Raw genomic sequence first — 144,179 nt, 5'->3', positions numbered from 1 at the left:
GATACGGTTCCGTGGTAATGCTTTTGATGCTCTTATTAATAGGTGCTACTGTCATTTTTGCTTTATAGCATGCGTCGCACTCATCTACATGCTCACAACTTGATAGCTTCAAGTCTTTACTATACTTTGGGGTGTTTTTAATTTTCTCAAAGTTGGCGTGCCCTAATCTTCTGTGCCACTCATGAATGCAATTTTCGTGTACGTTTTTATTAACTCTGAACCAGGCACATGTTGGTTCAGCATGCTCGCTCTGTACCATAAACATTGAGTCCTGCAACTTCCCCTGCATACATATTTCATTGCCTTTCTGCACAATGCATCTATTTCTTTCAAAATACACTTTACAACCAAGTTGAGTTAGTTTTCTTACTGAAAGAATATTACATTTTAGATTAGGAACTAAAAGTACATCTGTTACTATTGTTTTAAGATTACTCAACCTGATAGTGCCCCTGGCAATCGCGTCCCGTGTCGATCCGTCGGCTAGATAAATCTTCTCTTGAACAGGCTTTGAAGTGTAAAACAAACTTGCGTCAGTAATCAGGCAATTTGATGCCCCGCTATCCAGAAGCCATTTAGAGCTAAGTGTTTTATTGTCCTCCTCAGTAATAAAGTTCACACTTGCTTTCTGCCATCCATAGTCCCTGTTTCTTCTTTTCTTACTCAAACAATGTTTTTGTATATGTCCCCGGGACCCACAAAAATAACATATTTTATTTTCTTGCCTGTTTCTTTGATACTTCTGTTGTGCAGCTTCAGACTCTTTGAACTCAGTCCTTTTACTCTCTTGTCTTCTGTTCCATTCCTGTTGCAGTTTTTGCTCTACAAAGTCCAAATTTAAAGTCCCATCAGGTAATGTTTCCATATTTGTCACCAAATTGTCCCATTGTTGATCAAATGATGATAAAATGGTATAAACCATTTGAATGTCACTGTGATTCACTCCTCTATCTTGAAGATCTGCAAACAATCGATGAAATTCAGCAAGATGCTCACTCATAGTCACTTCATCAGTAAAACGCATCTGATAAAGTTTCCGCGCTAAACACAGCCGGCTCCCTGCTGTTTGCTGCACATGAGCAGCCTTTAACGTTTCCCACATTTGATGTGCAGTCGGCTCATTCCTTACGTGTAGCAGTTGAGTATCAGACAGCCCTAGAGTAATAAACGCTTTTGCTTTCTCGTCTTTCTTCGTCCACGCTGCTGATGGAGCGGCCGGAGGGGGATTTTCCACCATGTCATATAAATCTTCTTTGACCAGAACTGCTTTCATTCTCCACTTCCAACTGGCATAATTAACTGCATTCAATCTCTCCATCGGCATCCCGGATGACAGGTTTGTCGCCATGTTGCTCACTCTTTTACTTGCCTCTCTTTTGCTGCTTCCTTTCTCTTCAGCAACAGGTCAGAACAGCACCAGAACCTCTTACTTTGGACCGTAAGCTGGGCCTATAACCCCTGTTGGTGCGTGTGTTGGCACGGTCCAGAGAGTCGGCTCTGAAGCAGTTCCGAACAGAAATAATCCAGGCCAGGCAAAGTACTTTGTAAGAGTCTTTTACTGACACTAAACTTCTCAAACACAGTCCTCCTTCCATACAACATTCCCCCACACCAGAGCTGCTGCGAGTCCTGCTCTTATCAGAGCTGTTGCCTTTGCCAACCAGCTGCTGGCCTTGACAGACCTGGCATTCTCTCTTGCTCTGGTTAACCCTTTTTCTTCAGGTTTCCCTTTTCCTCACAAGAACCTCTTTCTGTGAGACACACAGATAGCCACAGGCCAACAGGCCGTAGGTTGGAGAAATCAAAAGTCCTTCCCTCTGCCAGCCTGACAGAAGATGTAGTGGAATCCAGAGAGTATAGCTTCTTGGTAACTCCAACTGAAGGTATGTAAGACAAGAGTGGGTTGTATACTGATAGGAATGTGCCTAGGAAATGGACCTTGTTTTTTGGATGCAGGGTTTAGAGGTGAAACTAAAGTCAACCAATGGTTGCAACATGAACCTTTGCCCTTAGGAAAAAACAAAGACAGAAGGTCTGGATAAAACAAAGATCTGAGAGAAGCTTTCACATTTCTAATGTAACCTGTTGAATCCATAACTTTCTGTGATTTCATATTTGCTTGTAGGTTGTTGCTTTTGGATTTGTTTTCTGCCAGCCATCACTGTTACGATGACAGTGATACTAAAAAAAACAAAAGAGTTTAATTTCCAGTTAGCCATGGGGATTTAAGTTAAGGAACGCCCTTAAGCGTGAACAGCCAAAGACAGTGTGTTGTTTGCAGTTCCAGAGACTATTGAGAAGTCTAGAAACATTAAACTCACAACTCTGTCAAGGTGCTGTTGTTTATTGAATAAATCTGATTTTAATTCAGTTGCAAACATTGCTTCATTTACATAATCTAGTCACAGGAAGCATGACAGCAGTATGGAATTTGGTGCCAACAGGCCCTGACCTGGCAGGTGGGCTCACACACTGAAAACATTTTCATTTTACTGCTTGCTGTTCAGAAAAAAATAGATCTTTCACAAACAATAATAAAGGGATAAGATTGGTCAATGGTTCTTCATTTATAATCCATTTTTGGGCTGCATAACCAAACAGATAAAAATGCATTGTGATCCCAAAAAGAACACAACCTGCATCTGAATGAAGCAACAAAACACACTGTGGAATACCTGAAAGAGCATGAATAAATTACATGGAACATAGTGTCTTATATTGTTAGGCACCTGGTTGAAAAGGACGCATTAAACAAGTTGGTGAAAATCAGGGGGGGATCTCTAAAATACAGGCAGCACAATATGCCTATAGCTTTTCTATTGTGCTTTTGATACAAAGTTAGCAGAAGCTCAGAGTCAATGAAAATTATTAATATAAGCGGCAGTTCTGGAGCAGGCTGGTAATATCTATCTGATAACGTTTGCCATCCATCTATATGAAAAATATGTGATGGTTTTATTTCCTTGTGTGAGAAGTTTTCAAGGACCAATTAGACCTCTATCTCTATTGTTTGTTCAGGTACTGAGGCTGACACAGTATAAGTTACTGCCATTCAAATTGAGCAAAAGCCTTCTCAGAGGAAGGACAAAGGGGATCTGAAGAATCTTTAACTTTTCCTCGTGCTGACTAAACTGGATTAGGAGTAAGAAGGCAGGGTCGGCTCCAGGAATGCCGGGGCCCTTGGGCATCAGCCTGCCCCGGGCCCCTCCGCTCCCCTTCCGCAATCCATGGCATGAGCTTCACCGTGGACCACAAGACAAGAGTTTCCGAGCCACCCACTGCCACCCGCCACCATCCCCCCCGCCACCGTCCCCCCCACTTCACCTACATTTCTCTGCTGTTCTTTGTGGCTGCGTGCACTGCGCGCACAGGGTTGCCATCAATCTAGATGGTGGCCAAGGTTTCCATAAGGGACTGAAGCCTCTGCCACCATCTTGGTTGATGGCACACAGCGCGCACATTGCTGCCATCAACCAAGATGGCGGCAGAGGCTTCAGTCCCTTACGGAAACCTCGGCTGCCATCTTGATTGATGGCAACCCTGTGTGCACAGTGTGCACAGCTGCAAAAAACAGCAGAGAAAGGTAGGTGAAGCAGGGGGGATGGTGGAGGGTGGCGGGCGGTGGTGGCAGCGGCAGCGAGTGGCTCGGAAGCTATCCGCGGTGCGGCTTCTGCCACGGATAGCGGAAGGGGAGTGGATGGTGCCTCAGGGGGCCCCCAGGGGCTCCTGTAGCTGCGGGGCCCTCGGGCCAGTGCCCAACCTGGCCATCCTTTGGAACCGGCCCTGTAAGAAGGCCTTTTTTTTTTTACAGCACCCACTTGTACAGAGTACTGGAACCTCTTTTTTTTTTTTTTTTGCTGCCCAAAGCAGCCATTTTATGCTGGCACCCATGGCACTTATATCAAGATATGAGTACTGGCACCTCATTTTTAACCAAAAAAGCACTGGGAGTAAGGAATGGTAGTGGTCAGCATTGCAGATTATTAACTGAGGCACCTTTGCTCTATGGACAACTAGTGGTCCAGAAGCTCTTTTCAGGTGGCCCACAGAAAGGTTGAGAATAGAACAGTTGAGAGTGTCTGTACTTGATATTGTGCATGATTCACTTTTTTCTGATGACAGAGATCAAGGCCATTTTGATAAGGGTCGTATTATCAAAAAGGCTGTCAAAGGCCTGCGGTTTTCATAATATGGCACTGGTGCAGCCTGCAAGGACAGGCACGTCTATTGAATTAAATATATATTATTTTATCTCTTTAGCAAACATTTCTATACAGCCGTATCATACAGTAATGTGTACATTAAATTAATTAAAAATTAAACAGCAACCAAGGCCTGTCAGCAAAAAGGTCTTCAAGAGATGCTTGACAGTCAAAAGCGAGGGTGCCTGCCGAATCTCTGCTGGAAGAATGTTTCATGGCATGGGAGTGGTGACAGTAAATACCCAACGTCTAATTAAGGCCAGTATATGCTTTAAATTCATAGAACAATCAAAAGTTTATTAAGTGGTCTATCAAAACCCCCACCAATGTTCAGATGGTCCACAAAAAAAGAAAAAAGAAGTCTGAGAACTGCCTTAAGGTCCCCAGTTTTTGTACAGAACTCTCATAATGGGTGCAAAAGACAGTAAAATTCTGGTTTTAGCTTCAGTTACACCAGGGGTTACCAATCCACCACCCATGGGCACCATTGTGCCTGCAAAGACTTTCAGTGGTGCCCCCAGCAGATAGCTCAGAATCTGAGCTTTCTTTCTTTCTTTCTTTCTTTCTTTCTTTCTTTCTTTCTTTCTTTCTTTCTTTCTTTCTTTCTTTCTTTCTTTCTTTCTTTCTTTCTTTCTTTCTTTCTTTTTAAAGTAAGTCTCTACCCCGCCTACAAAGAAAGCTATGGAACAAAATGTGTAGGTACCCTTCTAAATGGTTTTTGTGAAATGAGCCAGCCTGGCTGCTCCTGCATGTCAGTGTTATTAGCCAATGAGTGAAGTCAGAGCTATGACTGACAAGTGAGTTGGTTAGACACCAGGCAATAGGAATACCTGGGGTTCTAAAGAGCTGTGCTTTTGCTCTTCCTTCTAGTGCACTTTTCCTGCTTCTGACTTTTTTTCTAGTCCTTGGAATCTCTATAGGTCGGCCTCTTTTTTCCTCTTGCAACCAGGATGCATCTTTCCTATGCTATGTTTGCCTGAAATCCGGTAGTGCCTAGAAGTTATTTTCTGGAAATACTACTACACAATAAGTGTGGGTGAATGTTAAAGACTCCCATCTCCCAAAAAGACAAATGCAAAAACTTTGCAAAGACACTTAGGCATGTATCCTGCTTTGCACAAGCTGTAGAATAGGGACTCATTAAGAATTCACTGTATAATTAATTTACAGTGCAGTGGTATGCATATCTACTCAGAAATAAGTCTCTGTGTTTAATGGGGTTTACTTCCAGGTAAGTGGGTATAGGGTTGGCACTCTATCTCATAGCAGGACGACAAGCAACTCAAAAAAGTTCCTTGAAGGGACACAGCTGCAATGTTCCTCAACGGTTTCTTACTTCAGGCAGCACTCCAAACAGTACTAACTTAAGTAAGGTTGAGCTGAAAGTTCCCCAGAGTTCTTGTCTAACGATTAAAGGCTGGCGGGGGGGAAGGTACCCCCAAACCAATCCTGATTCCCCCTTTTCACTGCTACCACCACCTGCTTCATGGTGGCTGTCACTGGAAGGCTTAGAGGACACACCACTCAGGAAGCTAGCCAAAAACTTGTGAAAGAAGTGCTGTGAACCAGTTAATCATTCTTTTCATCAGGATACTGTGGTCATATGTGTCATTTCTTTTGAATTATAATGGATTCAGACACACAAGAACTCCTAGACAGCAAGATGCATCTTTTTTCTACAAACATCCTGGAAAGTCTCTGATAGGAATGGACACAGAAAAGCCTCCAATTCTACTTGATCCTGCACGATGCAATCCCCCCCCGATTGTTCCATGGACTCAGCAGCCAAGAAGATAAGGGAGCAAACCTGCACAATGCAGGTTTGCATGGCACTTTCCTGCAGTAAAATGCCTTGCAAACTAACACTCGCAGCAATCCTGTGAGGCGGCGCACTGAGGCAGGAAGGAGAGATGTGCTGCTGCTTCTCCCTGTCTGACGCCCTGCCTTTTGACAGGCCCAGGTTACTTTGGGTCATCCAGTCTGACCTATAGCGATCTGTGGCTGTCAGAACCTGACCTTGCCGAGGCCTCAATTTGTCCAAATGGACTCAAGTTGACTCAGGACTTAGGCCTCGGCCGAATCTGGAGCACAGCCCTAATAGTCTAGTAGTATTAATTTATATTTTATTTGACACATTCTAAGATTCAGAGTCTGCTGTGGTGAGGGAATGTAAAGAAAAGATGATGAACATTTGGTAATGGGTTTTGTGGTTTTGTTTTGGTTGTGGACTATTTTTGATTCTTCTAAAAGGTTCTTCCCAAAAGCTTTGGTGAATGACACCAGGAACACTGTGTATGGTGACAGGGGTGAAGCTGAACTGGAAAGAAAGAAGATTCAACCTTGACTAAAGAAAAGTATTCTTTACAGACATACATTTAGATTACTGAACATGTTGCAGGAGAGCATGATGCTGAAAATTCAGCCAGATGCAAGTACTGTACTCTGTAGACTGTGTTTTTCAAGTCCATCAAAAAGCAGTGCCCTGGAACCAGGAAGTGCAAGCTATTAATTTCAAACCCATGGGGTCTGGCTAAATGATATTTCAGCAGTTGATAGGGCCAAACACCAAACTGGGTGGGGCCACACAAACAGAAACCCACCCTTTACACAAACACACACACAAAGCTATTTCTTATGGGAAAACAGGCATGTATTTAATTAGATTTCAGTTTCCATTATCTTTAGCTTCTATTATATAATCATCATCATCATCTGACACCCTTTATCTGTCCTAAGCTCAGTAATCCTAGCAGAAGCATGCAAATAAAGTCAATGTGCAGTCAAAATGCAAACTCTGCCTTATAGCTATTTAAAAACTTCAAACTTCCAAATGCAATTGCATCCTGGAAATGGCTTGCATTTAATTGTTCAATTAGTTTTTCAGTAACAACCAATTGTTAATTAGTTTTCTCATATTTGCAAGGAACACCTCTACTAAGGTCATAGAACAGTGGGAATGGAAGGGACCCTTAAGGCCATCAAGTCCAATCCCTGCTCAATGCAGGAATCCAACTTAGAGCATATTCAACAGGTGGCTGTCCAGCTGCCTCTTTGAATGCCTTCAGTCAGGGGACTTCCGGGAAGGGTGACTTAGCCTGTGCCTGCTTTTGAGACGGGCTCCTGCCTCAAAAGAAGCTTATTCAGATATATCAGTCAGATTTTTTTTTTTTTTGACTGATTAAACTTCTCCCGGGTAGGGAGAAACGAAGAGATTAACCTCAAAGCCTATTTTTGTTGGGACGACCAGATCTCATTAATTTATGGGACGAGGTCCAGCCGACGAAGGTGGGACGGATTTTTAACAACAAGCTCTATCTGATAAAGCGAACGTTCATCTTATCTTCTAAGAGAGAACGCACTAACAGGCAAGCACCCTTCTTTCTATATTTTTCTTTTACTTGATTTAAATTGTTGCTGTTTAAAAGAGATTTGCCAGATTGATCGGTTTTTGACATCTCACTGGGGAGCCATAACTTCTCTCTGCTACTCACTAATTAATAGCTTATCTCTGTTTTTGTTGCAAAAAGCTGTCCTGGATTTGCATTCTAAAGATATACACAGAAGAGGGATTTCTATTCCAGATTTTTATTTTGAAGAATATTATATTGTCTGAGACTACTCTCTTTTTGGTCTATTTTATTTTGACGAATCTGTTTCCTGACGACCGCCATTAATTGTTTCGATCCTGGGAACTGCATTTTGTTTACTTAAGCATGGAGAGATAAGGCTGTCTGCTCTGTTTATACTGTGATGTCACCAAGTTTGGAGTATTAACCCAATTGTTGCTGAAATAAGAAGTGGTTTTCCTATATTTTTCTTTTAAAATGGCAATTAAGAAAGTGGCTGAGAAGCTGGAAATAACTATGTTTCAGAAAATAATGGATGAGATTGAGATAACGAAACAAAACCTGCGACAGGGTTGTAAGGAGCTGAAAATTGAATTGAGTAAAATGAAGCAGGAGATTAAAGATATAGGGGTCCCTGTGAGAGAGGTGACCCTGGAAGGGGTCCCTGTGAGAGAGGAGACCCCGGAGATTGGAACAAACGTGGAACAGGAAAAAGATTTGGAGTCTATGGACTTTAGAAACAAAATCTATTGTTTGGAGACACAGGAGATTAAAGACATAGGGGTCCTTGTGAGAGAGGAGACCCTGGAGACTGGAACAGGGGTCCCTGTGAGAGAGGAGACCCTGGAGACTGGAACAGGGGTCCCTGTGAGAGAGGAGATCCCGGAGATTGGAACAAACGTGGAACAGGAACAAGATTTGGAGTCTATGGACTTTAGAAATAAAATCTATTGTTTGGAACTCAATGTTATCTCTGAAGAAATTAATGAAGATTCTAGAGATAAAGTTATCAATGGCATGGATAATCTTCTGGACTGGAATGATGTGATGGAGCCCAATATAGAGAAAATCTATGGAATTAACTGCAGCCATGTGACAATGGAAAAACTTTCAAGAGATGACCCAGTGTATTTTGAAAAAAAGAACAGAGATATGATTTTACAGCAGTATTTCAGCAACCTATTCAGAATGGATGGCAAGAAAATATTTGGGATAGAGGTAATTCCCATCAGACTCTTACTATATGACTATGGCTTTGACAGCAAGATTATTATGGAATACTGATAATGGAAGATTGGATACTGAAATTACTGGACTTAACAAGACTACTGAAGATGGAAGATGGAAAATGGAACTAATAGGGATAATAGAACAATGGCTACTGAAATTACTGAACCTAACAGATTCTGATGTGATGGATTAATTGAAATGTTTATTTTGACTATGGTTATGACAATAAGATTATCATAATTAGTAATGAGATGGATTAATCGATATGCTTATCTGGAAAAAAAAATTGATAGATATATTTCTTAAAGAATTGAAACCTCTCTTTGACTTTTTGTGGAAAGAATAAAGTAATGTTTATGAGATTTGATGATTAAGTAAGATAACTACTGGAGGAAAGTGATTTTATAATATGACTTAAGAGACAGGATTGTTATATATTATAGACTTATAATTGATTTGATCTTTGACAAATGGGAAGTCAATATTTTACTCTTTATTTTTTATTTTTGTTTTTGTTTTTTCTTTTTTTCTTTTTGTTTAACTATTTTTGATTTTGTTTTTTGTCTTTGAATGTTTTATGATTTTGTCTTGTATGATTTTGGCCTGCCCCAGACCCACAGCACCCACCTGTAAGTGCCACCTACATCTCTCACTGCGGTGAATGCTGGCTGTGCTGCATGTGCATGCCTACCATCAACCAAGATAGTGGCAGGGGCATCATCCCCTTAGGGAAGCCTCAGCCACCATCTTGGTTGTGGGCAGGCAGGCATGCACAGCGCCGCCAGCATTCACCACAACAGGAGAGGTAGGTGGGGTGTGCAGGTGGGCCTCATGGGCTTGTGCGGTTATAGGAGGGTGCTTGAGAGCTCCCTCTCTGTGATGTGCGGCAGGGTTGGGAGCCAATGCTGCCATGGATCGTGGAATGGGAGTGCTACCCACCTACCCTAAGGAGGGGCCTCTCTGGGCCCCATGGGCCCTTGGCCAGGGCCAGACATGGCCACCCTCTGATGCCAGCCCTGCCTCCAGTGTTGGAGAACCTACCACCTCCCTAGGTAATTGGTTCCATTGTCATACCGCTGTAATGGTTAGGAGGTTTTTCCTGATGTCAGTTGAAATCTGGCTTCCTGTAACTTGAGCCCATTATGCCAAGTCCTGCACGCTGGGATGATCTAGACGAGATCCTGGCCCTCTTCTGTGTGTAGGGTTGCCATATTGCCCGGATAGCCGGGTTTTACCCGGATTCTATGCATGCCACCGGGCGCCCGGCTAGCCCCTTACGTGGCCCGGATTCTCAGCTTTAATTTTTTTAAAAAAATAAGTTTCTAGGTGGTCCGGTTCTCTAGATATACATAAAAACGTCAGCCCTCCCGACTGTTAAATCTTTCTTTAAACAGTACTGTACTATAGCACTTTGTAGCTTTAACCCCGCCCATTCAGCATTGCAGCCAATCAGGGATTGTGTTTCAGTTTCATTGACCTCAGGCAGTGTCTAGAAAACAAAATGGTGGTTTCACACACACACACACATGTTCATCTGAAAATCTCATAAATTGGGTAAGTATATACATTTCAGTTTTTTTTCCTCTTGTGTGCAGGAGTCAGAGCTTGGGCAGTGTTTTGAAAACCTTCCCAATACTTGCTTTTTGTAAAAGCAATGCTAATCCCATATGCCCAAAGTAAATCCCATTTAATTCAATAGGACTTACTTTGAGTAGACATGGTTATGAATGTGCTGAAAATCAATGGGACTTTGGAGTGAATGTAAAAAAGAATTATGTTTGTGTTCTAACTCTTTCTGTCTCCAGTCCAATTTTAAAGCAAGTAGGCAGGGCTTACTTAGGTATTACAGTTTTTATTCTGTAGGAAAGTAATACTGATTTTTTTAAAACTAATACTGATTTTTCTGCAATGACCAACTTGTTTGACAATAAACTATTATATGGGCTGTATGTATTTATACATCTGCTGTGTGTGCGTGTGCGTGTATGGAGTCTTTCCAACACCCCTGTGAGGTAGGGTTGGAAACCAAGGCAGCTCACAACAAGAAATAAAGCCATTTAAAATCCAATGACCATAAAACAAGTATAAACAGTTGCAAAACAGCGTAAAGTGGCATGATTCGGAATTTTGGGTTGTGTGAATGAAGTTGCTTATCACTTGAGGTTGCAGTTCTGTCCCTGTTTGAGTAAGCCCCACTGAATACGCTGGGACTTGCTTCTGAATAAATAAACCTAGGATTGCACTATAAATATCTTTACAGTTTGTGTAAATAATAAATATATTTGATAGTCATGCTTATATACATATTTCTTCATTTATCCTATTTTTGGTTTTTGGTTAGGAATCCTGACTGGTTGTGAGATGCTTAGTTTTTTGCCTTACTCATAGGAATCTTGTTGTGGTTGGTATGGTATTACATTTAGGAAAGTGTTACTGCCTTCTGTGTTTTTTTTTCCTATTTGCATTTCACTTATCTTTAACCTCACTCCGTTACAGCCATAGAAGCAACAGCAGCATATGCAAGATAATTAACTCCCATTAGTGATAAGAACAAGAATTTATAATTATTATTTCAATTAAAACAAGAGGCTTATCAATACTTTGAAGAGGACCAGATATTTATTTTCTTTCTGAGCCCAGGACTGGGTCTTTCATGATGCCCGGGGAGCAGGAGAGTAGTCAATAAGACAGACATCCTGGCATTGGTAATCTAATTAGCAAGGTATGTGTGGGGTTGTTGCACACTTCCAGGCCCAGTTTCATTTTGAGTATGGAGGTGGAACCTGTGTAGATGTGGTTGAGAAATTTTGAGTTAAGCAAAGCTCTGCTTTTATAAAACCTAAGAAACATACAGATACTTTGAATGTCTGAGTGCCTGCATCAGTGGAATACTGGAGGAACTTGTAAAACTTGCTGCAACAGTATTTAGAACTGAGGATGTGGTGTGAAAGACTCCTTTTCCTAACATTTTGGCTTGTTTTTCTCCACCCACCACATCTCTGAAATATATTGTATATGTTATGGTTAACCGTGCTGCTGCCTTGACTTCCTTTATGTTTGTTGCTATTTTGTGTTTTTATTATGTTTTTATATTGATTGTGTATTTTTATTGTTTTTATTATATTTGTAAGCTGAGCTGAGCTCTGTTTTTAACAGCAGACGGGCAGGATATAAATTCTCTTAATCAATCAATAAATACTCCATAGTGTTGGAAACTAGAGTCTAGGCATTTAAGGCTGAAAATGTTGCTTAAAAAAAAAAGATTTCTCACATCTTTCCCCAGTTTTTGGTGGTAATTCCTAGGCACAAAAACAAAACAACTGAACAATCCAAATATTAATATGCAAATATTTGCATAATATGCAAATAATATGCAAATAATTTGCATAATATGCAAATTAACCTGCCCGGATTTGTGGAATTGGAATATGGCAACCCTATCTGTGTGACAACCTTTCAAGTACTTGAAGAGTGTTATTATATCTCCTCTCAGTCTTCTCTTCTCCAGGCTAAACACAGCCAGTTCTTTCAATCTCTCCTCATAGGGCTTTGTTTCTAGCCCGCTGATCATCCTCATTGCCCTCCTCTGAAACTGTTCCAGTTTGTCTGCATCCTTCTGAAAATGTGGTGCCCAGAACTGGACACAGTACTCAAGATAAGGCCTAACTAGTGCCGAATAAAGGGGAACTAGTACTTCACATGATTCAGAAACTATACTGTTAATGCAGTCTAAAATAGCATTTGCCTTTTTTTGGCAGCCACACTGTACTGTTGGTTCATATTCAGCTTGTAATCGACCACAATCCCAGGATCCTTCTCGCATGTAGTATTGCTGAACCAGTATTCCCCATCTTGTAACTGTACATTTGGTTTCTTTTTCCTAGGTGTAGAACATTGTGCTTAGCTCTGTTAAATTTCATTCTGTTGTTTTCAGCCCAATGCTCCAGCATGACTTTACATTTTGTTTCATCTTCCAGGGTATTAGCTATTCCTCCCAATTTTGTATGATCTGCAAATTTAATAAGCATTCCCTGCACCTCCGGATCCAAGTCTTTAATAAAAATGTTGAAAAGCACTGGGCCTAGGTCTGGGTCTTGCAGTACCCACTTGTTACTCCCCTCAGTTTGAGATGGAACTATTGATAAATACTCTTTGAGTATGATTCTGTACCCACCTGTGGATCCACCTGACAGTTGTTCCTTCCAGCCCACATTTAGCTAGCTTGCTAATCAGAATATCATGGGGCACTTTGTTAAAAGCTTTGCTGAAGTCAAGATATATTATGTCCGCAGCATTCCCACAGTCGAGATTACCTGATCAAAAAATGAAGCAAGGTTAGTCTGGCAGGATTTGTTCTTGACAATTCCATGTTGACTTCTAGTTATGACTGCATTGTTTCAAGATTTTTCTCCCTCTGCTTTCTCTCAGCAGATCTTCTTGCAGGGGAAGTAGACGCAATAGCACATTTTGCCCAACATCAAAACACTTTTCCTTTCACACAGAACAGCTGTTGGTTGGGAGGGAACCCAGACGGTTGGATGAAATTTGGCTGTGGGCTGCTGCATCTCATCTACAGGAAGAAGGTTCTCTACCTCTGAGTTAAACCAAGTAGAGGACACTCTTTGGATTAATGAAATTAGAGGCCAACTGATTTTTCTTCACCAGCTCAATCTTTTCCTTTGCAGGCTGTGTAACACTTGACAGTGGCATCATAGCTGTTCCATGTCTGTGTCACTGAAGGGACCCACTACTCAGCATATACACCTGTTGCTAGGAAAGCCAATTTGGCATGCATGGTTTAGTTGCAATGATGTTATACAAAATTTGTATGTGAGTTGCAATTTGGCAGATAGATGGATGTATATATCCTGCCAAGTGGAAAGAGGAGATTGCATTGCCATTTTCATACAATGATCATTGTACAAAACTGAACCTATTTCTTCCAGACTGCTTTCCCCCCTACCCGTACAGTTCATTTTGGTCTTAATAGGATCAGTTTCTTCTCTCAGGGTAGTATAGTTCATTCATGGGCATCGAACATGCTGTTTTAAATCATCCTGACACTATGAAAAAGGGCATTCTTCCTCAACTGTAGCCAGTCCTTTGATTTATTAAGAATGCAGGGTATCAAGTGACTGTCCTTTCTCTCAGAAAGAATAGGTTCCACATTGATACAGAAACAAAAGCCTGGTAGAATAAAATAATGAGGCTATGTGGTAGATGCCATTACATTCAGCAAGTGAACCCTCTGCTCAGCAAAGATAGATGAATAATGAGAACAAACGTCTCTGTATGACATATTTCTAGTAATTTTGAAATCCATACAGACAACATTTCAGAACACAATTACAGTTTTACAGTTTTTACAGTAGCAGGGTTTTACAGTTAGGGCTACCATATTCCAGTTCTACAAATCCGGACAGGCCAATTTGCATATTATGCAATTTATTTGCTAATTATTCAAATTAAGCATGTGAATGGTTGCATTGTCCAGTTGTTTTGTTTTTGTGCCTAGTTATTACCACCAAAAACTGGGAAGAATGTGTGGAATCATTCTTTAAAAAACTTACATTTTCAGCCTTAAATGCCTAGACTCTAGTTTCCAACACCATGGAATATTTATTTATTTATTAAGAGGATTTATATCCTGCCCTTCCACTGTCAAAAACAGAGCTCAGGGCAGCTTACAAACATAATAAAAACAATTAAAAAATCACAATCAATACAAAAACTTAATAAAAACACAAAATAGAAACAAACATGAAACAAGTCAGGGCAGCAGTATAAAAATCCATCATAAAACAAAAAGCCAGCAAAACAGTAATTAAAAGCAATATTGCAATTGAACACACCACTACAACCTGTAACACAGATAAAAATCAAGAGCATGCCTGAGCATGTGAGAAGTGTCTTTAGTATACTGACTCCTATATATCAGATCAGGAATAGGGAAAATGCAGCCTTCTATGATAAGGGCTGGAACTTGATGGAGACTTGAGTGCTGACACCTCTTTTTTTTAAAAAAAAATCCAATGAATTCTAGGGACCTGGCAAGCTCTGCTAGGATTAGACAGGGCAGCTTACAGTGAGAAAGGAAAATGTACCTTAGCCACCCAGGCATTTTCTGCCTTCCATGAATAATGCTACTGCTGGTATCCCCTGAAGGAGATAAAGCACCAGTCCACATTTCCCCCCAAGAACCTGACATAGCAGTGGGAATGGCAAAGATCTCAGCCCCTGCCAGGGGGCAGACATGTAGCACCAAGAGGAAAAAATACCACATAGTAAGCAACTCCCCCCCAGGGTAGTGATTGTGGGGTGGATGCTCCATTCCTATTGGTCTTAAGTGGAAAAAAGGTTGTATCCCCACCACATTGAATATATGTGTGTGTGAGTGTGTGTACGTACGTCTGTACGTACATATGTAAGTACACACATAGCCATCCATCCCTGGGGAGGAAATGAAGTAGGGTGATCATTGGTGGAGAGATGCCTGCGACTCATTTTGAAGAAGGATATGTATTAAAAGTACTTTTTAGTCTTTCTGAATTGCTGAACAGAGACTCTTCCAGGCAACAGGGTGAGCGAGGCTGCATTCCAATGCAACCTTACTCGGGAGTAACCACCATTTAACAGAGTGGGAGCAAGGCTGAAAATGTAAATACTAATACCACAGCCTTTTCTGCAGAGAGGTTTGTTTTTATATCTTGTATTTGTTCACGCGAGGGAGCATTTGGTGGATTCCAACCCCTGTATTCCATCCTCTATTCTCCTTGCTGACTCAGCCAGAAAGTCTATGGATAAGGGGTGGAGCTGCCCATGTTGATCAAGTGAGCATGTGCAGTTTTCTAAACTGCCCAGATTCTGAATATGCAGCAGACAGGCAGGCTAAAATTCTTGATTTTCCCAGGACAGCTGCAGTGTCTCTCATTGGACACTGGAAGGCAGGAGTAGGCTGATTTCTCACAAACTTTGGGCAGAAAACTGCCTGCACATTGCGCCTGGTATCTCTGGATCTTCAAGGGCTAGAGACTTGCTTTTAAAAAAATGAAAGCTGGGCATCTGGGCCACTTAAAGGGCTAAGTGGGCACTGGGTAGCATGGCTAGAATCTGGGTAAAACCCAGCTTAATTGGGCAATATAGCAACCCTACTTAGAGTTTGAGTATTAGATTAACCTTGGGGGCAACCCTAGGCCAGGGGTAGGGAACCTCGGGCCCTGGGGCCAAAGATGGCCTTCCATACCTCTCTAGCTAGCCCTCCAAACTCTCCCCAGACCATATTGCCTCTCCCCAGGCCACACCACTTACTGGCCCTGCTTTGCATCCTGAATGTTTTTGTATGGCTGTAATATGTTCTTGACCTTTGATAATGCCTCTTGCTTGTTTGAGTTAGAAATAGGGTTACCAGATGTCCGGGTTTCAGCGAGATACTCTGGGTTTTGGGGGTCCTCTCTGAGTCCCCAGGTGACTCACCTTAATCTCCAGACTCTCCGTTTTAATTTTTTAAAAACATTAAGTTTCTAGGAGTTTGGTTCCTGAGATATACACCAAAATGTCAGTCCTGCCCACAACATCAGTTAAATGAGCTCGTGGCTGGGTGCTCTAATTCCAGTCTTTCAGGTTTGTAGCCAATAAGTGAAGTCAGGGTTGTGACTGACAAGGCAGTAGCTAGAGCCCTTTGCAACTCTGAAAACTTGCTTTTTCCTGCTTTTCTGAAAATCTCACAAATTGAGTAAGTATATACTTTCAGTCTTTTTCTCTCATGTGCGAGCATCAGAGAAGTTTAAATTTTGAAGAGGGCAGTGTTTTGAAAACCTTCCCAATATGAAGCTTGAATCTAGTACTTGCTTTTCTGGGAGTAAAGCTGCAATGCTATTCCCACATACTCAGAGTAAACCCCACTGAATTCAATAGGACTTCCTTTTGAGTAGACATGGTTAGGCTTGTGCTGTAAATTTATGAAACTTTTGAGTGAACATAGCAAAGAAGTGTGTTTGTGTTGTATATCTTTCTCTCCTCCTCCAATCCTATTTTTAAAGCAATTAGGCAGGGCTTACTTAGGTGTCACTGTGATGTTCCTGTATTAATGTATATATGGTAAGTGCTGTTTGTATAGAAGATACATGGTAAGTGGAATGAAAGAGGAGGGGGGAGTAAATGAGCAGTAGAATGCTGGATGGCTGGCTGAGTGTTTGGATGGCTGAGGGTATAAATGGAAGGATGACTGTTGAATCTGGGTGGACGTGAGTGGGTTGTTTTGGTGGAGTTTGGAGGTGGGTGTGAGTTGGTGTATGTCAGGAGAGTGTGGAGAAAGAGGGAGGTGGAGTTCGGATTAGTAATAAGTCAAATATCACAGTAATAGATGAAACCATAAGCTTGTAGATCATTATCAAAGTTATCTTGTTATTAATGTTATTTAATAAATACTATTTTGGTTTACCGAAGGCCTGATCCTTGGCTGGGGTTTCACAGACCAGAAGGGAGGGTAAGGTAATAACCAAGGCTGAAGGGAAACAGTAACAAATGGTGGCAGCGGTGAAGAGGAGAAGATAACATTATAAGTATCCAGAGCAACCCTGAGTTATGAGTTATCTGCATTGATACAAGGGGGTTGGGAACAGCATAGGCACGCAGTCACAAATGTAACCAGATAGAGAGACTCAGGCAAGGTCTCTGGGAACATTGGTTGTAGAACGTGACTGGTGGTGCTGCCTAGCAGGGGGATCTATTGAGATCTGTGCTAGAGCGGAGAGAGAAACCATAAAAAAGGACAGTCCGGACTGGTGGAGTCCCTGGTGGTGCCTAGTGAAAGGCAGTAGCCACGAGCAGGTAGGAACCTGACAGGGAGAGCCAGGGAAGGGCGTCACAGTCACTGCTTTTATTATGTAGGAAACTAATACTGATTTTATATTTTTTAAAAATGTTCTTCAATTGTCAACTGGTTTTGACAATAAACTATTATATGGGGTGTATGTATTTTTACATCTCCAGTGTGTGTGTGTGTGTATGGGAATCTTTCCTTCAACCCTGTGAGGTAGGGTTGCAGTCTGGAAACCAAGGCAGCTCACAATAAGAAATAAATCCCTTTAAAATATAATAACCATAAAACAAATATAAACAGTTGCAAAACAACATAAAGTAGCATGATTCTGAAGTTTGGGTTGCGTGAATGAAGTTGCTTATCACTTGAGGTTGCAGTTCTGTCCCTGTTTGTGTAAGCCCCACTGAGTACATTGGGACTTGCTTCTGAGTAAATAAACATAGGACTGCACTATAAATATCTTTACAGGTTGTGTAAATAATAAACATCTTTAACAGTCATGCTTATATAAATATTTCTTGATACTATGTCCCGATAAGTATCTGATTTCACACTACGGTTGTATAACACTTCCTCTACATTTTCAGTGTGCCCTTCTTCCTTGGGGTGTTCATGGTTCCCCTCTGTTGTTTTCATCCTGAGGGGCAGATTAAGCTGAGGGATGGTGAGTGGCCCATGGTCATCCAGTAAACTTTATAGCTCATTTCCATTAAAAAAAATTACAGTAGGGCCCCACTTTTCAGCTTTCTGCTTTCTTCTGCTAATACGGCGGTTTTCAATTATGTCCATGTTATTATGTTCGGTGCTTGTTCCGCTTTTTCTGTGTTTTTCAGCATGACGTGCTCAGCAGCTGAGTTCGAGAAGGGCGTTGGGCGCCATTTTATTGTTGGTGATTCAGTCTGTTTACAGCATTTGTGCGCTCTGTGTCTATGTATTCTGGCAATTTTCCAAACTTTCAAACTTTTAAAAGTTATTACAGTAGCGTACCTAGCATACTGTATTTGACACCTGGAGCGGACATGCGCACGACAGCCCCATCCTCTGCCCCTTCTTCTCCTCCTCCAGGAGCGGTGCCTTGCCACGGGAAGTGCATTAGGACCCACGCATGGGGGCCAGCGGGTGGGGCGGAGGTGTGTCACTTTGGGCTCCTCTGCCACCTCCTGCCCCGTACCTTCCCCTTTTTCCAGCAAGCCGATGCGTGGCCACTTTCAGTTTGGGCTGCTAAGCTGCTCCTTCCGACTTAGGCGAGGCACCCCATTGCTGCCGCCACCGCCATGGTGTGAAGCGCAGCCCTGGAGTGAGGCGCAATGGCAATTGCGAGGTGCGTCTTCCACCTCCAGCCATGTGATGAGTGCTGCGCTTGCGGTGGCAGGAAGGAACCCATGAGCCGATGCAGCTGGCAAAGGGGCCGCAGCAGGCAGGGTCACTGGGCAGCTGTTGAGGTTTTTGCTGCTGGCTTGCAACTGGCCTGGGTGCCTTTGGAGCCAAGCACGCTCACACACTCTCTTTCTGGGGACCCCTGGAGGGCATTGATGGGTGCATGCTTTTCTGCTCCCACAACTTTTTGAGGGCTCTCCCAAACACCCAAAGTCCACAAAACTCTGAAGTTCTCTTTCCCCCCTGCTGCCTTCTTAAAGCTTTTGCAGGACTTGTTGGTGGCTCTGTTCGTAACTTTTGCAAGCGAGGAAAGAGGCAATCTGGTTTTGCAAAGCGAGAAAGAAGCATGAGCCCATTTTGACAGAGGGATGGTGGGGAATTTAAACAAAAGAGAGGGCTGATGCACCCCTTTATTGCCTGTACCCGGGACAGACTGCTCCCACCGCACCGCCCTTGGTACGCCACTGAGTTATTATAATAGTGGGGGGGGGGAGAAAGGCTACGTTCCACTTTGGGGCAATTTTTGCTTTTCGGCAGGGGTCTGGAACCTTACCTGCCGTATGAGAGGGGCCCTACTGTAATTAAAACAATTTACATTCAGGCAACGTTTATTAAACAGATCCACACAATACATTTAAAGCACATCCAACTCACATTTAAAGCACATGACTTCCCCTAAAGAATCCTGGGAAGTGTAGTTTCCCCCTCAGTTATAGTTCCCACCACTCTTAACAAACTACTTGATTCTGTGGTGTGATTCATGTGCTTCAAATGTGTGTTGAATGTGCTTTAAATGAATGGTGTGGATCTGCACTAGGTATGCAGAGCTTGGAAAAGTTACTTTTTTGAACTACAACTCCCATCAGCCCAATCCAGTGGCCATGCTGGCTGGGGCTGATGGGAGTTGTAGTTCAAAAAAGTAACTTTTCCAAGCTCTGGCTAGTGTATTCCTACACCCTGTGAAGAATTCTCCTAGTCAGAATCCTTGTTCAGGCCGGGGGGGGGGTGTCAGGAAAATAAAGGGGGGAAAGATAACTTTTTTCTTCCCCCCCTTGTGAGGCCTTTCTGTATTGTCAGGGCTTGTCCCACTATTAGGAAGAAGAGAGGCAGCTTCAGGCAGCAGACTTTGGTTGTGATGAAAAGGTAGCAAATTGAGTTATTTAGTATTTTGGTATTTATTGCTGTGTTTTTAGAGCCAAGAAGGAGAAAGGTGCTTGTAGGATATTTTGCCTTGGGAGCCAAAATAACTTAACTGGCCTTGAGAGCTAAGAAATTTAACAGGCGAGGGGCTGCCATTTGCCTCCGGCAGCAAAATGTCTCAGGCCAACTCCTGATTGTGTTAGACATTGCCCAAGAGCTCAGTTTGAGAGCTGGCTGACACCCCCAAGCCTAAGTATTTTGTTGCTACAGAGTGGAGGGAGGGAGATTTGGAGAGTGGGAAAAGAAAAAGCTGTCCCTTTTCTTTATCTCTTTTTTAACTTCATCACATACACTCCCCCACACTAGGGTTGCCAGGTCTCTGGTTTTCACCCAGAGATTCTAGTTTTTGGAGTGTTCTCTGGGTGAGTCACCCCAATCTCCAGACACTTAGCTTTCATTTAAAAAAAATTAAGCTCCTAGGTGGTCTGGCACCAAAATGTCACCCCCCCCAACTTCTGTTAAATGAGCTTGGAGCCAGCTGCTCTAATCCCCACCCTTTCAGGTTTTTAGCCAATAAATGAAATCATGGTTGTGATTGATGAAGGATTTGTTGACCTCCAGACAATAGCTAGAACCTTTTGCAAGTCCTGAAAATAGCTTCCTTTTCCTGCTTATCTGCACATCACAAGTTGAATAAATTTGTAGCTTTCAGCAGCAGCAAGTGTACCTTTTTCTAGAACAGAAGATCACAGCAGGATCTTGATAGGCATGCACAGTAAACAATTTAATTTAAATTACTTGCAAAAAAGCATATTATGCATTTTATCTTTCAAATAAATTTAGAACAGAAATTTTTAAAAAGTTTACATGCATCTTATGGTGCCATTACAATATGTTATGCTTTTCTAATTATAAGGAGTCAAACAAGAACAAATCCTGGAGAACAAATGCTAGTCCATGTCATCAGTACTGAGCTAGATGGTACCAAATGGCCTGAGGTATAAGATAGATTCCTTTCTTCCTAAAATAGGAAAGAGACCCAAGGGCCCCAGTGACTCTGAAATTTATTTATGCATTTTATTTACAATATTTATATACCTCTTTACTGTAAAAACAAACAAACCTCAAAGTGGTTTATAAAAGGTATTAAAACAATAAAAAAGTTTTTTATTTTTCAAAAAAAGTTAAAGACATGTATTTAAAACATTCAAAATAATAAAAGCAACAATGAGTTAAAAACAGATACAAAACATAATAGCTTCTACATACCTATGCAGGGTTGCCTAAACTAAAATGTTTGTAGCAGGTGCCAAAAGGAGTACAATAAAGGTGCCTGTCTAATGTCAATAGGCAGGGAGTTCCAAAGCACAGGCACTGCCACACTAAAGGATCGATTTCTTACAAGAACAGAACAAGTACTATGTGGCACCAGTAGCATGGAAAGCACACCTTGAACTTGTCCTAGTAGCAAATTGGCAACCAGTGCAGATTTCAGAGCAGAGGTATTATGTGCTGACAGGGTCTCACTCATGTCAGCAATCATGTCAGAGCATTCTGCACTAGCTGCAGCCCCTGGGTCAGGTTCTGCTGCATGGGGATTTCTGTGACCTTGGCTGACTGGCTGCCAGGATTGTTTTAGTTTTGGTTTTTGGTTAGGAACCCTGATGGGTTGTGGACTGCTGAGTTTTCTGCCTTACTCATAGGAATCTTCCTGTAGATGATATGGTATTGCATTTAGGAAAGCATCACTGTCTTTTGTTTTTGTTTTTTCTATTTGCATTTCATTTACCTCTGACCTTATTCCCTTACATCCATAGAAGCAACAACATTGGTTCTATGCACTCAGCTCAACCTCCTTAAACCCATTGATGATGCACCTTGTTGGTTGCATGAAGGTTTGTTTCTTGCCCAATAGCGATAAAAGAGAATTCACATACTGGGCAATGTGGCTTCAGTTGTTGAGAACTAACAGGGAACAGGCCGATCGTCTAAAGTATATATCTTAAATGAGTTCTTAAGATCAAGGCAAATGTGAGTTTCCTGCCATCTATTGGTGTCAGTGGTATGCAATTTGAATAATAAAGGTTTCTAGGTTTTCATATATTACATTCAAGAGGGGTCTCCAGGAGGATGAAGAGCTTGAGATATATTAGAAGTTTAAGTGTGACCTAGATAGTTAAATTTAAATAGTAAAGGAGTTGGGTTATAAGATTTTAGTTTAAATATTTAGAGGGGAGATCAGAGATTGTGTGCTTGTAAATAAAGCATAAGGAAGAGACCTCAGGTAATTAAAAGAGATTGTGGAGACCATGGAACATTTAATAACTGTCCCTGTACCATTGGAAGATTGCAAAGAACATCCTTTTGTTGTCCCTAGCAAGCTGAAATGAATGATAGGGGCTATAAAATGCCAAAACTAAAGATAATACAAAGTATAGCTTAGATAAAATCATTGATATAAGGTTTACATGCATGTAGATTATAGGTAACAATAAGAGAATAGATATACTGTAGCATCAGATAAGGCTTTAATAAAGAAGGTCACCTTGGGGTAGCAATGACTGACAGTGTGGGCAGAAAAAAGCCCCTTTTCCCCTGAAAAGGAGAAGTGAGAGAAGGTAAAAACCACAGGATTCACCATGAAAAGGGGGACGTTGGTGCAGTTTGAGATTAACAATCTACCTAGACAGAGGCAGATCCTTCTTGGAAGAGGGGTATGTTCTAAGGGGAGTAAGACCCAATCAACATAGGAAAATTAGCATGAAATTAATAGTTAATTAGCAGGGCAGGGGTTTACTGGAAATGACGGGGAGAGTATTTTAAGTGGGAACTTGGGTGTTAGCCTACTCTAAAACCCAGAGACATGTGTCATCCAGTTGGGGAAAGGAGAGGTGGCCCAAGGTGGTCTTTTTGTGAGTATTAAGTTTACCTTGCTTGCTGAAGAGCGTGGACAGTGTGTTTGCTTCTGTTTCCTGTTATCAGTAAAATTCTTCTTTTGAATGATCGGCTTTCCTTCTGATTCCTGCTTTTGCTGGGTTTTAAGGAAGGAGGATATTTGCGTATGGAATGGATGAAGGGGTGGTAGTAGGAGTATATGGGGACCCTTGGTATTACAATCCTTATAGTCACCACTACTGGAACCAAATACATAAGTTCTGGGCCTGGGCCTGTAGGCATAAGGACCGACAGACTAGTTGCTATTTGTATGCTAATGCTTGGAAGATCCTCTCCCCCCAGAATATTGCAACAATGGAAATCTGCTGAAACTAGAAAAAATGCTGTAGCAGTGGTTTCCTGCATTGGCAGGGGAGTGCACTAGATGACCTTAGAAATCAGTATGGTGCAATGGTTAGAGTATTGGGCTATGACCTGTGAGACCATGATTTGAATCTCCACTCAGCCATAAAGCTCACTGGGTGGCCTTGGGCCAGTTGCCATCTCTCAGCCTAACCTATCTCACAGGGTTGTTGTAAGGCTAATATGGAGATGGGAAGAACCATTTACATGACTCTGAGCTCCTTGGCAGAAGGTGGTATATAAATGTAACAAATAATATAAATAAATAATTCCAACTCATGATTCTACTCATATTTCAAAACACATTTACTGCAGGCTGGGCTGGGCCCCATGCATTTCTTATTAACAAGTTGATAACAAACATTATAGAAAGTTGCCTTATACCAAGTCAGACCATTGGTTTATTTAGCTGAGTATTGTGCACACTGACCAGCACTCCAGGATTTCTTTCTCATGCCCATACCAGGGATTAAATTTAGGATTTTTGGCATATGAAACATGCTGTCCCACTGTAGAAAGAAACACATCCTCACAAGGCCAGACTAGAAGGGTACCTCTGAACGCATCTTATGCCAATCATAAAACAGCCATTCAAATCTTAAAACCAACCTCAAAAATATAAAACACACAATGAATGAAAAGGCAAAAGTTATACTGTGTCACATCTCTCAACAGATTTGGGAACCGTGAAAAAATGTACAAGTCCACAACAAAACTGAAGAACCACACTCAGAATAATACAAATTGGAAATGAAAGAGTCCTTGTGTTGGACTTTATCATTGCTTGACAACATAGGGCCTAGACAGTATAGAAGAGATGTAGCAGTGAATAAAATCAGCCATAGATTCTGCTGGAAATATAAGCAACTGAATCCAAAAGCAACAGAACAGTCCCCATGAAATCAAGCCAAGGTCAGGGAAGACTCGCAGCCCCCCTGTGCCTGGGTTCAGAGGACTCAAATGGTCTTCATAAAAGCATGTGAAAAAGAAATTCAATGGATTTGGGATATCTGTGTCCTGATTTGGATCTTCTAAAACTAACTATGTATAGCTTTCTCATGGAGACGATTATGTGAAAAATGTTACAGATGACCCTGTGTGACCAAGTGCCATTTCCCAAAAGCAATTTATGTGGGTAAAATGAATGGGCAATTGCCCTTGGGGTCTAGCAGTATTTGATTAATATACAGGCGGGCCCTGCTTATACGGCAGGTTCCATTCCGGACTGCTGCCGTAAAGCAGAAATCGCCATAAAGCGGAACCCATTGACGATAATGGGGCATGTCGTGCGAAAATGACATCAAAATGGCACGCGACGTTAAAAAAACGCCGTAAAAGCAGAACAAGCGCCTTAATGTGGGGACTTTCCCTAATTGAAAGCTGCCGCATTAGCGAATCGCTGTAAAGCGGGGCCCTACTATATGTGGAATGTGAAGTACCACTGATAATGCTTTTTTTGAAATAGTGTTCTTTCAGATGTGCACAAATAATAGATTTTGACATTTCCTAGTATCGGGTCTTCTGCCACATGAATAAATACAAATAATTCCTTAACCCTGTTCCATTTGTTTCTGGTTGGCTGGTTGGTTTTTTCCTTAAAGTTTCCATCTAGTGCTCCATTGACTATTAAACGAGCTTTCCACACTAACCTACCATCAACCATGTATTGAGGAAATGTAAGCAGGAGCATAGAAAGTGGAACAAGAAAAGTTCATCCTTTATTCTGATCTGGTAAGTTATCACCCTGGCCTTGGAGGAAAGGGATGGAATATCAAATCTAACATTTCACAGAATTTGGAAATTTTGCAAATCTAGCAAGAAGAGCAATTTTCATATCTATCCGTGCTGGGGATTGTATTACCTTGACTTTATACGGCCTTATATCTGCACTTGTTCCTTTGAAGGAAGACTGATAATAGAAACAGCTTCTTCACATTCTTTTTTTTTTAGCCTCAGAGTGGGAAGAGGGGTAAAAAAGTGGATACGAATTCTGATCAGGGTAGTCATTTTCAAAAACTATTATTGCTGGCTGACTACAAAGAGATAAACAACCTGAACAATGGGCATTCCTGAGTGATGGGAAAAGGAAAAGAATGGAGGAAATGAAAATTTCATTTCAAAATTGCTCCAGCAGCAAATTAGGTTGGATCTGGTAGGAAGCTGGGCCCTAGAAGGACCAGTATATACTGTCAGATACAACAGGAATTTCCATTGTCCTCTTTCAGCCTCAACTAGGGTTGCATGGATTAGAATGTTTCTGTTTTATGTCAGTTTCACATGTTTCCGTTCCATTTTCTGTGGATTTTTTAAACAAATGCACACACATACAAAAAATTGCATTTAAATTGTATGCATTTTATCTTTATTCTATACATTTCCCTCTAAAACACTTTTTTCTATGCATTACTCCCTAAAATAAAATATTATATGCCATTTGTATTCATACACACGTTTATGCATTTTAATCAAAACTGATTAAATCCAATGGTTAATTGTGTTCCAATCCACATATAAGCCCAGGAACTGCACCTTAGTCTGGTCCGCTTTAAAATGCGGACTAAACAAAATTATTCTCTGTGAATGTCTAGTCATTTTCAATGGGCAGAGAAGAATCACAATGAAAGCTATGGTAGGCTGCTGAATAGGGCCATGAAACACCTTTCCCACGGTCACACTCACCTCAGTGGGCACAATATTAAGCATTACAAGGTGAAAGAGTACTAGAGGAAAAAGAGATGTTGCCAGCTCTCTGCTAGGCCCCTTCTACTTGCTCTGGTCCATCCACCCATCACTCCATTAGTGGAAGGTTAGTGGATGGTGCATCTCTCCTAGCCAGGGTAGACAGTAACTTCTTGTTTTCCACCTGCTGTGATACAGGGTTGTATCTGCAGCTGCATGAGTAGAGTTCTATTCATGCAACAGGGCTTCCCATTCCTCTCCTCTCCCTGTGTACCCCCAAAATAAGCTCTGGAGGTCCCCTAACCCTCTGGAGCAGTTTCGAGGGTGCATAGGTGGCTGCAAGGGAGAGGAGAGGAAGGAGAAATTATTTTTATGGTGGGGCCAAATTTCTCTTCCTCCATTCCCATGGGACTATTTGTTCCCCTGAAAAAGTGAATTCTGAGGACTCTCAAGTAGGGTCTGAGCGTACCTTTAAAGATGAGGTAGCTGAAGGTTTTGCTTTTGTTGCTGCTTTATGTGGCAGCTAGACTTCCCCAGCATCATTCCTTTTTATTGCAAGATAGAGTTCTCCATCTGAATGATACTATGTGGCATTATTCTCATAGGGTCACCAGTCTTTGAGGCAAACCAAACTACTGCCTGAAGCAGCAGCAAACCTTTAGCTGTTGTTGTCATTAAAATAATATTAAAAACTGGCCCACCTCTGGGTAAGGTAAGCCACACACCCATACCCCAAAGTTCTGAAATTATGCCTCCCTCCGAAGATAAATCCAAACGTCATATGGGCATTTTTGCTCCATTCTCACTCTCCCAAAGTACTGGTTTAATCCAGCACTAATTCATTCATAGCTACAGTGTAGAATCCCTACATACCTTTACACCAGAAGTCCTGTGCAGACAACAGTCTAGGGGGACATACATGGATGAGTGAATTGGGATGATGCTCACTTGCCCTGTTCCACCCTCCATGCATGCATCCAAACCTCTGCACATAGCCTATACGAGTATAGATGGTACTCACATAGCTCTCTCTATATGGTCACTTGAAATAATGGAGGGTGCAGAACCTTCATACCCTTGAAGAAGTATGGACTTTGCACAAAATCAGATCAATATGCAAAGATAATAAACAGGGCCAGAAGAGTTGGGGCCAACAGGTATATTCCCAACCCATTTCTCCCTGGATTGGTCATCGTCTCTAGATTATTTTCTTCACAGGGTTAGAGAGCAGTCTGTGTGTAGTAGTATGGACAAAGGGGACAGTAGGAACTCTGCAAAAGTGTGGGATCATGGCTATCCAGATCTGTATGCTTCTACTTGGTCTGCAGATTAAAATAACCAAGAACCTACTTTCAGCCAAAGTGGAGCTTATTGGAGATAACAATGAAAATGGAATCTGAGCGGGTGAATCATAGAATAGTAGAGTTGGAAGGAACCTATAAATCAATGCAGGAATCCAACTTAAAGTATACCTGACAGATGGCTGCCCAGTTGCCTCTTGAATGCTTTCAGTGTTTGAGAGCCCACCACCTCTCCAGGTAATTGGTTCCATTGCTGTACCGCTCTAATAGTTAGGTTTTTCCTGATGTTCAGTCAAAATCTGGCTTCCTGTAACTTGAGCTCATTATTGCATGGCCTGCACTCTGGGACATCTGAGAAGATATCCTGGCCCTCTTCTGTGTGACAACCTTTCAAGTACTTGAAGAGTACAATCACATCTCACACATCTCACCTCAGTCTTCTCAGGGCTAAACATACCCAGTTCTTTCAGTCTCTCCTCATAGTGATTTGTTTTCAGTCCCCTAATCATAATTGCTGCCCCCCTCTGAAACTGTTCAACTTTGTCTGCATCCTTCTTAAAGAACTGGACACAGTACTCAAGATGAGGCCTAACCAGTGCTGAATAGAGGGGAACTAGTACTTCACATGATTTGGAAACTATACTTCTGTTAATGCAGCCTAAAATATTAATATTTGCCTTTAAAAATATTAAATATTTGCCTTTTTTGCAGCCACATCGCACTGTTGGCTCATATTCAGCTTGTGCTCAACAACAATTCCAAGAACTTTCTTGCACGTAGTATTGCTTAGCTAAGTATCCCCCAACTTATAACTGAAGAAAATGCTTTGCATGTAGGGAGTCCCATATTCAGTCATATTATACAGGGCAGTGGCTATGCTGGAAGTTTTAGAAACAGCTGCCTACAAGTCAGGGTAGAATGAGCTATAGGAATAATTGGTCTGACTCAGATTAAATCATACAGCTTAGCAAGAAAGAACATACAAAAATTCCAGGTTTAAGCAGTGGGGTTTCAAATGAAAGGGTCCTCTCAAAGGAAAGTCCTCTAAGATCCAAGTGAGTCACTGGAAAATCAGAAGCTTTATAATGTTGGATGACTCTGCAGATTACATTAATTCTGCTAAATAGTTTGAAGGAAAGCAGTCTAGATTCAGCCTTCTGTCACATTAATAAGTCCCTTTGGAGTCTCCTTTGAGCTAGTTTCTGTTGGGTTAGGCACAATAAAGGCTCTGGAAGTCAAGGAAGAATCTGCCTAGATAGTTTAGAACACACACTACCATTTGGACTGTTGTGTAGACACCGAGAGAGAGAGAATGCAAGAGCTTCTCTTTCACTGTTTGTCCTGCTTAAGCCTTGCCTTGGAGTTCCTGAAATTGACAGGCTGTTCTGATTCTACAGCAGTTCCCAGAGTCCTTTGACAGTTCCCTTTCCCAAACTTTGCTATTGTTAAATAGAGATCATGTAAGCGTTGTGACTTGTTAACATCAAGACATGGTTGTATCTTCTTTCCTTCTTTCAAAACATTAAGGTCCCCTCCCTAGTCCCTTCATACTCATTTCATTTACTCTCTAATAGATTTTGATTATGTTCTTCCAGGACATTCACTATCTGCGAGTATAAGTATCTGTGAGTATGTCTTCAGTATGAACCTCAATTTAGATGACAACATTTGCAGGGCATTAGTCTCACAAACACTCGTACACATAAAGAACTCTGCTGGGAACTTAATGGAAAATTTTGCATGCATAGGTTTTGGTGTGTGCCTAAAAGGTGAATTAAAAAGCCATGTAATTTTAAATAGGCAACTAAAAAAGGTTATTAAACTAAAACTGAAGTTCTTTACAAGTACTTTGAGTTTAGAAGCTAATTGCACACAAAAAATTACTTTTAATGACGTCAGGCACTAAAACTACTGTAAGGTTGAGTGCAGCAATTTTATTGGAAAAAAATCTATGGGTATGTGCATTTCCTTCTTTAAAATACATTAGACTAGGAGCTATTGATGATCAGGAGTTAGTTATAGCTTTCTATACATGTTTATTTCCAAAACTATACAGACATTGGAAAATTGTCATTAGGTCTCTGTATTGGCTATCATCAATTCTGCAATGATAATATACATAATAGATTGCTCATTTCCAATTGTAAACCTACTTGACATGAACTGGAGTTTTCAGTTTGTCACAATAAAAAAAAATCATTTATATTTACATGTGCTAAGGGTTGCATAATTGACCATTGTACAGGTGTTTTAAAACCAGTAGCTACTGCTAAATGAATTTCAAGATTCACCTAAGTGGGTTTGGTTGTTAATTTAATTCACACATACAAACACAGATATGGTTTGTTAACAAAGACACCCCTTCCCTTCTCCCTCTTTTTGTTTTTGTTGTTCATTTGCCTCTAATTCGCATACTAGCTATGGAATGGGTAGACTCTATATCATAACCAATCAGGAGAGAGGTGAAAAACACAAATGCATGGTGAACAGTGGATCTGTATATTTGCAAAAGTGAAAATGTCTGAACATCTGCCTGGAAAACAAATGTTTGCTGCATTTGTGAAACAGCAAATATAGCAACAGCTATATTCAGCTCTGGTTTATTCAGATGGATCATGCATTTCAGCAAAATATTCTAGGTGCAAATGATCAGCATTCAGAGTGGGGAACGATCAGTTCACTGCAAACAAATGCTTTATAAGACCACAGCCAATCTTGCAGGGCATAATAATTGCAGTTGCAGTTGCTATGGAAAATTAGGAATAAAACAGCAGCAAAAACCCGGAGCTAGTCTATAGATGATGGTATTATTTATATTGGTCTTACTGATGTGCTCTGTACGGATCATGTTTCGCTCAAGTTCTTAAGACTTGTCTAACTTCTTATAGAAAGTGCTGTCTGTTCAAATCTTACATGCATGAGAGAGAAGACATTTGTGATGGAAAAAGATTTTAATCCATATTTTCTGCTCTAATAGCAAAGCCAGGGATATGAAATAAAATATTATGTTGTATATGGTACCTTTGCTCCATTTGTTCCCCCCACCGCCATCTTCATGCACTAGACCCAAGTACAAGGTACTGAAATATTTACAACATTTGTACATGTGCTTTTAGGGAGTTCACCCAAAAGTTCTATTTTTATTTGGATGTAAAGAAAAGCTATTTCCCCCCCTAGACTTAAATTGATCTGAAGTGAGAGGTGACTCTTCCAAAAAGAAAAGCCCACAGATGACAAAGATATCACATATTTATAGCAAATGCTAACGAACTGTATGGTGTGTTTACTCTTTGATTTTATTTCATAGCCGTTGTTATAATACCCAAAATCAAATGGTTTGTGGGTCTTCTCCTTATTGTACCTCTCAGATTCATTGGTACATTTCTATGTCATCCTTGTTTGTTTTTTGCATATCAGATTGCTTAAAATATAGAATGATAGTGTTCAAACCACAATAATTTTACAGTAGTCTTGGACAACGATATATTTACTGGCTTAGGGCACTAAATAATTCAGACCACTGCAAAATGTGTCATAAAGTTCTATGAAACTCTAATGCACAGTGGAGTTTAAATGACCAAAGGCGGATCCACTCCTTCACGTGTCAAGGAATGCCCTGTGGGCATAATGGTGCATGTGCAAAGTATTCCTTGGCATAGAAGAGAATGGGATACTTCTACTTGCAGAAAAGCCCATGTGTGTATGTTGAAGACCCCTCATGTGCACTACAGCCATCAGGTCACGGCATTAAAGTGGATTTATACAGGAAACCATCTTTCTGATAAATTCCAAGAATAAGGCTCATATCACCAATTTTCTTTCTGCTTGTTTAAAGATAAAGGTAGGACACCCAGTAGACCAGATTAAATAAACAGAATGCAGTTGGAAAAAATATACGGGCATATGAGTCCATTTTGGCAATGCGGATATGTATTCTCCCATGCCGCCATGCTCCTGTTCGGCAATCCTCAAAGCAGCAGAAAAAGCTTGCACAGTCCTTGCCATCAAGACATTCATATCCATATTCTTCATCCCGTTCTTGGAGGTGCGTAGCATTGTTCATCTGAATAGTAGCTGACCTTGGACGGATATCAATTGTAGGTGCCTAGGACAAACAAGAAGCAAGAAGGGAAAGATGAAAGAACGAGTCTTTTGGTCATTGCTACCATGTTCTATTTCTACTAACATTTGGTCTGTTGAAATCTGTTGCTCTACATAATGGCTGAATGAGGGCATTCCTAATCCTTAAGAATGTTATCATGATGAATCCTTAATATGGAACTTATTCAAAGCAACAATCCAGCGCTTATACTTTAAATTACCACTTTACTTAATAGCATCAATTTGGCTGGCTTTAACTCCAAATAGGAATGCAAAATAAAAAGTGCTGTGATTTGTTTGTTAAAGGACTGCATCATGTATGAAGACAATCACAATTTTTTTCATATCACTATATGTGAAAAAATATTGTAAATGCAGAATTTAAAAATTCATGCTTTATGTTCCTGCATGGATGAATAACTAAAATTGGCTAAGGGGAAGAGGATGCTACCAGATGAATTATGTGAACATAGATTAGGTGGGTCTCTATAATGAACTCTGGTACTAAGCGTTCCTGACAACATGCAGCTCTGGATTAACAAAGGTTCACTGACTAAAAACTTCATAATGTCAACACAGTATAGAGCAGCTGCCCATGTATAATCACTTGAATCATATTTCACCGACAAACTCTTTTGATACTTTAGTGAACATGTTGCATGTCTCTAATTGCTAAAATTAAGGTTGAAGTCAGAAAATTGTTTTAAAATAATCAAAATTATAATTAATATTTCATTTAGGCTTTTTTAAAAGAAAAAAATCATCCAGAACTAAGTATCTGCATTTCAGAATGAGGAATATTTAAAGTTGTTATACAGCTACCTGTATTTGCCACTTTGGATAATAAATGATCTGAAGAGCTAGTGATAACATCAAATGTAACTAATGTATACCCTTTCAAAACTCTGACAGTTTGTGTAAGAATAACATTTGTATCATTCAAATGGCATCTAATAGTTCAGTGCATATCTTTGAGAGATTTATAGTTTGCATATCTTTAAAAGATCTTTAAGAGAACTGAGTTCTAAAAGGGTTTTTTTGGTGGACTATCAGTGTAGCTAGTGGCATTGGATTGGATCCCATGGATAACTTAAAAAAGAGAGCAACACAGATGTTTGGGATATACTGCTAGGCTCTCCTCATGCATGCGATCAAAACATGTTAAAATCCTTTAAACATCATAAGTTCAAAACAGTAGTGAATTGGTGTTTGGGCTGCTGAATCAACTTCATGTTAATTTCTACGTATTAGCCATTCTACTTCACTGTGAGATAGCTTCAGGTAGGATGCATAGATATCTAATAAGCTTTTATTGAAGCTCTAGTTGTTCAGTTCAGCAGTCACATGCAGTGGATTTCTATGCCAAAAATATTATACCTTGAATGAAAACATCCGAAGAAGCTTTGGTTTTGTAGACAGAAAAAAAACCCAGAGGTTTTTAAATTAAAGAAAGATAGAGAAAAAGGAGACAAGAAGTAGCATAAATTAAAGTTACTTTTCTAAATTAATGCAAGTTAAAAAAAACAACAGAAATGGAATAATGATTTAAGATAGAATTTTAAATAAGAACTTTAAAAGCAATTAACATGTAAAGAAGGATCTAAGTTACAAAACCTGGAAATCCAATTTAAAATATATTGACAATTAAGGATCCTGTGATTTGTTCAATTTCTTGACTGCTCCTCTTCTAAGGAAAAAGACTGACTAATATTGGATAGACACCGTTCCTCTTCAAGGTCCATAGGCCTTGGTGTACCACCTCTGTTTCTGCCCTTTTACCATCCTAGTTTACAAAATGCTTAATTCCTTTGGATTGCAGACAACTGAAGTAACTCTAGACTCTTGCACTATTTATTTGTTTAAAGGATTTATACACTGCCTTTTAGCACTGATTTCAAGACAATTTACAACAATTAAGACAATGCTAATAAAGGGGTACAACTGCATTGTGCTAATAAAATACCCTATAATGGTAAGTGGTGGAAAAGAGAGAAGGGAGAAAGTAAAGTCAATAAAAAGAAAGGAGGGAGGGGATAAATGTGGCAGTGGGGAAAGACACAAGAAGAGATATTTCATGTTTTGAAATTCGGATTAACAACGTGCATACTCTCAATCCTATTTCAATCCTTAACAGTTAATACCATACTTCAAGGGCTCAATAGGTCTATGGCATCCGTAAGGAGAGTACCACAAGTGCAGGTAGCTCATCTTGCAGTAATATCCTTGATATCTTTTAAAATCTGTAAAGCACTCAGGGAAATCCATAAATTTAGTGGCTCACATCCTCCAGAAACCCCAGATGACAGGTCTGCCTTCTAACACCCCAGCCACCCACCCAAATTCCAACATTCTATTCTGAACAGATGCAGTGGAGTTCTTGGGTGAGAGGAGTCACTGGTAGCAGGGCCTAGTTTCCCACCCCAACTTAAGCACTGCTTAGATTGGGGCTGGCATCATAATGAGCACAGACCTGTCGTCTACCAATCAACCAGAGTTATTCTTTGTAGCTGGGTTACAGAGCAGATTGCAACTGCCTCACAGTCCATGAGCCATCACCAGCTGGGAGTAGTGGCTGGCAAGGCAGTGCGGGTGGGGCTCCATAGCTCTCCTGGCTTCCCAACACACCAGTTGGCTGTTGATAACCGAGAGAGGGAGGAGTGAGGCACGGAGCTCAGTGTGGTGTGGTGTGGGGCAGAGCCAGTCTGACATTCCTGCCACTATGTGCCTCACCGAGCTCCCTACACCTTGCCCCTCCCCCTCTCAGTCAGTGGCAGTGACTTGCGGAGTTGGGAAACCGGGAGAGCAACACAGCCCCACCCACACCACCCTACCAGCCAATACTGCCAGATGGACTAGCTGCAGAAAATGCTTCCTCTAAAAGAGAAGGACCGTAATTCCAGGCAGAACAGATTAAATTTTAATTATTATATGTAACCCAATCCTGTGGATGATTGCTGAGAAGACCCGCTGAATTCAATGCAGCTTACTCCCAGGTAAGCGTGTAGAGAATTTAATAAGTTCCTGTGATTATAGTAATTTAATACAACAGAGCACGTGCATATGAGCGGAAAATGGACCCAAGAAAAGCAGACAATTCTCTTGTTAGTAACAATGGCAGGTTTCCCTTAACTGTGAGGCTTGCAATGGACCCATGTAGCTATTTATCGGATTTTGTCAAGGTTTGAAACATGTAGCTAAGATGCTTTGTTCAGATGTAGTTTCCTCTAACTAAGAAAGTAAATGCCATACGACTGAACTAAATGGCTCTGATCCAGAGATGTCCAGGGTGAGTGGAAAGATTCTTCCACTTGTGCAAGACGGTCCCACCAAATCATCCCAATTTCCCAGTCCTGCTGCAGCACCTTGAGCTTCATCACACACCACACCAGAGGTCCCTTGACTCAGCAGTTTTGTAGGGCAGTGGGAGCTCTAGTGGTGGCAGGGAGGGAAAGAGCTTGCAAATCACTGCTATTTGAGAGGAGTTTTGTTTGCACTTATCTGGATCCCCCCAAGATCTATTAGTGACACTTGCTAACACCACTGCTCTCTGATGGTGAGATGTACAAACCTGAGTAAAAATTGCTGCAATAGAAAGAACTTCTTATGCACGCTTAAGGCACTTCCAAGTGCACATTGGGCAGGAGGGGAGTCCTGCTTCATTATGCAGCCCTTTGGGCCGCATTACATGTCCCTCTAGCATATTCACTGACACTTCGAGAATGGCAGGGGGTGGGGTTGAAAAGCCCTGATGCCATCCACACAACTCTCTTTGAATCCTGTTCTATGACTACATGAACTTACTGCACCACAATGGGGTACATGATCAGTTTAGTTAGTCATTCAGTCCCCTCAATGACAAATAACAAGATACCAAAGACAACAAGGTTTTCTTGTCTTTCCGGGTGTATACACTAGGAAAGTAAAGGATGCCTTCTCTACACTATTTAAACACACACTCCGCCACAGTGCTCTGTCACTCTGTGTTTGGCACTCTGCTGGAATCTGACTATCAAAGCCTCCCCAGGCTAGGGCCAGGGAGTGTATGAAAGGTGATCAGGGAGAGCACTGAATGTGACCAGCAGTTCCCTTCCCTTGCCTGGTCATTCAGCAAACCTTCCATGCTTTCCATTTCTAATACAGATACAAGACAACAAAAATGTTCCTTTCTGGAAATAATAATTAGATTTGGGGATCATTTTGTATACTAATAAAATACATACAGGGTTTTTCTTCTTTTTGTCTTTATCTTTGCTTGGCTTTCTGTTACTGACAAAATAATGAAGAGTCCCGTACTCCACCAGAGCAGAAAAAACAAAAATGAAGCAAACTGATACAAAGAGATCCATTGCCGTCACATAAGACACTTTGGGGAGAGATTTGCGAGCAATTGTACTGAGAGTGGTCATTGTCAGGACAGTTGTGATACCTAGTAAGGAAACAGAAAGGTACAGAAAATATATTACTACTAAAGAATTTTCCCTTGCATGGGGAAGCCCTGTGCATGTATGCCAGTATATGCTTGTACACTACTGCGAAATGCATGCCGGCAAGGCTAGCCAGTGCAACACCATGAACCCCCCCTTCACATATGTTTCAACACATGAGGCGTTCTATGTAAAGCCCCAATTGTTTAATTCCAGATTAATATTCTACTTCCTCATAGGGAGTTCCTATGCAATGTTCCTGAGATCTGTGGGATTACAGAAATCAATAATACAATCCAGCCAGCAAAATGCTGGCAGAGGTATGCTTATATAAGCCAATATCTGTGAAATTCCTCAGAAGAACACAAGGTCTCAGCACTTCAGGACAAGGTAAGCAATACATCATAATAATGCCCTTGGATCATGTGCTGCCTCTCTCCTCTCTCCCCTAGCCTCTCCAAAGTGCTTACAAATATTGATTAACTGAGCTTCCAAATAGGCCTCTTTCATTTAAGATCTATGTCTGACCATTGGTCCATGTAAACATCTCACTCGAGTCTTCTCCAATATATAAGAGGTGTCACAGTATTGTAAATAGCAATGTTTATAACACAGGGCAGCATTTACACATAGTAACATCTAAAGTAAAAGTGCTGGATTTTCCATTTCAGCTGCAGATAAGGCTGCAGTTACATCAGCTTCAGCTGTTTCATTCCTCCTGTCAAGTGTCCAAATGGCTGTGTTTTCATACCATGAAGCTACTGTATCCACAGACAGAGTGAGTGACACAATTTCATGAATGAAAAAAGCTAGGCATAGAAACACTATGGGATTTTCTTATGCACATTTTAATTGTTCTGCCACGTCATAGTAGCATACAGCAGTCTTGGAAATAATTTTGTTAAGGATGATGTTTAAATGTAAATATATTGCTTTCAAGTCAATTCTGACTTACGGTGGCCCTATGAATAGGGTTTTCATGGTAAATGGTATTCAGAGGTGGTTTACCATTGCCTTGGCTGAGAGGCAGTGCCTGGCCCAAGGTCACCCAGTGAGCTTCATGGCTGTGTGTGTGTGTGGGTTCAAACCCTGGTCTCCCAGGTCCTAGTCCAACACTCTAACCACTATGCCACACTGATGTTTAAAATATATTAAATAAAGCACACATTCCAGTCACACTGTGGGATGCCACAGTGGGGGCCCAGCTGAGTTGGAGACTTTAAAGGGTGAAAATGTCTAAACAGTGTTTGGAATTTATGAATTTGCCCAGATCCTGACATTTTAGATGCATGTGCACAGGAAATGGCCAGAATCCAATGTAGATCTAAGTGCACTTTAGGAACACTAGCAACTAGAAGAGAGAGAAGCAGTGACCTACCCAAAGATGTTCTGGCTGGAACTGCATCCTTGTTAATCCAAAAAGAGACCCAAGATAGCACTACAATGAGTGTGCAGGGAATATAAGTCTGAATGGTGAAGTAGCCCATCCTTCTGCTTAGATCAAAGTAGACTGCCATGACCACATAATCTCCTGTAAAATATATGTTATGCAATATAATATTATACAGTTCAGTAACTTTCCAAACTTCCTGTGAGTCTGAGATAAGTTAATATTTGTATCCAACACAGGAGGCTACCACCCCCTACCAACCTTTCATCCTGCTTCATGGCAGACTTTTGTCCCTTCCAGCTGGACTAGTTCCCTCATTAGGAATTATACAAGAGCAATTACTGGTATTGCATAAACTGAAAAGGAACAGTCCATTAATTGCAACAAGTCCAGATAATTGGGGTGAGATTAACTTTAGATCCAGCACAAGTCACAAATGAACAACAGGATGGATCATTCCATATCTGCCCAGCTCCTCTTACATTTCTCCATAGCCATACTATACTTCAGTGCCAGATTAGTGATCTAACCAGGGCTAACTGTGTCTAGGAAATTTCATTTTCCTATTCTACTTCCAGGGGATTTGGCAAGATAACAGTTTGTCACATCCCACTCACATTAGCTGTCCATAGTGTCCAGGAGTCCTATTTACATAATCAATCATGGATGAAAGGCATTGACAGTAAGTCATCCCCATGCCCATTGGACATTTTTATTGCAATGTGCTGAAAATCAGTGTTTAAAATTCCTGGCTGTGTATGCCACAAGCACAGCCAGGGTTTTCCATTGCTAGTTATGAAATATTTGGCAAGTGTACATATATTTTTCATTATGTAGCCAATGACTAAATACAAATTTCACTGAGTTGCACAGATTAGTAAAACCCAAATGTTCTGGTGGGTGCTCTGTTTTTGCTGCCCTCCCCTTAGGCTCTCCCTCCCTTATTTCCATTCTTTGAAATCACTTCTCCCAGCCATTGCAACCAAACAGGTAGTTTGCGTGTGCACACAGAAAGAGGTAAAGAATGAGGAGGTATTTCCAGATGGGAAACAGACCCTCTCTTTTTTCCAATGATCCTTTTTCATACATTCACTCCAGATGTCGAAAGCCTCTCAGCATGTACCAGCATTGTGCAATTTTAAACAGTCAGAACCAGGGCTTTTTGTGTCAGTACTCACCAACATATAATACCATCACCCCTTTTTTGGCTGGCTGTAGCAGCCATTTTGCGTGGCCACTCACAGCATATTTATCATACGAGTACCAGCACCTCATTTTTTACCCCAAAAAAGCACTGGTGAGGACAATTGGTTGTCCCCACCCCTAACACCGGACAAGATTTTAATAATATTCTTAGTTTGCTACCCATGCAAGATTGGGAAGGTGAGGAAGGTACACTAAAAAGGTATGTGCTTATTTTTAATCATTATATTTTCCAGCGTGAAAGGTCATTTCAATTTCTTATCATGTTTGTCCCTTATTTATGTGAGGGCTGAGTCACATGGCCACTGCAGTGTGGTAGCTGCAGAAAAACCTTGCTAGTGTTGACATCCAAATGCCTCAAATCCATGGTGAGCCAGTTGTGCGCATCATATGCAGCTTCAAGTTGTTGGCATGCCACTGCAATAATTCATAAAGCAGCATTCACAATGACATGCCAAAAGTTGAATCTTATGTGTGGCTGCACATGCCCATAACCAGCTCACCATGGGCTGAGATGACCAAGAACATGGAAGTGAGTTATACCCACAGCATTTCACAGATGAAACAGGAGTATTACTTTCACACCAAAGATCACTGAGTCCCATTTGGCAACACAGAAATACTTGCCTCATTCAGAAATTCAATCTCTAGAGACTTAGGGGAGGACACTAAAGCATAAAGAATGGTGACCCAAGCATAAATGTGTGTATAGTAACAACATTTTTAAAGAGCATCCCTCGAATCGCCCTAAATGGCAATAAAGGCACAATGATTCACCAAGTGCAAGCATTTTATTTATTTGTTTGTGGGTTGCCCCATAAAGCCCCATGGATCCCCCAAGATGTGCCAGCCTAATGTTGAAAAATACAATTCAATGAAGTAAAAAATAACCTACTCCTCCACCTTCTGCCCTGGCCAACATGTATGACAGGCCTTGGGATGCAATAGCCAATCGGTCTCCTCAGCCAGGATTTCTCTATAAGTCTCACTATGTTCAATGAGGCTTATTCCCACAGGAGTTCAGCCTTAATCTGCCATCTAAAACGCAATAAAAGAGACAACAGGCTGTTCCTCTGCCCAACAGCCATCACAGAAAAGGCTCCATCTTCATGCGCCACAGAAAGGATTCAATAAGCGCAGACGTTGCCACATTAAAAGAGGCTATTGATACCTAAAGCCCTTCCAATTAAGAGCCAAAATCCCAGCTAAAAGGGAAGGTTTTTGCCTGGTGCCTGAAAACAGATAATGATGGTGCCATGTGTACCTCCCTAAGGAGAGTATTCCACAAGCAGGTAGTCACCACTGAAAAGGCCCATTCTCATGTTGCTACCCTCTACACTCCCTTGGAGGGGCCACACTGAGAAGGGCCTCAGATGAAGCACACAGGGGCCAGATCGGTTCATGTGGGAGAGGCAGTCCTTGTGGTATTAGGGTCCTGAGCCACATAAGACTTTATAGGTTAAAACCAGCACTTTGAACTGATCCCAGAAATTAGTTGGTAGCTAGTGCAGTCATACCAGAATAGGTGCTATATGTTCCGACTGTCTTATGCCAGTGAACAGTGTCTACTGAATTCTGCAACAGTTGCAGTTTCTGAACCATCTTCAAAGGCAGCCCCACATATAACACGTTGCAGTAGTCCAACCTAAAGGTAGCATAGACAACTGAAGTTAGGCTTTCCCTGACCAGGTAGGGGTGCATCAGTCGAAGATGATGAAAGGCATTCTGCATTACTGAGGCTACTTCAGCCTCAAGCAGCAGTAATGGATCCAGAAGTACCCCTAAGTTATGTACCTACTCCTTCAGAGGTAATGTAACCCCCTTCAGAGCAGGCCATGCCCCACACATCTGGTCTAGGGAACCACCCACTAACAGTGCCTCGGTTTTGTCTGGATTAATTTTCAGTTTTCTGGCTCTCAGCCAGTCCATTACTGAGGCAAGGCCTCAATCTAGCACTTCCACTGCCACACCTGCAGATGGAACGTATAGCGGCATGGCATCAATATATTGTTGACAATGAACTCAAAACTCCAGATGACTTTATTCAGGAGTTTCATGTAGATGTTAAAAAGCATGGGGGACAAAACTGAACCTCGTGGAACCCCACATTGAAGCCTCTACAGGGCTGAACAACAGTCCCCACCCTCTGAAAACGACCATTCAAGTAGGACTGGAAACACCACAGAGCAGTGCTATCCACTCCCAACTTGGATAGTTATTCCAGAAGAATACCATGGTCGATGATATCAAAAGCCACTGACAGATCAAGAATGATTAATGGGGATACACTCCGCCATCTCTCTCTTGACAGAGAACATCATGCAGGGCAACCAAGGCAGGTTCTGTGTCAAAACTGGGCCTAAATCCCAGTGGAAATGGATCTAGAAAATTGGTTTCGTCCAAGAGAGCCTAGATCTGGCCTGCAATCACACGCTCAAGGGCCTTGCCCCAAAAGGGAAGATTAGCAACTGGTCAGTAATTATTTAGATTTTCTAAATCCAAGGAGGGTTTCTTAAAGAATGGTCTTACCACTGCCTCCTTTAAGCAGGCAGGGACTACCCCCTCACTCAAGGAGGCATTAATCACCTCCCTGGCCCAGCCAGCTGTCTGCTCTTTGCTAGTTTTTATTAGCCAGATAACATTCACAACACAAGTTTTATTCAAGGCAAAAACTAGGACAGTTGTCTGTGCAGAGCTAAAAGTAGTGCTTTATTGGCTGGTATGGATGCAGTGGAACTTATTTAAAGTTATTGTGCTGTGCTTGATGCAACACCGCACATTAAAGCAACATGCTTGCCTCGTATCAGAGCACACAGGAAATGTTAATTTAGTAGAATTATTTTAATAATAAACTTCCCAGCTTTTGGCAATGGAGTTATGCTTGCCTTTTGTTCGACCACAGAAGCAACACAGAGGATAATTATATACCACCGTGGCAAATGCTGTCCAAATTAACAGCAACAAAATATTTGCATTTTGCTTTGTTCAGTGCATGTCACTGATGTGATTTTCATTTATTTAAAAATGTTCTGCCTTGGCTTTCCACCAGTGAGGATTCTGCGTGTGTCCTATTGGATTCAGTGGGACTTACATTTAAGTCAGTATGTATAGGATTGCACTGTTAGTTTATATTGGTTGGTGTGTGTTTATGTATGAGAAAGACTGAGCATGGGTTTGCCTACTAGTGCCCGGTGGAGTGGTGAAGGTGGGTGGCACTGTGCACCTGGATTCCAGATGTCAATAATCTCTGCTGCCTACTGAGAAGGGTAGCAGCAAGGTGTAGGAAGCACAGGGCAGGTGTGGCAGTGCAGCATCAGAAGCATCACATTGCTTCTGCCTCCATGCACACACCAATGCTGTACTCCCCACACCTCACCCCTCTCTCTCTTGGTAAGCAGCAGCAATGTTTGCCATCCAGAAGCCAGGCATGCAACACCGCCCTGCCTTTGCTGCCCCACTGACCACTACTGGGTTTGAGGAGGTTCTTCAATCCTTGTCAGAAGGTAGATCAGGATCTGCTGGTAGACCTCTAGGTGAATTGAAACAGTTTGACAAGGATTTCTGACTTCCAATTAAATGAAATGTTTACCATGAAGAAAATGGGGGTGGGAAGGGAATACATATGAAGATATAATGAAATTGTGGGGGGGGGAGGGGAGTAACCAGGAGTAATTATTTATGTGGAAGGCCTGGCCTGTAAGCTCACAGTTTTGTTTGGGTACTCAAAAAGAACCCCTGGGTTCAGAGTTTTTTGTTTTTTTAAATTCTGAGTGTTAATACTTTATCATCTTTTTTGCACCTGACTGAAGTTGGTGGATCAAGAGGCTCTAGTAGAAATGAATTAGATCCCGTAAGCTTGAAGTCTGTCCTCCCCCGAGATACAGTGTAGCCTGATTCAGAGAACATGAGTCACAATTAAGTCCCATTAAATTAACTGGACTTAAGTTAGTTGTGACTCATGATTAATTTGTCTCGCTAATTTAACAGGACTTAAAGTGACTACTATGTATTGAGATCTATGTATATATTTTAGAATATTATTTATACATGTCTTTCCTCAGCTCTTCCATCACCTAATGTGCTATTACTGCCAGGTTTTAATTCATTGCAGAACATGTGCTGAATTTTCTCTATGGAGACCTAAGGCAATTTGGAGGGGGGGAAATTGCATACTTGGCATCCAGGACACCAAGAGATTGCTGCTTGTGGCGGTGAGGTGAACAGGGAGGAAAGGTTTGAAACGCCTCTAAACCTACATCTGCCCCTTCATTCCTCCTGGGAGTCTTCCACTTGCCTCCAATTGCCATCTACCATCAGGCAAGCCTCTCACCATCAGGCAACCCAGCCTTGCAGCTGAGAGCAGCTTGAAGACTCTGCAGCTTTTGCTAATTTACAACCCACAATAGCAGAAATGCAGAGGCTCACCCGATGCAAGAGACTGACCCTGGGGGGTTGACACCAAAAGGGTAACACCAAGGGAAATAATCCCTTTGGGGTTGGAATGAGGGTGCCACCCCACTTTATGCATGTATGTGTGTGCTTCCCGCCCGGTTAGCATTATATGAGATTTGTATGTGGCATGTATTTGGGGTGCATGAGAGGGTGAATGCATGACATTAGGTTTTATGTTTTTTGGAGAGCCCGGTGTGAGAGAATGAGATATCCCAGAGAGTTTATAAACCCTGGTGTGAGACGGTAGAGAAGTGGCTGCTTATGCCCTAGGTGATAGATGGACTGGACTGTCTATATTGTTTTGTTTTCCTTTGCTTTTTCAGCTGGAAGGGGGGCATATATATGGTGGGCTCTGTTCCAAGCAACAGGAGTTTGTAGTGCACAAGCTGCTTTTCATGGGCTAGAAGTTCACCTTGTTTGTTTCAGGAATGGAAGGTGCCAGAACAACAAATGGATGGGGAAAGAAATGAACAAAAATCTATGATGGGTGACCCAAATTGGTTCAAAGTTTCACATATGATTTATCAACTATTCAGTAAGGACTGATTGAATGTTGAACAGCTAGAGTAAACATGGGGCACTGTTTAGATAATAACCAGTAGGCACAATTTATTGGCATGGCTGACAATGGCCACATGGCATGCAGAAATTCAGATATACACCTAACTGCATTGGGGCAAAATATTACTTAGTGTGATATTGGGGGGGAATTAACATATTTTCCCCTTGCATAACTGTATCCATTAAGAATCTGAACATCTTTTTTCAAATGAAACATATTCAGCATTTGAATTTGCTGTGAAGCTTTATATAAACCCTTGCTGATAGTAAGGCACCCAACACTTCTGAAATTGGACAACTGAAAACTGACAGTGCCTCTGTCAGTTATGTAAGTAAGATTATCCACAATTAGCACATACCTTCTGTATGAGTTACATCTGTAATAATAATAATAATAATAATAATTTAATTTATAAGCCGCCTATCTGGCCAATGGCCACTCTAGGCGACGTACAATTTAGTTGCAATAAATGCATCATAATAAAATACACATAAAATACATATAACAGTAAAACTATAAATAAAGAACAATAGCAGTTCAGAGTAATAGGCAGTTAGTCCTGAAAATTAACCCTCCCCGGAAGTCCCAAAGGCCTGTCTGAAGAGCCAGGTCTTCAAGGCTTTGCGGAATACATTCAGGGAAGGGGCATGCCGAAGATCATATGGGAGGGAGTTCCAGAGAGTGGGGGCCGCCACTGAAAATGCCCTCTCTCTAGTCCCCACCAACCTAGCTGTTTTAGTTGGTGGGACTGAGAGAAGGCCCTGAGTGGCTGATCTTGTCGGGCGGCATAATTGGTGGCGCTGGAGGCGCTCCATCAGGTAAACTGGGCCGAAACCGTGTAGGGATTTAAAGGTTAATACCAACACCTTGAATTGAGCCCGGAAAACAACAGGAAGCCAGTGAAGATCGAACAACACTGGGGTGATATGTTCCCGGCGGCGACAATTTGTGAGTAGTCGAGCCGCAGCATTTTGTATCAGTTGTAATTTCCGGACCGTTTTCAAGGGTAACCCCACGTAGAGCGCATTACAGTAGTCTAAACGAGAGGTGACCAGGGCATGTACTACCAGTGGGAGCTGATGAACAGGGAGGTAGGGTTGCAGCCTACGAATGAGGTGTAATTGATACCAAGCTGCCCGGCTCACTGCCGAAATCTGAGCCTCCATGGACAGCTTGGAATCAAAAACAACCCCAAGGCTGCGGACCTGGTCCTTTAGGGGCAGTCTCACCCCGTTGAACATCAGGTCAACATTTCCCAACCTTCCCCTGTCTCCCACAAGCAGCACCTCAGTCTTATCGGGATTTAACTTCAACCTGTTCCTTCCCATCCATCCACTCACAGATTCCAGACACTTGGACATGGTCTCCACAGCCAACTCTGGCGAAGATTTAAACGAGAGATAGAGCTGAGTGTCGTCCGCATATTGGTGACACTGCAGCCCAAATCTCCTAATGATTGCCCCCAGCGGCTTCATATAGATATTAAATAGCATGGGAGAGAGGATAGAGCTGTGTGGTCTCTCCCTTCCAAACATTAATTTCCAAGCCACAATTACAATTTCATTACATAATGAAGTTAATCACAATTACATCTTTAACTACTCTTTGTCCAGAGTTCATTTATATAAGATCCAGCTATTTACAAGATACCTAGAATTATGCTCTAAAGATAAATCCCAACTATAGTTTATGACAAACTCCATATTTTTATTTTTTTATATTTGATTTATATCCTGCCCTTCCTCCCAGTAGGAGCCCAGGGCGGCATGAGTATGGATGTATTGTGCTTGTAAATTGGAGTTAAGAGATTTCAAACATGAATTGCCTGCATATATGTCCCAATCTTGGTTAATTATATAGTCACTGAACCACTTACTAAATTACTATCAAAACTGGGGGGGGGTGTTTTGCACATAAGACTTACAAGGGGGTGTCCAGTGAATCTCTATGATTTAACTGACATTTCAATTTTTTAATATAATATGACTTTTATTTATTTATTTTATATTTATTTATTTATTAAATTTCTATACCGCCCCATAGCCGAAGCTCTCTGGGCGGTTCACAACAAACAAGACAGCAAAATACAATTAAACCCATTTATAAAACAATTTAAACATACTAAAATACAAATATACTAGCATACTAAGATGCTAAAAATAAGTTGAGATGTTAAAATTAAAATTATTAAATTATTAAATTTATTAAAATGCCTGGGAGAAAAGGAATGTTTTAACCTGGCATCGAAAAGATAGTAATGTTGGTGCCAGGCGTACCTCCACAGGGAGATCATTCCATAATTCGGGGGCCACCACTGAGAAAGCCCTTTTTCTGGTTACCATCTTAGTGCTTAAGAGCAATTAAACATGTAGCATTTAGTCAGTGTTGTCGGTTTTAACTCTATCCTATTTGAATTAAGGAGCAAGTTATTTTTGTGCATTTTATTAAACTTATTAAAAAATCTAACTACTATCTTTCCCCACGTTATGCTGTAACCATTCCTTAATAAATTATTACTCCCCTCTATTTACCCTTTAAAGTAAGCTGGCAGCCAGAGAACTACAGTTAAAAAGCAACTTTACATCTATTACCAAAGAATACTATATAGTCACTACAATCCAGCAGCTCTTTACATCTTCAGAAAGTCTTTGACATTTCAGTATATCTTCTAAACTCAGAGAGAATAGAGAGTTCAAAGTGTAAAAAGAGTTGGACTTTTTTCTGTCCGAGTTCTCATAATTTGTTGAAATTCATTAAAAATCAACCATGTTCACAGAGGACCTGTAATCTTGTTACTGACCTTGCCCCATACACTGACCTTCACCTTCTGCAGTTTAAAAGTTTAAAAAATGCCCGGCCAATTTTTAATTAATTTATGAAATGTAACATTAAAGTCAATGATAAGCTGGGGAATGCTCAGTAAGAACCAACTGTCAGTGTTCTAAAAGCCTCACAGCTGCTGGGCTTGGCTACTCAGGGGCCACACCCACACCAGACCCTTATTTCACAGTCATGGCTTCTCCCAAAGAATCATGGGAAGTGTAGTTTGTGAAGGGTGCTGAGAGGAGACTCCTATTCCCCTGACAGAGCTCCAGTGGCCAGAGTGGTTGAAAAGTCAGCCACTCTGATTGAAGCTCTGTGAAGGGAACAGGGTGTCTCCTAGCAACTCTTACCTCCCCCACCCTTCACCCGTCCCCCTCCCCTTCTAATCCCCTCTTTCCTCCTCTCCCCTTCCCCTCCCCCATGGTCAGTTTTACTTCATTAAAATTGCAAAATAAATCAAACATTTAAAGTGACTATCTGAACTATATGAACAATATTGTTGGCTTCTTCCCACATGTCTCCAGCACAGCACATGTCTTGTTTCTGTTATTTGGGCTGACTGCAGGTGCTGCCACCACTCACCATATGCTCAGAGGCACATGTTACCAAATTCTTCCAAGCTACACAGGAAGTGGATTGAATTGTGAAAGACCAACCCAAATTGTGTTTGCATTTTTATAAATTTTGCATTTTATAAATTTGTAGGGCAGGAAAGTATCTCAGGGAGGAGGTCAGGTCTCCTGTTCAAATACATTGAACTCAATAAGCATGCAAATGATCAAACCTACCCTCCCCTGCCCCTTCCTTTGCTCCTCCCCTCCAATCCACTCCTTCCCCCTCCCCTCCTTCTGCTCCCCTCTCCCCTCCCTTTCTCCTTCCCTCTCCTCTCCACCCCCCTCCTCCTGTGGTGTTTGCATTTTGACCAATTTGTAGGGCAGTCCAATATCTCAGAGAGGAGGTCAGGTCTCCTGCTCCCCTGGTGCATTCACTATAGCTGCCCAATTTCCCTGCTTTTTAAAGTTTGATAGAAATGTCTGTTGGCTATAGGTACATTCTTAAACCGCAAGGTTTTTTTTTTGCCTTTTAGTGAATTGCTTCTATGTTTTGCCAAAACTTTAATATATAATGTAGTTAATTGGGTCATAATTAAAAATAAGTGAACTGTTATCATTTAGAAAAGTAGCACAGTGCCTGTCTGGGGATTAGCAAAGACCTGTTTGGGAAGATTTTTTTGGTCCTTGGGATTAACATCCATATAAAGAAGAAGCTCTGATGGACTACACTGAAGTAGTCCTGAAAGTACCATAAGGCACCGATGTGTAAATAATCTGCAAATGAATATGCAATTGCTTCCTTTTCCTTTTATTTCCTCCTCAGCAAGCTACCACTGGAGATGAGAGCAATATTTTTTCTTTCTTCTGAGCTGTTCAGACTGGTTGAAAGATTTACTTTCCAATTAACCTGCAAAGTTCACTATTACACCAATAATATTCAAGGAAATTGCTTTGCAGTCGTGAATAAAAAGGTTTTTTAGGAAGGAAGGATCCCATTTTCAGCAACCTAGAATGCAAAAAACACCTTCCAAAACTGGAGCCAAAGTTCTGAAAGTTACAGCTTCCAGTTCTTGCATCTTGTAAACTTGCTTTAAAAATCTGTATTCATTCTCACTCTCTCTCCTTCTCTCCATCTCCCTGTTAGTACATTGACCTTTCCATTCTTTCTTCATTGGGTCTCATAAGATACACTTGGAGAGGGAGATCCATTGTCAGATTCTCCCTTCCCACCATTACAGAAACGTTTATGACCCTTGACCTACTGATGCTAGAGCTCTAACCCCAGTAAAGCTGAAAGGGGGCATACTTGCAAATGTATCTGACAGGTCCAGTGCCTTCCTAGTTTCTCAACATGCCCCCAAAGGGTGAAAACTAGTTTATTCCCAATGTTTCCAATACAAAGGAAATTGGTTATTTATTTGTATTTTTTTAAAAAGATGGAGAAATATAAGAGCTCTCCTCCATCCTCTCTTCCATCCTGCCAGCTGGCACTGGATGAGGCACATGAACTGCTTTGGTCTTTCACCTCTCCCTATTTTAGGATTCAATCCTAAGGCTACAGTTTTATGCACACTTACCAGGAAGAAAGTCCCACTGAACTCAGACATATAGGATCACACTGTAACAGAAACTAGCAGCCTATTCCCATAAAGCAGTCCACTGCCTCCTGCCCTTCAGTGTGAGTTTATTTGACAAGGAGGAAAAGGTCCTCATTTCTTTTTCCTTTTTCATGTAAGTTTGCTAATTGTGGAGTATCTGTAAGACATGAGTCCCAGGGAATCCTGATACACAGAGCATGGAAGTTATTTCTGACTGAACACACTTTTTAGCTCCCTGGTAAAATGAAGTGTCAATGAAAATTTACTAAAGATCTTTGATAAAGATAATGGTGTTGTTGACCATACATGTGGGGAAAACACTTCAGCTCGAGTTTCTGCCCACCTCACAAGCCACTGTCCCTTTACAACAGCAAAGATCCCTAGAATTAATGCCACCACAGAGTGAGGAGAGTCATGTAAAAGGGCAATGGCACAGACACAAATTGCACAAGCACGTTAATGCTTAGGATTCTACTTTGTCAACTCTCTTTCACATCTCCCTAGATTGCCTGAGGTAGGATAAAAGCCAGCTGAAAACTTCTCCAAAAGTCTTCCCTTCCCAGAGAGCCCAAGGGTTCAGTGCATTTAATCTCTGATGTTTATATTTCCAGCTACTTTCAAAATCAAGCAACAGTACTGCATAATAAAACTGGAAAATTTCCCTTCTAGTTCAGGGCGCTGATCCTTAGGGAGGCTATAGATCTTAACAGTTTCACTCTGCCTGAACTCACATCAGGATAAATACTTCTACAAGGAAGTGCCATTAGAAAGCACCCCAGCATCAAGCTGGTTAGAAAGTCTCATAAACAAAAGGCCACAGGGATTCTGGGATCCAGACAACATGAAAAGCTATTTTATTGCTCAGGTTCCTGTAATCTCCCTCTTCCCTGCCCTCCCAAATTTCAATTCCATGTATTTTTTACTTCCATCTTTTAATTATTTCAAAAGACTGTATCACCATTTTTGCTGGAACATTTTGCTTTAAATTCCCCTTAGGAAAGCAATCTAAGGAAGTAAGCAACGAGTAAAACTTATTTCACTACAAGATTCTGGAGGGCAAAGCAAAAGCAGTGCAGATGAAAAGCAGCTCCTTTGGAAGCTCAGTGTGATCTGTCAGGCTAATGGCATACATTTCAGGGTATTTCCATTTCAACAGGAGTTGATGTGGTGTAGTGGTTAAGGTGTTGGACTATGACCTGGGAGACCAGGGTTTGAATCCCCACATAGCCATGAAGCTCACTGGGTGACCTTGGGCCAGTCGCTGCCTCTCAGACTCATGAAAACCCTATTCATAAGGTCACCATAAGTCGGAATCAACTTGAAGGCAGTACATTTACATGGAGGTGGGGGAGGGCAGCATCTTGGACAGCTTCTTGAAAGTTTGGAATTAATTCCAGAGCATATTCCACTGCCCCATTGACATGGAGCCACCAGCCACCACCAGGGATCTGGAAAGAAGGTGACAATGCCCCTAAAAAGGAGGAAGCACAAAAGCAGAAAGAGATAGTCTTGCTGAACTAGGGAAAACCTATTCAGGCTATTCACAGCCCCTTTGAGGTACTGGCAGATGCTTGCTGGTAGGCAGGTGGCAGAAAGAGGCTATAATTGGGTCTGGCATTCTAACAGCAGATGCCGTGTGTTATACCAATAAATGAAAATACAAAACCTTTCAGGAGCTAAATTAGAACCAATCTAACTGCAGGATTAAAAGAAGGAGCATATACATAGAAAGTAGGCAGACCCAAAGACAGTGCAAAAATAAGCCTCCAGATGTATCACTTCCATTCTAGCATTCAGAATAAAGGAACTTGCATTTCTAGTCTTATTTGACTAATTACAGATGCAAACATCCCATATACATGTTGAAAATCATCAGAGGACATTTTTCCTTTTACTTATCTCAGGTATGCTTGGCTAACATTTACTGGGCAATCAAATAACTTTGTGTCTTGCCTCAAGCACAAATTCACTCATAGGCAAAAAACCTTGCGGTTTAAGAATGTACCTATAGCCCACAGACATTTCTATCAAACTTTAAAAAGCAGGGAAATTGGGCAGCTATAGTGGATGCACCAGGGGAGCAGGAGACCTGACCTCCTCTCTGAGATATTGGACTGCCCTACAAATTGGTCAACATGCAAACACCACAGGAGGAGGGGGAGTGGAGAGGAGAGGGAAGGAGAAAGGGAGGGGAGAGGGGAGCAGAAGGAGGGGAGGGGGAAGGAGTGGATTGGAGAGGAGGAGCAAAGGAAGGGGCAGCGGAGGGTAGGTTTGATTATTTGCATGCTTATTGAGTTCAATGTATTTACTCCTGTGCAATCATGCTTATGATAGGTGAAACTGACCACAGGGGATGAGGGGAGGAAACACAGAGGGGAGGACTGGGATGGGAGCAGGCAGGACGGGGAGGGGAGAAGGACAGGTTTGATCATTTGCATGCTTATTGAGTTCAATGTATTTACTCCTGTGCAATCATGCTTAAGATAGGTAAAACAAACCAGGGGGAGGGGGGAGGAGGGAACTGGAGGGGGAGGGAAGTGGCAAGAGGGAGGGGATAGGAGGGAGTGGATAGGAGGGAGGAGAAGGGAGGGTAGGTTTGATCAGTTGCATACTTTTTGAGTTCAGTGGGATTTATTTCTGTGCAATCATGTTTGAAATTGGAAATGGACTGCCTTCAAGTCAATCCTGACTTATGGTGACCCTATGAATAGGGTTTTCATGGTAAATTGTATTCAGAGGTGGTTTTACCATTGTCTTCCTCTGAGAGGCAGTGACTGGCCCAAGGTCATCCAGTGAGCTTCATGGCTGTGTGGGGATTCAAACCCTGGTCTCCCAGGTCATAGTCCAAGACTGACCTGGGGGAGGGGAGGGGGGGAGGAGGGGAGATTGAGTGGGTGGGTGGGTGGGTGGGCACTGGGCAGAGGAGAAAACCCTTTCCTTTCAAAAATGAAAACATTGTGAATAGTATCACTGCTTTTCAGGGTTTCCCCCACCTTGTTATTCTACAGCAGGCACATGTAGTCTCCCACCCAAATTTAAACCAAAGCTATCCCTGGCCACACCAGGCCTTTATTTCACTTTAGACTGTCATGGCTTCTCCCAAAGAATCCTGGGAAGTGTAGTTAGTGAAAGGTGCTGAGAGCTGCTAGGAGACGTCCTGTTCCCCTCACAGAGCTTCAATTAGTGGCTGACTGTTAAACCACTCTGGCCACTGGAGCTCTGTCAGGAGAACAGCAGTTTCTTCTCAGCACCCTTCACAAACTACACTTCCCAGGATTCTCTGAGGGAAGCCATGACTGTCTCACGTGAAATCAAAGTTTGGTGTGGGTGTGGCAGATTAGTCAAGCCAAGCTGCTGTTAGTCTGGCTTTTAGAACACTGATAGTTGGTTCTTACTGAGCATGCCCAACACTATCATTCAGTTCAATGCAAAGTTTATTAAATTAATTAAAAATCAGCCAGGCATTTTTTTTAACTTTTAAAATGCAGAAGATGAAGGTCAGAGTATGGAGAATGGTCAGTAATAGGATTCCAGGTACTTTATGAACATGTCTGAGTTTTAATGAATTTCAACAGATTATGAGAACTCTGACAGAAAAAAGTCCAAAAGGGCTCTGGGGTTTTTCTCTCTCTTTAGACTTTGAACTCTCTATTCTCTCTGACTGTTTTGTGTATCACCATGGAAATTGAGAGGGTTGTTTAGCAAGCGTTTCTGAGTTCAGGACTATAAGTTTTGTAAGATTTTGTTTTGAAATGAGCTTATGGGAAGCATCAGAATGGTATGGGGTATTTTCATTTTAAAATTGCGGAATGTGAAAAATCCATGCTGGCTATAGTGTACAGCCACTCTTGTGGCTGTATAATAAGCTACTTTACTGTCGTGTCCTAACGAGGGTGAGCCATAACAGAGTCTGGAGAAGCAAGCTTGGCAGCAATCCAGAGCTGTGGTTGCCAACCTTTTTGGACCAGTGGGCACATTTTTAATTTTAAGAGAGGGCTGAGGGCACCAGTCACAAAATGGCTGCCATGAGGGTATGGCATAACACAAAACTGATGCCTTCGGGGCATGACACAAAACAACATGGCTGCCTTGGGGGGCATGACATAACACAAAACTGGAGAGAATACAGTCATTGCTGCTTTCCCCCTCTCCTCTGGGACAACCTTGTGTTTACCATGGGAAGGTCAGCTATGTCCTGCTGGTCCTGACTGTGGAGACACAGCTGTTAAAGGTACTAAAATCTTCTTTTCCCCAATGCCAATTCTAAACCAAAGCCTCAGTTGTCTTCCTGTACCCACTTACCTGGGAGTAAGCCCCATTAAACATAAATATACTTACTTCTGAAGTAGACATGTATACCATTGTACTGTAAGTTAACTATACAGAGAATTCTTAATGTGTTCCTGGGCATCAGCTCCTGCACAGCAGGAGACATGCCTAAGCCTCTTTGCAAAGTTTTCACATTTTGAACTTGCAATTTAGGGGGGGGTATTTAACATCTGCCTGCACTAATTGTGTAATATTATTTGCAGAAAATAACTTCCAGGGAATGCCTGATCTCAGACAAACCCACCACAGGAGACACATCCTGTTTGCTAGGAAAAAAAAAAAAGGAAAAGCTACTGAGATTCCAAGGACTACTGAAAATAAGACAGGTCTTCTGTATCTTTAAAAGTTGTGCAGGGGGAAGGGAGAATTCCACCTTGTGGTTTTCCCCATTACAGAGTTGCAAGAACACCTGCGCTTGGCTGACTTTCTCTTCTCCTAAAGATACAGGATCAGTCTCAGGCCATGGACCTGGCAACCCTAATTAAAGAGCAGGGGGAAATAGCTCTTCAGGACCCAGTGACTCCTATTGTCTGGTGTACAAACAGCTCATTTATCTATTACAGGCCTGACTTAACTCATTGGCTAAAAATACTGATAGATTGGAGCAGCCAGGGTGCCTCATTTCACAGACATGCTTCCTTGTCCTTTCTTGATGATTGGAACCAATCAGAGTGAAAGGCGGTGAATCAGCCATGCTGATTGGCTCCTAGGGATATCTTTTTTTGTGTGGAAGAAGGCATTAACAAGGATCTCATTCTCAACCCAGCAGCAAAAGAAAAAAAAAGGTATGAGGTGTGGTTGTGACTATCATGAAGGGCCCCTGCACTTCCGAATTTGCCACTACACTACTTGTGGCATTCAATGCAATTCTTGCACTATTATCACTAGCACAATGGGAAGTGACCCCGCTCCTCCCCCATGAATGCCCTGTGTGCCCCCACATCTGCTCCAAATGGTTGGGGGAAATCCACAACAGATTTAGGGGGTGTATGGTGGGAGAAGAGTGGGAGAATATTCTTGAGTGTTCTCCTTAGCATTGCATCGAATACAATGCAGTGTGTCCTCATTCACAACCTAAGAATGGAACTATGAGAGGGTGGAGAGGAACTTTCTAATCAGCCCTAGATAAGATACTTTGCAGTGCTGGAACATGCAATATTCCTGCAAAGCAGAGCTTGGGAAAGTTACTTTTTAAAACTACAACTCCTATCAGTCCCAGCCAGCATGGCCACTAGATTGGGCTGATGGGAGTTGTAGTTCAAAAAAGTAACTTTTCCAAGCTCTGCTACAAAGGAAAAGCAACCTTCAGGATCGCTTCTTTGATCCTCGGCAATAAATGAATAAAAACAGCATATTGCTGCTCTACAAACTGTCTGGATTGAACATGGGTTCTATTTTGGGTAGGATATACCACACTGCATATTTGGCCTATTGGTTCATTTAGAACAGTCCCAGACTATAGTCTGAAGGCAAATGAGGGCAACACCTTGTTGAAGCTAAGGAGGTCTAGATCTGGTCAGGGCTTGGATGGGAGACCACCTGGGAACCACATATATGCCGCCTTGGGTTCCATGGTGAAAGAAAGGTGGGATATAAATATAACAAATAAAAAGATGCTGCATTCCCTTATCATCTCCATTCTAATCATAACTTTGCTGATAACCTGTCTAATAATAGTTTTCACATAACAGCATACAAATATAGGGCAAAGCCCATAGAAATTTTCTGGGATGTATCTGTGTCACTAGTTAGTTAAATCTCACAAAGCTCAAATGAAGCTAGAAAGCATCATGCATTCTACCAAGGAGTAATCCCAGCTCATTCCAAATGACAATTTCAGGCAGTAAATGTTTATGTATTGTCTGTACTGCTGCTCCACAAGCTAGAGGGAGCCCCAGCTGACGAAGCGTCAAGGCGAGTTAAGCAGCAGAGCGAAAAGAGGGTAAGTAGCTCCCATTTATTCCATTATTTAATTGAAGTAAAACAGCTCAGAGCAATAAGTAATAAGGGCAGCCTAAGGTCACCCTGAGCTAGGAGCCAAATCCTGAAAGAACCTATATCTTAGGAGACAGATCCTAGGAGAAGGAAGCCTATAGAAAGCTAGTTTTCAACACCACCCTAGCAGGAAAGCTTCAGGGGACACTGTAAACAAGGCTAAATTCCAGTCGGAGAGAAGGGGGAAAAGGAAACTCCACCGACACATACAGGGAGAGAGTCAGCTCAGTCCTTGCTAAAAAGGGCAGCTTCAGCCTTCCTGAAACACAACCACAAGCTCTGTTTCCCTAGGTTAAAGAAAGGTCAGGCTGTTCTAGGTGGGAAAACAACAAACACAAAAGACTTGCCTGGAAGGCGCAGCCCCTTGATTAGATTAAAAGCAGCCAAAAGCTTAAACAGCCCCGCCCCTCGCTCAGGAAGGAAGGAAGCCTGCCTTCCTGCCTTCAAAGGAAGGAAGCCTGAGAGAATACTAAAGAGTTAAGCCCCAGCTGATAGTCATCAGCCTCAAGTAACACATCATTGGCTGGCAGCAGTAGCTGGGAGGAACCAGCCACACATAGAAAGTCAGAGCACCCTAGCGAGGGAGCCTGCTCCACGAGCTAGAGGGAGCCCCAGCTGACGAAGCGTCAAGGCCCCAGCTGACGAAGCGTCAAGGCCCCAGCTGACGAAGCGTCAAGGCCCCAGCTGACGAAGCGTCAAGGCCCCAGCTGACGAAGCGTCAAGGCCCCAGCTGACGAAGCGTCAAGGCCCCAGCTGACGAAGCGTCAAGGCCCCAGCTGACGAAGCGTCAAGGCCCCAGCTGACGAAGCGTCAAGGCCCCAGCTGACGAAGCGTCAAGGCCCCAGCTGACGAAGCGTCAAGGCCCCAGCTGACGAAGCGTCAAGGCGAGTTAAGCAGCAGAGCGAGTTCGGCAGCAGGGCGAGGAGGCCAGGGCCCCCCACTCTGCCCGTCTGTTCCCTGACCTCAACTAAACCGCAGTCTCCAACCCATTGACGTAATAAACCTTAAACAAAACTATGCAGGTAAGAAGCCAGCAGGGGTGTGGGGGCTTTCCAGTGTTTTGCACCGCCTGCAGCATGTACGACTATCTGCCTGTTGGACAGACGTCGTGGGTGTGCTCTCGGTGCAATGAGCTCCTGGCTCTCCGGGAACGACTTCATTTCCTTGAGGCCAAGGTGGCGGACCTGGAAAAGCTGAGAGAGGCAGAGAGGTGTGTGGAGGAGGCCTTCAGGGACGTTATAGCTGTGTCCCACTCCAACGATGATAGCTCTCCTGCTATCATGGACAACGATGGTCTCGGGGAAGGAGAGCATCCAGCTGAGGAAAAGGGAAACGATCCCTTAGAAGGGACCCATTCCTTGGGGGATGAGCAGCTATCCTCTCGTGCCGAGGATATATCTCCAGGGGGTGGAGGGATCCTTGTAGTGGGTGATTCGATCATTAGGAACATAGACAGTGGGGTGTGTGATGGGCATGCAGACCGCAAGGTGTTTTGCCTGCCTGGTGCAAAGGTTGCGGATATCGCCCGTCGTTTAGATAGTTTGGTAGACAGTGCTGGGAAGGAGTCAGTGGTCGTGGTGCACGTTGGCACCAACGACATGGGGAAATGCAGCCGTGAGGTCCTGGAAGCAAAATTTAGGTTGCTAGGTAGGATGCTGAAAGCCAGGACCTCCAAGGTGGCTTTCTCTGAAATGCTACCAGTTCCACGCGCAGGACCAGCCAGACAGGCCCAGCTTCGCAGTCTCAATGCGTGGATGAGACCATGGTGTCGGGTGGAAGGGTTCGGATTTGTTAGGCACTGGGGAACATTTTGGGACAAGCCGGGCCTGTACAAAAGGGACGGGCTCCACTTGAACCAGAATGGAACCAGACTGCTGGCACTTAAAATTAAAAAGGTAGCAGAACAGCTTTTAAACTGACTGAGGGGGGAAACCCGACAGGAGCTGAGAAAGGTCCGGTTCGGAATAAACCTCCCCCCTGGGATAAAGACCAAAGAAATGATGAAATTTTAAAAGGGGTAGGCCTAGAAGTAGGCATTGTGAGAGCAGGGGCACAGGATATAAATTCAGAAGAGCAAAATTACCACAGGCCTAACCACAAGTGCCAAAGACACCTGAAGAGAGACACTGCTTACAAGTGCCTGTACGCTAATGCTAGGAGCCTCCGAACCAAGATGGGAGAACTGGAGTGCTTGGTCTTAGAGAAGAGCATTGATATAGTGAGCATAACCGAGACCTGGTGGAATGGAGAAAACCAGTGGGATACGGTTATCCCTGGATATAAACTATATTGGAAGGACAGGGAAGGACGTATTGGTGGCGGAGTCGCTCTATACGTGAAAGAAGGCATTGAATCCAGCAAGCTCGAAACCCCAATAGAGGCAGACTCCTCCACAGAATCGTTGTGGGTGGTGATACCGTGCCCCAGGAGGGACTTAATACTGGGAACGATCTATCGTCCCCCTGATCAAAATGCTCAGGGAGACCTTGAGATGAGATATGAAATTGAGGAAGCATCCAAACTAGGAAATGTGGTAGTAATGGGTGACTTCAACTACCCGGACATAGACTGGCTGCATATGTGTTCCAGTCATGACAAAGAAGCAAAGTTTCTACATATTCTAAATGACTATTCCCTAGATCAGTCGGTCATGGAACCGACCAGAGGGATGGCAACCCTGGACTTAATCCTCAGTGGGGACCGGGACCTGGTACGAGATGTAAGTGTTGTTGAACCGATTGGGAGCAGTGACCACAGTGCTATTAAATTAAACATACATGTAACTGGCCAATTGCCAAGAAAATCCAACACGGTCACATTTGACTTCAAAAGAGGAAACTTCACAAAAATGAGGGGATTGGTAAAAAGAAAGCTGAAAAACAAAGTCCAGAGGGTCACATCACTCGAAAATGCTTGGAAGTTGTTTAAAAACACTATATTAGAAGCTCAACTGGAGTGCATACCGCAGATCAGAAAAGGTACCACCAGGGCCAAGAAGATGCCAGCATGGTTAACGAGCAAAGTCAAGGAAGCTCTTAGAGGCAAAAAGTCTTCCTTCAGAAAATGGAAGTCTTATCCGAATGAAGAAAATAAAAAAGAACATAAACTCTGGCAAAATAAATGCAAGAAGACAATAAGGGATGCTAAAAAAGATTTTGAGGAGCACATTGCTAAGAACATAAAAACCAACAACAAAAAATTCTATAAATACATTCAAAGCAGGAGACCATCTAGGGAGACAATTGGATCCTTGGATGATAAGGGAGTCAAAGGTGTACTAAAGAACGATAAGGAGATTGCAGAGAAGCTAAATGAATTCTTTGCATCTGTCTTCACAGTGGAAGATATAGGGCAGATCCCTGAACCTGAACTAACATTTGCAGGAAGGGATTCTGAAGAACTGAGACAAATAGTGGTAACAAGAGAGGAAGTTCTAAGCTTAATGGACAATATAAAAACTGACAAATCACCGGGCCCGGATGGCATCCACCCGAGAGTTCTCAAAGAACTCAAATGTGAAATTGCTGATCTGCTAACTAAAATATGTAACTTGTCCCTTGGGTCCTCCTCCGTGCCTGAGGACTGGAAAGTGGCAAATGTAATGCCAATCTTCAAAAAGGGATCCAGAGGGGATCCCGGAAATTACAGGCCAGTTAGCTTAACTTCTGTCCCTGGAAAACTGGTAGAAAGTATAATTAAAGCTAGATTAACTAAGCACATAGAAGAACAAGCCTTGCTGAAGCACAGCCAGCATGGCTTCTGCAAGGGAAAGTCCTGTCTCAGTAACCTATTAGAATTCTTTGAGAGTGTCAACAAGCATATAGATAGAGGTGATCCAGTGGACATAGTGTACCTAGACTTTCAAAAAGCATTTGACAAGGTACCTCACCAAAGGCTTCTGAGGAAGCTTAGCAGTCATGGAATAAGAGGAGAGGTCCTCTTGTGGATAAGGAATTGGTTAAGAAGCAGAAAGCAGAGAGTAGGGATCAATGGAGAGTTCTCCCAATGGAGGGCTGTAGAAAGTGGAGTCCCTCAAGGATCGGTATTGGGACCTGTACTTTTCAACTTGTTCATGAATGACCTAGAATTAGGAGTGAGCAGTGAAGTGGCCAAGTTTGCTGACGACACTAAATTGTTCAGGGTTGTTAAAACAAAAAGGGATTGCGAAGAGCTCCAAAAAGACCTCTCCAAACTGAGTGAATGGGCGGAAAAATGGCAAATGCAATTCAATATAAACAAGTGTAAAATTATGCATATTGGAGCAAAAAATCTTAATTTCACATATATGCTCATGGGGTCTGAACTGGCGGTGACCGACCAGGAGAAAGACCTCGGGGTTGTAGTGGACAGCACGATGAAAATGTCGACCCAGTGTGCGGCAGCTGTGAAAAAGGCAAATTCCATGCTAGCAATAATTAGGAAAGGTATTGAAAATAAAACAGCCGATATCATAATGCCGTTGTATAAATCTATGGTGCGGCCGCATTTGGAATACTGTGTACAGTTCTGGTCGCCTCATCTCAAAAAGGATATTATAGAGTTGGAAAAGGTTCAGAAGAGGGCAACCAGAATGATCAAGGGGTTGGAGCAACTCCCTTACGAGGAAAGGTTGCAGCATTTGGGGCTTTTTAGTTTAGAGAAAAGGCGGGTCAGAGGAGACATGATAGAAGTGTATAAAATTATGCATGGCATTGAGAAAGTGGATAGAGAAAAGTTCTTCTCCCTCTCTCATAATACTAGAACTCGTGGACATTCAAAGAAGCTGAATGTTGGAAGATTCAGGACAGACAAAAGGAAGTACTTCTTTACTCAGCGCATAGTTAAACTATGGAATTTGCTCCCACAAGATGCAGTAATGGCCACCAGCTTGGATGGCTTTAAAAGAAGATTAGACAAATTCATGGAGGACAGGGCTATCAATGGCTACTAGCCATGATGGCTGTGCTCTGCCACCCTAGTCAGAGGCAGCATGCTTCTGAAAACCAGTTGCCGGAAGCCTCAGGAGGGGAGAGTGTTCTTGCACTCGGGTCCTGCTTGCGGGCTTTCCCCAGGCACCTGGTTGGCCACTGTGAGAACAGGATGCTGGACTAGATGGGCCACTGGCCTGATCCAGCAGGCTCTTCTTATGTTCTTATGTTCTTACTTTCAGCTGAAAATCATAGTTAATGCTTACATTTTACATTATTTTGTTTATTTGTCAAACTAGCAAATGGCATCACAAGTGTAAAGTATCATTTTTGTTTTGCTGTTACTGAAGACAAAAGTGTACAAACATCCCACTACTGTGTAGAATTCCAAATATCCAAAACATTCAGTTATCTAAAATGGAATGAAACTATGAGTCTGAGATGAGCCTTGACAGGAAGCAACTACCATTTTGGAGAAGTTAACATTAGGGGTGTCCTACCTATGGATGAGCAAATTTCCCCAGTTCTATTCCTTTATTGAAACTGGGCTTTCTCCTGTGTTTTGGTGCTCCTGAATTCTTGTTTAATGAAGTTAATAACTAAAATTAATTCCAGAATGGAAGCTTGCATAGTCCATCTCAGACTTCAGTTCTTTCAGGCATTTGCATCTCTCACCCTCAGCATTACTAATATGCATATATTCACTGATTATTATTTTTAAAAAACTGTAATGCTCTTGTGAGTGCACATATGACAGCATCACAGTTTTTGTGTGGTATTCTACAGATGCACCAAGTGCTCTTGCACATTGGTAAAACACCAAACAAAATGAATCTTGATCCAACCGTACATAAAAAACACATCAAGTCTGGATTTGGTGGTGTTTCATCAATGCACATGTACATATGTATTTTAGGAAAGTCTACTGGGGAAAAAATATTGTTTTTCCTTTCATATTTGGCTTTAATTGTTTCTTGTAATTTATTTCTTTTGCAAGATTTTCATTTATCTTTAGTTAATTTAGAATTCATTCTTTGTTTTGGATATCATTATTTTCAATGGAACACCTATCCTATTTTCTTTTATCTATAACTTTGACATTTTAAAGCTCAACAGAAGAATATCAGTGAGATTTAGACTACTCCCTTAGGGTATTATTCCAGCATTTTTTAGGAAGATTAAATAAAGGGTCTGCATTTGAGAAGCAGTTTAAAAGGGGGGGACATCCAAAAAGATTTTCTTTGCTTTCAATAGAAACTAACCCAGTATTCTGCTACTTGTAACTTTGGAGTTATGCACCCAACTGCCATGAAAATTGGGCCATAAAACCTGCCATGTTTCAAGAAGATCAGACAAGATTAGTCCATGTCAGAGACTAGGAGAAAAGAACACCTTTAAAAATGATCTGAACTTGAAATGTTAGGTCCAAAGATCATTAATTAGTCTGCCTAAAATCCTTTGAAATGTTCTTTGAACTGACATGGATGTGTACCTTCAGAGTTTTGCATTCAAATGCATGACATTTACAGGGACTCTAGCAGTCCCTCTGGGTATCAGACCTCGCCAGTTTTGAAAAGACTGGCTTCCAATCTTCTAAGCAATAAAGAAAAAAGAAATAAAAGTTCTCTTAAAAAAATTACAGGGGTACAGAAAGGGATGAAAGGTTCTGAGATGGGTAATGTGGAAGAATGCTAATGAGATGATGGGAGATTTATGGGTATAAATTAAACTAACACATTGCTAGTGCACACTGGAGAACTTCACTGTCAGTTCCAGAGCAGGCCAAGCGTCTTCCTCCATCCTATGGGACCTTTGAAGCATAGTTTTAGCTTTTTCAAACTGCCAAGCAATACAGTGCAGTGCATACCTTAAAATTCAGACAAAATAATTCTGAATGACAATAAATGGAGAAGAAATAATATTTTGCATTCAGCATTACCGAAATCATACAATTATTATCCAAAAGCATAAAATTAACTTGAAATTAGTTAATTTAATTAATTATATTTGCACCTATTAAATCTAAACTAAATACAAATGAGTCACTTTTGTATTTCCCCCCCCCACACACTCAGATTAAACAAATGCACATCTCTAATGGACACCAGTAAAACACTGTACAAAGAGAATCTTGACTGTAATCATTCATGCAATCACATCAAGGTTCCTTTTTACAGAGTTTTATCAATAGTCACATACACATTTTTAATGTAGAAGTGGGAAAGACTCAAATGAACAGAAGAAACTTCAACAAACTGTGCGTGTACATAATTGATGATTCTAACAGTGCAATCCTGTAACATCTACTTAAGTTCAATGGGACTTGATTCTAATGAAGTGTATAGAGAATTGCAGCCTTAATGAATTGATTCAGTTTCAGAAACATCACCAAATTATTCAGAATTCCAAGAATGGGCCAATTATGTTTATGGAATGGATCCCAGGACCACCTTAAACCTTTAGGACAATTTTTCCAAGGACATGGAGCTCTCTGCCATTATGATTCTGTTGTTTAAGAACTGTCAAATCAAACCTTTCATGTAAAGAGAGAGGAACAAGAAATCTATAGTCACCACACTAAAATGGCCTAATCCCTTTAAAGTTTGCAAAAAAATCTTGAGACCCTGGGGCAGAGAACAGTGGTACAGCACATGTGTGGCATGCTGAAGTGGCTTGCTGGGTGGGGTGGAGCCTCTATGCTAGCTCCCAGTAGGTGGGCCACTGTTGCTTACCAGGAGGGAGGGGCAGAGAGGTCAGTGCAAACACAGTGAAAGGAGCACTTTGTTGACCTCCTTGACCCTCTGCCCCCTTAGTAAACAATTGTGATGCAGCGGAGGCTGGTAGCTCTGATGTCAGAAGGCTAAAGTGCTCTTGGATAGCTCCTTGAGAGTTCAGACTAAAACCTGGAGTGGGTTCACTGCCCCACTGATGTCAGAGCCACCAGCCTCCTTACCCACCTGCTGGGAAGATCCAAGATTCAGTCCCTATTGTCCCCAGGAGGAGATGGGAATGTCGTCTGTCTGAGATACAATGTCTGAGAGCCACTGCCAGTCAAAGTAGAAAACACTGGATGGGATAGACAGCAGCTACCAACCATTTTTCTTTTTGTTCCACTAAAGCTACAGAGAATAATAATCATGGTTGAAACACATTTTTTCTGACTGAAAATGCCATATGCCACAGTGCTGTCAAATAATTTGGAAAATTCATTAACAGCTTGAAAGTGGCCCTAAGTTCCAGATGCGCTTGTAAATAATGTTTGTGTTCTGGTTTCATTGAAATGAAATAGTAGTATCAATGGGGGGGGGAATGAAAAAGCAAATCAGCTTTGGGATTAATAACCCCAAATGTTAATATTAATATTAACATTAATGGGTGTTTTAGTTGTTAGCATGATGGACTTTAGTTGGGAGACTTAATTTAAATCACTTGCTTGAGTCATTTAGACGTATTGTTACATTATACACTTTAATCTGACTGGAGCACATTCTAGTCACAATTGCATGAAGTGATTGGTAGTGTCTGTGGACTCCTGTGCTGGTCAAATTGCCACTTTGCCCTACTGCTAAGATTCTCTGGCCAGCAAATGTATTTGTAGTATCAGTCCCTATAAATAGCAACACAATCTAACTGAAAGACCATTCTTTAAAGCTCACTCATTTCCCTTCTCTTTTTCTCCTGTTGTTATTCTTCTTTTTTTAAAAAAAAAACCACCTGTTTTTGGCTGTTTGCTTCTATTTGAGTGCCCTGTGCACATATCCTCATCATGCTTTAGAAAGACTAAAGCTCATCCGCTCTGCTAAAAGCTCCATCAGGCTCCTCCCTCAACTATCAACTGCAGCAGCCATTCCATCAGGCTAGGGGTTGCCAACCTTTTTGAACCCACGGAATACTTTCAAACTTGAGAAACCATTGTGGGCACCACACCCACACACTACAATCTTTTCTGTTGGTTATTGTTGTTGTTTTGATTAATTACCCACCTTTCACCCTAAGGTTCCAGGTCAGGTCACAACAATTTAAAAGACAGCATTAAAAACAGTTTAAAATAAATGATAACCACAAGAATAGGATGGGCCCTAAAATATATACTTCTCAAGTGTCAAATGCCAGGGTAAATAGGTGTGTCTTCTACATACAACAAAACCTGCATAGTGATGGTGCAAAACACACCTCTGTGGGGAGGGAGTTCCACAACTTAGTGGCTGCCACAGAGAATGCTCTCTCCCAAGCCATTGTCACCAGGGTGGTGGAACTACCAAGAGGGCTCTCTCTGCACATTTTAACACCTGAGAGGGTCTGAAGGGGACAATATTTCAGATCTTTGGTTTCATGGAATGCTTGTTTTGAGTCTAATTTCAGTGTGGGAGAGAGGACCCTGAGGACACCAGGGAAGGCTTCTAGAGCAGCCTTTCCCAACCAGTGTGCCTCCAGAGGTTGTTGGACCACAACTCCCATCAGCATCAGCCAGCATTGCCAATGGTCAGGAAAGATGGGAGCTGTGGTCCAACAACCTCTGGAGGCACACTGGTTGGGAAAGGCTGTTCTAGAGGCACATGTGCCCCTGTAGGCACCACACTGGTAACCCCTGCACCCCATACTACAGAATAGAAGAGACGGAACTGCAGGGCTTCAGCATTCACTCTCCATCAGGCTCCTCCTGTCCTTGAAATCTGTCCATTCCAAGGAGGTTTTATGAGGATTCTGTAACTGACACAGCGCCTGAGTTTGCTTTTTTCCTCCTCCCTTCCAATACCTCTTCCTTTTGTGCCTGAAAGCAATCTTATTGACATTTGTATCCCACTCAGGGAACATTTTTTGCCTGAAGAGCAGGATAAAAATGCCATAAATAAGTAGATAAATACTGTCTTCCCAAATATTGTGACACAATTCTCTGCTCAAAAACACATCAAAATACATTTAAAATGCATATTCTGAAATACAGTACATTTGGAAATGTCTATGTTTAAAGAAAATGCATTTTAAAAAGTGTGCTCAAGTACAAATTTATATGCAAAGTTCCACACATTTTGTTTTAAAAAATACAGATTAATATGGAAATAGAATCAGCAGGACCTATAGGTGAAAACATACAAATATGGCATGGACCAGAAATAGACCAATTTCTGCATCCATAGGAAAACTGTATGTGGAATATAATCTCTCCAGTTAGCTGTTCTATAAAAGTGGCAGATGGTATCTGAGAGTGACACAGATTACCAGTTTAGTCCATAAATCAGTGAAGCTGGGGTGTTTGTTTTTAAATCAGTTAGTTCAGTGCTCATATTGCAGGCTGCAGAGTTACTCACTTCAGGGCACCCATCAAAATCAATAGCACAACCTGGGTCACACCCAAACATTCTAGCTACTCAGATTTGTAACTTGTAGCCTGAAGCAGTTCCAAACATGGCAACAGAATGTTTTTTCCTTCTGTATTCCCTTTGACCATGGTGAGCATTTGAACTGAGGAGGGACCTAAGAAGTGACTCCCTGATGCTCTTGGTGATATGAATGGTTTCTTTACTCACTTCATGTTTATATGTGGGGTCCTATGATAAGCTCAAATGCCCATTTTTGAAAGGGGAGTGGGTGTAGAAAGGAAAGACCTGCACAGGGTAGATGACTCTGTGCAGTTCTTGTGGGGTTTGCAGAACATCCCGAGCAGGCTAAGTTCATTAGAACTAAATCATCTTTGGAAAGAATCTCTTGTTACTGATAAAAAAAAAATCTTGGCTAAAGTGAGCTTTTACTGTGTACAAATCCACAATTAATATTGATCACTTTATTTGTTTAAGTATTGGACAGAGACAGTGTGCACCAGAGCATTAATAACAAATATGATATTGCAATTACATGGCATTGCTTAGACCACGACTGAGGTTTCAAAAATGAGATTAATGGTCCCTTAGGAGGATGGTGCTAGCTTAATGTGAATGGATTGTTTCCTTCAATGAACACTATATTTTAATGTTGCAGAGGTCCTCATAAAATTGATCCCCGTCAAAATTAAAAAATATAGAAAGCTCTGAAACAATGGAACTGAAGCTTATAGCATTTTCAAAGAACGCTGATTTTTGTCTTTCTGATTTTTTAAAAAAAAATCTCTGTTAGCAAAGGGAGAGAAAGGAAGCCAGTGTACAAGAAACACAGACTGTATCCCAGAAGGAATACAGCTCTTTGTGAGATTTTCCATTAACCTTACTGGAATGGAGCAAAACCAAGAAACTCTTTTTATGCAGGGCATTCTATTACATAGAGGTGTATTTGTCCAGATGGAGAAACTAAACTGAAGGCTGGAATTGTTTCTTTTTGGCATTTTGGCTTGAAGGAAATGACTAGGCAAGTCCCAAACTTATTAATCCTTCCTTGATAAAGAAGGTGACAGAGGAAACATGTCCTTAATGAGTGCAGAAGCCCCCTTCCCAATTCACAATGATACACTTATTTTCTTCTAATTTTCATCTACCTTCCTCTTCCTGTAATCACTTCCCCAAACCTTCCACTGACTTCAAGAAGACCATTACATCTCTGTGTTTATTTTGGACCTGGGCTCACTCAGTGAAAACCAAGGGTGGGTGTTTCCAGGTCAACAACACTGGAAAAAAGTTCACCACCTCAACAGGAACCCCCATCATCACTTGGCACCCAAGCGACGTCAAGAAGGTCAGAGGCAATGTAAAGGAATTCTTAACTTGGCACTAGCAATGGGCAAATGTCTCATTTTGGTTTCTCATTTCCCACTCTAAAGTTCAGTTCTCCACATTTCCACATCAGTTTGCAATTTTAAAAAATCCCTCATGACAATTCATCAGCACTGCAGTGTGACTTTCTCAAAAGGTACACATCTTTGTATACAACTTTGCCTAAAAGTTGTAATGCAATTTTCCCTTACATAAAGCATTTTGCATGCTAGTTTCATTAATATATGCATTTCTATGCATACATTTACCCTAGTATATGCTTTTTTTGTATGCATTAGTCAGCTGGAGGACTACACTGCAAAATTCAGAAAAGTGTGAATTTTGAAGCAGGGCTGCATTTCAGACCACATATTGTTTTGGAAAGTGCAAATTAGGCCAATAAATGTAAACTGAATCAAATTTCTCCCCATCCCTAGCTAGGGTTGCCAGGTCCATGGCCTGAGACTGATCCTGTGTATTTAGGAGAAGAGAAAGTCAGCCAAGTGCAGGTGTTCTTGCAACTCTGTAATGGGAAAAACTACAAGGTGGAATTCTCCCTGCCCCCTGCACAACTTTTAAAGATACAGAAGACCTCTTGGAGGTCGGGCCTTGCACAACTTTTAAAGATACAGAAGACCTCTTGGAGGCCGGGCCTGGCAACCAAGAGGTCTTCTGTATCTTTAAAAGTTGTGCAAGGGGAAGGGAGAATTCCACCTTGTGGTTTTCCCCATTACAGAGTTGCAAGAACACCTGCACTTGGCTGACTTTCTCTTCTCCTAAAGATACAGGATCAGTCTCATGCCATGGACCTGGCAACCCTATCCCTAGCTGGCATACACTGTTTCTACCAGGCTAAAGGGAACTCCTGGTGTTGATTTGCTATTCTGGAGGTGGCTTTTGCCCCACAACGTGTGATCCTATTCAAATGTTGAAGCGGTGGAGTGAGCAAAAATCGCTGCTTGCAGCTTTGACTCATTTTCCTAATCACTACCCCTCTCTCCACACGTGTTTCAAACGGAATTTTAGGCAGTAGAATTTAAAGAAAAGCTTTCTCAACAACACACCAATGTGCTTTCTTATACAGTAAGACACTACAACATCAGAAGTCCAAGGACATAATCTCTTCCCTTTCCCAATTCTGTTTTTAAACTATTCAAAAATAATTAACCTACACAGTCAAATATAATTGTATGCAATATAACTGTGCAATGTATTTTTCAACATTTAGGCTGCAATCCAAAACATGTATACTCAGAAGAAAGCTCCACTGGGCTCAATGGGATTTACTTCCAGGTAAGTATTACTGGATTTGTACGTCGCCTAGAGTGGCCATTGGCCAGATAGGCGACACATAAATTAAATTATTATTATTATTATTATTAGTCACTAAGCTCCATTCAGGAACCAATCTGCTTATGTGACCATCAACTGTACATTTCCTCCCAAGTTAAGTAATGGGGTAACACTGCTGCTTTGAGTCACTAACCTTTTGTCATTATGTGTGTACACTGAGGCAAAAGGAAAAGATGTAGCTCCCATCCAGCACAGAGAAGTGATCCCCAGTTTAGCACTAGATTGCTCCATTTATTTCTGACCCCAAAGCAAAAGCAAAATGAAGCACCGCAACTCCAGAAGCATATTAGAAAAGATGTGATACTGTCACAAAAACTTCTCCATGAAATCCTTTTTATCTTGCAGCTTGAAATAAATGTATTCCTGGTGACAGAGCAGGCACAACCAAGAATTTACTTCATATTAGTCCTGTTCATCCATTCTCTGGCTAGCTGAGTTCAGCAGACTAGAAGAGTCACAAAGAGCATATTTGGTTTGACTTAGGTTGAAAATGCTGGACTGACCGTGAGAATCTAAGATTGCAATCCTATACATGCTGATTTGGGAGTAAGTCCCATTGAACTCATTGAGACTTACTTCTGAGTAGACATGCATAAGATTGTGCTGTAAGCATTGCTGGGCTGTTTCATTCCAGAATGAATGTGGGAGAACAAATGTCTGAGTGTTCCATAATATAAAACATTCCCTCTTTATACAAAATTGCACTGTCAGAAGGCCGGGGCTGGGCCAAGACATTTAGCTGCTTGAGGCAGAACAACAAATGGCACCCTGCCCCCACCCCTGGACTATCAAGGCAATAAGCATAATACTTAAGGCCAACCAAACCACCTCAGCACCTGAGGAAGAAAATCTCAGAAGAACCTCTCCTCCTTCTTGGCAATAAAAATACAACAATAAATTAAATCATTAACATTTTCCAGAGGAAGGCTAAAGTAGAACCTTCCACCTAACATGCTATTTTTGTAAGTGTTTTGTATATGAGCAGTATCTAAGCCTGAGATAGCACCTTTGACCCTTCATATATTGCAGGACTACATCTCCCATCAACACTGGCCATTGCTGGCTAGTGCTGATAGGAGTTGAATTTCAACATCTGGATGGCCACCAGTTGCCCACTTCCTGATTTAAAGTTTTGATCCCACACCGACAGTCTAAATTGGTGCAGCCCAGCAATATTAACATCCCACAAAGCCGCTAGCTTCAGTTACAAGGCAATCATTGACTTTTTCCCATTGCAGTGTTTTGTAGGAGCCTTTATTAAGGATGTAGATGATCAGTTAAAATACAGCAGCTTCACCTACCTGAAGTTGTTGGCACCACTTCAGTTGTATTTCTGAGGCCAATAAATGAGAACTGATAGAGCCTCCAGGACCTAGTATCTCCCACTTCCACTGAACTGCGCTTCCACATGTAGATAATTTCTTCCTTTGGGTAACCATCTTCAAAACAATGAACATAACCATTTCATCCATGTTTTCGTTTATGTGTTATTTTCCTATAGTCACATGGCCATGAATGACACTCACAGATGCATTCACATGATCCCCCACCCCCCACAAAACAAAGTGATCATTAATGCACATACTCTAAAAGGGAACTTGTAGTTCCAAACAACCATAGAAAGGCATTCCCATGACATGTCTCTTTCGCTCCCCACTGTAATGAATGGCCATAATGATTTTGCTTCCATAGATGACAGCCTCTAAAACAGGGGTTCTTAACCTATGATCCATCGATCCCCTAGGGGTCCACAGGTGAGCTTCAGAGGATCTGTGAACTAGGTGTAAAAAAAAAAATCAATTTCCAACACAATAAAATAAATTCTTATGCAAACTTATGTGTATGTGCATTTTTCTGAGTCCAAATGAACTCATCCAAAATGTGGTGTTGGGGGAGAGCTTTCTGTATACCATGGATTGCAAAAAAGATGAATAATTGGGTATTAGAACAAATGAAACCAGAACTATCACTAGAAGCTAAAATGATGAAACTGAGGTTATCATACTTTGGACACACCATGAGAAGACATGATTCACTAGAAAAGACAATAATGCTGGGAAAAACAGAAGGGAGTAGAAAAAGAGGAAGGCCAAACAAGAGATGGATTGATTCCATAACGGAAGCCACAAAAACTTACAAGATCTGAACAGGGTGGTTCACAACAGATGCTATTGGAGGTCAGTGACTCATAGGGTCGTCATAAGTCATGATGAACTTGAAGGCACATAACAAAGGTTTGCTGTGCTGGAGTTCCAAATGAACTTTAATTGTGCAACCTGAATCTGCTGGCATGTTACTGAATCCCACTCAAAAATATCAACAGTCTGGAAGCGCCCATAGAATGTAAGAGTATGCATTCCTTTCAGGAGAGACCTGGTATGGTACAGTGGATGCAATACTGAATTTGGATTTAGGAGTGCTAGGTTCCATTCCCCCGTCCGCCAGGAAACTTATTGAGTGAGCATGGGCCATTCAATCACTATATATTCCTGTGTAACTGACTTCATAGGTGGCTCTAAGGATAAGATGGGGTAACTCCATGCATAATAAGCCCACCTAACCCTGAGCTTAGAGAAAGGCTTGGACACAAATGCAGTCAATGAATAATCAAAAAAGCTCTGGATTGATAGGTTATTCTGTGGGAGCAGTATGTTCATATTGCACTAAAAGCAATTCAGTTACCATTTGGTAGCCTCTCAGTTACTAAACTGCACATAGCTATTGCTTAAATATAGCTGCTGTTTCTCATAGATAAATGTAGCAGTTTCATGGAAAAATAATGCAATAGATAGTGTATACTCTCGCAGCAAAGGCTGGTCCAGTATGGCAAGTGGGGCACTGCCCCACCATGCTCAGTCTGCGCTCCGCCAACCCCCACTGGCCTACCTCCTCACTTACAATTAGTCTACAGGGTGGCCCTGGCTGTCAGCTTCCTCCTTCTCATTCTTTGTGTTGCCTTTGTAGAACTTAACAGGCGGAGGATGGGGATAAAACCAGAATTAGTGGGCTGTGCCTGACATTGGGTCTGCCTCCACCTACTGCGGGGCTCCGACTTCCGCCCCACCAGTCCCAATGGGGACCAGCTACCACTGTACCCTAACCTTGCACATTTGTACAAACATTTATATTAATTTATGTTACAGTCTGCTACTAATAGTCAGTGTATTATATATTGGAAGGATGGTAGATAGGGCAAAAAATTCTAAACTTAGATTTTCTGGTGGTGCTTTCTATAGCTTCCACTCTCCGGAATTTTTAGTGTTGGATTTGGGCACTGATAGAGCAATGCCCACTTAGAAGGTATGGAAAGTCCCATTAATAAAATGTAACCTTCTCATGTTTAAGAGACAGGCATGAATCACAGCACAATATTAGTCTAGTCTGATCTGTATGGTAAAATGTCCATTTAACGTTAGCATTATATACCATTCCCCACTCAAAATCTATAATATGACAGCAACTTGATGGAAGACAATCAGCTGCTGCAAATAGCTATGGGTGACCCAATCCAAGTATCTGCCCATAAATAAATTATCTTCAGAACTGACACACTTAGAACATAATCCTATACACATCAGTTAAGCAGTAAGTCCCATTGAGTTTGAATGGGACTTACTCCCAAGTAAGCATGTTTAAGACTGCAGCCTTTTTTAGACTGTGATCAATGTATTTTTTAAATTTTTATATTCCTCTTTTTCTTTCCAAAGGAATTCACTGTTTCGAGTTCACCACTTACAGCTTGAAAACGCCAGTGGACAAGAATGTTCATCCATGGGGAAGTTGTGCAGCTGTAGCTGACACTCCGCATCTATTGTCAATCTAAGAAAAAACATATTAATATTATTTCCATAATCAACTGTATTGTTCATAGCTCTAGAAGATCTAAGTCTGCAGCTGTAAAAGTGTTGAGGGTGTGTTCCTAGAGAAGATACAACACCTATGCAGTCCCTTTTCATATGTCTTCATTAGGATATGAAGTAAAATGCCAGTCTACCCTCTTGCCCCTCTCCTCCTTACATATGTCACAAACAATGTTAAGGACCAATAGGAAACTTCCCTACCTATTTCTGAGGTCTTTCCAATGGGGTATCTAAAGCATACCATATCTTACATGATCATGCCCTCACACTTCATATGTCTTCAAGAGTGGTTACTACACCAACTATAATTAAGTTGATTATCTCCCAGAGTCATCTTGGGAATTGTAGTTCTCAGAGTAGACTTCCATAGAAAAGGAAGCTCCCTCACTTGCAGCCATGATAGTTAAATTAGTCTAGTTTGGAGTGTTGTAAGGTCCTAAGCACTGCAGGGAGCTATGCATAGGCACTCCCACAGCAATGGCCACTAATTGGATAGCTTTAAAAGAGGACAAGGCTGTCAATGGCTACTAGCTCTTCTTAAGCTCTTATGACCTCACTCCCTCAGCCACTACAAACACACATTGGGCATGAGAGAGTATGGAATCAATCCTAAACCCTGATCTGCACTTGAAGGGTGGGTTAAGACTAGGCACAGTTGTCCATCCATCTGGCTCTGCTGAGGTCTGTAACAGGGAAGCTCAGCTGCTCTGGAAACTTCCTCATTGCGGCCACTGCATGTGCCGGCTGTTTGGGAACTACTGCCAGTGGTTTTCCCATTGGAAGTGGTCAGTGGAAGGCCCCAAATAGGGTGTTCCAGGGGCAAGGGTGGAGCATGGCTGGTCAAGGGTCTACTCAATCCTAAGACAGCCCATTGCCACATGGGTGTCCCAATCTGGGTCCTGCTACTGAACCAGCCTGGAAATGGCACAGCAAAACAGAGAGAGAGAGAGAGAGCTAATCATCAGGTGAACCCAGTTTAGATTCCCCTGCCCAAAGCCCAGCAGATATAAAACTACTGGCAACATTGCTATGACTACTGGGAATGACTGCAACAGCCTCCAGGGTGTAGTCATCTGGGGTCATGGGGGAATAGAACCCTTACTTTTCAGGATGGAGAATGCCAGCAGGGTTCCTGTGTCTCCAGTGTCCTCCTCAAGCTGGCACTGTTTCAACAGCTTCTACCACTCACCGCAGTGAAGACAGTAGTTAATAAATGCCAACTGGGTCATTATGTCACCAGTGTCCTATGGACCAATCAGCATGAAAGGGGAGGTCTGTCTTGAGTTTGGCAGGGCTCAGCTTCCTGTGGAGCAGGGAGGAGGTAGGGCAATACTAGTGCAGCAGGTAAACCCACCTTAACTGTGCTTGTCTTTATTCTGTTGAGAAGGCTCAGAAAGGCTTTCCCCCTTGCCATGGGAACACCAGCTCTGATTTTATTTTTTTTGAGATGATATATTTTACCTTTATTTTGTTTTAATCTATTAATTCTTTTTAAAATTATATGTTAGATTTTGTAACCCGCCTTGGGGCCGATTGGCAAAGGGCAGGCCAATAATGAGAATAAATAAATAATACATTTACTACATCTGTGCCCTGCCTTTCCTCCAAAAAGCTCAAGACAGCACAAATGGTTCTCCCCTCCTCAATTTTATCTTCACAAGAACCCTGTGAAGCAGCTTAGGTTAAGAAGTAGTGACTGGCCCAAGGTCATCCAGTAAGCTCTATCCAAGGCTCCACCTGCACTATACAATTCAAGGCATATTATTATTCTACTTTGAACAGTCAAGGCCTTCCTCAAAGAATCCTGGAAGTGTAGTTTGTTGAGGGTGTGGAGAGCTGTCCTCACAGAGCTCCAGTGGCCAGAGTGGTTCCATCCCTCTTCCCAGGGAACTCAAGAATTGAAGCTGCCTGAGGGGATTCGGGGTGTCCTAACAACTCTCAGCACATTTAACGACAGATCCCAGGATTCTTTTGGAAAACCAAGTGGAATAATACTTCTTTAAATATATAGTGCAGATAGGGTCCTAGACACCAAACTGGTTCTTCTTTGCATATAGTGTTACTCTTGTTTACTGTTGTCTAAAATATTCAAGACATCATACTTCCATTCACCGGGTAAATATACCTTTTTCATTCATATTGGGCACACATAATATATATACGGAATACAATTTAAAGAGTGGTAAGAGTACCTTAATGTGTATAGCACTCTGCCATCATTCCAGATCCGAAGCATCCGATTAGGTGTTGTTATCCAATGAGCATCAGCCTTTTTTGAGTTTCGGAAGAATGTGTCAGGTATCCAGATCTTCCCAACCATGTTGCTGTTCAGCCTTAGAACTTTAATAGTGCTATTGAACCGTAGTCGTCTGTCATACCAGGTTTGAGCAAAAAATATATCTATTGTATATTCCTGTAACGTTGAAATATATTAAACATCTGTAAGATCTCAGGTAGGTTTCACTTTTCAAATCTTAGCTTGAGAAAGCTTTCATGGCCAGTTCACAGAGGAAGCCAAACACACCAGATCAGTAGCCTGATCTACAACAGAACAGAGCTCCTGATTTTAATATGATGTTTTTTCATCTGATGATATTAACCCATTCCTGTCATGAGATATTTACAGTGCAATTCTCCATATGTCTACTCAGATGTAAGATCCACTGAGCTCATTATGATGTAAACCCAGATAAGCATTCATTAAACTGCAGCCATAATTAAAAGTTGTTTTAACTGTTTTTCCATCTTTCCTAAATGTTTATGTTTTCATACAGCAAAACATAATCTTAGTGTTGGGTTATAAACCCAAATATTTTCATTTAACTGTCTATGTGGTGTTTCCATGATTTTGTTTTGGCCTAAAGTGTAAATGCAGATATATACAATGTACTGTGTCTATTATTATTTTATTTATTAATTATTTGATTTATATTCTGCCCTTCCTCCCAGCAGGAGCCCAGGGCAGCAAAGAGAAGCACTAAAAACCCTTTAAAACATCATAAAAACAGACCTTAAAATACATTAAAACAAAACAACGTTAAAAGCATTTTGAAAAAAACCCCTTTAAAAACATCTTTAAAAAAAGGGTTAAAAACATTATTTAAAAAAATATTAACAAGCAATTCTGACACAGACACAGACTGGGATAGGTCTCAACTTAAAAGGCTTGTTGGAAGAGGAAAGTCTTCAAAAGGTGCCGAAAAGATAACAGAGATGGCGCCTGCCTAATATTTAAGGAGAGGGAATTCCACAAGGTAGGTACCGCCACACTAAAGATCCATTTTCTATATTGTGCAGAACGAACCTCCGGATAAGATGGTAACTGCAGGAGCCCCTCGCCTGCAGAGCGCAGTGATTGACTGGGTATATAAGAGGTAAGATGGTCTTTCAGGTATCCTGGTCCCAAGCTGTATAGGGCTTTGTACACCAAAACTACAACCTTGAACTTGGCCTGGTAGCAAATGGGCAGCCAATGCAATGCAAATGGAGTGACATGTTGGCGATACCCTGCCCCTGTGAGCAGTCTCGCCACTGCATTTTGCACCAGCTGCAGTTTCCGGACCAACCTCAAGGGCAGCCCCACATAGAGCGCATTACAGTAATCCAGTGTGGAGGTTACCAGTGTGTGGACAACAGTGGTCAGGCTATCCCGGTCTAGAAACGGCCGCAGCTGTCTTACCTGCCGAAGCTGGTAAAAGGCACTCCTAGCCACGGAGGTCACCTGAGAGGCTAGACTCCTAGCAAGGGCACCCAAGGCACAATGGTCAAAGCTGAGACAACAGACTAAGATGCATCCAAACTCAGAGGAAGGAAAGGGTAAACCACCTCTGAATACCTCTTACCACGAAAACCCTATGAACAGAGTATCCAAAATGCAACACGAGATAGTGCTGGAAGATGAGACCCCCAGGTCAGAAGGCACTCACCAAGCTACTGGGGAAGAACAAAGGACAAGTACGAGTAGCGCTGTAACTAATGACGCAGCTGCGTCAGACCCGAAAGGAAGCCCAGAGGCTGATGCACACAGATGCGAAAGGAGAGTCCAGAGTTGAACGATGCACACAATAGGAACATGGAATATGAGCATGAACCAGGAAAAGTTAGAAATTGTCAAGCAAGAAATGGAACGTATCATACATTACAATACTTGGCGTGAGTGAATTAAAATGGATGGGAATGAGACATTTTCAATCAGGCAACCACAAAATATTTTATGCAGGAAATGAGAAATCAAGAAGAAACGGGGTTGCTTTAATAATAAGAAGTTATGTAGCAAAAGCAATTAGGAGCTACAACACAAGGACTGAGCGACTCATATCAATGAGATTAAATGGAAAACCTATTAACATAACCATCATCCAAGTCTATGCTCCAACTTCAAACGCAGAAGAAGAAGAATTGGAGAGATTTTATGCAGACGTAAAGGAGGAAATTGATCACACACCAAAACAAGATATGATGATAATCATGGGGGACTGGAATGCAAAAGTAGGGAACAGAGAAGAACTAGGAATTGTGGGGAAATGGGGCTTAGGAGACAGAAATGAAGCAGGAGAAAGACTTATTGAATTCGGTGAAGCCAATAATTTATTTCTTGCGAACACATTTTTTGAGCACCCAAAAAGGCAATTGTACACATCGACATCGCCAGATGGTAAATATAGGAATCAAATTGATTATATAATTGGAAACAGAAGATGGAGAAGTTCCATAGTTTCTGCAAAAACAAGACCAGGAGCAGACTGCGGTACAGATCATGAACTGGTCGTATCGAAAATCAGAGTAAAGCTGAAGAAGACCAACAAAGCAATCATAACGCCAAAATACAATTTAAATAGCATCCCAGAATAATATAAAGATCAAATAAGGAACACATTTGAGGCTTTAAACTTAGTTGACAGAGAACCAGAAGAACTATGGACTGAAGTCAGAGACATGATCAGGGAAGAATGCAAAAAGACAATACCTCCAGTTAAAAAGAGAGAAAGACCCCAGTGGATGACTGAAGGAACTCTTCAAATGGTTAAAGAGAGAAGGAAAGCAAAAGCAAAAGGAAAAAGAAACACGGTTAGAACCCTAAATGCAACTATACAACGGCTAGTAAGTAGGGACAAAAAAACCCTATTACAATAGTTATTGTATAGAAATAGAAGAGGACAACAAAAAGGGAAGAACAAGAGCCCTGTTCCAAAAGATTAGAGAAATGAAAGGGAAATTTAAACCAAGAGTAGGGATGTTGAATAATCAACAGGGGAACACACTGACTGACTTGAAATAACAGGAAGATGGAAGCAATACACTGAAGAACTGTATAAAAGAGCAGTATATAGTGTTGACATATGGTATGCACAACAATACATATATTTAATTTTTTTTCTTTTTCTTATTTTTTTAAAACTCCAAAACAGTTTTCAATTTTATGCATAAGACTGCAACAGGCAACTGTGTTTCATTATTCTTATTCTTATTTCCATAAACAGCTCTCACATATCATGAGTTTAACTCATATTATTTACTACTAGATCATTAAATATTTAAACAATGCTGTTTTTCCCATTTAAGTTTATAAATGTATTTACCCCAATATTATTCATATATATATAAGTTTGTAAGTTTTACTGATTTATTTATTTATAAATATATTTGTATACCGCTATTTCATTTTTTTAAATAATCAAAGAAGTTTACAACAAATTAAAAAGCCATACAGTAAAAACCATTAAAAATACAATAAAAACAAAGGTCAACTATTGTAAAAAGACATCTTCTTAATTGCCTTCATAAGCCTGGGAGAACAGAAAGGTTTTCAGCGGGAGTTTAAAGGTTAAAACAGAAGGCACCTGCTGAATCTGTGGCTCAATTTCATGTTGATGCTAAATAAGCCTCACCAATTCGGGGAACAACCAATGATCTCAGTGATCAGGCTGGGATATAAGGGTTCAGGATGTCCCTAAGATACCCTGGACTGAAGTTGTTCAGGGCTTTGTAAATTAATACAAGGACCCTGAACCTGGCTCAGTAGTGGATGGACAGGCAGTACAGAGGCTTTAAGAGTGTGTCACGTGATTATAATGGTTGCACTTCTGTCCCAATTTTGAACATTCCTTTCAGTACCTGTTGCATTATGGAACTGTGGCTTTTTGACTGATATACTACCATATCACACTAAATTTAATTCACACCAGTGAACGTAGGGTGACATAACAATGAACCTTATTGGGCATGTTGCTATTCCCCCACTCTTTCCACACATGCATAATTCTGTCCCCCATGATTCCCCCATTAAAACTACAGAAAAGAACTGTATGCTGCCCCAAATGTCATCACTTCTACTTCCACAATTTTCTGGGCTAATGAGGTTGCAAACTGATTTTTTTCTGGAAGCAATTAGCCACAGAAATGAGGTCTAAACTTCCACTAGATTTCCAGAAGTGACTTTTACATTCTGTAAAAGATAAAATAAAATGTGGAGATTATCAGGTAAGGAACTTTTGAGAAAATAGAATAAACTCCTGTCTGAATGCAGCCTAGAAAAGGCTTTCCCTGTTGAACATCTGCTTGATATACAGCTTTTAAAGGCACTAAACCCCTGCTTTTTCCCAATGCCAACCCCAAACCAAAGTCTAGGCTGTCATCCTATACCCACTTAGCTGGAGGTAATTCTTATGAAACTCAAAAAGACTTCTGAGTAAACATGTTTACCATTGTACAGTAAGTTAACTATACAGTGAATTCTTAAAGAGTGGCTGATCTAGACATGCCTAAGCCTCTTTTCAAAGTTTTCACATTTCCCTTTCAGGGGGAGGTGGTTCTTTAACATTCACCAACTCTTATTGCGTAATAGTACTCATTGATCAATTACAGGTCTGACTTCATTTACTGGCTAATAAGACTGACAAGCAGGAGCAGCCAGGCTACCTCATTTCACAGATATCACTTAGAAGAGTACTTGCACATTTTGCTCCATAACTTTATTTCTAGGAGAGCTAGAAAAAATGTAAAGCTCAGATTCTGGGCTACCTGCTGAGAGTGCCACTGAAGGCCTTTGCAGGTGCCATAGTGCCTGCGGGCAATGGGTTGGCGACCCTGTTCTACACCATTAGCTGCTTTCATATTTTTCCTTCTTCATTTCAGTGAAAATAATCATTTAATATCTAAATGTATATTGGCATTCAGTTATAACATAATAATGTACAATACAAATATGGCAAAAATGTATGATCATATGTTACATACCATATTGATAGCATTCACCGGACCAATGCTATTGATATACATATCTGTGTGAATTACTGTTGGTTGCACTATAAAAAAAAAACAAAAAGAATCAGAGCTGCTAATACTGCTTAAGGTAAAAACATCTTGAAGGTGAACAAAACTCATATATACAAAATATAATATTTAAATAAAGAAGGTCAGTGTCTCACTTCCTTTTAAGCAGGTGCAATTGTTTTAAATGCATCTCTTTTTTCTAGAAAGAAAGATTGAACATATACAGGGTTAGGGCATGTAAGATTTTATATTTTTGTATCAGTAAATATAGTATGAATAAATCTACCATACTACTTGGAATAGTGCAGTAAAGAGGGATTAGATTTTGACCCCATTTATACTACTACATATTATTAATGCGATTATAATCAGGCCAGTGTTTGTGCATGGGATGGGGGATAGGAATAAAGTTAGTCTCTTTTTTATATAGGAAACTGTATTGTGTTTCTGAAGTCTCTTAATGATACATCACATCAGACATTTCACATTGTATGAATAAATGCAAAATGACTGATATAGCCTTTGATATATAAAAAGTTGTATGTAGATGGAGAAACAGTATATAAAAAGTTTAAGAAACAAAACAACATCAGCATAATCATCATCAATAACAGTAATCGTCAACATAATCAAAACAACATCAATATCAATATCAATAAAAAGGTAATAATATTTGGAGGATTGCTATGTATAAACTCAAATTATTACCAGCATACTTGATTTTGAATTGTATTTTCTCAAGTTTTTATGCTAAGAAACACCAAAGACAGTCAGAAATAGGTGTGTATTTGATAATCTACATAATTATTCTGGTAAAGGTATTTGGGCTATGTTCTGGCAATATCACATAGATTCCTTAGGATTTCCACGGGTTGAGAAGCCAGCAAAATTCCTATGTTCAGAGCTCAAATATAAGCTTTAGGGACTTGCATGAAGAGCTGGGCATTAGGAGTTTGGAATTCGTCTCTAGGGTGGATTAAAGTCCACAGAAGAGAAGAATTCCCATCCAAGCAAGTTCCAATCTCTGAGGATTTCTCCTACCCAATCTTCCTCTAAATCCCTCCTTCCTTCCCATTTTATCTGGCTCACATGGCCTTTCGCAGCAAGCAGCCACAAGGAGAGGGGAGGAGGAAGTCCTCTCCAGTGTCAGGATGCAAAGCCCCAGTGGCCTTACAGTATCATAGCCTCTAGGAAAATTGCTACTTCCCTCTTCTTGCAACAGCTTGCTGCCAAATTAAATGTTAAAGGGAAGAGGGAGGAAGTTTGTGACTGGGACTATAGTTAGAAGGGACTGGAGCTTGCAGGGGGCAGGGGTAGGTAGGTCAAATTCACAATGGCTTAAAAATGAGATTAGCTAGCCAATTGCTGAGTTTTGGAGAAATGACTTGGATTATTTTTAACCTAAGCCTATGTAGGCAGGAGGGTCACCCACCTCTATCCATAAAACACATAGCCTGTTAACCATATAACAACTATGCAAGGACAAATGGACAGGTCTTGAACTAACACTTTTTTCCCAGGTCACCTATTGCTCTTCCAGACTGGGACTTACAGATCAACATACACAGGAGTCTCTTCTCCCGCACTATTCTAACCAACAGCAATCCTATTGAATCATAGCAACTCTGTCATAAAAAACCCTTCAATGAGCTACCCATTGGCCTCCACATTTATGCATTGCAGCTTTGCTGCTTCAGCCCTTGTTCTTGTATTATCCAACCCTGGTCCAGTATCATCCTAAATTTTCCAGGCTCTGTCAATATGAATTCCATTTGATTGACAGGTGACCAATGCCCCAGGCCACTCACTGACCACTTTAAGGTTTCTTCGAATCTGGACTGGATTAAAATAGCAGTTACCAATTGCCATCTAACTATACTATACTTTGCTCCTGCTGGCATTTTCACTGATGATTTTTGTAGAACAATGTTGCTTGCTGTGTGACTACACTAGCTCTCCATGACCTTTATCTGACATTGACAATACCTGAAAGGAATTGTCTACTAAAGGACAATTCACTTTATTCATGCACATTGGTTAAGAATCACCAACCATTTTCCTTTTATTCATCTACCAATTCCATTATATATTGCTGTAGTTTAATGGCTCTATGATCATGCTGTTAAATTCTGTAAAACTTTTACTGGTCAAAGTCATCTTTTTATAAAAAAAACCACAGCCTGACCCTGAGTACTAGGACTTGAATGACTTAATCAACCTTAATTGAAGTTGTTCAGTATATCTGAATGTTAGAGTAATACAATACAAATTCTGTTACAGTCCTAGCTATTGATTTCAGTTGGTTCCCACTTCACTCATAGATTCCTGGGCATTTAGTCAAATTAATTTGAACAGTAATATGTTTATACTGAGATGCAATTTCTATTATTTAAATCACTGTGAGCTGTAACATTTATTTTTTTGAAAAATCATGCCAATTAGAAGTCTAAACTTTAAGCATTTGTTTCAGAAAGGCTTGGTTGCAGATTCATTAACAGAAATACTGATAATCAGTGGTAAGATATATGTGCTTTGTTTATTGTGGTTTTCCACATTAAGATATTTGTTCAGTGAAATCATTTGCAGCTTCTCTTCCCCTTCCAACTCATTGCTATTAACAAATAAAGGAAAATTCCCTCACCTCCTATATCTGGCCTTAGCTTGTTGTCATATCCTTCCAGCAGACCATTTAAAATAAGAGTAACATCACTTTCATGAACTTTGGGAGTCAATACCCAGGTTTTGTTAGTTGTATAATCTTCATAATCATCATCACTTTTTTGACTAGAACTGTATGAAAAAGAAGAAAGCAGTGGATTTATATAATGGCTGAAAGTGACAATTACAGTCATAGACAGCTGCATTAGAAACCATCAAGCCAAGATATAGCCCCCTTTAAAATAATGGCAGTTCCATACAAACACTGAAATGGCTTTATAGAAAGAAATAACAGAGGGAACATCATTAACTGACTGAGGTTTACAGCTAGATTTTAGTGAGATAACCAAGACAGCTGTGTAGACATTTTATTTATTTATTTATTTATTTCATTAAACTTATAGACCGCCCCATAGCCGAAGCTCTCTGGGCGGTTCACAAGACAAGAAACATCAAAAATACAATAAATGTATAGCAATATAAACACATTAAAAGTTTAAAATGTTAAAAAATTAAAAACAATATCAGCGCATACAAACATGTTAAAAAGCCTGGGTGAAGAGAAAAGTTTTAACCTGGCGCCGGAAAGATAGTAACGTTGGCGCCAGGCGTATCTCCTCTGGGAGATCGTTCCACAGTTCGGGGGCCACCACAGAAAAAGCCTTTTTCCGCGTTGCCACCCTCCGAGCTTCCCTGTAAGTAGGAACTCGGAGGGTCTTTGATGATGAGCGTAGTGTACGGGCAGGTTCTTCTGACTTACCACTCAGTATGTCTTTTAAAGGAATCCATTACATTTGCTGGGTCAGGTTTTTTTTTTACACAGTGTATCACCTAAACATTTGTTGTTACGTGCCTTCAAGTAGATAACAGAGTAGCCAGTCATATTTGCATCCAAACTATGTTTAACCTTAGCTTGGTGTGCTGTTGTATATTAAGTCTGTTAGGAAGTTCTAGTGGAGTGTAGGAAGCTGCCTTATACCAAGTCAGACGTGCTCCATCTAGCTCAATATTGTCTACACATTGACCGGTAGCAGCAGGATTGCAGGCAGGATCCTTTTCCAGCGCTGCCTAGAGATAGCAGGGATTGAACTTGGGACCTTTTGCATGCACATCATGTGAGCCACCACTGAGCTATGACCCTTCCTTAAGGTGCTTTACAATGCTCATTCATCTTCACAAAGGTCTTGCAAATTAGGCCAATTTAACAATTTTATACATGGAGAACTGAAAGGGAGATAGTCCTCAATGCACAGAAAAATTACTAATTCATGCATTCTTGTAAATCTCTCAATATAACATTGTCAATGACTTCTCACTTGATAACTATGCAGCTAGGGTAGCCACTCACACATCATCAAAAGAGAGGAAATGTGTCACCAAAAGAGGCCAAAAGAGGACACATGATGTCCTGTTTCCTGTTTGAAAATCAGAAGGCAATGTCATCACCAAATATGGGCTTTATTGTGACAATCAGCCTTTAGTAATATTATCTAAAAAAACCTAATGTTTCAGCACAATGTGTAATGAGGAAAAAAAAGAGGGTGTTCCCCCCTTTTTCTTTTTAATTGTTGCAGCCAGAGGGCAAAGTGCTCCTATAAATCTGCTTTTCCTGGGGCAGCACAAACAGCATTTGTACAGCTACAATGTTAAGAAGCATTGCAGGCTTAGCAAATGGGAAGTTCTGGTAAGCTATATGTGACTTGCTGTTGAAGCTCACTCTTCAATAAAGTTCTTACGATTTTTTTTTAAGCATATGTCTTCAAGTATAGCCCTTTATATTGGGTGAAAGTATAAAGGTATGTCATTATATTGCACACTGTGCCAGTGCTGGAAACCTACTTTCCAACCCTATAAACTCTATAAACTGCTGGGTGGGTGTCATTACTCTCAGTGGAAAGTCTTTGGTATCTTCAGACACTAGGGTGGACATTATTAAACAGAGGACAGTCCTCTATTTGAAGGACTACTCTGTTTGAAGGGCTGTCCACTAAAAAGGGTGAGTACAGAGCAGGGGCCTTGAAGTTGCCCATTAGCAGTTAGTGCTTAGACAGCGACCAAGTAGACACAGCCTCCCTCACTATGGTGAGATGGATTGTATTTCTATTTAAATTATACAATTTATTTCTAAATTTGCATCTATACCTATTAATGAGCACATGCACATTTTAGATCTGTGTCCTCTTTTTTGGTGGATGCATTTCCTCTCTTTAAGTTGATACAGAAGTGGCCACCCTAGAAGAGGAGCAAGGAATTAAGGACAAATACGTAAGACAACTAAACTAAATCAGCCTCACAAGACCTTCTCTCGGTCTCACCGGTTAAAACAGCCAGGCTGTTGCGGACCAGAGAGAGGGCATTCTCGATTGTGGCCCCCACCCTCTGGAATTCCCTTCCTTTTGACCTGCGACACGCCCCCTCCCTGATAGGTTTCCGCCAAGCCTTAAAGACCTGGCTATTCAGGCAGGCCTATAAGATTGGGGTGGATTAGTTTTACGGTTTTACTGAAGCTTGATTTATTATGTTTGTTTTTGATATGTATACTGTATTTTATATTGCCGTTAACTCGGACAGATAGGCGACACAAAAATAAAATTTTATTATTTTATTATTATTATTATTATTATTATTAAACAGTGTGGAAACTGCTTCTCTGTCATTCAGTACTATCTGTGCAATTCCAGCAATGTCTGTAAGAAGCAGCCATCTGAATAACATGGTTCCTTCCTACACAGTTTCTTCTAATGGGCGTTACCAAAGAAGAATCAGATTGGACCACAGAGTTGTATTTAACGTAGCGCTAAGGTAAATGTTCCATCAGCATAAGGATTTCTCTTCATTTCCTTCCCCCAAACATCTCATAAATCTGTTCTGGGGTTTCCCCCAACCATCTGAGGTAGATTTGAGGGAAGCGCAGAGAGGAAAGGGGAAAGTCCCATTGTGCAAGTGGAAATCCTTGCTCTCCTGCAATTATTTAGTTGCATACCGTCCACAGGGAAAACGTTTTTACTCTAAGCCAGCAATGTATGAAGTGCCTTAAGGCAAACTACAGTTTCTCTCTATTTCCAAGATGGTTCCTTACATTTTTTGGGGGGGGGAGGGGGGGGAACCCAAATCAGTGTGGGTCAGAAATGAACAAAAGAGGGATAGGTGCAAAGATGTTGCTTATCTCTTCCCCAGGCATCATTTTCCAGCTCAAAATCACCCTTCCCCAACCTACTTTTTCACACATCATCATCATATGTTTATTTATATGCTACTTTCCCACAAGATTGTGCCCAAAGTGGCTCACAACATATCAAATGAACAGTAAGCATAAACAATTATATACAATCATAATATCAGTAAGTTAAAAAATCAATCCATACAACATTGTGTAAAATACAAATACAAATAATCTAAAATACAAATAATCTAAGCTAATTTAATAGCTTAAGCTAAACAACACTCTATAAAACAAATAAGCAAACATAAATAATGGAAATTAAACAGAAGGGGTAAAATGGCTGTTTGGGAGAGTGTGATTTTGAACTGGAATATGACATTAGGGAGGAAAAGTTTCAGGCAGCTTTTTCCCATCGGCCTTCCACTGAGAAAGAGACTGCCCCAAACTGCTGTGTGGAAGAAAAAAACATACAAGGGGAAAAAATCTTGGAACTCCATATAGCATGTAGTTCAAGCCTAAAGCAAGGCCACCTGAGCATTCAGTAAGTTCACGAGGGGTGCAAAGGAAACTCTGCATAGGCAGATATAAGTAGAGGGTGATATCCAGGGACGTCATTCTGCTAATGCAGAAGCCATACCGCCAGCAGAAGCCTTGTGTTGAATCTTGTGCAATATCCAGAATGGGTCACATGCACTTGTGGAATACATTGCTAGTGCAACTACTACCACAATTATTATACTCCGTGATAGTTACGCTTGTACCTCAGTGTGCACTATCAGTTCCAAAAAGAATAAGACTTGCACAACAAAGTCAACTCCCACACTTCTCATGCTAATATGTTGAATGTTCCCTAGAATGCCTCTGTACAATCCTGAATTCTGCACAGTAGCAAGTCCTAAGAATTTGGCATTATGAGTTTAAAACTGGGGTATCTTTAAAAATTGATTAGAAACCATTTTAAGTTGAGCTCTGTCTCCGAGACATCCCTTGGTTTGCCCCTTGGTAATAACTATCATGTTTCCCCAGTTATCATTGCGTGGGCCTTTTGCAGCCACAACACAACACATAATGAGCCTTTCTTGTTCTATGGATTTTATGGAAAAAATGGTTTTTAATTGCTATTGTGCTACATAGCATGCATCTACATACAGAGAAACAGGTCATGGACAATTAAACTGGCAAGGTAAGCAGGTTTATGAAGCTGTCTGCAATTCTAACAAGCTAACTGCATTTCAAAGAGACAAATCTCACACAGTTTCTGAAGCTCCAGTCCATGTATAATTTGAACATGGTTCAGCAGAATGTTATATCTGCACTCCAGAGGAAATGTGCAGGAAATCACTTCCATTTGTCAGCTGCCTTATGTTTTATCAGAAATTGTTTATTAACCTTTTTTCTGCAGAAACTACCCAAGGCAACATACAGTCTCAAACCATGGTTACCACAGAAACAAAACAATCAAAAATACAACACAGCACCTACAAATATGCATAGATATCTCCAGTCATGTCACAGTAGTCTTCACATCAGCGCCACATGTTCCTGCCAGCCCCAGGAGTGGATTTTTTCTAGGCAATTTGTAATCAAAATGGAGAGGGATCTCAAATATTTTTCCTTCTATTTATTAATTAAAAGCCCTGTTCAGATGTTACATTTGGACACAGAATGGCACCATAAGAATATTCAGCCAAATGCACTTAGAATATCCTTTCAGACTTTCCTGCTCAACATGGAAAGCTGGGGGTGGAGTGAGTGGAGAATGGAGACACTGAGGGCAGGGCAGTGTGCATGGCCTCGTGCTCCGACCTGAAATGTATTGCCATCCCTTGTTCAGACATAATTTAGGGTGAGACATGTCCTGGAGTTTGACTCAGGATGTTTGACTCTACATTGGCTAATAAGGCTATGTAGGTTTAAATCAAGGCATTTGGCCTCACCGGTCTATGGATTATCCTGCGAAGGTGGGAATTTTCAAACCCCTTCGCACACAGAATATTTCATATTTGCCATTGCAATTATCTCTCTAAGAGAAGAGGTTTGAGGGTAGCTGTTAACCACCATGCATGTATTAGATAAAGGATAGCCAACCTGATGCTCCCTAGATATTGTGGACTACAACTCCTATCAGTTCCAGCCCACATAGCCTATCATCAGGGATTATGGGAGGTAGTCAACAAAATCTGGAGAGCAACACATTGGTTACCGGTATATTACATTATAGGGCAAACAGCTATACTCTCTTCTCTTGAAACGGCCTAATAATTTGCAACTTAAGCCTTCACTGAAGTGATATTAGAAATGCACACATCAGTTTGCGCTGTATTGGTTCCTGAGTTATGGCTGCCTATATAGACCCAGTGAATCTGATTCACAACCTCCTGTTAAACTGTTTTATTATGCTTCTTAACTTCTAATATCTTGCCCTATTCTTGAATCTAGCGATAAGCTATTTGTCCTTCTCAGCCAAAAACAGAACACAAGTTTATCTTTCCTGTTTCACTTACGGCATTTCCAAAAATGATACCAGGCCATATTCAAGGCTGTTTTGTTGACACATGAAGTCCTAACAGTCTGGGTCCAGGATATCTTAAGGACTGCCTGAGCCTTTATATCCTGGCCCGATCACTGAGATCATCCAGAGGAGCACTGTTAGTTATCCCCATGATGCAATGATCCAATTGGCTTCTACTAAAAGTCAGACATTTAGTGGTGCCAGTCCCATACTCTGGAATACTCTTCCAGCAAAGATTCTGCAGGCATCTTCACTTTTGATTTTTCAGGTGTCTTTTGAAGATTTTTTTTTTAAAATGCTGATAGGCCTATACAGCTGTTTAAAATTTTCTGGACTAGACAGTTTATTATTATTTTGTACTGTTTTCAATGGTGTTTTACATTTTATCATTGTATACCACCCTGATATTTTATGATATGGTGGTATATAAATACTGTTATAAATATAAACAAATAAGACTAGCAATAACTCAGTTGGCTTGCAGCCATAAATCACACCCAATTATCATTAAAGGGTGAGCAAAATGTACACAGTGCAATCCTGTGAGTTTTCTCAGAAGTACATCCCTCTGAGTTCCATAGGGCTGACTTCATAGGACTGCAGCCTTAGGAATTATTTTGCAGCAATGCATTCAAACAGTCCTTAGGCAAACAATTAAGCTTTCAGTTTCTTCCAGGGTGGCTCCCATCTTGTAGGCTTCTGTAATCCTGTTCAGGCATTCAAACCCAGTGTTAAGTCAACACACAAGAGAAGGCAATGGAGGTGAGTGTACTAGCTACACACACACTGTTCTCGTTGCCCTCCATGCGTCAGCTGATTGTCTGAAGTAGGGAGCCTCCTGTACTCATGGAGGTTCCCTGTGCATTTTAGAAACCTCATGGGGAGCCACTCCAAGTATAGAAAGTATCATGCTTCAGGAAGTGGTCCTCCTATTCATAGAGGGTGATGAGAATGGTGTCAGGGGGCAGAGCTAGCATACTTGTCCTGCTGCCCCTTCACAGGCTTACTTAACACTGGGTGTGAATGTCTGAAGAGGGTTTATATCATAATATAATGAGGCCTTTGCTGGCTGGTCTGATGGGAGTTGTAGTCCAAAAATCTGGAGGGCACCAGGTTGGCAAAGGCTGAATGCTTAACTGGAAATGTGGAAACAGTTTTTGGAATGCTCTTCTGCTGTGATTATGCTAGTACTGTCAATTGTCTCCCTAGAGCAGCAGCTTTTCCCAACCGGTGTGCATCCAGATGTTGTTGGACCACAACTCCCATCAGCCTCAGCCATTGTGGTCCAACAACATCTGGAGGCACACCGGTTGGGAAAGGCTGCCCTAGAGCCTGTGTGAACACAGATGAACTGAGTACTCTGGCTTGTATAACCTACAAGCACTGAATGTGCTGCGCTGATGCTGCTCACACCCAAAGGAAGCACTGAAAGAGCATTTCAACAAATGGTGAAAGCATTTAAAGTTTTCTGGTATTCTATGCAACCCAAGTTAACACATGCATCCATTCATGTAGAGAGACAGGGAAAAGCTTAATGAGTGGCTGGTGAAAGGGTCTTTACTGTAATAGCTAAGAACAAGACAATAAACTGTAGTAGGAAGAAGTTCTGTACTGTATGTCTTAGGGTACGTCAACCCAAAGTCCAGCAATTGTTTTTTATAAACAGATGTGTAAATAAGAGATGAGCAATAGTCTAGCATTTAGAGAATGTACTAGAGAATGTACTAGACTAGAGAATGCAAGTGCAGGGAATTCTCTGTGCAAAAGTGTCATTTATGCCAATAAGAGTTATGTGACTCCAGCCCACACATAACCTTAACTCTCTAAGCCCATATTATTACTAGCAGGCTGTCCTGTCTTTAAAAAGTGTTTCCCTCCCCCTCAAGTTATGAAACAAATCTACCAAAACCAGAATTATAGTAGACAGAATTATATAGAGTCAGAATTATAGTAGACAGGCAATGGATCTTATGAGAATGACAAATAACCTCATATGCAAACACAAAAGCTTTAAAATATGCAAGTACAATTGCCCTCTTTTTCATTTCTCATTGATTCATGTATCAATTGGCTGCAGACACAAATTTTGTGCCCAGTTATGCATGTTTAAACCCATTGACTTCAATGGGACCACACAGGCATTTAACACTGGATGCAGTAGTGAAGCCTAAATTTCTTATTTGGGTAACAGCCTCGAGATTTGTGTGATGATCATTCTGTCCCTTCCAGCCCAAAGCCCTGGGCAACTCCTGCCTAAAACATCAACAACACAATATACAACTAATTTACTAAAGCTGCAATCACAACAGGAAAGCCTTATTGCACAACACCTAATCTTTTTGGAAGACATGGTTTTACATGAATTTTAACATATGGCTTATAGTAAATTGTATGCATCTGTTTAATCTAGAGTTTACACCATTAAAACTGCAGCTACAACTTGTATGCTTTGCTGAAGAGAGCAGAATGTGCATAATGATATAGAGCCGCCGCCCCTTCATAACAAGATTCATCTGACACTAGAAAGAGAATGAGTGTCATATTAAGTGGCTGTGTGCCATCTGAGTGAGAAATATGCTTTACAAATATAGGCAAGACCTGACATTGTCATTATTACTTTACCATAATGTAATAATCAGTGGAGTTTCTGCAGGTATTAGGGAATGTATATAACTGACCAGGAAAAGTGCCAATAGTCTTATCTGAATGGCTGAAAGAATGTCCCTTCTGCCATCTGGGAGGAAGTGATCAGTATTCCTTTTCTTTGCAGTGATGTAGACAAGGTTACTTAGAATAATCCTTTCTCACATTTTAAGCATTTTTGAGGTCCTATCTACTCTCTCATGACTGAACGATAGCTCTGTTAAGAGTTTGTTAAATACTGATGAAAGGTACCATGAAAAAATGCAACCTGTTCACACATACATACACACCAGGATGATTTGCTTGATTTTATTTTGCAGGAATGCACCAAGCAGAATTTCAAATGGCTGGTCAGAGCATAGCAGAAGACTCAATTCAATTTTTATTTGGACTTTCCGAGTCTCCTACCAATTACATGTCCCTTTCACCTCTGCTGCCTCTGCATATTATTTAGTTACCACCTATGCAATTTTGTCTCTTCCCTTCTTTGCTGTGCAGTGTTTGTGTACTCCCAACCTATTCTATTTCTTCTGACCCTGCATTAAAGAACGGTTCAATTCCACAAATGGAGGAATCAGCACAGTTTGTTCAGATATTCTCTCCCTCCATTTTGTTACTTCTCAATTTTTATTTGATCAAAGCAAATATGAGTTCCACGGGTCAATAGTTATCAGAAAAAGAATAGAAAACTACAGCTAATCAGGTCCCATCCTTCCCCCTCTCTACATGTGGCAGATCCTCAGATCTGATTAGATTTGAAAAGTTTATAGAATTGTAAAACGCAGGAGAAAGATAAATAATTTGATATACAGTAAATTACTATAACAGCAACACTTCAAACCAACAAAGGGTTAGGTCTGGCTAATTCTAACCCAGATCTATTTAAAAAATGAAAAATTTAAAATGTTTTTAGGAGTGGCTTCCCTACTCCAAGCCACATTCCAATAAATCTTGGAGTAGTAAAATATCCCAGAAAACAAAGGGCATTTAATCTGCTTCCCTGGATCAGTTTTTGTATGGAAAAAGAAGTTCTGTACTGTATGTCTTAGGGTACGTCAACCCAAAGTCCAGCAATTGTTTTTTATAAACAGATGTGTAAATAAGAGATGAGCAATAGTCTAGCATTTAGAGAATGTACTAGAGAATGTACTAGACTAGAGAATGCAAGTGCAGGGAATTCTCTGTGCAAAAGTGTCATTTATGCCAATAAGAGTTATGTGACTCCAGCCCACACATAACCTTAACTCTCTAAGCCCATATTATTACTAGCAGGCTGTCCTGTCTTTAAAAAGTGTTTCCCTCCCCCTCAAGTTATGAAACAAATCTACCAAAACCAGAATTATAGTAGACAGAATTATATAGAGTCAGAATTATAGTAGACAGGCAATGGATCTTATGAGAATGACAAATAACCTCATATGCAAACACAAAAGCTTTAAAATATGCAAGTACAATTGCCCTCTTTTTCATTTCTCATTGATTCATGTATCAATTGGCTGCAGACACAAATTTTGTGCCCAGTTATGCATGTTTAAACCCATTTCAAAAGAGAAAACTCTGGGCACTGAAGCCTACATCGCTGGGTATGTTTTTGCGGGGGGAAAAATGTAACCCAACATGGCCAGCCTTCATTGGGGGTGGGGAGCACCACTTCAGGGAGAAAAATAGGATGGCCATGTGTCCTGTTTCATAGAGGACAGTCATCTATTTGAAGGGCTGTCAGAGGACACATTTCCTCTGAATGAGTCCTTTGCTCAAAGGCCTGTCTGGTCTGAGTCCAATTCAAAGATAAACAGCCATAAAAAAAAATATGGCTTGACCTTTTAAGATGACCTATGAAATAGAAAAAGAAATTCTATAGATACCCGAAACTGTTTAGGGAGAAGGGAGGAGGCTTAATGGGTTCTTGTTAAAACAAGTTCTTGTGAAAAAAGTAATGTTCAAATACTTTTCAATCCAGAGCGTGCACTGTATGCTGGTTTTTTGGGAAATCATAAATAAAAACATAAACCAAAAAAAAGAACTGCAAGAAAAAAGAGCAGGCCCTTGAAGTTGTCCATTAATAGTTGGACAACAGACTGACCAGGCACACAGATGACCTGGCCACAGACTTCTCCACTATAGTGAAATGTATTATATTTTAATTTAAATGATAGTAATTATTTATAAATTTGCATATGCAATGTTTATGTAATTTTGTGTCTTCTTCCTTCTCTCCCCCCCCCATTTCTTCTTCTTTTTGTGATGCATAAATGGCTACCCTACAGAAAAATGTCTTGGGCTGGCCCTACAATTTGGTCAAGGGGAGCACAGCCATCCACATTCAAGAAGGTGGTCATCTTGGAAGTAGGTTGCTGCCTGGCCTGCTTCATTACAGACAACAGGTGGTAGCCAACTAAATCATTTGCAAGCATGGAACAGCTTCCATGAGCACAACAGAACCACTTCTCACAGTTTATAAGTGCCGTGTGAACTTTTAAAACAAACAATAGCTGGTCAAAAACTAAACAATGTTACATCATGTTTAAGATTATCAAACTATGGTAGATCCAGACCAACATAGTTTTTAATATTTCTTTTATGTTTTGAATAGTGATACTGGTGCTTTTTCAATAATACTAACAGTAATAATGTTAAATGATCACAGCTAGTGCATCCGGCTACCATAGGAAGAGTTTGAGAAAAGTTATGATGATGCCTCAAAGCACTGCAAAGCACTGACAGGGAAAAAGTAAGAAAAAATGATGCACTCTGAGATGTAAGGGTAATCATTGCGCCCCTAACCAAGAAATAAAGAGGCATGACAGTTGAAGCTGGGTGAAATGCTTTGATTTGGATTCCTGCGTTGAGCAGGGAGTTGGACTCGATGGCCTTGTAGGCCCCTTCCAACTCTACTATTCTATGATTGTATGAAAACTTGGGCCATGTTTATTAAACTTATTAAACTTTAATAAACTTTATTCAAACTAACCCACCATCTGCAATGTGACCATGAGAGAACATAAACTCTCAATCCTTGGGCAAGAGGCACCCTGCTGCATGAAAATGGGGTGGCCTTAACTCCACCCCTTTTCCTGTTAGGGGGCCCCTCCTGACTCACCCCCTCCTGGTGCTCTACAACTCAGAGTGGGTAGCCCAGGTTAGCCCCGAATGTGAACCCTATGTATCCCCCAAGTCCCAAAAAACTTGAGGGTCAGTCTCAGGTCTCACCTTTCACCTTAAAGGTGCCTAAGGGTGGTCAACAATACCCTCACCTGTGCCAATTCCCACATATACCCACCTAAACGTGACCAACTTAACCTATTTATAAAAGAGCTAAAATCCATACTGAATCAGAGCCAGATTAAACAAAGTGAAATAGAGAGTCAAATTGGAAAGACACAGTGCACAGTAGGCAGACTGGCAAAAAACTCCTACTCAGCCCCCTATGGGCAACCAGTGAGACTTGCACTGCACATAGGGAAGGAGGGCACCAAGTGACATAAGAGGCCAGAAAGGGGAAGGGCATGCTTAAAAGGCCTGCAACCCATCCGTGCCCTCCAAGCGATGTAGCATGCATGCTAAGCACACTACGTGGCTGAAGCCATGCCAGGTTTTGTCCTGGCCTGCCGCAAACCCACTGCCCCCAGAGCTCTTTCAGAGCCCAGGGACTGAACGGGGAACCTGTTGTTCTATAGAGACCATCTACCTGTGTGAGTTTCTGCAAGACCAGCTCCCTGCATTTCTGGCTGATTTCCACCTGGCCTGGAAGGGCGGGGCCCTGTCTCTCTCCAGCTACAAAAGCAGCAACTGCTGAAGAGGCCAGAGACCATCTACCTGTGTGAGTTTCTGCAAGACCTGCTCCCTGCATTTCTGGCTGATTTCCACCTGGCCTGGAAGGGCGGGGCCCTGTCTCTCTCCAGCTACAAAAGCAGCAACTGCTGAAGAGGCCAGAGACCATCTACCTGTGTGAGTTTCTGCAAGACCTGCTCCCTGCATTTCTGGCTGATTTCCACCTGGCCTGGAAGGGCGGGGCCCTGTCTCTCTCCAGCTACAAAAGCAGCAACTGTTGAAGGGGTCAGAGACCATCTACCTGTGTGAGTTTCTGCAAGACCTGCTCCCTGCATTTCTGGCTGATTTCCACCTGGCCTGGAAGGGCAGGGCTCTGTCTCTCTCCAGCTACAAAAGCAGCAACTGCTGAAGGGGCCAGAGACCATCTACCTGTGTGAGTTTCTGCAAGACCTGCTCCCTGCATTTCTGGCTGATTTCCACCTGGCCTGGAAGGGCGGGGCCCTGTCTCTCTCCAGCTACAAAAGCAGCAACTGCTGAAGGGGCCAGAGACCATCTACCTGTGTGAGTTTCTGCAAGACCTGCTCCCTGCATTTCTGGCTGATTTCCACCTGGCCTGGAAGGGCGGGGCCCTGTCTCTCTCCAGCTACAAAAGCAGCAACTGCTAAAGGGGCCAGAGACCATCTACCTGTGTGAGTTTCTGCAAGACCTGCTCCCTGCATTTCTGGCTGATTTCCACCTGGCCTGGAAGGGCGGGGCCCTGTCTCTCTCCAGCTACAAAAGCAGCAACTGCTGAAGGGGCCAGAGACCATCTACCTGTGTGAGTTTCTGCAAGACCTGCTCCCTGCATTTCTGGCTGATTTCCACCTGGCCTGGAAGGGCGGGGCCCTGTCTCTCTCCAGCTACAAAAGCAACAACTGTTGAAGGGGTCAGAGACCATCTACCTGTGTGAGTTTCTGCAAGACCTGCTCCCTGCATTTCTGGCTGATTTCCACCTGGCCTGGAAGGGCAGGGCTCTGTCTCTCTCCAGCTACAAAAGCAGCAACTGCTGAAGGGGCCAGAGACCATCTACCTGTGTGAGTTTCTGCAAGACCTGCTCCCTGCATTTCTGGCTGATTTCCACCTGGCCTGGAAGGGCGGGGCCCTGTCTCTCTCCAGCTACAAAAGCAGCAACTGCTGAAGGGGCCAGAGACCATCTACCTGTGTGAGTTTCTGCAAGACCTGCTCCCTGCATTTCTGGCTGATTTCCACCTGGCCTGGAAGGGCGGGGCCCTGTCTCTCTCCAGCTACAAAAGCAGCAACTGCTGAAGGGGCCAGAGACCATCTACCTGTGTGAGTTTCTGCAAGACCTGCTCCCTGCATTTCTGGCTGATTTCCACCTGGCCTGGAAGGGCGGGGCCCTGTCTCTCTCCAGCTACAAAAGCAACAACTGCTGAAGGGGCCAGAGACCATCTACCTGTGTGAGTTTCTGCAAGACCTGCTCCCTGCATTTCTGGCTGATTTCCACCTGGCCTGGAAGGGCGGGGCCCTGTCTCTCTCCAGCTACAAAAGCAGCAACTGCTGAAGGGGCCAGAGACCATCTACCTGTGTGAGTTTCTGCAAGACCTGCTCCCTGCATTTCTGGCTGATTTCCACCTGGCCTGGAAGGGCGGGGCCCTGTCTCTCTCCAGCTACAAAAGCAGCAACTGCTGAAGGGGCCAGAGACCATCTACCTGTGTGAGTTTCTGCAAGACCTGCTCCCTGCATTTCTGGCTGATTTCCACCTGGCCTGGAAGGGCGGGGCCCTGTCTCTCTCCAGCTACAAAAGCAGCAACTGCTGAAGGGGCCAGAGACCATCTACCTGTGTGAGTTTCTGCAAGACCTGCTCCCTGCATTTCTGGCTGATTTCCACCTGGCCTGGAAGGGCGGGGCCCTGTCTCTCTCCAGCTACAAAAGCAGCAACTGCTGAAGAGGCCAGAGACCATCTACCTGTGTGAGTTTCTGCAAGACCTGCTCCCTGCATTTCTGGCTGATTTCCACCTGGCCTGGAAGGGCGGGGCCCTGTCTCTCTCCAGCTACAAAAGCAGCAACTGCTGAAGGGGCCAGAGACCGTGTGTGTGTATGTGTGCGTGAACCTGGTGCTCCGGATGTCTATAGACTACTGGGGTTTTGTTTTGTATTATATGTTATATTTTACTCTATGTTATATTTTAGTCTATGTACGCCGCCTAGAGTGGCCGTTAATTCGGCCAGATAGGCGGCCTAGAAATAAAATTTTATTATTATTATTATTATTATTTATTGATTAGAGGATGACAGAAGCTTTACAAGCAAATTTGTACGGCACACTTAGAGGAGAGTACAGTATGTTTCATATCTTCATTTCTGCTTTTACATCTCCAACAAAAGTAATCAGCATCAGTGTAAATTCAAGCCAGTCTGGCTGGAGTTAAATGTCATTAAGAAACAAACTTTTCTTTTAGATTAACATTTAATGTCAGTTGGAGGACATTTCTCCAGATCTAACCGCAAACATTGGATGGTATTTGCTGTCCTAGCTCCAATTCCTATATAGATTGATAACCAAACTTAAAAGAATCTTATATAAATTACTTAAAAGCGCCTCTCTTTTTTTAGTGATAAGCTCCTCAAAGGGAGGTTTTTTTGCCTGAGCAGTCTGTGCATAAGGGTTGCCAGGCTCAGGGCCTGAGAATGATTCTGTATCTTTAAGAGAAGAGACAATTCAGCCAAGTGCAGGTTTTCTTGCAACACTATAATAGGAAAAACCACAAGGTGAAATTCTCCCTTCCCCCTGCACAACTTTTAAAGATACTGAAGACCTCTTGGTTGCCAAGCCCAGCCTCCAACAGAACATTTATGTAACTTTAAAGTCAACAATGAGGACATTGAACTTGTCAAGGATTATCAGTACTTTGGCACAGTCAATCAAAATGGAGACAATAGTCAAGAAATCAGAAGAAGGTTAGGAGTGGGGAGGGCAGCTATGAGACAACTAGAAAAGTCCTCAAATGCAAACATGTATCACTGAACACTAGAGTCAGGATCAGACCATGGTATTCCTGATCTCTGTGTTTGGATGTTAAAGTTGGACAGTGAAGAAAGTGGATAAGAGAAAAACCAACTCATTTGGAAGTGGTGTTGGAGGAGAGCTTTGCAGATCCCATGGACTGCAAAAAAGACAAATAATTGGGTGTTACAACAAATTAAAACGAAACTATCACTAGAAGCTAAAATGATGAAACCGAGGTTATCATACTTTGAACACATTATGAGAAGGCATAATTCACTAGAAAAGACAATAATGCTGAGAAAACAGAAGTGAATAGAAAAAGAGGAAGGCCAAACAAGAGATGGATTGATTCCATAAAGGAAGCCACAGACCTGAACATACAAGATCTGAACAGGGTGGTTTATGACAAACGCCATTGGAGGTTGCCAATTCATAAGGTCGCCATAAGTTGTAATAGACTTGAAGGCACATAACACACACACTCTTCCAGTGAGTGCTATCTGCACATTAAATGCACGGACATATATTCTGTCTCATAGGGTGGTATTCACCTAACCCAACACCTAACCCATATGCTCCAGAGAGTTGGGGGAACTCCTAGAACAGATTTAGGGGGTGCATGGGGAGAGGAGAGGTAGAGAACATTGCAGACAGAACATTCACGTAGTGCTACATTGGATGCAACCCAATTAATTTGGCCCTCTGAGAAGAGAGCTGAAATTTCATCTGCTGTAGATGTGAGATGCATGTTCAATCTCCAGGTAGAGCTAGGAGAGATCCCTGTCTAAAACCCTTCAGAGCTACTGCCAATCAGTGCAGACAATACTGAACTAGATGGACGAATGGTCTGATTTCATATAAGTCTGCTTCCTATGCTCCTGTTATTTAACAATGGCAGCTCTAAAGTGCATATGCATGCACAAGTAGCCCTGGGCTCCTTCTGGCAGGAAATAAATTTAATAATAAATAAATAAGAAATGTTTTTAAAAGCCTTGCTCAAAATAGAGGCACAACATGTACAATAGACAATCAGGGATAAATAGCAGAAATAGGGAATGTCCCTAGTAAATAGGCTGAAACCCAATTGAAAACATTATTATCAATTAATCAGATCAGTTTTAGTAGACTAATTGATTAATGTTTTGATTACATTTGCATATGAATAACATTGCTATTTCTGAAGCAGGAACTCATACCAAAGCAGTTAAGTGACTTTGAGAATTTCTGTATAAAAGCAACTAACAAATGTAATTAAATAACAACAACAACAACAACACCAGGCATCATCTTAGAATAAGGGAGAACATCTCTTTGATGACAGCTCTTGCCATCTGCAGTTTTTTAAATTTGTGCTTTTTAGAAAAATTCTATCTAATTTAAAAAAGAATCTGCAGCCTGATTGCTTGAGGGCCCCTTTTTAATCAATGAGATGTTTCTCATTTATTAATATAGTATTATGCATCAATTAAAAGCCACATGCTTAGTAAATAGGGGCAGTTGAGGCATAGCCTACATTTCTCACTCATAGAGCACAACCCTAGAAGGGGTGTTCAGACAACCGCCTCCACATATTGAAAGAATATGTGAGAGGGGGGACATGTATCGGCATAGGCCAGCCTGGCCAGTACTGCTGACACACCCAGCAACCATACCTTCGCCATCCATTAGGGATGGACGGATCTGTCAGGTTCAGTTCTCTGTTTCTCATTTTTCTAATCTTAAATTTGGTTCTTCACATTTCTGCAGCAATTTGCAAATTTATCAAAAGAAAAATCCTCATGAAAATTCTCCAGCATTTTAATGTGAATTTCTCCTAATTTTTGTATACATTTTTGACTAATGTACACATTTTTGCAAGCAATTTCTCATCACTTAAAGCATTTCGTATGTTATTTTCACTCATATATTCACACTGCATGCTGGGATTCCTGTCATGTGAGCGGCTGCAGCTAGCAAAAAATTCCTGTGATCTTCCGGGTTCCCAGGCTTGCTAACAGATTGTTTCTGGTATAATTTATTCCAGAAATTTGCGCTAAACGTCCACTACATTCCACTAGAATTCTGAAGCTAGCTTGTGTGTCGTGTGAAAGATCAAATATTGTGCGCAAATTACTGGGTAAAAAATCATCAGAATCACGGAATAAAGTGCAGTGTGAAAGCAGCCTAAGTGTAGATTTTGAAGGGATAGCTGTGTTTTTGTTCTCATAATGTTTCAGAAAGTGCAAATTGACAGATTCAGTTTGAAATGTGAACTGAATCTAATTTCTCATGCATCCCCACCATCCATACATATGGAGTGTGTCAGAAGGGGCTGTATGAATGTACTGATCTATGAACGTAGAGCTCTTCTATGCCAGCAGGGATCCCTGGTCAAATCAGAACCTTACATAGTGGAACTTTGCACACTCTTATTGCTAGGCACATAGAAGTACTTCAGATAAATGGATGGTGGGGGCGTAACTGTCAAGTATCTTAACAAAGGGGGGCAGGGTTAGCCAACACACCTATGCACTGGCCTTACACTTTCTATCAAAATGTGGAGTCATCTGAACTCCCCCAGCTCATCACCACCAGGCAAAGCATATACAGGCTTCCTCTTCAAAGAGCAGAAAAGTGTTCCTACTTCATCTTTGAATTATGTGCACTCCCACTTCAGGAACTACTACTAATGCTCCCAGCTTTCTTCCATGCTCTGTTGCTGTAGTAGGAAATGTGTGGAGGTGGCTGCATGCAAAATTATTTAATGAGTTCTAAGAAAAGAACTGGAAGGCGTGTTTATCATAATTTCATTAATTGTGCAGCTACTCTACATTTTGAAGTGGGAATTTACATCTGAATACAAGAAAAAATAGTTCTAAAGGAAGAGAAAGAGGAGGAGGAGGAAAGCACCAAACCCAGTCAATGCCTTGGACAATGAATGTGTATCAACTGAAAAGCAAAGGTGGAGGTAAGAATCAGCACTGATGGTCTAAGCAAGCTATACAGTCACGAGGATGATTTTTTAAAAAGCATTAACTTTTTTCAAGTTTTTCCTTGTTTTTAAAAATATTTTTCTCACTGAATTCTTTCTTTTTAAAAAAAACACCACAATGTATTAAAAAATGTGTATGAAATTTTAAATCAATACTATTACATTTTTGCAAGATTTCTTATAATCTGCTGTCCTGTTGTAATCAGTCTGAATAAACAGATTTCAATTTAGAGAAACCCTAAAAGTGCTTGTTTCTCTATGCTTTTTCAAGAATCTCCTTATCTTACACCAGTGAGTACTTCTGAAGGTTCCTTCTGGGATGCTTGCTGGTTGTTGGAGGAGTAGGTTGTTCTGAAAAGAGTGCATTTAGAAGCCTCACTGTGCAAATGAAGTACGTCTCTCTCTGGATCAACACATCAGAGGAAGATCAACTGAGCCAGAATATGCCTACTTTGTAGATTTGCTTTCTTCTCACTATCAGCAGTGACTGAAAACTGTACTGTCCCCAGAAAAATTGGTGTTTGTGGTGCATGTGCATGTAAGAGAGGACAACTATTTATAGCAGAGTTGAAAGAGGGAATGAATGGGATCAAACACAATGAAAGTGTGGTACGAGGACAAAGGGTGAAAACCAAAAGGCAGAAAGAAGGTGAAATATCAAAAAACAGAAAGAAGGTGAAATGACAGACATGGGCTGTGAAGTGGAAATTGACAAAATTATGCAAGGAAAAAAGCACATTATGAGTGTTCACTGTTTCTTATTAGGATCCTACTCTGCACTTCTTACTTTTCTCACTATTGAATTTATGGAAGCAAGTATATGCACTTTGACATAGTTTGTTGTCTTTCTAATTTGTTGTCTCTATGTTAGCTACCAACTCCTGAAAAGAGAGCGGTACCTCCTACCCTACTTTTTAGCCTGCTATTTCCATCCTTTCTTACCTCACTTTCTAATGAAGAAATCAGTTAATGTAAATGCTAACTAGTTTCAGTCTAGTGCTTTCTGAGTTGTCTTGTGTTTTCTTTACCAGTAAATCTATATCAACAGCATGACGCTGCAAGCTGATGCATATAAGACAAATCAGCTGTAGCTTTGTCACATAAAGGTAGAAAGGGAGCTGCTGTTTCATACTAAGAAGCTTGATGTACCGTAACAGGAAATATAGCAAGTTTGCAGTTAGGTTAGAGCTAGAATAGGGAAAGAGTAACCAAATGGAAGTATATGTGAACTGTGTTGAAAGGTAAAGCGTTAGGTGGTATGTTCTTTTTTGGAATAAACAGTACAAGGGAATTGTCGGGACAAGGAAGTGAGAATGAGGGTTCATTTGAGAGGGCACTTTGCACATGGCCAGTATATGTGTGCTGGATACCAGGGAAGCCAGTTAAGGCCATCACTAGGGAAAAGGAGAAGTTGTGGAGAGACAGTGAGGGAGTGACATGTCTAGAATTGGAGTACAAACAAGTGCATACAAAGGGATGGATAGATAAGCTCAGAGCAAATTTCTTGACGGACTCCAGGGGATTATTTTGGTGTTTTGCTCTGTTGTTGGATTATTTGGTTGGGTTTACATATTGGACTAACCACTGAGATCCAGTCTGACAGATCATAACTACTACTTCTCCTACCTTGGAAATTAAGAAATGTCTCTCTTATATCTTCTTGATATTATTGTATAAGGTCTGTGTGAGGAAGTATGCATGTTGTCAATAAAGCTCTTGTTAAACTTTAGACTCAGCTGGGTTCAGACAGTGGATTCATTCCAAGAGACCAAATAAGTAAAATGATCAGGAGATTGTAGGAGAGCACCAGCTCACATCTTGATACCCCATTAAAAATCCTATAAAAATCTAAATCCTACAGGATGACATTAGACTAGAATGGGAAGAGTGAAATAAAACATTATCCTCTGGGCTAGTGGAGAAGTCCTGCTCTAACCATGCATGGAAGACACACAAAAGTTGCTGTTTTGCAGTAAATAGCAAGCATGAGGTTGAAATATGGCCATCAGCTTAATACACTTAATTACTTTTGGGATGTACTTACAAGACTTGTGGGCATATATTCATAAACGACAATGCATCCAAATAAAAATGGTCAAATATGCTTGATTGTTTTTGAGATATATTGGTAAACAATAGCCTTCTACAATACAAAAATTACAGCTGAATGTCAACCTGACAATAAGTCTTAAATAACTCTTCATAGATATTGTCCAATCCCAAAGAAGGTAGCCCCAAAAGTTTATTAATAATTGGTTATAATTAATGATCATTTTGGACACCTTTCATCTGGGGGGGATATCTGACAATATCGGTCAAAGATATGTTTAAAAATGCACAGCACAAGGAGTTGTGAATGCCACTGAATCTTGGGAGAGGCCTGCACTCTTCTCTTCAGCCGCCATCACCCTCACCCTTGCTCAGTCTCTCTGTCTGTCCTGGCTCTCTTGGTGCTATTAGCTAATCTGCACTGATGTCACAGTGAACATGAGCAATGAGCCGTGCCCATGGTGGTATTAATTTTGATGATGTCACTGAGAAATTGTCCAGCCTTGGCAATGCAGCTCACACTAAAGGAGGATTGTGGATACATTAGAATGTAACATAAACATTTCAATGAATGATGCACACATATCACAACTATTTTGCTACTTTCAAAAAGATAGAAGAGGAAAGGAAGAGGGGAAGACACGTGTTCTTTCACATGCGTATGTCTCCATTTTCTTTTCAGATACAGTCAAACAAGTAACGTTTCACAGGATGAATATGTCATTCTCATTAATTCACCTACCAGCCACTTTTATATTTAGCAGGACTTGTCAAGTTCACATTTATCCTAAAAGACTGGGCAATGGGAACTGCAATTTAGTTGATAATCCTCAATCTGCCAGAGAGTACAGACTTTTGCTTATATCTGAAAATATCCTGATGCAGTTTAGCAAAAGCATCATATGACCAGAATATACTATTTATATTCTAAAACTATAGTGTGCATACAATATGTATGCATACACTTCTACAAAAACATCACATCTGCTGCCTTGTTTCTCTCTTAAACATTCCCTGCAAACCAGCAGCTACTGGGTCCTATTTAATTTTCTTTCTCTCACTGAACTGCTTGGAAAAGAGGAAAGAAGAGAATATACCCAGCTGGAGGCTGTGGCTCAGTGGTACGGCACTTGCTTTATTGCACAAGAAAGGTCCCAGGTTCAATCCCTGCCATCTCCAGGTAGGTCTGGGAAATTCTCCTGTCTGAAACCCAAGGGAAGCACTGCCAGTCAGTGTGTTGAATCCAACACTGCATGAGCAACATTTCACTCACACAACAAGGCTTCTCTTCCTCTTCCCTCCCACTCCTCTCTCCCAAGTCTACTCTAGAGAGTCCCCCAACCCTCTGGAGCAGATTTTGAGGATGTGCGATGGGACTGTAAAGAGAAGAGAAAAGTTCTGTTGTGTAAGCAGAAGTCTGCTGCCTGACCAGTACAGGAGTGTTGGATACAACCCAGTGAGTGTATGTAGGAGCAGGGCCGGCTCCAGGCATGCCGGGGCCCTTGGGCACCAGCCTGCCCTGGGCCCCTCCGCTCCCCTTCTGTGATCTGTGGCAAGAGTGCCAATTGCAGGACAGGAGCTTCCGAGCCGCCCGCCATCCCTCCGCTATTCCTCCGCTTCACCTACCTTTCTATGCTGTTTTTTGCGGCTGCAAGCACTGCATACGCAGGGTTGCCATTAATCAAGATGGCGGCCGAGGTTTCCGTAAGGGGCTGAAACCTCGGCCGCCATCTTGATTGATGGTAACCCTGCATGAACTGCAAAAAACAGCAGAGAGAAAGGTAGGTGAAGCAGGGGGATGGCGGGCGGCTCGGAAGCTCCTCCTGTCCTGCGATCTGCGGCTCCTGCCACAGATCGCGGAAAGGGAGCGGAGGGGCCTCTCAGGAGCCTCTGGCCACCCTTTAGAACCGGCCCTGCAAGTTGATCCCGACTTATGGCGACCCTATGAATAGGGTTTTCATGGTAAGTGGTATTCAGAGATGGTTTACCATTGCCTTCCTCTGAGGCTGAGAGGCAGTGACTGGCCCAAGGTCACCCAGTGAGCTTCATGGCTGTGTGGGGATTTGAATCCTGGTCTCCCAGGTTGTAGTCCAACACCTTAACCACTACACCAGCAAAACACTTTTATCCAAGCGCTTATACTTTACGAGGATTATAGGTATCCTTCCTCTGACCTCAACACACAGCAGAATCCTGAGTGTTATTCCTTCAAATAGGGATTAAGGACACAAGGACCTCACAAAAGTAAACACAGAAAGTTTGAATCCATGCTTCAAAATATGACTGCTGCAAAGGTCTCCCTTATTTGTTCCCATCACCACCAGAGCCACTACCAAAATGCAACATGAAAACTGTATTGGTTAACCAGTGCTTCCCCCCTTAACAGCTGATAATAGCAGTATCTCCCATACTGGGAGGTGGTTTTCAGCCTGACTGGATGGGATTTCATCAGTAGTACAGTTAGGTCATTACAGACTCTGAACTTAATGGTCTGGGGGGCGACGGCAGGCATCTTTAGACAGTAATGTGTACTACTTCAAAATATGGTAAGTCAGCCCTCCTGTTCATTCTGCAAAGTGTGGCCCTGGAGTATAGTTCCAAATTCCAGTCCTTACAGCATCACTGGGCTGTACTCCCCTAACGAGCCAGCTTCAGAGACTGGGAGTATCAGTTAGCACAGAGCACCTTTCACTAACTGCTGCAGCCCCTCCTGGACAAAGACAGCTTGATAATGGTTATCCATGCACTGGTAATCTCCACATTAGACTACTGCAATGCATTATATATGGAGCTGCTCTTAAAGACTGCTCTGTAACTACAGTTAGTCCAAAACACAGCTATTAGGTTACTAACTGAAACCAGCCATTAGAAACATATCTCTATGGCTCTCATAATAATAATAATAATAATAATAAAATTTTATTTGTTAGTCGCCTATCTGTCCGAGTGAACGGACACTCTAGGCGACTTACAGCAATGCAAAATACAATATATAAATCAATATACAATCAACAAACCATAACATCAATTCATCTAAAACCATCCTTCAATTAATACCCATAAAAACTAGTCCACCTCAGAAATCCCATAGGCCTGCCTGAATAGCCAGGTCTTTAAGGCTCGGTGAAAACCCATCAGGGAGGAGGCATGTCGAAGGTCTAATGGAAGCGAGTTCCAGAGGGTGGGGGCCACAATCGAAAATGCCCTCTCTCTGGTCCACACCAGCCTAGCTGTTTTGACCGGTGGGACCGAGAGAAGGTCTTGCGAGGCTGATCTTGTTTGGCGGCATAATTGGTGATACTGGAGGCGTTCCTTCATGTAAACTGGGCCAAAACCGTATAGGGTTTTAAAGGTCAATACCAACACCTTGAATTGGGCTCGGTAAACAACTGGTAACCAGTGTAGGTCTATCAACACTGGGGTGATATGATCCCGGCTATGGCTCTGCTTTATCAAGCGTGCCGCCGCATTCTGTATCAGCTGCAATTTCCGGACCGTTTTCAAGGGTAACCCCACGTAGAGCGCATTACAGTAGTCTAAGCGAGAGGAGACCAGGGCATGTATCACTCGTGGGAGCAGATGTACCGAAAGGTAGGGTTGCAGCCTCTGTATCAGATGTAATTGGTACCAAGCTGCCCGGCTCACTGCCGAAACCTGAGCCTCCATGGACAGCTGGGAGTCAAGAATGACCCCTAGGCTGCGGACCTGGTCCTTCAGGGGTAATCTCACCCCATTAAGCACCAAGTCTAAATCTCCCAACCTTCTCTTATCACCCACAAGCAACACCTCGGTCTTGTCGGGATTTAGCCTCAGCCTGTTCTCTCCCATCCATCCACTTACGGACTCCAGGCATTTGGACAAGGTATTCACAGCCAACTCTGGTGAGGACTTAAATGAGAGATAGAGCTGAGTGTCATCCGCATATTGGTGACACTGCAGCCCAAAACTCCTGATGATGGCTCCCAGCGGTTTCACATAGATGTTGAATAGCATGGGGGAGAGGATAGAACCCTGTGGCACTCCACAATTGAGAGGTCAAGGGTCTGAAACCTCATCCCCCAATGCTACCCGTTGATGCCTACCGGAGAGATAGGAACGGAACCACCGTAAAACAGTGCCCCCTATTTCCAATCCCTCCAGGCGGTTTAAAAGGATACCGTGGTCAACGGTATCGAAAGCCGCTGAGAGATCCAGGAGGACGAGGAATGTGTATTCTCCCCTATCCAACACCCTCCTCATATCATCCACCAGAGCGACCAAGGCTGTTTCAGTTCCGTGTCCAGTCCTGAAGCCCGATTGGAAAGGATCTAAGTAATCTGCTTCATCCAAGTGTGTCTGTACACTACATTCACACCATACATTTATTCCACTATTATTTCACATTAAACAGTCTTGGCTTCCCCCAAGAATTCTGAAAAGTGTAATTTATGAAGGCTGCTGAGAATAGTTAGGAGACCCTATTCTCCTCACAGAGCTACAATTCTCAGAGTTCTCTGGGAAGAGAGACTGATTGTTAAAGCACTCTGGGAATTGGAGCTCTGTGAGGGGAATAATGGTCTTTGGGAGACGCCATGTTTGTTTAAAGTGGAATAACAGTGGAATAAATGTATGGTGTGAATGTGTCCCCAGTCTATTTCTGAATGTTGCCGCTTTGCCCTACACAACTTGCAACTTTGGTACCTGGAGGTATGTCCAGTCTCACATCAAGCTGTGGGGTGCACTGAGATAATCTTACAAGGCCATTCTCCAGGTGCCCCCCACTGTGTGGAGGTGAGGCAGATGGAGACTGTGGAGGAGAGGGGTCTTCTCAAATGCATGGAACAACTATCTCTCTGGGGAGGCTCACCTGGTGCCTACATTAATGTCTCAGATCTTTAACAGCAAAAGGCAAATATTGCATGTTAATACAGTATAACAAAGCTACAGGTTTGTGCTGATTCTTGTTTATAGTTTTAAGCACATTTTTAAAATATATTTTAAAACAGTGCTGTGTAGAAATACTATAAAGTTTCAGTATGACTCACAGTATGTTGCTTCCTCATTTGCCAAAATATAAGGTCAAAGTATGAGGTCAGTAAGGTGACAGGATCAGAGAGAATAATTGTCAAATACAATTACAATGCATATTTTAAAAAGTGTATTCAGGTATTCATTTCAAAATAAAACTGTAAAGGAATAACAGCAATCTTTAATATGTGTGCAAGTTTTCCCCTGACCTATATTGATGGTGCTTTCAGCATGAGGCCTACAGTTCTCAGATATGGCTGGTTTCAGAAGATTTATTGTCCAAACCAGGGATATCATCCATGTGTTGACGCTAGCTCCCATCATCCCCTGCCAGGATGGCCAATGGTAAGGTTGGTGGGGGTAGTTCAATAACATTTGGAGGGCAAGGCATTACATTGGCTATCTCAGGAGGACTGATGAAATAGGTTTGAAATGGCTGCTGAAACAACCATTACACAGTATTTTAAGTAGCCCATTTCGTTCACACACACTGCAGAGTGCAAAGTTGCAAACCCCTTGATTTCCAAATGTGGAAAAGGGGGGGGGATGACACTAGTAACGCCAAAATAAACACAAGGACAGGCATCCAAACCAAAATCTAGCCCACATGTTTGCTTAAGGCCCTGATACTTGAATATTCCATTTCAAAATTTAGCAAGAAATATTTTATTCCTTAGGAAACCAAACATAGGTTATAAACACTTCTTGTTTTTACAAAGGAATAAAAGGCTCCCCTCTCATCCATCCCATTGTTGGATTTCTTGCTAAAACAATATTTCCATTTCTATTTTGGATTTTTCCACTGTTGAGTATGATGAGAATGTCAAAAGTAAACTAGGAATTTTAAAGCTAACAACAACAACAACAACAACAACAATAATGGCAAGATTTTCTTCCTTCTTATCCTGTCTAGGAATTGAAACAAAATAAATGTTAACTCTGGAATAGCATATTGTGAGCTTTCCATATCTCAAGCCATCAAGTTAGCCCTCCTTCAATATGGCAGGTAAAAGGGAAGGGAAGCAAACAGGCAAATGTTCAAGCATTACATCTGCTCTACTGTTGCCAAGTATTGTAACAAAAGGGAGGAGGCACCTCCTGCCCTCATACATCCACAAACAGAGCTCCTGTCACTACGGGGATGGCTGTCAGGCCATGAATGGCTGGGTCTTTGACAGTGCTTTACTACTTTTGACTCCAAACCTGCTAAAGAGGCACAGTCCGCAATTTTAAACTCAAAATGCCTAGTTCAGCAGCACAGTGCTAATGCACTGCAGTAACAATTGCTTCCTTTTCCATCCCCCACAGAATCCTTTTTCTACAACCTATTTTCTTATCTGGTGCTAAGAGCGCGCGCACACACACACACACACCACGTCGCATCTACACAGCTGGCATGTATAGTGCAATTCATGATGCCCATGTGAAACGCGATACACCTATTGCAACATCAGTATAAAAATTTGCCTAAGAGAACGATAAATTGTCATCTGGAGAAAGAGAGATGCCGGCTTTGCATGCCATCACTCCCGACTTGGGGGAACGGGGATCCTGGTGGCCAGGGACAAGCATCCCTTATTCGGGGGCGGGGGGGCGGTTAGTGCTGTTATGTGCCCTTCGGCCCGAGGTGGGTAGGTAAGAAAACCATGCCAGTGCAGAGCACTCAAAATTATAATTACAAAAAAGCCGAACCACCCAGACCGCCGCTATGGCTGCCTAAAGCAGCAGCAGCACATGGTGTCCTCCCGAGCAGGCTTGGCTGTAATTCCATGCACTGAAGCCACCGAGAAACCGCAGATAAAAACCTTCATTGGCATGCCCCCCCCCGAATCCCACCGAACACCCTCTAATTCACGGAGGGGGGCCCTTCTTTCTAGCGCAACCCAACCGGGGGAAACAATGTGCTCATGAAGATGACGATTGGGAATAGCATACAGAGTTAGATGGGGGGGGGGCATCGAAAGAGCGCGGGTTCCTCTGCAGCCCTCCAGCACCCTCCTTCCAACCCTGTCCATTATAATCGGCATCTTCTTTCTCCCCCCTCCCACTTCATCGTCGTCCCCCCGCACCCAAGCAAAGAGAAAGCCCCGCTTACCCCTGGATGAGAGAGAAGAGCAGGAGAGCCCGCACCATCATTCTGAGAGAAGACGCCGCATCCAGCAGTGAAAGGCTCCCTGGACTTGGTGGATTTAGAGGACTCATCCTTTCTCTCGCCCTTCTCTCCCTCCCCCACCCCACACACACTTTCCCGCCCCCTTTTCTTCTTGTTTGCAGACGGATCTGTACCCTTCTTTATTTAGTGAGCTGTAGTGAGAGGGGCGGGGTGGATGATGGTAGTGGTGGTAGGACCCCCCTTCCTTCCCTCTCTCCTTCCTGTTACCAGGTCCCGCCAGTGGGACGACACATTGCTCTCTCTTTCCCAGCTGCCGAATGAATATTCGGTGTTGGGGGTGGGGGATAAAAAACAGATCTGTACAAAACCCCTTGGGCAGATACAATGTCAAGTCTCCCCTCTCCCCAAATCCAAGCGTCAGCGAGGGGCCCTAGTACGGCAGCAGTTTCCAAATTTAGAGGACCAGAAGAACTGGAAGGGGGAAGAAAAGGGGGTTGTGTTGTGGGGGGGGAGGAAAGGAGGGGGGAGGATGCCCACGGACGTACACACGCTACTGGAACAGGCAAGGGGGGGAGGAGAAAGAGAATCCCACACAATCCATCACAGAGACGGGGTGGGGAGGGCAAGAATTGCACATGAGTAGGGGGGCGAGCGCAGGAGAAGCTTCTGCCTCGATGCAGATTCAGTCGGAGGTCAAAGTGGAAACGATGCATGCGGGGCCGAGGCGATGATTGCCCCCGCGCGGATCAACACATGCGTGGTGTCAGCCGGCTTTGGGTGGAATTTTTTTTAACCCCTTTGATGGCACATGTGCCAGGCTGCATTTGGGAGCCGAGGTAGTTGCAGCAGTGAGTCCCAGGGGGAAGGAGGAAAGCTGGAGCCCTTTCTCCTTCAGCTGCTGAGTAGCGCCTCGGTTGGGCCGATTTACCAACCAAAGGCGCGCGCGCTCACGCACGCGCAGCACCCTACTAAGCTTTTTGTTGCAAGGAAGAAGGGATGATGGTGGCGGCGGTTGCTAAGCAACTCACGCAATTGGGGGGGGGAGAAAGCTTTGGGGAAGGGACCTGGGAATGTGGGCTGTTTTCGGGTGCAAGGCACAGGAGAAGAGAAATAGGCCGCGAGATCATCTTTTCCATCCTTGGAATCTAATCATCAGCATGAAAATCACACAGAGGAAGGAAGTGTTCTAAAATGATATCACAAAGCAGCCGCTTAACTAGGCTGGGAAAACTGGGTCACCTGCCCTGGATCATCTGCTCTCCAGAGGGTTGCAAAAAAGGGGGCATCATGTGATCTAGTCACATGCTTTTAGTCACTGTCAAACTAAGGGTTTTTGTTTTCAGTTTAGGTTGATAAGGCATGGCTTCAAGACAGGAGATGAAAAGCCTGAGGACAGCTTGCTGAGAGGGTTAGAAAGTGTAGCTGGCCAGGTGTGGTGGCATTTGTAGGTGCTTGCACCCTGACACAGTAAAGCATGTTCAGATACTGAATGCTACTGGTGGTACAGGAAAAAACCAGAGAGACATAATTCTGTCCAGCTGCTTCTGACTGGGCAGCAAGTTTTTTGGCTTGTTTGTTTGTTTGGCCCAACAGCTTCAGAGTCAAATCCTCCTTGTAGAAGGAATAGTAACAACTTGGAATTTTAATAATAGTATGTATTGTTAAATGCTAAGTAACTCTAGAAAGCTGCAAATTGACCTGTAGGAAGACTTTTCCAAGGTACAAATCTGGAATGACTACTATTAGAATTAATGAACCAATAGCATGCTAGGTTTCTGTAGAACAGGGGCTCCCAAACTGTGGTCTGCAAACTCCAGTGATCTTGCAGACTTCATTCAGGTGGTCTGCTGTGACTCTGTAAAAATACAATTTAATATCATTCAGTATCTAGCACAGCACATTACAATTGCTACAACAGGCAGAAAAATCATTAAGTGGCCCCATGACCCTCTGCAGTTTTCAAATGGTCCGTGGGGAAAAAATATTTGGGAATTACTGCTGTAGAATGCATAAGACATACCCTCCCTTCCTAAATAGCATTATATTTACTCCACAATTATATGGATTTCTGTGGAACTTACTTCTACATATTTCAGCTAAGGATTAGATAAAAAAAAAAGGGGCGGGAGAAGCAAAATTAGAAGAGAGTGTTAGAAAAAGGAAGACAGATGATGGGGGAAGCCAAGATGGCCAGTCAGGCCCTGTTTACATGGGGCCCTGGATCCACACTTTAAATGCTTCTTTTTGCAGCGGGATTGATTTGGACGGTTCATATACATCCGTCCTCGCTGCGGTGTTCACATGCGCTCGCATTAACTGCATTCAGTTTTTTTTCTTGCTGCGCCCCCCTATTTAAAATGTTAACTGAAGGGGCGGTGTTTCCCTGTCTCCTGCAGGTAAAGTCTGCGGACACTGGGGAGTGCTATTCTCCTCCTTTCTGCTCTTAGTTTAGTGTCATCCAGGCAAAAAACCCATTGCAGCGTTGCAAGCTTCTCCCTCCACCCTCATTCCGTGGCTGCTTGGGTGTCCTACTTTGAAAAAACCAAACAGCAAACAGCAAAAAAACCCAACCACAAACAAAAAGAGGGGGCCTTTAGCTGCACGCCTCCCTGCTGGTTGCCCGGGCATGCTTGGGGGTCCCTCTGTGACTTTTGGGGGGTTGGGGTTTGCAGCGCCATGGAAGAAGAAACATGCTGTCAGGGAAAAAGCTCATCAAGTAGAAAAAGGGGATTAAAAAAACCCAAACGCAAACAAAAAGAGGGGGCCTTTAGCTGCACCCCTCCTTGCTGGTCACCTGGGCATGCTTGGGGGACCCTCTGCGACTTATGAGGGGTTGGGAGTTTCAGCGCCATGGAAGAAAAAACATGCTGTCAGGGAAAAAGCTCATCAAGTAGAAAAAGGGGATAAAAAAACCAACCGCAAACAAAAAGAGGGGGCCTTTAGCAGCACTCCTCCCTGCTGGTTGCCCGGGCATGCTTGGGGGTCCCTCTGTGACTTTTGGGGGGTTGGGGTTTGCAGCGCCATAGAAGAAGAAACATGCTGTCAGGGAAAAAGTTCATCAAGTAGAAAAAGGGGATAAAAGCCTGGTACAGAATCAGCCTCCAGGCTCACAATGTAAAAGACAGAACAAAAAAGGATGAGGAGAGAAACAGGTGGAAGCAAATTCAACTTCCTGTAGATGACCAATTTGAAGGGGAAATATTCAGGGAGAGGGAGGGAAGAGCCAAATGGGGCTGGTCTTTAGGCCAAGCCAATGGAGTGGTCATGCTTCTTATGTAGCCCTTTGCTGCAGCCAGGTGGAATGGCTGCTGCTAGATGAGGGACAGGAGGCATCACATGGATCTGGCCTCTCAGCTGAACTGATAGAAAAGCCCTGCTGTCCCATCTCTCCCTCTGTGGCACCCTGATGGAATGAGATGGCAATTGGTTCCAAATGGATCACTGGAAGCAAAACATCATACATCACTTGTCCACAGTTCTGCTTCTTTATTGTAGTGGAGGGAGTGGGGAGAGACTGTTTTTATTTCCCCAACCCATTAGGAATTTACCTGACCAGAACGTATTTGCAGACTTTTGTGGTCTTTTGTCAATAGTGGATTCTGGATGGACAACAGTATTGGTTGGTTAAGTTCCACATTTAATGTGGAACTGGTGTAAAGAGACAAAGCTCCATGGACCACAGGGAACCATCCTGCTAGACCAGAGATTCATCTATTAATCATTCATGATTATAGAACAAAATGGACAATGACTTCAAGAATGTACCCCATGCTTATTGTTGGTGGGGTGGGCAACAGGTATTTATATTTAATGATGGTAACAATTTTAAAAAAAATGTTTTAAAAAGGTATCAATTTACCAGCTGATTAGTATTCTACCCACATTTAGAATACATAGAGTTTAATGACACCAACGTACTCTGGAATTTTCTGGATGATGATGATTTTCCATATTTTGAGGTTAAGCCACCCCTGGATTTATTTGGATTAGAAATGAACACAGAGTAGAGAAGAAGAGCAGCATTAATGCACAGAGTTTCCTAGTTCTGCCCTGTGGCAAAAGCATTGTGGCAGTGCCCACTACCACCATCATCTCAATATTATGAAATAAAGCATGCCATCAATGGAGACAAAGTTGAATGCTATTCTATTTGTTAACACACAGAAAGAGACTCACAAATAGTTTTTATAGATTCTGCAGTATTGACTAAGATCTATCATGTGGGGTAGCTCCACTTGCCATGCTGCATATCAGTTCTAGTCTTGGACCTCTTTACAGGTTTAATAATTAACAGACATCACGAGCCCAAAGGCAGCCAAGAACATGGGAGCTGAACTGCAATTCTCAGCATTACCAACACTACAGAATCAAAATCTGAAGAATCTTTAGTGGGGTTGTGTGTGCTTGTGTGAAAAAAAGCCTGGAAAGCACAAAGCAGGAATCTGAACTCAAGAATAAGTGAGCCGTTCAACAGAAAAAAACCCAAATGCCTGATGGAAGTATTTATAGAAGAGATGGGGAACCTTTGGCCCTTCAGATGCTGAATTCCAATTCCCACCAGGCCCAGCCAACATGGCCAATGGCCAGAGATTATGGGAGTTATAGCCCAACAACATTTGGAGGACCACAGGTACACCACCCCTGTTTTATACCAAATGAAGACAGGAGGAACCAATGGGCTGCTTGGAGTGGTTGGAGCCTGTTCTTTCTTCCTCCAGCCTTGTTTGGATTACCGTTAGGAACAGAAGAGCAAGGGGACAGCATAACAACTAAAAGAGCAAAGGGGAAGGCATGCCTGAATCTGGTGTTAGAAAGTTGTAACTTATTATCTGAAGACTGTCTGACATGTTTCCAATGTTGTCATATTGCCTTGACCTACACAGAAGAGTGACACTCCTAGTTGGCTCACTATCTAGTTAATAGTCCCTAAGGCTGCTGTGTCTGGTCCTAAACGCTCATTGTCTGGAAGTGGACTGATGGGCCTGAAGGGAGGGGCACTTGTGGAGAAGCTCAACTTGGAAAGATAAGAAAATGTGGCTAATAATAGGCAGTTCCTTGTGTTTTAATTTCCAAAAGCAGCAATCGCTGAGAAGTTGAGGAGGAGGGAAACATCCAAGAAAAATATATTAAACTAGCTCTTAACAGGATTGGCACAAGTCAATGGCACAACACCCACAGAATCACTCATGTTGCTTCCTCATCTAGTCATGTAAAACCTTGTTGGAGGAGCCATGGAAGAGCTCATGCCATTTTTAGGAAGTACCTGTGCCTCCTTAAAGAAACTCATCATTTGTAAATGTTTATAATAACTTGGAGCCATTTTGCATGTAACCCTGCAGAAAAACTGCTGCAAGCAGGCAGCCCCTGACTCAACTGTAGTTACCCTAATGTGAACTGCCCTTTGCTTGAGTCAGAATCAGCTTGATGGTTATCTGCTTTCCTGGTGAGCTTTCAGAAAAAAACATTTCTGTTTGCCTAGCAAGTTTGCTTCCAGCTCATAAGAATGATGGAAGCACACTCATAGTGCCATGAACAAGTGCACTATCATCCTGCTCCCTGAGAAATGTAGATTGGTTTCACCTGCCTAGCTTCCACCTGACAGCACCAGACATGTTTCACCCAAGCAGAGAACAACCCATTGACAGATCCAACTAGAGATGATAGCATATTAAAGGCAGCTTAGTTGGGTGGTGTAGTCATGTAGTTCATAGTAATCAACAAAAATTAATTTGTTAACATTAACAACAAAAACCTTCTGTGCACGTACCTACAAAACATCTGAGCTGGGGCACTTGGTCTTCTGCTGAACACTAACCTCCCATGCTCAGAATTTTGTTAGATACTCCAAAGTAGAGACTCACTTCTCAGGGAAATTGTGCTATATTTGTAAAACAGCCAAGGATAAACATTACAAACTGGACTAATTTTGTAGTGAATTACAAATTCCAGTGATATCACTGGTTATAAAATACATAGTCCATGATAACATTTAAACATGAACTTTGAGAACTTCACACATTTGCACATGACTCTACAGAGCTGATTTTAATAGGATATAAGATAGCCTGAGCTTCTGCAAGGGTAGCAAAGTTTTAATGGATGCACTAAACATTGTTGTTACCTCACACCCCACGATTGAGCACGCAAAGTACTGACAGAACAAGTGGCCATAAATAGAGGTGCAGTTATTGAACAAGCAAATGAAATGGATTTGGATTTTAGAGCTGTGTGGCAGAACCTTTGTTTTCAGAGCATGGATTACTCTTTCTTCCTTTTCCAAACAATTTCTTGTTGTTGTTACTATATTTGGAACTGGATCAGACACTGGAATAGCAGGAGTTGCATTTTGCTGCTGAAAGATCTTACGGGGTTTGTTGTTTCCATCCGTGCTATAACAGTAATATTTAAAGTACAGCCCGGCAACTGTAACAAATAGTCACGCAGGTGGAAATCCCCAGCATTTCACACAGGCTGTAGCCTCAGTGTATCTCTTCCCAAAGCCAGACAATCCCAGGTGCTCCCTTTTTTTTTCCTGCTTTGAAAATAATATATGAAAGTTTCCCGGGAACCAGTCACATTGTCCTAAGAAATCTATTTGTAGTCTCAGGCTGAACAGATTAGTTGCCAGAGTAAAGCATTTCCATTAGCCACACCTCAAAGGGGAACAGGTTGATCAGTTGCAAAATCTCTGGATTAAAAAAAAAAATGGAGCTGACCCACCAGGTTTAACAGTAAAACAGGATGGGATTTGAGTAGTGTCGTGTGCCCCCATTTTCAGAAAAGAGAAATGGAGATGCACTGGAACAGAACAATGAGTGTGTTTCTACCCTCAGTCTTTCAATCAATTAATGAAAACTATTCGAAGAGCCTTCTTTGCTGCATTGTATCCTTCAAAAACATGTTTGAATGCTTTTAAAATAATGCAGTTAGGATGTTCTTTGAATTTCCTCACAAGTATTTCACTGCATTTCTTTTGAAAAATATCTGAAGCACTAAATACACATAGATTAGTAGTTACTTTGGCATTGTATTTAAAAAAGAGTGAATGAGGAGAAACAAATGTGTTATACTCAATGCCTAGTGGCTAGCTACAATCAAGACTCTCCCATCTTTTTATGGGAGATGATTCTATATCTGACCTTTGTTAAACAGTTCTTGGATTATGCTGTATCTGTCAGCCCTACAACATCTGGTCCCCAGCAATGATGATGTCATGTAATGGATTAATTCTTCAGGATGGAAAGCTGCAGTTTCTTCCTATGGCTACATAGTTCCATATGACCCTGGATTACACAATGTAATTATACAGTCAGTGGGGATTTTTCACATTCCGCAATGTTAAATTGAAAATACCCCCCATGCCATTCTGATGCTTCCCATAAGCTCATTTCAAAACAAAACCTTACAAAACTTATAGTCCCGAACTCAGAAATGCTTGCTTAACAACCCTCTCAATTTTCATGGTGATACACAAAACAGTCAGAGAGAATAGACAGTGTCCACCTTGCCTGAAATGAAGTGGTTTAAACATAGCAGGCTGAAAACATGCATTCTCTTTTTTCCAACAGCTAGAGTCATTGCTGAAGGAGCAACATATTGGAATCAGTCTGATTTTACACCAAACTGCAGTTTCAGATTCAACTGTTAATGCACTGAAAATAGAAATAGAACATAACCTCCAATTTGAAACACAAAATGCTGTTTTCACCATCATATGACACCAACCAATAAAAAGGCATTGAAATTAATAAAAAATAAATTTGACACAGATTTCTATGATGAATAATGAGTGAAATAAATTTTTCTAGTTTAGATTCTCTGTAGAAACATTAGTAACACAGGAAAGAAGCAAAGTAAGAACACCAACAAACACAGAAAAATATAATTCTCCATCTTTGGAGATGGCAGGTATTGCCACCACTCACCTGTAAGGCAAGGTGGGCACGGTCAAAAACATACAGCACACCTAGAATTTTGCTAGAATATATTTCACCTCCCACTGTTTTATCTTGTGCAAATTGAGACACTCCTGAGGTCCACTGTAGACTATTCTGCAGAAGTCAGTGCCATTATTCCACAATTATGTTTGCAGGTTTTTTAGTATAAATTTTGCAAAGAGTTGCTGTACTTCATATATTTACAGATATAGAAACAAAAGAAAATGATTTCCTATAGGAAACTTCACTAAAATTGCAAAATAAATCAAACATATTTAAAGTGACTATCTGAACTATATCAACTGTCTTAATAATGTTGCTTCCTCTCTGCTAAAACAAGATCAGCACAGCACATGTCTTCTTTCTATTATTTGGGCTGAGTGCAGGTGTTGCCACCACTCACCATATGCTCAGAGGCACATGTTACCAAATTCTTCCAAGATACACAGGAAGTGGATAGGACTGTGAAAGACCAACCCAAATTGTGTTTGCATGTTGACCAATTTGTAGGGCAGTCCAATATCTCAGAGAGGAGTTCAGGTCTCCTGCTCCCCTGGTGCATTCACTATAGCTGCCCAATTTCCCTGCTTTTAAAAGTTTGATAGAAATATCTGTGGGCTATAGGTACATTCTTAAACCGCAAGGTTTTTTGCCTATTAGTGAATACAAACTGAAGATGTGGTCCTGCTGAAATTCCAAATTTAAGGGTAACTTTACTTTAGTCTACTGTCAGCCTAGTCGTTGGATGCTGTTTAATATTTTTGTTCTGATTATTAATTCAGTAAACAAAAATATTATTATTATTATGTTTAGAGACATTTGTGAAAAAATCTATCCTTAGCAAAAGACAATGGGCTTATACTTAAATTTGATTTTTTTTAAAAAAACCCTGGTAATTATTATGGACAGATGTTAGCTATTGCTTATGTTGTCTGATTCTTTTTTTTTAGTGCAGACTATTGGCTTTCATAGTTTCTGCAGCTGTCTTTGATTATTTATTTATTTTCATTTTTCTTTTTCTAGTTGGCTAATCTTGTGCTGGACAACCATTTAAATGTAAAGTACATTTTAAAAAAACAAAGAACAGTAAACTGAAGTAACTGAACAGCAGAGATGAGAGAAAGTGTTAGTTTGGAGGAAGGGGATAAGATACGTGTTAAAGGAGAAAGGGAGGAAAAATAACGGGAAATGAGTAATTTGGAAAGGCATGGGGAGGCAGGGAAAATATGAAAAAAAGTCACTCAGAGCCTCTGGATCAGCAATTTTTTTCTAAAATGCACAGCTAAGTAAGAATATCTCTGTCTATATTTAACAGGAACTCTGTAATTGTACAAGTTCAGCTTCCCAAAACCTGTGGAATGTAAACAAATAAGAATTTCTGCTTCATGCATCCACAAAATTCACTGTGTTCCCTAACCACTGCAACATGTGGTAAATGTCCAGAAATAAATTATATATGCCAGATTTCATACTGACACAATAAATTGTTTTAATATTATAAATAATAGAATTTATAAAGATGCAGTATGGTATAGTAGTGTAGTGGGTAGACTCTGACTTGGGACACCAGGGGCAAATCTCCATTCAGCCATGGAGCTCACTGCATGATCTAAGGCCTGTCAGTGTCTCTTAACTGAACCTACTTCACAGGATTATTGTGAGGAGAAAATGGGAAAGGGGAGATGCATACCACCTTGAGCTCCTTGCAGGAATGATGGGATATTAATGTAATATAATACATAAATAATAAATATATTTGTAAAGTGTATAATGTTAGAATGCAGAAAAAGCTCTCCCTAAACTCTATATATGAATCGCATTCCACCATTGCAACCAGCAATTGGGGCAGGGGGGCAGTATCATGTCACATGATATAACTAGTCTTCTGGAAAGTTCAGTTGCACACAGGTTCTTCAGGAGACAACATCTCAGCTGGCCAAAGACTTGAAATGTTTACAGACTGAACTAGGTAGGCCAAGAGGCTCAAAGCCTCCAGACAAAATGAAATACAAGGTTGCATTCAACTAAGTCCTACAAGCAGACCCACTGAAACTAACGAACCTAAGGGCTCATCCAGAACATACTAAAAATCCATGTTTTCCGTATTGGAATTGCCTGCTGGTAGTCCAAACCTAATTGCTTTGCACTTTCTTTGTACTTGAATCAAACATTTTCCTCATCCATACATATAGGCATGCCCTTTTTTGTTTACAAACTCCCCCTCCCTCCTTCTCATCTTGTTGTGTTGCTGACAGATTTAGAAGGGAGATGAAGGAGCCAATGGGAGCCCAACAGAAGCAGAAGGCGTGGAAGGAGGTTAAACTGTGATTCAAAGCAATCTGCATTCCTCCTGAGCAGCTGTTTGTAATCACCGTTTCTCTCTTTTTCTGTGTATGGTTGGTATTGGAAACTCTGGATCAAAGAAGGGGAAAGCAGTTCAGATCCTAGCAATCACAGAGTTGAAATGGCACCCAGAAGCCATCAAGTCCAACCTGCTTCCCATAAATATGACCACACATGAGCCCATCATTGACTCAGTTTTAAAAACTACTGTGCCAGAACCAGAAAGCAGTTGCAACATAGGAAAAGTTGTCCTTAGAGCAAATTGTTTTGGATTTAGGGATCCCATTTCATATTTTTGTAGGAAAGACAAGATTCACAGGGCCAGAGGCTCATTTCATAGAATCATAGAATAGTAGAGTTGGAAGGCACCTATAAGGCCATTGAGTCCAACCCACTGCTATTAGCTATCCCTCCCAATCTTGTATCATTTGCAAATTTGATAAGCATTCCCTGAATCTCCTCATACATTAATAAAAATGTTGAAGGCCACTGGGCCCATGACCAAGCCCTGCAGTACCCTCTCATGACTTCCCACCACTTTGAGAAGGAACCATTGATAAAGCACTCTTTGAGTACGGTTCTGTAGCCAACTGTGAATCTACCTGATAGTTGTTCCATCCAGCCCACATTTAACTAGCTTGCTAATCAGAGTATCACGGGGTACTTTGTCAAAAACTTTGCTGAAGTCGAGGTATATTGTGTCCACAGAATTCCCACAGTCTACCAGGGAGATTACCCAATCAAAATATGACAAGATTGGTGTGGCAGGATTTGTTCTTGATATATCCATGTTGGCTTCTAGTAATCACTGCATTGTTTTCAAGGTGCTTACAGACTGACTGCTTTATAAACTGCTCCAGAATTTTCCCAGGGATTGATGTCAGGCTGACTGGTCTGTAGTTCCCAGGTTGCTCCTTTTTGGCCTTTTTGAAGATAGAGACAACATTAGCCCTCCTTCAGTCATCTGGCAATTTACCCATCCTCCACAAGTTCACAAAGATAATACACAGTGGTCCGAGACTTCTTCAGCCAGTGCCTTCAATACTCTAGGATGCAGTTCATCAGGCCCTGCAGATTTCCATTCATAGTGATTAGGTACTCCTTGACCATTTGTCTATTAATTTCAAGCTGCAATCCTGCCCCTTCAACTTCATGTGGGGTTCATCCAGGGGTCAGGAGCCAGGGTCCTGCAGTGAGGCCAAGAAAGATCCAGCTGGGAGAGTTTGGCCTCTAACACTCTGAATGGGTTCCATGTCGAAGAGAGAGGTATTGCCTCAAATGCCAGTTGGAGTCCCAGCCCATCTGGAGAAGCACCCAAGTATAGGCAAGGTCTCCTTGGGAGTAAAGGTCCAGATGAAGGTGGTTGATAGGAGTCAGCTGAGGTTAGGTGTGTGGTTCCAGCTATTCCAGCTCAAAACCCCAGTGCTAGGCTAGAAGCATTGCTCAAATAATGTCTGTGTACCAGTACTGGACAGATTAAGATGGTTCACCCCCGGAAACTAATGGAATCCACTGAATTCCTGAATGCCCTGTTCCCAGTAGATAGAGCAGGTGACCCTGTTGAAGCCCTTGACACGCTGTGGAACGGCAAGTTGGATCAGGCTCTTGACATGGTTGCCCCGGCGTTGTGGAGCCTGGTTTGCACCTTGGTACACCAGTGAGCTAAGGGCAATGAAACAGGCTGGATGACGGCTAGAGTGCAAGTGGCGAAAGACATGCTATCAAGCTGATCAGACACGAGTAAAACATCAGAACCATGCCTACTGTGTGGAAGTTGGGTGGTGAAGAAGGCCCACTTCTCCACCACTTCTCCAGTGGAGCTTTTCCGTATTGTCAGGGCCAGGGCCAGGTGGGGCCCTGGCCCAAGGGCCCCTGGAGCTACAGAGGCCCCTGAGGGGCCCCTCTGCTCCCCTTCTGCGATCCGCGGCAGGAGCTGTGGATCACAGGACAGGAGGAGCTTCTGAGCCGCCTACCATTCCCCCGTTTCACTTACCTTTCTCTCTGCTGTTTATTGCAGTGCGCGCAGGGTTGCCATCAATCAAGATGGCGGCCAAGGTTTCCGTAAGGGGCTGAAGCCTCTGCCACCATCTTGGTTGATGGCAGTAATGCGCGTGCGTGCCATCAACCAACATGGCAGCAGAGGCTTCATCTCCTTATGGAAACCTTGGCCACCATCTTGATTGATGGCAACCCTGCATGCGCAGTGCGCACAGCCGCAACAAAAAGCAGAGAAAGGTAGGTGAAGCTAGGGGATGGTGGGTAGCTCAGGAGCTCCGTTCTGCGATTGCGGAAGGGGAGCGGAGGGGCCCAAGGCAGGCTGGTGCCCAAGGGCCCCAGCATGCCTGGAGCCGGCCCTGGTCAGGGGTCTGTTGACATCAACTCCAGGAAATGGAATTTTAGACCCTTTGGAGGCCCACTGTGAATTGTTTGCAAGGCACTTTGAGGGTAAAGTTGCTTTCCTCCGTAGTAGTCTTGATGCCCCATTCACATCTACTACAGTGCCCAGTGAGGTGTCCAGTGCAACGTCTGCTGCAACTTCTTGGGAATGGTTTTAGTTCATGTGGCCTGATGATGTAGACAAGGTGCTTGCGATGATGCGGCTGGCAACATGTCCTCTTGACCCTTGCCCTTCTTGTCTTATTAAAGCTTGCCGAGGGAGTTTGACCAAGTAGATCCAGGGTGTGGTCAATGCATCATTGCGGGAGGGAGTGGTTCCAGCTGCCCTGAAAGAGGCAGTGACACCACTCCTGAAAAAGCCCACCCTGTGCCCATTGGTCTGCAACAAATACTGACCAGTCGCAAATACCCCCTTCTTAAAGAAGGTGATTGAGAGGGTTGTAGCACAGCAATGCATGTACTCTTGGATGAAACAAATTATCTTGACCCATTCCAGTCTGGATGCAGGTCTGGTTATGGGACTGAATCGGCCTTGGTCACCCTGATGGATGACATTTACAGGGAGAAGGACAGGGGGAGTCCGACCCTGTTACTCTTACTTGATCTCTCAGCGGCTTTTGATACCATTGACCATGGTATCCTTCTGGGCCAACTTGGTGAGATGGGTATTGGAGGCACTGTTTACAGTGGTTCCAATCCTATTTCCAAGGTCATTTTCAGAGATAGCATTGGGTGATTGTCTTTCGGCTCTCTGGCAGTTATGCTGTGGAGTGCCGCAGGGTACCATCTTGTCCCCCATGCTGTTTAACATCTATATGAAGCCCTTGGGACCAGTCATCAGGAGATTTGGGGCAAGTTGTAAGCAGTACACTGATGATACCCAGCTCTATTTCTCTGAACATCTGAATTGGAAGAGGCCGTGCAAGCCCTGGACCACTGCCTGGACTCGGGAGGTGGGCTGGATGAGGGCCAATAAACTAAGTCTGAATCCTAGGAAGGCGGAGGCGCTGTGGGTTGGTGGTTCCTGAGTTCAGATAATTAGTCAGTTGCCTGCTTTAGATGGGGTCGTACTCCCTCTGAAAGAGCAGGTCCATAGTCTGGGGGTGCTCCTGGATCCATCTTTGTCATTGGAGGCCCAGGTGACCTCAGTGGCTAGGAGTGCCTTTTACCACCTTCGGCTGGTAAGACAGCTGTGGCCGTTTCTGGACTGGGATAGTCTGACCACTGTTGTCCACGCACTAATAACTTCCAGGCTGGATTACTGTAATGCGCTCTATGTGGGGCTGCCCTTGAGGTTGGTCCGGAAACTGCAGCTGGTGCAAAATGCAGTGGCGAGACTGCTCACTGGGGCAGGGTATCACCAACATGTCACCCCGCTGCTGAAAGAATTGCACTGGCTGCAGATTCGCTACCGGGTCAAGTTCAAAGTTGTAGTTTTGGTGTACAAAGCCCTATACAGCTTGGGACCAGGATACCTGGATGGCCGTATTATCCCTTATATACCCAGTCAATCACTGTGCTCTGCAGGTGAGGGCCTTCTGCAGATACCATCTTATCAGGAGGTCTGTTCTGTACAACATAGGAAATTGACCTTTAGTGTGGTGGCACCTACCCTGTGGAATTCCCTCCCCTTGAATATTAGACAGGAATCATCTCTGTTATCTTTCCGGTGCCTACTGAAGACCTTCCTCTTTCAACAAGCTTTTTAAGTTGAGACATCCCAGTATGCGTCTATGTTGGAATTGCTTTTTAATATGTTTTTAAACCTTTTTTAAAGCTGTCTTGAAAGCTTTTAAAAATGTTTTTTAAAGATGTTTTGTTTTGATGTATTTTGAAATCTGTTTTTATGATGTTTTAAAGTTTTTTTAGTGCTTTTGTTTGCCATCCTGGGCTCCTGCTGGGAGGAAGGGCGGGATAGAAATCAAATAATAAATAAATAAATATTGTACGTGGCCTGTTAACTGATCTCCTGCTGACTCCAAGCCTGTCCCTGCGTCTGGTTTACCCATGGACTGGTTGGACCCTGAACTTGGATTGCTCTGACCTTGCCTCTTGCTTGATCCTTTGGTGTGGATTCTGCTTGTTTGGACCATGATTTTGGCCCAGCCCTGGATACTGCCTTGGTCATTGCCCATGTTGATGCTGTTGCTGGCAAGTCTCATGCTTCCTCGGGAGCTGGTAAGAACAAGATGCTCTGGTTAAATTCCACTGATGAAAGAGAGTCCACGACCTTCTGAGGCAGTCTTTCTCACTATCAAACAGACCATACTGTCGGGAAATATTTTTGTAATGTTTAGGTCAAAATCCTCTTTCTTGTTATTTGAACTCATTAGTTTGAGTCCTACCCTCCTCCAGAGCCAACAGACAACAATTTTCCTCCATTATTTCTATGACAGTCTTTCATATATTTGAAGATGGATGTCACGCTCTGCAATGTTCTTGTCTAGCACTCCATTACTATAAGACTGATGTGCATGCTATGGCTGACACATGGACATCCCCCCTCCCATTAAAATACTCTCTTTAGGCTGGAACATGTTTTAAGACTGTTGTCTTAAGGCCATGTTAAATTGTTGTACCTGGTGACTGCTGCCATGTAGCAAACCACTGGTAGAGTGATCATCATCATCATCTTTTTAGAAACTGTGGACTAGTTATGGGGAGTGGGGACTTGCAATGACATAAGGAAATGCATTTGAACCACATGGTGAGGACTGCCATGTGTTTTAAAATAGTTCATTATGATGCTCCTAGTTTATACTTGTTTCAAGTAGATACCACCACAAGTCCCAATCATTTTTTATTCTCTTAAATTGATTCTTACAATCAGGTTAAGGAGATTTTTTCAAACACACATGGCTTGCCTCTACTCATTAAATTAACTGACTGATGCAATAAAAAGGAATGATCCATAAAACCTGAGCCACAGTAGGTTCAGAATCATGTAATGAAGTGATAATTTATTCAAAAAATAAAACATGGGACCTCACCCTTACATAGATTTCAGGAAAACTTAAAATATGTACTTAATAAATTGCAAAAGAATATTACATTGTGAGAAATTCACAAGCTGTGGAGTGTGTGTGTGTGTGTGTGTGTGTGTGTGTGTGTGTGTGTGTGTGTGTGTGTGTAAGAGAGAGAGAGAGAGATCATTCAGCTAGTATTTGATCTTGTCAGAAGGATGCTATCATATTGGTTGATGTATGACCAAGATAAGTCTGTGAATCCTGACAGCATTTCAGATCTGGTCTATGTAGCTTCTACGGCTGGATCCTTAAATGCTAATTTTCAGTGCTTCTCATGTTAAAATGTAAGCACTGATTAATGGGGATCACATTAATATCAAGACTGATTAAGAGTTTCTGTAACAGGCAACAAGCATGTTGACAGGAATGTAGGTATGTATGTGTGAATGAGAGAGTGAGAAAGTAGAATATATGGGTACATGAATGAGATACAGGAAATATGTGGTGGATGGATAGAAGAATGAGTGTGTAAAGGTGGGGTGGATGTGAAATGTATATGACTGTATAAGAGAGCTGTGTGTGTTTGTACATAAGGGAGAATTGGCTCACTTTTTCTGCTCTGCACGGGTCTTGAGTTCTCTGCCTTGAGTTCATCTGGTTTTAATGTCTGTGGTTTGGCTCTTGAGTGATCTGCTTTGCGTGAACAATGAGTTGTCTGCCATATATTCAAATATTGTCTTTCTGACTAGAGATTCCTAGCTTCGGTATTTTCCACGTACAAAATGAGTTAATGTTTTCTGTAACATCTTCTAAATGTGAAATTTCTTAATTATATACTGCATGCATATGTTTGTGTACACATATTATACATTTCCTACAAATCCAACATGTAGTCAGCAACTGGGTTTAGCTACTTGAGTCTGACCCTTTTAGCTGCTCCGTTAAATATTGTTGGAGTATCACCCATTGATTCCATATAGAGCTGCTGTATTTCAGGGAACACTGTGGAGTTGGTGTTGGTGGTTTAACCTGAAAATATCACACTGCTTAGACATTCTGTGTTTTTTCTGTACCTCACAGGTCAGAAAACATAGCCTCCCCAACATCCTAGATTTTTTTTGTCAATCGTGTGAATGACCAACAGAAACTAACTAAACTGGCTCCTAGAGAGGACCGTGTGGACTTTCAATGAATGTGAAAAGTGTTGCAATTGAATTCATTATTCCGTTAAAAACAAAATATGTTTGTATATACATGTATTTATAAAGAAATAATTGGAAAAATCTATTGTGTGTCTCTGAGAACTCTCTTCTGTATTCCTTTGATAATACAAGTATTTATGATTCAGTGGCTCAATTCCCACAATACTTTTTGAATAAAAGGCAGGCATACCTGAGACAAACTGCTTCTTCATTAAAATAACAACAAACAATGTGTCCAGGAAGTTTTTGAGCTATTGCATTTGCTTTTTGCTTTTCTAAGCCATTCACCTCCAAAAAAGAAATCCCTTCTTGCTTGCACAGCACTGAAATCCTGACGCAAAGAAACATATTGATAAAAATCCAATTAAACACCTACATTTTAATATCAGTGATTACTGAATTAAAAGACTAATCAAATCCACTAAATTGATTAAGGCTTTCATGTTTACAGAACATAGTCCCTGTCTGCTAGGCATTTGATTAAGAGACTCACTACTTAATTTGAATGTTATTTCACCAATCGAGAAAAACTATGGTCTGGTTCAGATGTCAACAAACTAGCAGAGCAATGCCCTACACATGAAAGAGTTAAAATATGCATTGATCTTTGTGATGAGTATATTCATGGCATGGCACTTTTGCTTAAACACCTGCAAAACCTGTCTGAACAGTGGTGACACTGATACAAATGAAATGTGTGTGCACCATAGGAAGAGGGTGCCTCTCTCAAAAAGCACTTCCAGCTAGGCTAGGGGAGAAATGACCCACCCCCATTTTCACCATTGCAGGAAGTGAAGAAGGCCTCATATTGGTGATTTCGGGGGGTGGGTGAATTGGAGCATCCAAAATCTACCACAGGTGGCAACAACCATCTTTTGGGTAAAGTTTACTTTTAGATTTCCAAATTATTGTTTGTCTTGAGCTTTAATTATTAATAACAGTGGTCACTCAGTGTATAAAACCAGAGAGTTTGCCAAATATGTTGTTCCTGAGGAATAATTTGTTTGGGGTCTGACTCACAGGTAGAGGGAAAATAGTCTGCCCAAACTGGAGACCTGCTAACCAAATACTTGTGGACAATGCTTTGAAGTAATAAACCTGAGAGAGAATCTGCAGAGGCTTGGACGAGGTCAAATGCTTTGCCAATTTATTTGCTGATAAAGACTTTGCTATTAAGTGATCTAGTGAGCTGAAAAATGGGAAAATGTGGTGGGTGGGAGAAAAGAAATCCAACTAAACCCACGATTGGTGGTCTCCTTAACTCACTATAAGGGAAAGCAATATAGGTGGATGGAAATTGCTTTTTCTTTTAGTTTTGCCATACTTAGAGGATAATGACATTAAGCAGGAATGTTACAAATTGGTTCTGTTCTGCAGAACACGTTAGAGAAATAAATGGGAAGAAAATTGAAATTAACTGAATTCCTCTTCTAACAAGAAAATGTAGCTCTATATAAAGCTGCCTTGTGCTGAATGAAATCACCCTAGCCCAGTACTTGCCCATTCTGGTGGCTGCTCTCCAAGGTACTTAGGCAGAGGTCATACCCAACTCAGCTTCTTTTAGCTCCCTTAACTCCATGATAGGGAATCTGTCGCCCTCCAGATGTTGTTGGACTACAACTCCCCATCATTGCTGACTGGGGCTGACAGTATTGTTTGGAATCCAGAAGGGGCCACAGGTGCTCCACCCCTGCTTTTACTGGGAATGCCAGAGACAGAATCTGTGGTTTTCTACAGAACAAGTGCTCTGTCTCTGAACACTTCCTACGTTATGTAATTTGTTGGAAAGAATAACCAGGCATGTATGCATACACAATGGTATTTATTTTTTGTTTTTAAAATTATATTTTATTTCTAAGGTTTGGTCACCTTAAGCTGATCGAATCTATATTTGTGAGACCTAAAAGGCCCTTTCTTGAACAGCTTCTGTGTGTGTGCATGTGTGTGTAATTTACTATGTAGATCAATCAATCACTTGACAACAGAAGCCTCAAATCTCTACTCCCCCATTCCTTATTCTGCTCTTTCTGTGATGCTGACTCCAGTTGGAATGTCCTGTAAGTGCTTTAGAAGAATGTCCTCATTTCTGTCAGGCTGCTTTGTGGGTGTGAAGTGTTCCTATGTCTTCTGTCTGTCTAAATTAAATGCCCACTCCTGAAGAGTACTTGGCTCCCGTTGCTCTCCTTTTACTTGAGGAGCAGAGACTTTACAATATTGTCTCCTTCTCTGATTGAATGTTACAAGCTAGATTTTATAGTCATGTCATATATGGATTGGCCTAATTCCAGAAGGGCTGGCCCAAGACATTTTGCAATCTGACAAGATGGCACTCTCCCTCACATTCAATATATAAAAGCAGAATGGACTGACAATTGAATCTTGCTTCAACACTGATGATGACACAGAGTCCTCAACTGCCTTTAACAACAGCAGACTAGCTTAGGGGGCCACAGAAAGGGTCACATGGCACACCCACACTGCTCTGTCCTCCAGAATCTTGCTGCTGTTCCCTGCCTCCCACCATCTTCTGCCTGAGGCGACCACCTCTCCTGCCTAATGATAGGGCCAGTGCTATTGTGCCCAATCAGACTGCTTAAACAGTGAGGACTGGAAAACCCAGAATTTTGAGTTAAAACTTTCTTACCATGAGGTACTTATCTTCCCACTTTTCATCTCCCCCATGCCTTTCTTTTTGTTTGTTCTTTGACAGCATGTGGTTGTCTCCATTCTGAAGTACTTGAAAATAAAGGGCTAATGGAAACATCTATAGTCTGAAGCTGATGACAAAATACAGAAGGCACCTGACACACATCCAGGGGCAAGGAGCTGCATAACCCCAGGCACCAGAATGGAAAAGATAGTATTTTGGGTCACTGTTCCCTGAGTAACACCTATTATTGAGTTAGTGCGGAAAGCTAAATAATATTTTATTTACTGCTATTTAGACTTTTTACCATTTTTAGAAGTTTTCTTCTTTCCAGATTTTAATGTCATGGAAACTACAGCTTCCTTTAAAATTACTCCGGTTTTACTTTTATGTTAGAATTCTCTATGCTTTTTTCCCAAGCCACAACTGCTCACAGCACCACTATGGAAGCAGACTGATCCCTAGGTAATATTGGGGTTCTTTTTAAAAGAGGATTTAAGGTATGCAAACAGGTGGAATAGCTGGATGGTGATGGGATGTCAAGGTTTTGATAGGTTAGGGGCTCTCTGCCTTAGAAAATTGGAGGGGAGTATAGGACAGAAAGTAAAGGAAAACACTCAGTTCCAACATTCAGCTTCTTTGAATGTCCATGAGTTCTAGTATTATGAGAGAGGGAGAAGAACTTTTCTCTATCCACTTTCTCAATGCCATGCATCATTTTATACACTTCTATCATGTCTCCTCTGACCCGCCTTTTCTCTAAACTAAAAAGCCCCAAATCCATCCCCTTGATCATTCTGGTTGCCCTCTTCTGAACCTTTTCCAACTCTATAATATCCTTTTTGAGATGAGGCGACCAGAACTGTACACAGTATTCCAAATGCGGCCGCACCATAGATTTATACAACGGCATTATGATATCGGCTGTTTTATTTTCAATACCTTTCCTAATTATCCCTAGCATGGAATTTGCCTTTTTCACAGCTGCCGCACACTGGGTCGACATTTTCATCGTGCTGTCCACTACAACCCCGAGGTCTCTCTCCTGGTCGGTCACCGCCAGTTCACACCTCATGAGCGTATATGTGAAATTAAGATTTTTTGCTCCAGTATGCATAATTTTACACTTGTTTATATTGAATTGCATTTGCCATTTTTCCGCCCATTCACTCAGTTTGGAGAGGTCTTTTGGGAGCTCTTCGCAATCCCTTTTTGTTTTAACAACCCTGAACAATTTAGTGTCGTCAGCAAACTTGGCCACTTCACTGCTCACTCCTAATTCTAGGTCATTAATGAACAAGTTGAAAAGTACAGGTCCCAATACCGATCCTTGAGGGACTCCACTTTCTACAGCCCTCCATTGGGAGAACTCTCCGTTGATTCCTACTCTCTGTTTTCTGCTTCTTAACCAATTTCTTATCCACAAGAGGACCTCTCCTCTTATTCCATGACTGCTAAGCTTCCTCAGAAGTCTTTGGTGAGGTACCTTGTCAAACGCTTTTTGAAAGTCTAGGTACACTATGTCCACTGGATCACCTCTATCTATATGCTTGTTGACACTCTCAAAGAATTCTAATAGGTTACTGAGACAGGACTTTCCCTTGCAGAAGCCATGCTGGCTCTGCTTCAGCAAGGCTTGTTCTTCTATGTGCTTAGTTAATCTAGCTTTAATCATACTTTCTACCAGTTTTCCAGGGACAGAAGTTAAGCTAACTGGCCTGTAATTTCCGGGATCCCCTCTGGATCCCTTTTTGAAGATTGGCATTACATTTGCCACTTTCCAGTCCTCAGGCACGGAGGAGGACCCGAGGGACAAGTTACATATTTTAGTTAGCAGATCAGCAATTTCACCTTTGAGTTCTTTGAGAACTCTCGGGTGGATGCCATCCGGGCCTGGTGATTTGTCAGTTTTTATATTGTCCATTAAGCCTAGAACTTCCTCTGTCGTTACCACTATTTGTCTCAGTTCCTCAGAATCCCTTCCTGCAAATGTTAGTTCAGGTTCAGGGATCTGCCCTATATCTTCCACTGTGAAGACAGATGCAAAGAATTCATTTAGCTTCTCTGCAATCTCCTTATCATTTTTTAGTACACCTTTGACTCTCTTATCATCTAAGGGTCCAATTGCCTCCCTAGATGGTCTCCTGCTTTGAATGTATTTATAGAATTTTTTGTTGTTGGTTTTTATGTTCTTAGCAATGTGTTCCTCAAATTCTTTTTTAGCATCCCTTATTGTCTTCTTGCATTTCTTTTGCCAGAGTTTGTGTTCTTTTTTATTTTCTTCATTCGGACAAGACTTCCATTTTCTGAAGGAAGACTTTTTGCCTCTAAGAGCTTCCTTGACTTTGCTCGTTAACCATGCTGGCATCTTCTTAGCCCCGGCGGTACCTTTTCTGATCTGCGGTATGCACTCCAGTTGAGTTTCTAATATAGTGTTTTTAAACAACTTCCAAGCATTTTCGAGTGATGTGACCCTCTGGACTTTGTTTTTCAGTTTTCTTTTTACCAATCCCCTCATTTTTGTGAAGTTTCTGCTTTTGAAGTCAAATGTGACCGTGTTGGATTTTCTTGGTAATTGGCCATTTACATGTATGTTTAATTTAATAGCACTATGGTCACTGCTCCCAATCGGTTCAACAACACTTACATCTCACACCAGGTCCCAGTCCCCACTGAGGATTAAGTCCAGGGTTGCCGTCCCTCTGGTCGGTTCCATGACCAACTGGTCTAAGGAATAGTCATTTAGAATATCTAGAAACTTTGCTTCTTTGTCATGACTGGAACACATATGCGGCCAGTCTATGTCTGGGTAGTTGAAGTCACCCTTCACTACCACATTTCCTAGTTTGGATGCTTCCTCAATTTCATATCTCATCTCCAGGTCTCCCTGAGCATTTTGATCAGGGGGACGATAGATCACTCCCAGTATTAAATCCCTCCTGGGGCATGGTATCACCACCCACAATGATTCTGTGGAGGAGTCCGCCTCTTTTGGGGTTTCGAGCTTGCTGGATTCAATGCCTTCTTTCACGTATAGAGCGACACCGCCACTGATACATCCTGCCCTGTCCTTCCGATATAGTTTATATCCAGGGATAACCACATCCCACTGGTTTTCTCCATTCCACCAGGTCTCCGTTATGCTCACTATATCAATGCTCTTCCCTAAAACCAAGCACTCCAGTTTTCCCATCTTGGTTCGGAGGCTCCTAGCATTAGCGTACAGGCACTTGTAAGCAGTGTCTCTCTTCAAGTGTCTTTGGCACTTGTGGGTTGGCCTGTGATAATTTTGCTCTTCTGAATTTATATCCTGTGCCCCTGCGCTCACAATGCCTACTTCTAGGCCTACCCCTTTTAAAATTTCATCATTTCTTTGGTCTTTATCCCAGGGGGGAGGTTTATTCCGAACTGGACCTTCCTCGGCTCCTGTCGGGTTTTCCCCCTCAGTCAGTTTAAAAGCTGCTCTGCCACCTTTTTAATTTTAAGTGCCAGCAGTCTGGTTCCATTCTGGTTCAAGTGGAACCCGTCCCTTTTGTACAGGCCCGGCTTGTCCCAAAATGTTCCCCAGTGCCTAACAAATCCAAACCCTTCCACCCGACACCATCGTCTCATCCACACATTGAGACTGCAAAGCTGTGCCTGTCTGGCTGGTCCTGCGTGTGGAACCAGTAGCATTTCAGAGAAAGCCACCTTGGAGGTCCTGGCTTTCAGCATCCTACCTAGCAACCTAAATTTTGCTTCCAGGACCTCACGGCTGCATTTCCCCATGTCGTTGGTGCCAACATGCACCATGACCACTGACTCCTCCCCAGCACTGTCTACCAAACTATCTAAACGATGGGCGATATCCGCAACCTTTGCACCAGGCAGGCAAAACACCTTGCGGTCTGCATGCCCATCACACACCCCACTGTCTATGTTCCTAATGATCGAATCACCCACTACAAGGATCCCTGCACCCCCTGGAGATATATCCTCGGCACGAGAGGATAGCTGCTCATCCCCCAAGGAATGGGTCCCTTCTAAGGGATTGTTTCCCTCTTCCTCAGCTGGATGCTCTCCTTCCCCGAGACCATCGTTCTCCAGGATAGCAGAAGAGCTATCATCCTTGGAGTGGGACACAGCTATAACGTCCCTGAAGGCCTCCTCCACACACCTCTCTGCCTCTCTCAGCTTTTCCAGGTCAGCCACCTTGGCCTCAAGGAAATGAAGTTGTTCCCGGAGAGCCAGGAGCTCATTGCACCTAGAGCACACCCACAACTTCTGTCCAACAGGCAGATAGTCGTACATGCAGGCAGTGCAAAACACTGGAAAGCCCCCACACTCCTGCTGGCTTCTTATCTGCATAATTTTGTTTAAGGTTTTTTATGTTAAAGGGTTGGGGACTGCGGTTTAGTTGAGGTCAGGGAACGGACGGGCAGAGTGGGGGGCCCTGGCCTCCTCGTTCTGCTGCTTAACTCGTCTTGACGCTTTGTCAGCTGGGGCTCCCTCTAGCTCCCTCGCTAGGGTGCTCTGAATTTATATGTGTGGCTGGTCCCTCCCAGCTACTGCTGCCAGCCAATGATGTGTTAATTGAGGCTGATGGCTCAACTATCAGCTGGGGCTTAACTCTTTAGGATTATCTCAGGCTTCCTTCCTTTGAAGGCAGGAAGGCAGGCTTCCTTCCTTAGCGAGGGGCGGGGCTGTTTAAGGACTTTTGTTTGTTTGTTGTTTTCCCACCTAGAACAGCCTGACCTTTCTTTGACCTAGGGAAGCTGAGCTTGTGGTTGTGTTTAAGGAAGGCTAAAGCTGCCCTTTTTAGCAAAGACTGAGCTGACTCTCTCCCTGTATGTATTGGTGGAGCTTCCTTTTTCCCCTTCTCTCCGACTGGAATTTAATCTTGTTTACAGTGTCCCCTGAAGCTTTCCTGCTAGGGTGGTGCTGAAAACTAGCTTTGTATAGGCTTCCTTCTCCTAGGATCTGTCTCCTAAGATGTAGGTTCTTCCAGGATTTGGCTCCTAGCTCAGGGTGACCTTAGGCTGCCCTTATTACTTATTGCTCAGATCTGTTTTAATTCAATTAGGGAATGAAATAAATGGGAGCTACTTACTCTCTTTTCGCTCTGCTGCTTAACTCGCCTTGATGCTTTGTCAGCTGGGGCCTTGATGCTTTGTCAGCTGGGGCTCCCTCTAGCTCGTGGAGCAGGTTATTATTCTAGCCTTAATAATAATAATAATAATAATAATTTAATTTCTGTGTCGCCTCTCTGGCCAATGGCCACTCTAGGTGACGTGCATCTTTGTTTCAATAAAATACATCATAATAAAACAATACAACGATAAAACTATAAAACTATAAACAATGACAGTTCAGAGTACTAGGCAATTTATCATAGTGATTAACCCTCCCCGGAAGTCCCAAAGGCCTGTCTGAAAAGCCAGGTCTTCAAGGCCTGGCGGAATACATTCAGGGAAGGGGCATGCCGAAGATCATACAGGAGGGAGTTCCAGAGAGTGGGGGCCGCCACTGAGAATGCCCTCTCTCTCGTCCCCACCAACCTAGCTGTTTTAGTTGGTGGGACTGAGAGAAGGCCCTGTGTGGCTGATCTTGTGGGGCAGCATAATTGGTGGCATTGGAGGTGCTCCATCAGATAAACTGGGCCGAGACCGTATAGGGATTTAAAGGTTAATACCAACACCTTGAATTGGGCCCGGAAAACAACTGGGATACTTTCTGGGAAAGAGCTGTGTCCACCCTTAATTTTTATGTGTTCCACTGGAACTTTCATTGAAGTTATAATGTACTTAGCCAAAGTTATAAAATTTCTAGTCTCACTGAATTCTGTGGGAGGGGTAAAGGATTTAGAAGTGTTTTACTTTGGCTGTATTGTGTAAATGTGCTGGATCCAATATTCCAGATAATATGTTATCCGGACAATATAGCTGGGTTGGATGTAGGCAAGGACAGATCAATCTATTAATGGTTCCATTTTTAAACATTTTGGAATGTTTTCAAGCTGATATATGTATTGGAAAATTTGAAGAACCGCAAAATCCAAAGATTAACTATGTTCCAATTAGTATATTAGTCAGGAAGGTGTTAATTAGGTAAGTTTGCTTAAAAACTCTCCTCCATCCCTAGTTGGATGTCTAGTCTCAATATGTGATACAAAATTCAGCATTTTAGGAATTTTAGCTTTCATTTTCTAAAAACTAATGTTCTGACCCAGGTCTGCATAGCTTCCGCACCTAATTTATGCAAATTAAGAAAACCTGCAAGTGACTGCTTTTTTGTGTATACTTTTTTCTATTTCTGCCTCCTATGGGTAGGCAATCTACCTAATTCATACTTTCTGAACCAAAATGTGAATCGAAACACAAGTATCCTCTGGAATACACATTTTTCCAAATATTGTGATGCATTGTAACAATAAATGTGACCCTAGTTAAATCCATACCTTTTGTTTTGCTTCTTCCTTTCCTGTTCTGGTCACAACGGTGCTTGAAAATGTGGATTGTCATGTAGGCCTTCATTACAAAAAAACCCACAAATTGGTAACAGTAGTGAGGTTGACTGAATTTAAGATTGGAAAAAATTAGAAACTGAGAGAAACTGAACATGAGATTCATCTATCCCTAATCTTAGACAGACCAGGGAAGCTTTACCTACATGGTCCTCTTTAAACATCAGTAATCTAGCCCCCTTTCCCAATCAAACAGTTAACACATTTCACTCCATCAGCTGTGTCAAGGAAAAGAACCACATGCACAGCATCCATTTGTACACAGAGTTCCTCATAGCTAAGAATATGCATGTGGACACCTACTTCCACAGACAAACATATTTTCCTTTGTTGGATCAGAGCAAAGGTTTCTAATTCTTATGATTATACCAATTTAAAAATATATGGAGCAGTGCCCCTGAAATGTCAGAAGAAAGAGCAAGGTCATTCAGAAATTTATGGTCCATCGATAAGGCTTTTCTGTTGTCCATAGCCATTCCTTTCCCTTCCTCATTGATTCCAAATCCTGACTTCTTGGGAAGCCATTAACCTTAGTTCCTGGTTTGCAAGTCATGCATGTCCTAGCTTATTAAGCCAGAACTGGATTGTGCAAACCAGGCTGTGATGGTAGCATCTCAAAATGAATCTGATTCTAGGATATTGTGAAAACACAAAAGTATACTAAATCATAGTTTTGTTTACTTAGTTCACTATAATTTGCTCCATGAACTGAATCATAATCTTCAGAAATGCAGGAGGTGTTTTGCACCAGGAATCCTTAAGGATAATTTGAAATTAATGGGAAGATAATATTATGCCACATACTAGTTTCTCATGCAAAATCAGAGACAACCTGATCATCTTTCTGTATTTTGTTTAGTCTTTCTCTTTAATCAATTGCTGTTGCTTTTGAGGAACTGGCACTACTTTTAAAGATAGGCTTCCTTATCTGGGTTCTGCCACCCCACTCCTTTTTCTGTATTTGTTAATATACATATATTATGCACTGGCTGCTAAGTAGCTACCGGGCTAAGTTTAAGGTGCTGTTTTTTGTGTATAAAACCCCTATACAGCTTCAGAATAGAATACTGGAAAGATCATCTCACCCTTTATATACCCAGTCGATCACTGCTCTTCACATGATACCTTTTTTCAGCAGGCCTGTTCTGCATGATATAAGGATTGGGCCTTTAGTGTAGTGGCACCTACCCTTTAAAATTCATTCCCCTTAAATAGTAGACAACACCGTCTCTGTTGTCTTTTTGATGCCTACTGAAGACCTTCCTCTTTCAATAAGCCTTTTCAATAGACACCTTTATCCCAATCTCCATCTGTATTGGAATTGTTTTCAATATGTTTTTATTGCTTTATTGCTTGTGGATTGCTGCCCTGGGCCCATTTGGGAGGAAGGGCAGGGTATAAATGTAATTAATTAATCATAATTATCTCTAGTATTCTCTCCTCAGAAGAAAACTGACTTGTAATTACTCCCATTGGGTCTTTCTATGAATATGAAACATTAGGGATATGGCAAATGTTCAACCATTGCAAATTTCAGATCAAAAGTAGTGCTTTTGGGGAGGCAAAACTAGTTCCTGAAAAATCCTTTAAATGTGTAAATGCATATTGGATTTTTGAAGCTGTTCGCTGCCATTCTTTCTCTCATATGTTGTTCTTTGGCTGTCATTTTTTCCTCATAATTTGGGCTTCTTTTGAGAGTAATTCCATTCATTCAGAGATAATGCAATGTTTGGGATGTTATTACACAATGCCACATAGCCAGTCAATGTTGGTTACTTGGTGATGTCACTGAGAGGAAATGAAACCAATTTAAAATGAGTTATGCTTTCTGGATGGGTCATTCAGGAGAAGCTTGTGGTTGTTACTGAAGAAAAAACAAAGCCTTTTTAGAGTGAGGGCAATGATTGCTCAATTAGTAAACACTTTCATCTCCATTAAAAACAGTTCCTGAATAAGGAGGTGTGCCTTTCAAAGCTGACAAAAATGTTCATGAAAATTGCTTCCTTCTTTAGCTCCAGACTAGAAACAATACATTGGTATTTCTCATCATTATCACAGTAATACTGGCAAAACCCCAAGGGTTAAACCATTATACATTGGTTTTCTAAAATAGGTTAAGGACTGAAGCCATTAGTGATAACTTCATCAGATAGGATCAATACCAATACCTTGCTCAAATGATTTCAAAGTGCTCTTTGCAGTGCACACTTCAAGAAACAGACTCTGCTAATTTTATTACGAAGCTACTGGAATGGTATTAAAAAAGGACTGGAACGATAGTATTCCAATTATAAACAGCTTTAGGATGATTTGATTAACTACATTTTAGGTCTTTATGTATTCACATAATTAAAATGGCCTATTTAATAATAACTTTTCAGAATCAACCCCCTGCCAAAAAATTGTATTTAGTTAAATCTTAGAAAAAAAAATCCATAATATCCTTTGTCTCATAATTTTCGTAAGCTTTAAAATAACAAAAATAACTAGAGGGGTAATAGTGCAATCAGTATTTTCCCTGAAAGAATCTACATCTCATTCATAATGTCGCTGGAAGAAAGACAGTACTTGCATTTTGTCAATTACTATTACAGCTCTTCTCTTTAAGGCAGCCCTTTCTTTAGAGCTATAATAATATTCTTCCTTGGATCGGAGGCATATTTTACTACTTATATTTGGGGTAACAATTCTATGTCCAAATCATGCTGGCTGGAGGAGGTTAGGTTTTGATGTAATTACCCTGTAAAGCTGTATCTCTGATATATGGCACTGCCAGGTTCCCAAGACCAACATAAATTCTAGTGTGGCATTATGTAAGCATATCTCCACATATAGTAGAAATCACTGGCAGACAGGTCAAAACTGGGCAGCATTGCAGGAGGTGTGGGAGAGAAACAACTTAGTAATCTGAAACCTAAATAACTTTGCCCTCCCAAGCTCATGTAAATATGCTAGCAAAAGAGTTGGTTAAGTTAAAACACTTCCACTGAACTCCACAAAAAGGCCAGTTACTCAGATGACTGGACACGTGGCAGGGGGATTATATATCTCTGCCCCCACATTCTTCACACACAGGGGGAACTTTTAGTGACAGAGTGATTGGCATAAGCGGCCTGGTCTTGGACCCAATAGAGGAAGTGTAGATTGCTAATACTTCTCAGTCGCCTTATAGGTACCCAGCTTCTGGACTAGACATATAAAACACCCCCTGGGTTATTGAGATTCATTCCTCCAACTGGAGATGCAAGGAGGCAAGTGCCCCGCATATAGGTAAGCAAATGAAGAGGGGGCATGCTCAAATGTATGACTGCTGAAATGATGCCTTTCTCCTCCCTCATCTTGCAATACAGGGAAACTGTATATTGGCTAAAGGAGTTATATTGCCTAGTGAGTCCTTCCTACATCAAAGCAGCAGCTGACAGCAGTGTCTTCCTCACAGAAGACATAAATATTAGCATGGTACATGACAGGGAGGACAGCAGCAATCTCTGGATAATGCCCTATGGCACTGGGGTGTTGTGAATGGGGTGATCTTCTTGCCCCAGCCCCAATCCATGCTCTTCAACCTCCATTCTTATGCAACCACCATACTTGCAGCAGCTACTTTTTTCCTTGAACTCCCTCTCCCAGCAAATTGGTCATCACCTGACTGACTAGTGCAAATATAAGCTGTCAAGGGTTGCACACCATCTCAGTGTGGGTCTACACTAGCTGCCCCAACTCAGGGCAAATCAGTAAACAAACCCATTCACCTGAGTCTCCAAAGACTGGATGTAGTCATGTGCATTGACTCTTAAATTTTGGTCCAGGTAGAAGATGGCCTATGCCACAGATGCTCAGAAGCCACAACCAGATAATGCTGGCGACGTATGATGACTTTTCAACAAGACCAAGCTACAACTAAAGAACAGTGACTGTAGAAAATATCGCTGGGAGCCTATCTCATAGCCGGAACATAGCAAGCTGCCTTATACCAAATCGGGCCATTGGTCCATCTTGTCTATACTGACTGGTAGCAGTTCTCCAGGATTTCAGACAGAAGACATTCCCAGATCTGCTTGGACCTGCCAAGGATTGCATCTGGGACCTTCTCCATGCAAAGCAGATGCTTGGTCACCAAGCTATGGCTCTTCCCCAAGCTCTGCTTCCCCTTCAGGACCAATGCTTTGAGTTGACTACATTGACAAAACTGTTCATAATTTCACTTATAGAGCCATTCATTACAAATGACCCATCCATTTATTCATTAGAACTAATGTCATTATAGCAAAAATGCCCATCAACTCTGCTTGGGTTATTTATACAGTGATTTATTATACGACAGTACAAAAATGTGGAGCTCAGATAGGGATCCAGTTAAACCTTTCAATTGGATATCAGTAGAAATGAGGGCACCCGTTGTCAAACTGGTACAGGATTCTGTAGTGACTAGATACAATTTTGGTTTTACTGAGACAGTGCTTTTTTAAAAAAAAAATTTTACAAATGTTAATACAATACATTAATATTTTCTATCCAATTGCTAAATGATTAGTTATGAACACAGTGTTGATATCTAAAAATACATACGTCATCAATATAATATCATCAATACATACAGTTTAATGTATACTAATCATATCATCAGTCACATCATCAATTAATAATTAAGTAGAATTAACTAATAGTGCATTCCTGAGACTCCTTTTAGTCACTGTCCATGTAAAGTTAGTTGCTTTAATATGAACCTGTTAAAGATAGCTAATTTTGTTAGTGTCTGAAGACACAAGTTGAGTTAGCAAATACATGGGTAATTAGCATATTACATTTTTATATGTATGCATTTCTAGTGAATGTTTCATTTGTTGCATATCATACCAAACTGAATTTAAAAACATAAAGGCAGCCCTGAGGATCGGACCAGGTGTTCATTTAGTCTGGGGGTGTGAAACCTGCAGGCAGTTGTTACTCTCTAGTCAGTATTCTGTACGTGCCCTGGAAACGTGTGTGTGATTTGACTTTCTCTAAGCCAGAAGTGGGAAACCTCTAGCCAGTGGGCCTAAAAGTATGCATCCCAATATGGCCTATGAGGCTGTTTCCCCAAAACCACATTCACCTGCCCCAGGCCTGATGTCATATACAGTGTGACATCAGATGTGGGGCAGTTAATATGTGGCTACCAGTGAACAATCAGGAGTCTTCAAGTGTGCTCCTGATTGTTCCTTGGCATGGGAGGTTTGCTGTCACTGCCAACGAGATGACAGACTGTGATAGCAAGCCTGTTGGGATTGGCTGTGCTACACTCACTGGAAACTATGCAGCACAGCCAAAACCTTCCATTTCTGGGCCCAGCTCTGTCTTTTGACTATACTTTTGACTCTGGCCTTGCACATAGGGGTGGGCCCTAGTGACATCATGGGGCAGCCCCTAGTGACATCACAGGGTGGACCCTAGTGATGTCATGGGGTGGGCCCTAGTGATGTCACGGGGTGGGCCCTAGTGATGTCATTAAGCATGATACATTAAGTTGCTTGGAGCATACCATTCAAAAAAAAATTCTCTGATTGGAAATTAAGATAGAAATTTTACCTAAAAGAGGGTGTTCCCAGGTCCAGCTGAAGTGACAAGGTCATTCCTTCTCACTGGCTTAGGGAGCATGGATGGAAAATGGAAATGGACTGCCTTCAAGTCGATCCCAACTTATGGCGACCCTATGAATAGGGTTTTCATGGTAAGCGGTATTCAGAGGTGGTTTTACCATTGCCTTCCTCTGAGGCTGAGAGGCAGTATTGTATGGATCTACAATACTTCTTGTTGTGAGCTGTCTTGGTTTCCTCTGAAAGCTAACAAATGGGACCTCAGTACAAAACAAAAAAAATAAAAATAAAACATGGCAGGAACACACCAGGTATGGGGAGCCTTAGTACTTCCATTCAGAACCATCCAGAAGGCCTAAAAATAAACATACCCCCTTTTATAAAAAAAAAATAGAAATAAAAGAATATAAGGTTGCCAGAGGTAAACTTACCAGAGCCAAACCCACAAAAATGTAACAGGAATTTATACATCTACACACCTGATCTTTCTACAATGGGCACACACAAAACTACTTTAAAAAACAGCAACCAAGAAATACTTAAAACTCTCTTATTACTTATCCTGGTATAAAAGAGAAGAGTCCCTGGCAGAGATTAGGGACTATTTAAACCTTTGACCCACCCCTTGAACGTGTAAACGATTCAATAGCTGAAGTCCAAGCTTGTGACTAAACTACAATCCAATACACACTTACCTGGGAGTAAGTCCCATTGAACGCAATAGAGCTAACTTCTGAGTAGATATGTATTGGATTGTAGCCTTATTCACAAGAATTGGGGGGGGGGTTGATTATATTGGATTGCAGCAGTGAAAACAACCCTTAATCCTCTGCTGAAGCTTTCCTCGGAGTAGCCGCTTTTCATGTTTATTTATTTAAGCCATTTATACCCCACCCTTTAGCCAAAAAGGCTGGGAGACTGTTACTTGTGTCTACTGGATAATGGCCAAGGGTGTTGCTGTTGTTGTTGTTATGTGCCTCCAAGTCGACTATGACTTATGGCGACCCTCTGAATCAGTGGCCTCCAAGAGCATCTGTCATGAACCACCCTGTTCAGATCCTGTAAGTTCAGGTCTGTGGCTTCCTTTATGGAATCAATCCATCTCTTGTTTGGCCTTCCTCTTTTTCTACTCCCTTCTGTTTTTTCAAGCATTATTATCTTTTCTAATGAATCATGTCTTCTCATTATGTGTCCAAAGTATGATAACCTCAGTTTCATCATTTTAGCTTCTAGTGATAGTTCTGGTTTAATTTGTTCTAACACCCAATTATTTGTCTTTTTTGCAGTCCATGGTATGCGCAAAGCTCTCCTCCAGCACCACATTTCAAATGAGTTGATTTTTCTCTTATCAGTTTTATTCATTGTCCAACTTTCACATCCATACATAGAGATCGAAAATACCATGGTCTGAATGATCCTGACTTTGGTGTTCAGTGATACATCTTTGCATTTGAGGACCATTTCTACTTCTCTCACAGCTGCCCTCCCCAGTCCTAGCCTCCTTCTAATTTCTTGACTATTGTCTTCATTTTGGTTAATGATTGTGCCAAGATATTGATAATCCTTGACAAGTTCAATGTCCTCATTGTCAACTGTAAAGTTGCATAAATCTTCTGTTATTACTTTAGTCTTTTTGATGTTCAGCTGTAGTCCTGCTTTTGTGCTTTCCTCTTTAACTTTCATCAGCATTCTTTTCAAATCATTACTGGTTTCTGCTAGTAGTATGGTATCTTCTGCATATCTTAAATTATTGATATTTCTCCCTCCAATTTTCACACCTCCTTCTTCTTGGTCCAATCCTGCTTTCCGTATGATATGTTCTGCGTATAGATTAAATAAATAGGGTGATACAATACACCCCTCTCTCACACCCTTTCCGACGAGGAACCAATCGGTTTCTCCATATTCTGTCCTTACAGTAGCCTCTTGTGCAGAGTATAGGTTGCGCATCAGGACAATCAGATGCTGTGGCACCCCCATTTCTTTTAAAGCATTCCATAGTTTTTCATAATCTACACAGTCAAAGGCTTTGCTATAATCTATAAAGCACAGGGTGATTTCCTTCTGAAATTCCTTGGTCCGTTCCATTATCCAACGTTTGTTTGCAATATGATCACTGGTGCCTCTTCCCTTTCTAAATCCAGCTTGGATGTCTGGCATTTCTCGCTCCATATATGGTAAGAGCCTTTGTTGTAGAATCTTGAGCATTACTTTACTTGCATGGGATATTAACGAAATAGTTGGATAATTACTGCATTCCCTGGGATCCCCTTTCTTTGGAATTGGGATGTATATTGAACACTTCCAGTCTGTGGGCCATTGTTTAGTTTTCCACATTTCTTGACAGATTTTAGTCAAAATTTGGACTGATTCAGTCTCAGGAGCTTGTAGCAACTCTATTGGTATGCCATCTATTCCTGGTGATTTGTTTCTTCCAAGTATTTTAAGAGCAGCTTGCACCTCGCATTCTAAAATTTCTGGTTCATCATATGGTTCCTCCGTGAATGAATCTGTCATCCTGGCATCTCTTTTATAGAGTTCTTTAGTGTATTGCTTCCATCTTCCTTTTATTTCATCTCGGTCATTCAGTGTGTTCCCCTGTTAATTATTCAACATCCCTACTCTTGGTTTAAATTTCCCTTTCATTTCTCTAATCTTTTGGAACAGGGCTCTTGTTCTACCCTTTTTGTTGTCCTCTTCTATTTCTATACAGTAACTATTGTAATAGCTCTCTTTGTCCCTACATACTAGTCGCTGTATTGTTGCATTTAGGGTTCTGACTGTGTTTCTATCTCCTTTTGCTTTTGCTTTCCTTCTCTCTTTAACCATCTTAAGAGTTTCTTCAATCATCCATTGAGGTCTTTCTCTCTTTTTAACAAGTGGTATTGTCTTTTTGCATTCTTCCCTGATAACATCTCTGACTTCATTCCATAGTTCTTCTGGTTCTCTGTCAACTAAGTTTAAAGGCTCAAATCTGTTCCTTATTTGATCTTTATATGCTTCTGGGATGTTATTTAAATTGTATTTTGGTGTTATGATTGCTTTGTTGGTCTTCTTTAGCTTTACTCTGATTTTCGATACGACCAGTTCATGATCTGTACCGCAGTCTGCTCCTGGTCTTGTTTTTGCAGAAACTATGGAACTTCTCCATCTTCTGTTTACAATTATATAATCAATTTGATCCCTATATATACCATCTGGTGATGTCCACGTGTACAATTGCCTTTTTGGTTGCTCAAAAAATGTGTTTGCAAGAAACAAATTATTGGCTTCACAGAATTCAATAAGTCTTTCTCCTGCTTCATTTCTGTCTCCTAAGCCCCATTTCCCCACAATTCCTATATCTTCTCTGTTCCCTACTTTTGCATTCCAATCCCCATGATTATCAGCACATCTTATTTTGGTGTGTGATCAATTTCTTCCTGTACTTCTGCATAAAATCTCTCCAATTCCTCTTCTTCTGCGTTTGCAGTCAGAGCATAGACTTGGATGATGGTTATGTTGATAGGTTTCCCATTTAATCTCATTGATATCACTCGCTCAGACCTTGGGTTGTAGCTCCTAATTTCTCTTGCTACATCACTTCTCACTATTAAACCAACCCCATTTCTTCTTAATTTCTCATTTCCTGCATAAAATATTTTGTTGTTGCCTGACTGGAAATGTCCCATTCCCGTCCCTTTTAGTTTGCTCACACCAAGTATTGTAATGTTGATGTATTCCATTTCTTGCTTGACAATTTCTAACTTTCCTTGGTTCATGCTTCTCAAATTCTATGTTCCTATTGTGGTCGTCGTACAACTCGGGACTCTCCTTTT

The 144,179-nt window shown here is 41.8% G+C and overlaps 1 protein-coding gene across 1 annotated transcript; it reads right to left on the bottom strand.

Moving 5' to 3' along the window:
* Positions 1–29,699: 29,699 nt before the first annotated feature.
* GABRG2 (gamma-aminobutyric acid type A receptor subunit gamma2) lies at positions 29,700–108,803 on the bottom strand. Its single transcript, XM_061621875.1, has 9 exons — positions 108,774–108,803; positions 81,539–81,687; positions 78,862–78,929; positions 73,818–74,038; positions 71,502–71,584; positions 69,067–69,204; positions 37,298–37,450; positions 35,716–35,921; positions 29,700–31,499 (listed from the first exon to the last, which is right to left on the bottom strand). Exons 3-9 carry the CDS (start codon positions 78,901–78,903, stop codon positions 31,224–31,226), a joined length of 1,119 nt encoding a protein of 372 aa, XP_061477859.1. The 5' UTR covers positions 78,904–78,929; positions 81,539–81,687; positions 108,774–108,803; the 3' UTR covers positions 29,700–31,223.
* Between the last annotated feature and the right edge of the window lie 35,376 nt (positions 108,804–144,179).

Source organism: Rhineura floridana, chromosome 3, assembly GCF_030035675.1.
Source record: "Rhineura floridana isolate rRhiFlo1 chromosome 3, rRhiFlo1.hap2, whole genome shotgun sequence".
Taxonomy (NCBI): Eukaryota; Metazoa; Chordata; class Lepidosauria; order Squamata; family Rhineuridae; genus Rhineura; species Rhineura floridana.
This window is presented reverse-complemented; position numbering and strand designations above follow the sequence as displayed.

Bases quoted from the DNA above. Each gene is read 5' to 3' on its own strand.
- GABRG2 (XM_061621875.1), bottom strand. From the start codon at position 78,903: ATGTATATCAATAGCATTGGTCCGGTGAATGCTATCAATATG. The intron at 71,585-73,817 runs GTACTCTTACCA...GTTTTTTCTTAG, and splicing joins AGAGTGCTATACACATTAAG to ATTGACAATAGATGCGGAGT. The intron at 69,205-71,501 runs GTAAGTGGTGAA...ATTGTTTTGAAG, and splicing joins TCCACTGGCGTTTTCAAGCT to ATGGTTACCCAAAGGAAGAA.